This window comes from Anoplopoma fimbria, chromosome 14, assembly GCF_027596085.1.
Source record: "Anoplopoma fimbria isolate UVic2021 breed Golden Eagle Sablefish chromosome 14, Afim_UVic_2022, whole genome shotgun sequence".
In the NCBI taxonomy this organism is placed as follows: Eukaryota; Metazoa; Chordata; class Actinopteri; order Perciformes; family Anoplopomatidae; genus Anoplopoma; species Anoplopoma fimbria.
Genome location: NC_072462.1, coordinates 7,983,136 through 8,127,314, shown reverse-complemented (window position 1 = coordinate 8,127,314; position 144,179 = coordinate 7,983,136). Strand labels below are relative to the sequence as shown.

Sequence of the window (144,179 nt, the reverse complement as noted above, 5' to 3'; positions counted from 1 at the left end):
GATCAGATGAACCACCTCGGCGGTGGTCAGGGACACATTGTGACCACGTTGAACACAAACCTAAAGGCCTTTGCGTTTCCAATCCACATGCAACAACCCTGTAGGCGGAAATATGTAAAACCACGACGGGGGGTTTAGGGCCTCGGCGAGGGGCTTCTCAGTCACAGTGCTGAGCTTTGAGGGGGCAGTGAATGTGTCCTCGAGGGTCACACTGATGGTCATGGCGGTGTGTTTGTGCGTAAATCTTGTCCTCGACAGTCCTCAACCCAGTCCCACGAAAAAATGTCGGCATTGTATGTGTCTGCAAACCACAGATACGATGAATATTGACATTTCTGGACCCAAAGTATGCTTCGTAAAAACTTTTTCACATCAGCCTTTGCGAATGAAACATGGTTACCATTGTGAAATGCTTGGTTAGATTTAGGGAACTTGGTTAGGGTTAGAACAAAAGATAATGGTTTGTGTTCAAATAATAACATAACAAAGTATGTAAAGTACGTAACAACTTAAAGTCAACTTTTGAACGACTAGCGTTCTCCTGGGTGAAAGTCCTGAGTTTGTTTGACCCATCCACAAGAATTCCCACCAGACTTATGAATCAGCATCAGAATATGAATCCCACTGAAGGTAGAAATATTTTCTCTCCGTGTCTTTCAAAAACTTAGAGATTGTTGTTAATTACTTCATCAATTGATTATTTATAAAAGCACTTAATGAGCTATCAGACAGCCAACTGGCTCGACACCAACTCTTTACCTCCGCCGTGTGTTTGTTTCTTGTCGTTTCTCTTCCTATCGCCGTCCTTCCTGTTGTCTCCTGCAACAAAGAAGAAGAAGCTCTCTCTCTCTCCTGAGCCTGTGTATATATATATATGTATTGTTTAATTCCTGATTAACCCAGCGTCTGCCTTGCCAAGATGTCGGTGGTTGACCTTTGACCCCCCCAATCTCCAAATGAAAGATGCATTAGTGAGGAAATACACATTTCTCATTTCAGGTAATCACCTGAGTCCTAAAAACTACACTTTACATTGCATTCTGTTCTTGGTAGGGGTTGCTATGTGACATTTTCCAACTTTTTTCTTCTTACAATTAAATTTGAGCAAACAAAACCAACATTTTTTTTCCATTCTGAAACCTGAATTTGGGGATCTGAATTTGTGAACACTGAAAAAAATTATATTTTCCAAATCCAGCTTTTGATATTGCGAATAAAGACATTTTATATTTTTTGTGTAAAAAATGGTGCATTCAGAACGAGTACATTCAGATCCTGGACGTGGTTTTCAAAGTAAAATACTTCAATGCTAGGAATTCAGCGTTTTTTTATTTTTATTCTATATTAAGTATTCAGTGGCTGTTTGGATTCAAATACTTACCTCTCTTATTTGTGTCCATGATTTCGACAAAATCTGGATTTGAATTCCTTCCCTCACTGTGTGTGCGTGTGTGTGTGTTTTGACGTTGGAAAGATACCGTGTTTCTTTTCCAACTCAGACTCCAAGACAGACTTTGTGGTTTTTGCAGATAAATTAGCAGTCACTTCAAATTTGAAAGAATGCAGACAGTGAGGGTCCTTAGAAGTTTAGTAATACAGAACTATTAGTGCATCCGTCTTTTTTTATATCCGTTTGTTCATAACCAGGCCTCCGTGTGTGTTTGATTTAAAGTGCGTGCGTTTTTTTGCGTCTTCCTCGTTCGGCCTGTCAGAACTCTCTGTTGATCGTGGCATTACGCTCGCTAAGTATCACTGGCAGTCGTCAGCATGTGGCAGTAATTAAATTAAAGGGAATTTGTGAAGGGGGGGGGGGGGGCTGACTTTGCCAGAAAAAGTCGTGGTGTTGGAAGGAAAATGGGAGACTCATAAAACGAGTGTGGAAGAGACTCTTAAAGAGTCGTCACCTGTGGAGAAATGTTTTTGTTCTCCGGCCTGAAAACCTGCACACAATCACAAAAACACACACACACACACACACACACGGTTTTCACGTGTGCCGCCACAGATGGGGAACGCATGTCAACACACACACATACAAACACACACACTCACACACACACTCATACATATACACACATTTTAAATACATTTTGAATAAAGACAACTTTTTCTTTAAATACAAAATAACAGATACAATTATTATAATAATTATTATTAATAACAATAATAATTATAATGATACCAATACCACTACTACTACTAATAATAATAATAGTAATAATAATGATAGTAATAATAATAATAATAATAATAATACAAGTATTAAGGGCAGAAAATCAATCAGAAAGATTTAAATGGAATATATTTGTTTTGACAACTTTTATGACATTTTCATCTTTATTTTGAGACATTTTATTGTCTTAAACCAGCTGTAAATAATGAATGCAGGTGGGTCTTTATAGTTGTTTTTAGTGGATGTTAGTGTATTTGTAACTGTGCTTGCGTGTGTGTGTGTTATTATTGTGTGTGTGTAAATGACTATGTGTGGAACCCATGCAGCAGAATTCTTCTTTATCAATATTAAAATCATTGTGAAAGTTATTGGAACTGTACATTTTTTTTCTTCTGAATTCCACATTAAGCTGCGATTTTATACCACACAATTCCAAGTATGAAACATTTCTATTTCGTTGGTTAAAACATTTTCACCTTTGGATTTATCATTTTAATATATAGCAGACTGTGAAATACGTCACGTTCCAGTAAAATGTTTTATAATGCTCTTAACAGAATAGCTTTGAGAATTAAATGTAAAAATTCTATTTTGTGATTAATATTCAGAAAAAAAGAGGACATTTCTTATTGAAAATGGTATGAAAGATATTGCTGTCGTTAGCAACTGAAATGAACATAATGTGTTTTTCATTGGATTAATGGTGATGAAGAATGCACTTGTGTGTGTGTGTGTGTGTGTGTGTGTGTGTGTGTGTGTGCGTGCGCGCAGTTATGGAACACTCAATGCTCTGAAAGCCGCAGTGAGATTTGTTATTTCCTTCCTCTGATGGGTATTTCTCCTTTCAGACACACACACACACACACACCGTCCCAGACCTCTGGCTATTTCCTGTGTCGAGGGGGACATTATAAAGCCACATTATGTTCACTATGAGACCCCATATTCCCCCATCACTGAAATCATTTTGTGTGTGTGTGTGTGTGTGTGTGTGTGTGTGTGTGTGTGTGTGTGTGTGTGTGTGTGTGTGTGTGTGTGTGTGATGATGATGAGAAGAGCCTACTCAATTTCCTGGGAAAGGAGATGTGAAAGGCTGTGATATTAGCCTGCGCACGCACGCACGCACACACATACACACACACACACATACACACACACACACACACACATTTAGGATTAAGGCCTTAACACACTGAGGGCGTTGTTTTTCTTGCAATTAATTTGCATGCTAATATGTGTTTTTTGTCATGAGTACTTCCCCACAGTACATAAATATTCCATGGCGAAATAAAACGTTAACAGGAACTGGATGGACAGGATGATGGATGGAAGGATGAATGGACAGATGGATGGAGTGATAGATGGAAGGATTGATAGGTGGATGGAAATGTCAGGGAAAAGAAAAAGAAAAACTTTTTATTTACACTGACAGAAATCATATTTTCAGCTGACAACTTTAGCTGAACACACACACAGATATACACACACACACACCCACACACACTGTATATACAGTCATACTCCCACTCTCTTATGTTAATACACATACACACACACACACACTCTAAGGCACATATAGTCGGGGCCACAGAGAGTCTCACACAGTTTCAGGGCTAATTCAGTGTAATTAGTGGTCAATTAAAGCGCTGTGACTTCACTGGCTGTCTGACTCTTTGATGCTGCGGCTCATGGCGAGACCAGACGCCATCTTGAATTCATTTACAGGCCGCAGTGTAAACACGCTACACAACTGGGCAGTCTGCTACTTCTGCTCTTTTTCTGCATATTTTCTGTACTATGTTTTTACCGTACTGTTTATTTTTTCTTTAATTTGCAATTTCACTCGTTTCTTTTTCTCTGGTTTTCTTTGTTCTATCTCTCTTTATTTCCATCCTTCCTTCTTTTTCAGGAAGCTTTTTAACTAGAAAATGGAAGCTGGTAGATTTTCTGCAGACCTTTCTTTTTGATATTTTCACCCGTTTTTGGTCTTTTCTGGTTCTCACGTTCCAACATTGATTAGGCCTCTCATTTTATTCCATGCCCGTCCTCACTATTATTTTCCACTCCCCTCTGCTCTTTGTGATTCAGGACTATTACTAGCTCTATAAAATGAGTCATTTTAAGGTTTAGATGTTCAAGTAAAAACACACTCTGTGTCTGACCGTTTCCCTGGGAAACTTCATTGCTGGAGCTGAGTAAAAACACAGGCATCCTCGCTGAAGCTCAGTCAGCAGTTTGACTCACTGAGGGTCACTGACCTGGGGTCAGCAGCTCAAACATGAGAGGGCCAGAAATCTGTGAGAAACTGTGAAATATAACGAGTGTGGAGTGTTTGTGACTGAAGCTGGAGAGAAGAAGAGCTGCTAACTGGGTTACTGGTGATGGAGAAGAGCAGTGAATAATAGATAAGCATTCTGCTGCCATAGAGAGAGGAGGGGAGAGACCAGGAGAAGGGAGGACGGAAAGAAACGAAGGGGTGGAGAGGAGTGACCACGGGAGGAGAGGAAAGGAGAGGATAGGAGAGACATGGAGAGGGGAGGAGAGACCAAGGGAGGAGAGGATAAAACAAAAGAGGAGAGGAGAGACCAGGAGAGGAGGAAACAAAACAGGAAATGAGAGAAGAGGGGAAATCAAAAGAGAAAAGAACAGACAAGGAGAAAAGAGGAGGAAACAATTGAGGAAATGAGGGGAGGAAACAGGATAAGAAAGAAGAGACAAGGAGAGGAGAGACAGAGAGAGCAGAAAAGGAAACAGGAAAGGAGAGGGAAGGAAATGGGAGAGGAATGAGAAGGAGAAGAGTAGGGAAATGGAAGAGAAGAAGAGGGGAGGAAGCTGGAGAGGAGAGAACAAGAGGGGGAACAAAAGAAGAGAGTAAATGACAGAGGATGGATTAATAAATCCTTCATTAAAATGAATGGAAACGTTCTATGAAAGGAGAAGTATCGTGTGTGTGTGTGTGTGTGTGTGTGTGTGTGTGTGTGTGTGTGTGTGTGTGTGTGTGTGTGTGTGTGTGTGTGTGTGTGTGTGTGTGAAGAGGAATACTTCAAGGAACAACTTCCGCACACACTTGGGCCAATTTCAATTGTTCCTGTTCTCACTTACACACTCCTCATTCCTCGGTCACACACACACACACACACACTTTTTTTAAAGCCCCAAAATTCACAGCCGCTCACATGTGTCACACACCCCTCTCTCTCTCTCTCTCTCTCTCTCTCTCTCTCTCTCTCTCTCTCTCTCTGTCCGGCCCCCTAGTGTTTTCTGTCTGAGTAACTCGACCCCCCTTCAGTCACAGGTGCACCAAGCTAACACATACACACACGCACTCACAAACGCTGAACTCACACACACACGCTGAGTCCACTTGTCTTCACATAGGGGGCTCTAATCAAGCCACAGGAAGCCTGAGCTCCACAGGGAGTGAGTGTATGCGTGTGTGTGTGTGTGTGTGTGTGTGTGTGCGTGTGTGTACGCTTTCCGTTACAAGTGAGTTGAAGAATGTGTTTCGGTCCATGAAACTCTCTGTGAGTGTGTGAAGGCTCTGGATGTTTTCAATTACACACGGGTATTTTTGAAAATGTGTGTGTGTGTGTGTGTATTCTGTCTTTACGTGAGCTCTGTGTTTCCATCATGACTTTCTTACTCTCCTTTTCCCTCTTTCTGTGGGACTCTTTTCATTTGTTCCCTGTTTTTAATTATTTCCATAATTATTTTATTTATTTTTATCCTTTTTTTATTTTTTTATTTTGGCTTTAATTTGCCTTCTGTATTTGTGATATATATATATATATTTTTTTTTGTCATTTATCTTTTTCTGTTTTTTTTTTTTTATTGTGTGTGTTTTATTTCTCTTTTGGATTATTTTCCCACGTGGTCATTAAGCTTTTTTAGAGATCAAAAGGCTGTCCTGCCTTCCCCGCTAAATATCAAATTTGATATCTGTCCCATCTCTTTCATAAACTTCCTCTTTTTATTTCGGATGCTTCTGTCTTAATTCATAATGCTCTTTTCCTCTGCTTCTTTCCGCCCTCTCTCTCTTTAGTTGTCTCTCCCTCTCTCTGTACTGCATCATATGGAGTCAATTAAGCAGCCATGCTCAAAACTGTACGTTTTGTGTGTGTGTGTGTGTGTGTGTGTGTGTGTGTGTGTGTGTGTGTGTGTGTGTGTGTGTGTGTGTGTGTGTGTGTGTACATCTGGTTCGTATTAGTGCAATTGCAGGTTGGTAGAATAAAGGGCTCGGCTCGGAGGTGGTGGGTGGGATTTCCTTCCGCTTTCTCTCAGACACACACACACACACACACTCGCAGTTTTTTTTCCCCCTCCATATGTTTTGAATCAGGAACATAATTAACCTTCAGAGGATTCTGAGGGCCGCGGCTCAGATCTCCGCTATAAAAATACATCTAAAAAACAGAACACCCCCCCACCCCACCCCTCCCGAAATGTGTTTGATCCGTCTGCGGCGCGTTTGATTTTCGCTTTTCCCACATCTGCCTCTGGACGGGGCTCGGAGCAACGTGGACGTAGATGAAAAGTTGCGTCTACAGGTGTTAGGGAGGTGGAGGAGACGGATACGGTACATGGATGGATGGATTTGCTTCTGAGCAACTTGAAACAAAAGAATGTTTGACACCATAAATGAGTCGCTAAACCTTTTTTAAATCATACGTTGAATATTTTTTCCCGCTCTTCTACTCTTTTCTTTGATCTTCCTGCGGCGTTATAATGTTTGTGCGATGGTGAGCAATAGGCGGCAAAAAGCGAAAGCAGAATGTTGGAAGTGAGAGGGGCTGAAGAGGGAGAGGAGGGGGAGAGAGGGACAGAGAGAGAGAGAGAGAGAAAAAATTAGACAGGCACAGGTGCAGCCGACTGTGTGTGTGCGTATTTGTGTGTGTGTGTGTGTGTGTCTGTCAAGAGGTTTCGTGACTGCTCCTTTGAGTGTTCGCATTCCAGCACATCTGCTTTGGATGAAGCGTGGTAAACTCTGTGTGTGTGTGTGTGTGTGTGTGTGTGTGTGTGTGTGTGTGTGTGTGTGTGTGTGTGTGTAGAGAGAGAGAGAGAGAGGCAGTAAGCGGGAGAGGGAGAGAGTAGAGAAAACAAAACAGGAACAAGTCCTTTATTGAGCGAAATGCAGATTTGTGTCCTCTCCCGTTTTCTGCCTTTGCCTTTGCAAGTGTACGGACAACGGGAGGTGAAGACAAAACCCTGATCCTCGACCTGCACGTCAAGATTTGAGAGACATTAATGTTTTGACCTCATTACAGACATTTGAAATTCCTATTGTGTTACGGAAACAAGGAGATGAGAAGAGGAAACAAGAGAGGAGAGACAAAGAGAGGAGAGGAAGGAAGAAACAAGGGAGGAGAGGAGAGACCAGGAGAAGAGAGTGAAGGAGAGGAGAGGAGGAAACAAGATAGGAGAGGAAAGACCAGGAGAGGAGAATTTCCCGAGGTTAGGAATCCAAAGTTGAACACCAGAGTGTGATGATTTAAATGCTACTCAGACTGTATGATGATGATTTCAATTTCTCGTGTCGTTTATTGATGAGTATGTTTATACCGACCTCCGATTGACGGACAAGAGCGACACCTGTGTGATTTCCTTTCCTCCACCGAAATGATTGGTTCCTCCCAAGCTTTTTTTTTTTTTTTTTTCGTTGTCCATGACAGCAAGCTAGTGGGACAGCGACTATCGAGAGACGAGTTCATATTATGGCCAGTAGTTTACTAATCAAAGATACAGGGACGACGTATGAAGAACCACATTAACAGTTGTAGAGAGGAGGTCTGAGTCTACGAATCACTTCTGTCATTGGAGGACAGATTCATTCAGGTTAATACTGGTGGAAGAAGAGGATGGAGAGCTGGAGGAGCAGCAGGAAGGAGGAGAGGCAGAGAGGTGGAACAGATGCTCCCCACATTTGGAGACAATAACGCAGAGAAGAAGCATCAAAAGCCAAACAAAGACCAAAAGCCCCATTCTTCTTTTCTTCCTTTCTTTCCACTTTTCTCTCATTTGTTTCCGTTTACTGTCTTTTTCATCAGGAGCCAACTCTACGCATTAATCTTTGTTGCATTTATTGTTTTTTCCATTCGCTTTCCAGTCTGACAAAAAGCCTTCAGGGTCCAGGGCATTCCTAATCGCTGTCAACAAGTTATAACTGAAACACTGACAATAAAGCTGTTTCTCTCTTCTTTTTGTGTTTTGTAAATGTGGTGTAAATTTAGCATCTTTTGAGTTTTATGCTTTTTTTTTTTTTTTGGTTAACTTATAGCTTTCCTTACCAGCTAGCTTCCTTACATGCTCGCTAATAACGTATTTTAAGAGTTGGGTCTCTGAGATGGACAGCATTGTGTTAAGAACATCATTTGGTGGTCAGCAAAATGGTCTTAAACAACAATAATATTGTTAATGGCAGTTTTTTTTCTGGGACAATATATTGACGACAAAAGCATCTACCGTAAACAGCCATAACACTGGTACGCATACGTCTATAAGTCCAGCTGCTCTTCCTGTTGTCTTTGTACCTGTGGGCTCAGGTCAGCGAGTTGCACAGCTGGATGCTCTGAGTACATTTAATACGTGTCTGAGTGTTTTCTTAGCTCCATGAGGAATCCGTTTTCAGTGGAATGCGCCTTTATATTTTCATCTTGTTGCCGGGGGTGATGCAGAGCAAGGCTTTGATGCAACCTTGTGATGTTTCTCCCGATCCCGTTCAACGGCACGACGCAGCGGGAGGTTATACAAGCCCGTCGACGGAGGGCTTCAGGGTTTCTACTGTGGAGCAGGCCATGGTTTCTCAGGCTCTACTACTGGTTTCTATGGGGAGTATCCGTTGTTGTTCTACAAAACAACAAGTTCCACTGGTTTGTGTAATGGTCCTTGGTGGGGGATTGATTCGACTGGTTTCTATCAGGTTTCTGATGTAATACAGTGACTGGTGTCCATCAGGTTTCTGTTGAAATACGGTGATTAGTGTCACTGGTTTCCATGTGCTATTTTAAATGACTGGTTCTATTGGTTTCTATCAGGTTCGGTTGTAATGCAATAACTGATTTGACTGGTTTCTATGTGCTATCGTACAGAACTGGTACCACTGGTTCCATTATGTTTTTGTCAGGTGTACTGAGAACCAGGTGGACTGGGTTCTGATCTGTAACAAACTAGAAAAAAAACCTGATGCTGCTCAGGTTTTGGCTCCAGAACTGATTCTGCTGGTTTCTACTGGGTTTTTATGGTGGTGTATTAACTATGTTTCTATCGTGTCTCTGTTGTGGGATACAGACCTGGTATCTGTTGTTCCAGTGTGGTACAGATCATAGTTTTACAGAACTGGTTCCACTGGTATGACTTTCAACTACTTTGCAGTAGTGGTACTTCCATTGTTAATTTTTCTTTTTCAATCACTGCATAAAGAACTGTTTTGTTGTGGCTCTTATACCGTACAGGACGGGTTCCGACATTTTTTATTGTGTTTGTTGTGGCGCTCGAAACGCCTAACTAAATTCTGTCCTGTTTCTATTGTGGTCCGGATCATAACTGGTCATATCGGTTTTGATCATGTCTGGTTGTACTTAGAATAGGGCTGGTGAATAATGTTCCACTCCTGGTGTGGCTGGTTTCTCTTTGGTTTCCATTGTTGATCTTGTTACTTTTCTCTGGTTTGTGGCCAGTTGTCAATGAAATGACAACACTGTCAAGGGTGTCTCTGATTGGCTCGAGGTCTGCCTGCTACTAACTGTGGGAATGCTGATACTGTTGCGCGTGTGTGTGTGTGTGTGTGTGTGTGTGTGTGTGTGTGTGTGTGTGTGTGTGTGTGTGTGTGTGTGTGTGTGTGTGTGTGTGTGTGTGTGTGTGTGTTACAGACTGCAGGAAGCAAGTTTGTTATTGTGTCTCTCTGCATTCCTCAGACTTGAACACATTCTGCACCTGTTTCTGTCTGTCCGTACACACACACACACACACAAACGTGCACACACACTCTTACATAAATGCACACTTACACACACAAATCACAGCCTTTCGTCACCAGTTGAACAACACATTCAATGGGAAAATATGCCGGCGCGGCGTGAGACATAAATCTGAATATTTCCTACAAGAACAACACGTGTGTGTGTGTGTGTGTGTGTGTGTGTGTGTGTGTGTGTGTGTGTGTGTGTGTGTGTGTGTGTGTGTGTGTGTGTGTGTGTGTGTGTGTGTGTGTGTGTGTGTGTGTGTGTGTGCAAGCTTCGGGTCAATAAATGTGGTTTTATCATCAGAACTCGGTTCTCAGAGGGGAAGAGGAGGAAGAGGAAGTTTGGGGGGATTTAAGTTTAAGTCTAATGACATCTACAGACACTGTGTGTTTGTGTGTGTGAGTATGCTTGTGTGTGTGTGTGTGTGTGTGTGTGTGTGTGTGTGTGTGTGTGTGCGTGCGTGTGTGTGCGAGTGCAGAAACTGACGGATGTGAGCCTTAAAACTCCTGCAAGGTGCATTGTGGGAAGGTACAGGCATCTCCCAGCTGATTAGCTCAACTTAGCACCTCGCATTCGTGTATTTAAGTTTGTGTGTCTGCAAGTGTGTGTGTGTGTGTGCGTGTAGTTGGGTGTGTGTTTCCTGACCTCAGTCCTTCATTCCCACAGTTCCCAGTGTCCCTTGCTCCTCAGATGTCCTGATTGTCGTGGTAGACGTCGTTTTTAGGAAGTAAACACAGTCGACACAAGGCTATGCTTTGGAACACCGACTAATGCGACTAAACAGATAGTGCTTGGGACAAAACGGTGTGAACCCATGCAGGGATTAAACATCACTTTGGTGAACATTTTTCAAATGCAAGTCGTATAATTCGATATTCTGGATGTAGTTTTTTTGCTACCATTCTACTCAAGGCAGTTCAAACATTGAACAATAGACCCTTTTACTGTTTGTATACAATGATGACGTAGAACGCATGCGCGCGCAGTCTGGCAACAGAAGTATGGCAGAGATCAACAGCTTGTCAAGCTATGCAAGGGAATTATCAACAAAAGATCGCGAATTTTACTTTAACAAGTTGACTTTGACAAATGGTGTCCGACTTCCAGATCCGTGTACTATTACTGAGTGGGTTGAAGACGTCAACAAGTGGCCGAAGATACAGTGACCAGATATATATACGTACTTAATAGAGAAACCGAGCGTGTACACCAGAGAGAAATTACGAGCCTATAAGTCACTGGATGCTTATGAATACGTTGTCTGTGGTCATGTACAGAACGTCAAATACCATGACATAGACTCTTGTTCTGGAGTTTCAGATGGAACCGGAGGATTTGCTGCAGTGTTAGGTCTGTTAGGTCTCTCTCTCCTCCTTTTCCTATGGTACCTACAGTATAAAAATTATAGTTAGACTGATCCATATCTCCAAACAGCAGCTGTATGCACCAAAGCTTATGCAAGAGGAAAATAAACTAAAAAACGACTAAGAGGAGGGCAACTCAAATCGTACCTGTCCATCTTTGCATCGGGGTTCTGGCTTTGTTTTGTGTACACAAACACAGAAGGCACAAAATCGGGGCTACTAGAGTCCAATGACGCCTCACCTGCAAATAAAACACCTTTTAATCTAGTTTCAAAACTTTATTTACACTAGTAGGGCATTGTAGTTTCCCTCACTTACAATGACCACGAGTTTACAGCAAGGGACATGCAAACAGCAAATCTAACGCCAGCTTATCAAACTTTAGCTGCATTTGATTATTATTCTACATTGTAAATACAATCACTAATGTAAACCAAGCTTTTCTGTAAAATCAAAGAGTAGATAGATAACCTTACCTGATATAAAGTGGGCGCTACAGACCCGAGCATTTTTTATTATGTCCTCATTCCAGTCAACACGTTTAATCGCCTGCAGCCACAGACGCCGCCGGTTGCTCTTAAATGGTTGTGATCCTGTCGGAATCCTATAAAACTTTAGTCCGCCGGTGGAATATCGATTCTGACAACCATATACGCAACAACCAGACATTTTGAATGCTGGAAACTGTTTTTTATCCACTTTTAAACTCTTGCTAGCCAGTTGCTACCTCGTGTGTGAGTCAGAACGACTGGGAAACAACACCACTTCTGTTGCCGGCCTGCGCACGCAACTATTTGATGACGTTGGCTGTAAAAGGGTCTATTAGTCTGCTTTAATTTGCTAGTGCGTCGCCATCATTACATGGACGGTGTTACACTTTAATGCACGGATTCATTTAAAAAGTTTGCATTCCATTTGACAGTTTAACATACACGAAATGTATGGGAACCAAAGTATGTCCCAAAATACATTTTACATATAAGCTTAAAAGGACACAGCAGTAACGGCATCAATACTGGACAGTTCTGCAAAAACCATGAGTCACATCCAGTGACAATTTATTTATTTTTAACATCTAGAGCCAACATTTTAAAACCTTATGGCTAGGCGACTAAACAACAACCTGTGTCAGGGAAAGATGGTGGTGAGGAATACCATTAACTGAAGGTCTGTGACAGGAGACAAACTCCAGCATGCATCAGGGTCTTGCTACACAGCATTCCCACCACCAGACCTCCATGCACTTTGCAACTTTGCACCGCCACTTAAAAAAAGAAATACATGCAACTTCCTGCATTGGCACTCAACATTGGAATTGGACATAAATCATGAGAATCGAATTGTCCAATATGAATGTAATCCCAATGATCCTGGGCTGGTGTGATGTAAATTGAACCCCTGGTAGGGTTCTTTGAGCCCAAAACTTATTATTTTAATTACGCATCCACAGCATGGGCAATCAGGGTCCTACTTTTTAAGGCACTGGAAGGGGTGCATGGCTGAATTGTCAATCAAGGTGTCTCCGACCCTTAAGAGTCCCTTCATATTCAGCACACTGGGTTTACTAAAGGAAAGACATCACGATACGACTTCATGCTCATGTAGAACCTAATGCAGCCACTGAGTATCAGCTTGTATCTTTGCTTGCCACAAACATTTTCACACCTGTACACACACCTGTCTATTTGCTGCAGGGGGAAAAAAGAGGTAGTTTGAAAGTAGCATGACTCTCTGAGATTCATTCTTAGATCCTCTGTGTGGTCACAGTGTGACATTTAGGAATACAAGGCAGCAACTCAAAGGAAATCAGATTTTTTTTTTTTCCTCTAGAAGTAAAAGCTGAAAGTAACAACCTTGTAGTGATAAAAAAAAAAAAATAGTCATGACTAGTTCTCTGCTTTTAATAATATCTCTCAGGGAGTGCAGAAAGGGAGATGATGTTTTTTTTATTTTTTATATATAAAACCCCCAAGGTTTTTTTTCATCTTTTCCTCCATCTTTTTTGTATTTCTACTGTCTGTGTTTTATCATCAGATTTTCTTTTACCACATCTGTGTTCCATCCATATGCAAATACTGTAAAGTTAACAAAGCAGCTCATGTCTTTTCCAGGGGATCGCATTAGATCAGTGGTAGCTGTGTGGAGCTGGGCCTTTTCATTTTGATGTGAATCAGTTGGGATGTCGGAGGGAAGAGCGGAGCGCTTTCAACAGCTGTTCCAGGGTTTGCGTCATGCGGCGCGGGCCAGCGTCATGGCTGAGGGTTCGCACGCTATGCACACACAGAGGCATGCTGCGGGGACCCCCAGTCGAAGGCATGACCAAACACAGGCATCGTGTTCTCACGCAGCCGCTGTGCTGCCGAGGAACAATGTCACCTGTTTTAGAGCGATGACAGGCGGCTGGTTCTGCTCGCAGTCTCACGTTTAACTGCCTGTTTGCTGCATGACTGCTGCGATGCTTGCTGCCCCTACTGAGAGGAGTCAAGCTCCAAATCACTGCTTCGTTACCCATTTCAGTCATCAGGCCAGTCTGAATGAGAGGAAGGCCGACAGAAAGTGCATTCTGGCTTTTGTATCTGTCGGGTAATATGTTATCAGTCATTAGCACTCGTTGCAGGACGAATGTAGCATGCAGTGATGATGCAATAGATGGCCTCCACTTTTTTACAAGGTGGTGGATCGACAGAGTTTAAGCACACAGTAACTTATTTATATACCAAAAAAATAATTAGAAGAATAATTCAATTCTAAACGTATTAATAATAATTAATAATTATACACTTATAATTATTTCATTATTAAAAATTAAGTAATTCAATAATTAAATATCTTAAACTTGATCGTCTTCTTAATTACTGTATATTTAAATAAAAAGAACATAAATTTATTACCTTTATTGTCTTTTTGATAAGAAAAGTGATCAAAATCATCTTATTTTTAAAAAAAAACCTGAATAATTTGAACCCCTTTAAAAAGTCATTCAATATATTAATTTATCAAATTGTAAGAAAATAAAGATAATTCACAAGCTTTATATACACACGTTTACATTCAAAATAAAAGTTATAAACAATGTATAAAGATCATTTATTAAACTTACAATTTAAATGTTATAATACAAACATTAGAAAAAGTTTTAATCTTGCTTTTCAAAGAATGTTTAAAAACATGTCCATTTACAAAATGCTACATAGTAAGTATGATATAATTTATTTAAGATTTGTTTAAATAGTTTAAAAAGTAACAGATAAGCTTAATAGGCTATATTTCTTTACTTTATAAATATATACATATATATTATAATTTTTTTTTTTATATATATATATATATATATATATATATACACACAACATAAACATGAAAACACAACATCAAATTTTTTAATTATTCTTGAAATAATAGTAAAGTGATTTTTACTATTACTTTTTTTTGCTTTTCTTCAACAAAATGAAGAAACTATGAATATTACCAGACAAAGTTCCGAGAGGAGCTGTTGTTTTTCATCCTGTATAAAAATGAAAAGCAAAGACCAATGACAGTTGAGGAAGTAGTGTGGGTTTATGGTGATGTCTGCATTGAGGAGAGAGACGTGTCAATCATCCTTTGTAGCCTACAAGAAGTGACTTCTGTCCGAAGCTGCCTCCCGCTGAGCCTCATGTTGTGTTTGGCCGCGAGCTTTCCATGAGAATATGTTGTATTTTGATCAGAGCGCAGAGTCCTAAATGACATTGTGTGTTTCTGTGCTTTGTGTTGCAGGTGTACGCTCCGTCTGCCAGTACAGCAGACTACAACAGGGACTCACCGGGCTATCCCTCCTCCAAACCTCCCAGCTCTGGCTTCCCGAGCTCGTTCTTCATGCCAGGTACTCATGAACGCACACACACACAAATCAGAACTCCCTGCAGTGGATTACTGAGTTTATACTGGATCACGGCCGATGTGAAAAGATTTTCTTACTATAATCCTCAACAAAAAAAGACAAGAGGTGGTTTGCTCACAAAGTCTCAGGATGACGTGAACGTTGCTAGGTAACCCTGCTTTCACACCAAATGTGTGACATTGCTCAGAGCAAGGCCATTACATCCAATGGCTGCATTCTCCCAATGGGAGAGATGCAGAAACTTGCAATTTTTAGATTTTCTTTAAAAGTCTGACCTGCCGATTCCGATGTTTGCCTATCCGGATTATCTTTACAAGAACTATAATCGACAGCAGGGCTCCAGACTAACTTTTTTCACCTGGCCCCTGGAACCATAACGATTAATAATTTCAGCAGTGCTAAAGTCAGTGTAAACTGTCAAAATTCTAAATGGTATCTTTTTACCCTGTTATTGTCATCTATCACACAGTTCAAATGATTATAATTGACATTATTGTAATTTTTGTTTCCTTTGATTGGCATTAGTCGTTATAATGTTGTGTTATAAGCTGCTAGAGTTAGTAAGGCAAGTTGGAGAGCAAATGTTTCTGTAGATATTTAGTTGATGACACACTTTCACTGCCGGAGAGTGTTTCCAATCTACTGACTTCAATCAGTAAAGGCTCAGACTGATTTTAGTATTTGTATATTCTTATTGTCTCTTTTCCCCTTTAGCCTGGTCTAAAAAAACAAAAAAACAACCACATCACAAACATTGATAAAGGTACAAATGGTCCCAGAAAGCACGTTTTGTCCAGCACAGTTCTGTGTTAACATGGTCATTCTTTAACCCGAAGAAGAAACACCAGGTGTCGCATTTACATGGATGTGTTCTGAAATCAGGTTACTGCATGAAGTGGATCAGATTACCAAACCGCATGTAGACACAGTTACAGCATAGAGAGAAACCTCAGTGTGTTTTTTTGTACTGATCTGAAACCAGCATGCAGCACATCATCACATGTACCTGTCTCTCCCCTCTCTCTGTGTCAGACGGTCACCACACCGGCGACCCCTGGAGCAGCAGTAGTAGCAGCATGAGCCAGCAGGGTTACCACGGCAGCATGCTAGGGGGCGGGAACTCGTCCCACGGCCCCGCCCAGAGCTCCTCCTACTGCGGGATTCACCCACACGACAGATTGGTGAGCAGAGCTGTTAATCACAGTGTACTCAAACACAGCGGTCTATACAGGTCGCAACTTTTTTTTTCTTTCGAGGAAGACAGAGTCATGCCCCTCCCCACTCTGCCTCTGATTGGCTAGTGCTCGTTGCTGCAGTTGTTGGGTTGGTAGGAATGCCTCTGTCATCCTGGTAGAAAAAACATTGTGCATAAGTCGTGACAATTTAGCAATTCAGTTTCCCTTTTCACCACCTTCATGATATTCTAAAAATGAGGTACTTTCACATCGTCTAATTTTCCTATGTTGCTTCTCTTTTGTGTTTCTTTTTTTTTTAAGAAAAAAATTATACATATTAAAAAATGCCAAAAAAAAATAGGGTTTTTTTCTTTAGATTTCTCTTAAATTCACCAAAAGTTAGCATTAGATATGGAACATTTCCATGTTTAAACATAGTAACACATAAACTCTCTGTAGTGTCTTCAAACTGATTCAGTCATTTTACATTACAAATCCTTTTTCCCCAGACTCTACTTCAGTAGCCCTTACATACACCAAACTTTCCAGTTTAACTCCTATCTTTATTCTGAAGGTTTTGAATATGATTTATAAAACATTGTATTCCTCAAAAGATGGCCAAACTGGATTTTTCTTATTACTGTTGACCTTATTTTATGACTTATGGAGTGATACCAAGAGATATTCTAAATTCCCTCTGTAAAAACCGTTTACTCCTTTCAACAAAATATTCAAAGAATTTTGAACCTGGTTTTAACCAATGTTTTCTGATTTCTGTTCTGGAAATGTTCACGTTGGCACATATTAAATCAGAAAATGATTAATTTGTATAGCTAAACAACATTTCAAAAAACCTTTATTATAAAAAAAAAAAAGAATTGCCCTAATGTAAGTAATCAACTGAGGAAGATTCATGGTGAAATCTATTGCCTACATTTTTTCCGTCTTCACCTGCAGCGTCTCCCACTTAAACTTTTATTGAGTTCTGTCCGTCTCTCCACAGAGCTATCCGTCGCACTCGTCTGCGGACATCAATTCCAGCCTCCCCCCCATGTCCAGCTTCCACCGAGGGGCTGGGGGAGGAGGAGGAGGAGGAGGCAGCGGGGGAGGAGGCAACCACTACAGCACTGCCTCGTGCACCGCCTCCACCAACGGCACAGAAAGTCACATGGGTAAGACACCTGCACGTGTGGTTTTTGTCTTGCTGGTCCCGGCCGTAGACTCTAGTTAATCAGTGAATAGTGTGAGATCTGGTCTAGGTTTATTCTACTCGTTTGAATGCCTAGAAACCATGGCTGTAGACTTACAACTTCAGATTGGACTCGACCTAAATCACAACAATAAAGACTTGGGACTTGAATTTGACTCCTGACTTGGACTTGACTTTGAGACTGACTCCCTAAAGACTTGACTTTTCCCCTAAAAGACTTAAACAAGCTCTGCTCTGTGTAAGCTTCCCCTCTCATCATACTCACTGGTACACCACTCGTTTGAGTACAACAGATTGCTTTACTGTAAAAGCAATTTGACACATCCAAGGCATCACCTTGTACTGATGCCCTGGATGCACTTGCTGTGTTTGTGTGTTTTTTACCTAGCGTGATACGACTCGAACGATTTAAACCACTTAATAACTAAACTTCAGTGTCAGGGGAGAAGGTGGGCGGTCGTAAACTGAAGAACAGTTGTACTCGGTTTTGGCTCAACCTTGGAATCACCGACACACACAAACACACACACACACAGCATGCCATATGGACCCCTTGCTTTGAATCCCATAGAACAAATAGGATCAGCAATAAGAAACAGATTGAAAGTTTGTTTTCATGGGAAGATGTCTCCAACATTCCACAGAGATATCTTCCCCCCCCCACCACACACACAAGCCCGAGCAGATGAGTGTAAACACAACATGGAGCTAATAAAAAGCATGACGCTGTTGTTTAAATGCAAACGTATGATGTGTGCACACATGATCGCCTAAACCCGGCGTGCACGGTGCTCACAGGCTGTTTCTCTGCATCGCTCTGATTCATGCAAGTAAACAAGCGAGTCAGTTCTCTTTACAGAGAGCAGCAGCCGCTGAGGCCAATATGTCCAGTTTAGTTGTATATCATACAACTAAACTGCATGCTCAATTACGTTGTGGCGGAAACTGAAATCAATCAGATTACGGTCGCAGTTTTAAACTGTTTTAAACGTGGTTAAAGTTATAAATACAATAAAAAAATAAAGAACAACAGAACTACTTCATTTGGTTTAGTAAAAGACATTGTGGTTTGACTTAAATTGATATGTTTGTTACGATATTCAAACAGTGTATGTGAATTAAAATGAGTCAAATTGACTTTTGGTCACACGGGACACTAACTGCGGTCTCCTGAGTGAAAGTCCTATGTCTGTTTGACCCATCCCTCCACCATTACAAATGACCTGAATCAAAACTGACCACATTTGTGAAGAAACTACAAATGTCACTTTTCAGTCCACTGGTAATAATTGTTCCATTCTCTAATTCTCATTTGAAGGCCAGTGGTATAAGGATATTTAGGAATAAAATGAATGGCCAGGGTCAGAGACCTTAGATTCAATCTCCATATTGGTCATGAATTCCAATTAACACCATTGATGGGAAGCTGGTGAGGGATCACATCCTTGTCACACCAGCAGCGACTACTCCCTTACTAGGTTTTGATAATAGAGTGTGTCCACACTGGAAACGTGACACATGTAAGTTTACTCCAAAACTCATGCATGCACCAAAAAAAAAAATCTTATTGTGCTTTTGATGGTCCCACAATGCAATGCTGAGAGGAAATAGAGGAACTACTCTCAGCTTGGAGACAGCTCCAAGAGGAAGAAAAAAAACATCCGGTCTATATTTCCTGTTTGAAAAAGGTTGAAGTACATTTGATTCCTTTTAAACTAGCTGCAAAAACTGTGTGCTTTTAATGCTAGTATAAAGTAAGCAATGTATACAGCTAATATGTGATATGGAAATGGGACACTGCAAAGGAACTACAGGGCAGCAAGCATATCAATAAATAAATAAAGAGATAAACCCAAAAAATATTCAGCTGCATAAAAAACTAAATAACTGATTTTACAAAAAAAAAATTTTTTGTTGATAATACAAACCAAAATGACTAGCCTCTTCTCTCTATGGTGATGGACAGACATACAGAACAACTTTGGAATCAGTGTTGTTTTCGGAATGCCCTCCTCCTTTGCAGCTATAAGCTCTCATTTATGAAAAAGATTTTCTCCTGCATGTGTTCTAAATTATGCGTCAATTCAGGATACAAGTTTGTGTGTGTGTGTGTGTGTGTGTGTGTGTGTGTGTGTGTGTGTGTGTGTGTGTAACAGTAATCCCTTGGATGGTTTACTAGGCCAGCGATGTGGCGTGAGTGAGACATGAGGCTTTAACCCCAAAACATATGCTGCTTCCTCTCTCTCTCTATCTGTCTCTCTCTCTCTCTCTCTCTCTCTCACCTTCTCTCTCTCTTTCTCTCTCCCTCTAACAGCTTAAATAAGTCCAGTACTGCCAATATCTGTAATGGATTCATTTGCCATGAAAGGATGTGTTTTGCTGTGCTGTGTGTGCTGTGTGTGTGTGTGTGTGTGTGTGTGAGTGTGAGTGGCGTGCACGTGTCTTACTTGTGTGTGCGAGCGTAAACTTTCCATCTGGGATCTGCTATCAGGAGAGATGAGTTCCTCTGCCTCAGTGTGTGTGTGTATGTGTGTGTGTGGGCGCTCATCTGGTCCTGTGAGGTCACTTCCTTCCTCTGTGGCCTCGCTGCTCTTCAAGTGTGTGAAACAGATTTAGTTGTACTAAGGTCGGCCATTTGCAGTCAGTCAGTGAAATGTGTAGAGTCTCTGACTCACATTGTTTAACAAGGATTCTGGTCAAACTGCCATTTTTTTTAACTTTGGAGCGAAGTCAACTTTAATCCCCAGTATGAGGGGACTGAAGCGTGGAGCTGAGGTGAATCTAGTTTAGCTTTCACATACTGTTTGGTGACCTCTGACACAAGAATTTGCCCCCCTTGGAAAACACCTCAACAGAGTTGACCTTTGCAGCTCTATCATATTAGGCGTGTCACACCCTAAAGTTTTATATGACTGTTCTCTGCCAAATTGTTAAATGCACCACAATAGAGATCCATCATGGTCTGCAGCCGGCATCAGACAGGAGTCCACAGTGCAAATAGCCCTCTTTAATAAATGTCCATACGACAACAGTCACCTGCATAACAAAATGTTGAAATGTTTTGCGTGAAACCTATCGACTGATGTATGCGAATAGACAGAATCATTAAAATGTGTAGTTACTAACAGCATCCTTATTTACAAGAATGCATCCCTCATCTTCACAGCGAACCGAGCGCCAAGTGCAGCAGCCAGCAGCTCTCAGACAGGAGACGCCTTAGGGAAAGCACTCGCATCCGTAAGTGCAGCACACACAAACATACGCATGCGTATACATGTGAGATATCTCTTTAGTATTTTATCAATGCAAAATTATTTTTCAATGAATGTTGACTCTTGGAATGTTGATTCTGGAGTTGTGATCTATCCATCGAGGTTGTTCTACATGCTTTTCTGACTTTAATTTATTTGGGGTTTTTTCAGATCTACTCTCCGGACCATACGAACAACAGCTTCTCGTCCAATCCCTCCACACCAGTCGGCTCCCCGCCCTCCCTCACAGGTAGCACATCACACTCACCCTCCAGTCACAGCACACCAAATATACGTCGTCATAGAAACAACAACCACAGATGGAAAAAGCAGAGCTGACTTGGACTATAGACTTGACATGAACTTGTTTCGAATGAATTGCGACTTGACTTGATTAAAAAGACTTAGGACTTGAATTGAACGTGTTTTTAAATAACTTGGGACTTGTTTTTAACTTGACTCAAATGACTTGCTACATGACTTGAACTTGTTTCAAATTACTTGAGACTTGACTTGATCTTTTTTTAAATGACTTGAGACTTGACTTGAACTTGTGTGTTTGAGACTTCACTTGGACTTGACACTTGACTTGACCTTTTTTTTTTTAAATGACGTGAATTCAGCCATGGAAAGAAAAAGTAAAACAAAGTCAAAATAATAAATGTAATTGAAAAAACAAACTTAAAACAGGACGTTTAACTACAGCTATGTATTTGTATGTATTACACTTAAAGGGATCTCTACTTTTTAACTCTCATCACTTGCCGTAAAATAAGACCATGAAAACACGTATTAGTTGCTGTTTTTCATCTCCATATCCTCCTCCTTCTCCTCCTATTTCCACCGATTACTCCTCCTTGCGGCTGATGTTGTAAACTCTCCCTGCTCCTTTAAGTGAAAAAGGACTTTTCCTAATAATCGTTGTGTCAAATTTGTCTCTAATTGTCGTCGCTACACACACCGTTTGAAATTTCTATGCTGCACCGTGTGACTGACTAATTACGAGCACCACTTCGACAAACCGTTTACAAACCTACCGGCTCCCCCTCCTCTCTTCCTCCTCCTCCTCCTCCTCCTCCTCCTCCTCCTCCTCCTCCTCCTCCTCGTCATTATAGCTGCCTCGGATATTGCCTGCTAAACCATAATTGGTGTTTATCATTGTGTCGGAGTTACTCCACTTTTTACAAATTAGAAATGACGCCTATTAGAGCAAACTACATGCAAATTGATATTAAGGCTAATTCTACAGGGGTGTTTTACAGTGTCGGACTCGGTATAATTTACCCTGCCGGTTAATACATATATTTGTATTTGCACATGAATGTACCCAGGTGATTATTCATTAATTAGCATATGGTAATGAGCATGTATTATGAATAAAGGAGAAGGGAGAGAAAAGACTGTGAGACAAAACGGGAAGACAATTTAAAAAAAAGGGGAGAAACACAAGCTAATGAGATGAGATCAGAGGTACAAAGGAGAGATCAGTGGTGAGGGCAGAGAAGAGGTAAGAGGAGTAAAAGATGAGGAGGGCTAAGAAAGGGGAATAAAGGGGATGAGAAGGAACAAAAGGAAGTGTGAAAAGGGAGCGAAAATAGGGAGGAACTTAAGGGGTGGATGTGTTGAAAGGCTAAGAAAAGAGAATAAAGACCAGAAAATAGGATACGAGTAAAGAAAACAAGGGACAAGAGGAGAGAAAAAAACGAACAAAGAACGATGATGAAGGCACAAGAAGAGATAAAAGGAGAATGAAGAGTCATCAAGAGGAAAACGAGGAAAGAGAAAATGACACGAGAAAGGAGAAAAAATGATCAGACAGTGTCATGAAAGCTTTCATTCACCTCACTGGATAAAAGCAGCAATCACTGATTTTCAAACTGGAAAAACATTATGATTACAACTGAATTTAGACAAGCTCATAAACTCAGAGGGCTTTTATCGTTCTTATCTCTTTATTGACTGAAATGATCTATATGGGGAGAGCAAACAGCCCTCAGAGAGCTAACCCGACCAACTAGGGCAACATGACAACATCTCTGTTGGCTAGAAGGGGTGGGTGATATATTGAAAGTACTCCATGTATTTTCGACTTTTAGTCCACGTTGTCAGAATGGTAAAATGGAAGATGCAAGCCTCCGCTTGGAGAAAGAACGTGCAAGATCTGACCTCAAAATAAAGTGACTTTCCGGAAAATGTGAATAAGTCCCAGTTCCACACCTCAGGTTTCAGATTAGCTTGCTAGAATGATCACCCTGGCATGAATATAAGCATTAAAGGGTTAAATAAAAAAGTTAAGTTGTTTATAGAGAAAATAAGAAAATATTGTGAAGACCATATCCCCAACGACTGCTGCAGCTGATATGTCATGGAGCTTCTAGAAAGAAATATGTCACCAAGATGTGCAGAAGAATTTCTCTGTGCTACTTTCCGGTGTGGTTTTGGTAGTTTCTATCGATTTTTTATGTACTGGTTTAATATGTCTGTTTCTCAGATTAATGTTCACACACCATTTATGAATGGAGTTTTATTTGTGGTTCAATGTCAATATGAACATCTTAAATGATTGGACCCCGCCCCTCCCACAGTCATCGATGACCTTCCTAAGGCGAGACCTTTTTTTAAATGGAACCATTTCTTTCTTTGGGTCTGACATTAACAGCACTTGTTATTTGTCACTTAATCATGCTGCTTAATCTTATGAAGACAAAAGACTCTTCTTTACGGATCTTCAATATGTAGGACATATGGTGCAGGACGCGTAGCCACATATGGTATTACTGGGGCGTTAATTATTTGGATTCATCATGTCTTTGCTGGTCATTTACACAGCTTTCTGAAGACGAATCTGACGTGGCTCACTCGTTAAATCCAACTGTACAAAAAATGTCAGAGAAAGTTGCGGTAAGAATACCAAAATGCTCCTGCATAAGGTCAGAATTTTTCAAGTATCATTTTTGACCACAAACTAAATTCCATTAATTTGTGCGTATTTGTTAAAAGAAGATATGCCTTCATAACCTGGACACATAAATCCAAAACTATCTGTGTGATCAGATACAACTAGGGACGGGCGTCAAAATGTTATTTGTAGCGATATGGGTGAGCTCAGTGCTTTGAAGCTCACCTCACATCTGGAACCCCAAACGCTGTTGAAAGGCCTCCGTTTACCGGCCCGCCAATCGCTCAGAGCCTCATATTCATGTAAATTCGCACAAGTCGCTGTCTCTCCGCCGTCTACCAGCTAATGAGACCTGTCGATTCAGACGCAACCCTTCAGAGCGGCGGCAAACACAAAAGCAGAAAAGAACAGAGACACAAAGCTTGTTTACTCTGCAGAGGGCCCATGCTAATCAACCACTTGTGCCTTTTACGAAGACAAAAGCCTGGTATTAGCATTTCTGCTACGAGATATGAGTCGGTTTGTTCTTTTTTCTGTCTTTTCTTCTCCATCTCTACATTTATTTTGTCCGAGCACCACAAGTGGATACAACAAAACCCTCCTCAAAAGATGTTTTGTCTGCTGCTTGGCGCTACGTTGAGTGGTTTGTGTCCGTGACTCGTAAAGAGGAGGATTTGGCTGTGGTCCACACGCAGACAGACCTCCATTTTTTGTACACTCTCGACCTGTGCAGGAGCCGCTGGGGGGGGGGGGGTTGGAGTCTATCCCAGCATGCGTCGGGTGAGAGGCGGGTTAAACCCTGGACTGGTCGACTGTCTATCCCAGAACATGCAGGCAGATGAAGGGCCGCCATTTTGAACCAAACTAAACAAAAAACACAGAAACGTTAAGGGTCCAATTATTTGTCAAACTCCCATATCTCCTGCCCATATCTACCTGTTCTGTTCTCTGAATCCTTTAATCTCACAATCGACTCACCCCCTTCTCCTCTGACGATGATGTCTCCTTGTCTCCTCTTTCCTAGCTGCCAGTTCAGCTGTCTGGTCGAGGAACGGCGGACAGGGACCGTCGTCGCCAAACTACGAGGCTCCGTTGCACTCCCTGGTATGCGCGCACTCACACACCACATTATGTTCATGTCTACTATATAAATGACATTCACCTCCATTGTATTGAAGTGTAGATGTAGTTGGTTAACTTAATGACCAGACATGAAAAGACCAAAAGCTAAAATGTCATAGTCCGTCTCACAATTATCTTTTTGACTTCCCTTACTTGCCTGTTGCACCCAAACCCATCGGCTCCTACTGGAGATGTAAATCTATAAAAGTAGCTCACAAATATATCGTCTTGTATTTGAAAAGGGCTCTGTAATTTCAATAATCAATTAATTCTGTGTTTTGTCTTTTCATGGGATTTCTCGACTGTGAAAAAAATATCTTCATGTTCATGTGAACCTGTTTTAACTCGTAGCTGAGCTCGGCCACATGGTCTCTTTATTTTGACTGACTTAGGTTATTTAATGCAGGTAAATGTGTATAATCTGTCCAAAGCTTCTAATAAATCACAGAGGTCAGGATGTCCCAGATGGACAACCAATTTTTCTGTTTCATCCAAACTGCTTCTCAGAATGAAAGTTCAGATTACAGATGGGAGAGAAACACTCACACCATTCTGTGTTCCTCCACTACGCAGCAAAGTCGCATCGAGGACCGTCTGGAGCGTTTGGACGATGCCATCCACGTGCTGCGGAGCCACGCGGTGGGACCGTCGACGGGGATGGCCGGCGGGCACGGTGACATGCACAACCTCATCGGGGCCGCACACACACACAACGGCGCCATGGGCGCTCTGAGCAGCGGCTACGGTTCAGGACTGCTGTCGGCCAACAGACACTCCCTCATGGTAGGTCCTGAGAGCATGTTTCTGTACGCTAGGAATGAATGTAAGGGGGCGAACATAAGTCACATTAGTCCCTCTATGAATGGTCTACAGTGTTAATGTGGATAAAGTAAAACCATGCACATTTTACAAAGGCATTTTACTTGAACAAATCTAAATTTACTGTCAAGATATTGTAGCGATGAATGGTAGTGTTTGTTAAAAACAATTAATTAAATGTAAATATATCAAACTCAATATGTCTCCAGGGCTCATATTCAGTATTAATAGCTTTCTAAAAGTCAGTTATGCTGTCAACAATATATGAAAAAGCAATGATGCACAGTAAATAAAAGTGACAGGAATATTTTATTTCAAGAATAATTAATTAATTCTTTGTTTGTTATAATGAAAATACTTTGAGAAATCCACACACTTACACAAGCCAACATTTTGTCTGCTTTAATCAAACTCTGGTTCGGTTGGTTTGGGTTGTTGTGAACACAGTAATAATCGTACTCTGGTGCGGACCAAAACAACCAGTCCTAGGTGGTCCAAACCGTTTCCTTGCAAACCCTAGAGCGGTTTGATCGCAGTGAGGACATAATCCAACCCAAATGCAGGAAGTAAACCAAAATGTAGGGAGGCCTGCCCGGACATTTGTCCATCCCAACACTTGTCCACGCAGGCATCCTGCATTTTGCTTGACTTCTCGGCAGAATAGAATATACAGAATAATGCCAAATAAAGATCATACAAATAACAACTTTATCAAGAAACTGGAGGAGAAGGGATTCATGCGTAGATCAGTGTAGAGTCAAATTTTTATTTTGGTCCACTTTTATTTAATATTGTGGAGCTGAATCAAACTAAATAGAAAATGAACCAAAAATATCAATTTCACAGACTATGTCTTGTAAAAGCACCCTAAGGTGGAAAAAAAGTGACACTAACTCGAGATGATTTGTTTAAAGAGTTGCTGTTCGACATTTTGTGGCCACTGACACGGAAATAATCCCATTCTCCAAAATATTCCCCGACACGAAACACTTTTTTGTCGTAAATGTGATAACTTTGTATAAATCACAAGGTGATGAAAAGTCACACACATGGTCAAACAAAGGTTTACACATTGTATTATTGATAGAGGTCGAAACAGGAATGAGGGGAGGAGGAGTGAAGGAACAGTGAGGAAAGGAGAAAAGGGCCCAAGACATAAAAGAGGAGAGGAAAACAGAAAGTATGAAGTCAGAAAGACAACAGTAATGTTTTTCATATTACATTTTTGATTATTTATTTTTTTCAACTTGAAACAATAAACACAATGAACCAAACAGCTGTGTGACATAAGGAGATGTAGGAGGGCGAGAGAGAGAGAAAAAAAGAGAGCTCAATTAGAAACACTGCCGCCATAAACACAATCACATACATGTTCAGTTAGACCTACTTTGTTTACTTGTGCTTTACAGTTGTGCATATTCACACAAACACACACACACACACACACACAAGATATTCATACAGGCAAAATTATCTCTCTCTTTACGAAAAAAAACGTGACATCATCCGTCGGGGCTCTGAAGGGACATTCTGACTTTTGTTATTGTGGCTGTAATGAACAATGCGGCCTCTAGGAGGCGCTAGCAGAGCCTTTACACTGTTCTCACTATACGGCAGGTTAGGAACTTTGTCTGTCTGGTCTTTGTTAAAGTATTTACTTTGAAGTGTTGTTTTCTAAATGGAGAGCACCTGAGGGGTGTGTGTGTGTGTGTGCATGTGTGTGTGTTGTATGTGCTCATACGCTGGCCGGCTCCCGCAGAGATTATCTTCTTCTCACGCACATCTGTCCAGCTCACTCACTCACTCTCTCTCTCTCTATCTATCTCACTCTCTCTCCCACATTTGTCTCTCTCCCCTCTCACATGTGTATTTATTCATATATTTCCCGCTTCAATCTTAAAGGTGCGCTGAACTATATTATCCATGTTTAAGATGTAATATAAATGGTGTCACTCATAGTTCTGAACCCCTCAACAATTTTTGGGCCCCATTTGAGCTCACTAGTGCAGTGGCTGTTGTGGGCGTGGCGGTTCAGAGCGTAGGCGTGTTCCGAAAAGAAAGCGAGTGCCGGCCTCCCAGCATTGAAGCGTATTCGGGGAGGAGCGTGGCGGTGGAGACCAAACCAGAGCTACGGCGACATAAAAGGTTTTCCTAAAATCGATCAGGTGGACACAAACACAACACACACTGGCGTTTCCTTGTTAACTTATTGTGGAGTTTTGGCCGAGGAGGTGAAAAATAGAGATCAATGCAGCTTGAAGGTTAGTAATTAAAGTTAAGAATGAAGAATCAGGCATTCAGTGAAGGAAGGAGACAACATACAAATATTTAGGTTTTACGAAATCATATAAATGTTACTCGAGAGAAATAAGACCAAAAAAAAGATATGCTTTTTAAGACTTTATACTGAGGATTTGATTTATAGAGTGACTTGTTAACTTGGTCACTTAATACTTTGAGCTTAAGCAAATGAAGAAAACACATAAAGATTTGACCAAAGTGGAAAGAAGATTACAGTGTGTTTTGGATTCATAATGTCATTCTGAAGTTTGTAAAATGTAATGGAAACACTTGTAAACTGCTTTTCAGTTTTAGTCTGAGCTGCTTTTAAACACTTTTCTGCTCTTTGGACGTCCCCAGAGACAAATTTGGCGTTTAGCTTTATGAGGAGACGTGTGGTTCAACCCAAGAAAACATTAAAAGTGAACTCATTGTTAAGGGTAATATATGTACAAACTACTTTTTAATTTAATCTTGAAATGATTCCATGTGCATTTTGGTCTTGTTTTTATACATACGCGTCCAGTGGAAAAAAATAAATAAAATTAAGTAACGTGTTGAAAAACCCAGTTTGATTAATAGACTCTATAAAAGCACACACAGAAGCTTGTGAATTGCACCTTGTGCTTTCATTGGACCTGTGTGTGTGTTTATTTAGGCTGTGGATTATTTGCTGATAGACAAACAAAGTCATTAAGACAAAAAAAACAACAACACAGCAGCTGTATAACAGGTTTTTTCCGCCCTTATGACATTTCCTCTACAAACTCACACCAAGAAATGGCTTGTACTTGTTTACATTAAAATGACTATAAATTAAACTGCAGTTTGCTAAAAAGAAATTAATTAAATGCATAATTTAATTGAATTATGCATTTAATTTAAAGGATTATTTCCCAGGTGTTTAACATGAGAGGATATAAAGTATAAAGTGGATGAGACCTGAATTTCTATATGTGTAGCTCTCTTAGTCCACAAATCCACTAACGCATCCACTAATCCACCAGAGGTGTGCTCAGGAGTTTATTGGAAATAAGTCTTTCTGCATAAAAAACAACTGATTAGAGTGGGCGGTCCTATTAGTGATTATGTATAGATTACATAATCAAGTATTGCATCACTGGGATTACTCTAGTTTCATTTGTGCACTTTGAATTGCTCTTAGCAAAAGTGGGGGGAAAATAGAAAGCAAATTGAAGCATTTTATAACATGTCTGATTCATTTCTGGGCTATGGTGCTGAAACACCGCTGTTCAAGGCATGGTTCCATGCAACTAACTCCCCTGGACAAGGGCGTATCCTTCTGGTTAGCAAGGTGGGAACCCAAGTTGGAGCCCACTGACATGTGAGGACTGTAGTTTTTTAATTAGAGTAGCTGCTGGTTCCAGAAGTATTTCTCTAGAGCATCTGTATGAGACAAACTAATAAACTAATGCCAATGAAAACCCATTCGAGTCTATGTTAGACGGTCAGAGCAACTGAGCAACCTTGGGGAGGATTTCATGGTGAATGGTTGGGTCAAACAAACACAGACTTTCACCCAGGAGACTGCTGTTCGTGTCCCATGTGAAACCAGGTAGATGTTGAATTATTTAACCTTACTTTTGTTGCGTAACTTGGATACCAATGGATGCGTAGTTAAGTTACATAACATATTACTTATTTTAACTAGAAATTATTCCAGATTTATTTAGAAATGACTCTGTGCATGTAACATGCGGAAATTGACACGCCATCCTTGAGAGTGTCAGAGTTTTTAGACTAGGTGAGAATGTGTTGGTGAGTTTATCTGCATCCGTTGTCAAGTTCTCGCTTTCTGCGATATCCACATGTCGTCGACAGTATAGTTTACATCAGGGGAAGGTTGGGGTTATGCCAAATAATCCAAAGTTAAGGATGAACAGCTGAACAACATTATGAATCTGCTCAAACAGCTGCCCACAATTCTTGACACTTTTCAAAATACAATTTTGTTTGCCACATTTCCGACGGCACCCACAAGTATCGAGGTTTGCTTCCCAGGGCCTAGGTATAGTGTGTGGAGCATGTGTGAGTGTAAGTGTAAACAGGACGTTTGAAACCAAAAGAAAATAAAATGTCTCAATAGTAATCCTGAATAAACAATAACAAACGAGTGGAAAATGAAGCGAGAGGAAGAAGTGATGTAATGTCTAAAATGAAGCCATTGTGTTTGCACTTAGATTTTTTAGTTTCTTTCATGCATACATTCATTCACTCTCCTTTTATTTTTTTATGCCACTTTCTTAGTCAAACTTTTATATTTCTTTCTTTCTTTCATCCACCTTTTTCTTGTTTCACTACTCTATCCTTCTCCTCCCCTTCCTTTTTTTATTATTTTGTATCTTTCTTCACTTTTCTGTATTCCATTTTCAATCCCTCTCTGTTTCTTTTTATTTTTCAGTCTAAATTTCTGTAACTTTCCCGCACTTTCTTGAGTTCCCACCTCTTGTTTCTTTTTCTACATATATTTTTTCCATTAACTCCCTTGCAGATGTGACAACTCTCTCTCTCTCTCTCTCTCTCTCTCTCTCTCTTCTACTGCTTTATGCTCTCTCTCTCTCTCACACACACACACACACACACACACACACACACACACACACACACACACACACAGCTGTATGTAGTTTGGCAGTGTTGGGCAGAGACGCCTGCAGGCTGAGGTCATAACTCTGGGAAAACAGGTGGTAGACTGATGCAGGAGAGAGAATGTATGGACATGAATTCATCATACACACACTCAAGTACATAAACGCATTAATGCAGATAGACACATGTGTTCAGTTAGGTTTATATTGTCTTAAGTATTTGCAGTCAGTCAATAATAACACACAGAGTATCCGTGACAACACAGAAGATACGCAGCACCTTTTGTTTGTTTGTGACGTGATAATACAGTGGAGGGGTCTGATTGGAGGGTATACGAGGGGAAAAGTTAAGGGTGAGAAATGCCCCTCTCCGTCTCCATTAAGCAGTGTTACAGTAAGAGGAATGGGTCCTAATCTGCATCACTTTGCTGTAAAACACACTAATGCCTTTTAATGCTCTGCATCTCCTCTCAGTCACTAAATGTTCTCCTATAAGCTGACGGAAAGCTACCATCGCTCCATTTATCATCAGTACAATAAAAACAATAAATCTTTATGACATCATTCTCAAACTGTTCTACAACTTTATGGACAGAAATAAATGAGCTGCCAATGTCCACGACCGTATGTGTTGAGTGCGGCTGTTTTTCCTGGTGGGCATTAGAGCGTCATCTAGTGGACTGCAGAGGTACTTCATAATGGTTGGATTCAATGAAAATGTGCTTTTTATGGGAAATTTACCACACTAGTTATCTTTTTTATCTTAATGTGCTCAATAATTTACATTTTGGAAAAACATCAACTTAAAATGAATGATTTCAACGACCCGGTACATTTGAATATCACCACGCAAATCAACAAACGTGTTTAGCCACTGTTCAATGTATCCGCATACAGCGATTCGTATAATATATATTAAGCTACTCCTCAACTTTAGTGTATTTTCCTGCGAAAGCCAGCAACACGTGTCAGTTTCCGCTCGTTACTTGCACACTGTCTTTTCAAAGTAAACTGCTGTCTTTAAACGTAAACAACTCAGTAAGGTTTAGGCAATAAAACTACTTGGTTTAGTTTGGGAAAAGTTTCTGAAATACTTAGTTAGGTTTAGGCAACAAAACGATTTAGTTAGGTTTAGGAAAATTGTTTGGTTTAAAATGACTGTGGAAGTGCCGTTACTGATGTACACAAGTAATATCGACATTGACTCCTCGTTTCAGCAGTCTCCTGTGCTTTCTGGATCTTTATACGTCATTGTTGATGATTAGGTAGATAACATAGAAAATATTCTGTGGGATACTTACGAATTACGGCACATTACTTGTCGCAGGTATAGCTACCAATGCTGGGTGAGACCAGCCTGTACTGTTAGCTATAGTTAATGTTAGCTTGGGTGCTGTGTCACAAATTGGATCTGTTTTTGAAACGACAACAAATTATGCGTGAGACAACCCTACGCTAGTACAAGCTCAAAAGTGTGGAGGTATACCCTGAATACATTCAATTTGGATTGATCGTTTATTTTGGTCATAACAGCCCTTTTTTTCTTATTATTTGGAACGTTGTTTTTTGTTTTTTTTCAAGTGGGCCTTAAGTTACAAAAGGTTGAGAACCCCTGAACTAGGACAGTCATTCCCAAAGACTTGGGATTTTACGGGATTTCATATGGGTCGCCAAATAAATTAGCAGAATGTCATTTATTTCTGCAGTACACTTTTGAGCCACATGAAGGAGCCTTGGTGGGATTTTTCAAATGCATGACTCGGCTAAATGTCTGGTTTACCTATTTCATGATAATAGAAGGTAATGGTAAATGGTTATACAAATCGCCATTACAACATTCATTTACGCACAAATTTGCTCTTCTCATGATTTATAGATGAGGCCTGTTGTGAATTGGGTCACGGTGGTTTGTCATTTTAATAAAGTGGGTCCCCTGGTCTAGACCAAACCGGCTGTTATAGCAGCGGATTAACACCCATGGTTTTGCAATGACATGTTCAGTTACCACATATGGCTGTAGTGCATGTATGTCCGCATGCTTCTGTCCGTGTAGGTGGGAAACAAACAGCAGGCTAAAATGACCCGTTGCTTTGCAATTCTTCAAATGATTTAATCTATTAGTTATACAACATAAAGCGTGGTAAATTCAGTCTATTAATTCAGGTTTTGTCATCTAATCAGATGTTTGTGCTGCTAATGCATTGAGTGATGTGATGCTAAACTAAAAGATGTGTAAACTCTGACCTTCACCTGGTGGTCATTGTAAAGTAAACAGCCACAAATATCAAGAAACAACATCATTGCCTTCAGAAAGGCATTCATTTTTATCAGATTAAAAAAATATCCTCTTATGTTGTTACCACTCACTTGATACATATAGGCTGTTGTGTTTCTCCACAACTCACATGCACCTGAGAGGTCAGTTAACAGCAAGGTATGTTAGTATACGGCGCTATAGTATGGTAATGTAATTTCAGTGTAGTCCGCCTTCACCGTCTGCATTCAGAAGCTGTGTGATATGAATATTCATGAGGAAATGGGGTTAAGGTTATTGGACATTTGTGTGCAGCATCGCCTTCATGATGATGTTAAGATGAATAATCTTTAACCACCTTGATAATTGGTTAATACAAAAACGTTTAGAGTGTCAGGTCGTGTGACGAAAAATGCTAAAATGTTTCACGTTACTGAAAGTATAAAGGAACTGTGAGAAAAACTAATAATTATTAAATATAAATAAATACTAAATTATACGAATGTATAAAATAGAGTCAAAATGAAGAAAAATGAGCTACAGAATATCTTACATACTACAGTACCAGTCAAAAGTTTGGACACACCTTCTCATTCAATGGTTTTTCTTTATTTTTATTTTTATTTTTTTCTACATTGTAGATTAATATTGAAGACATCCAAACTATGAAGGAACACATATGGAATTATGTGGTAAACAAACAAATGCTGAACAAAATGCTGTTTTAGATTTTAGATTTAGTAGTTGAATGAGAAGGTGCATCTATATAATATATAAATATGACAAACCACTGCAAAACAATACAAATAAAACACTAATCATATATCTTAATTTAGAATATTGTATTCTATAAATTAATATAATAAACAAAAATAATGTTGTGCTGTGCTGGTACTTACTAACTTATTCTCTAATTTATAAGCATATTTAAAATGTCTTACATGCATCAAAACACAAAGGTCACATGACAAAATAACCAATTATCATGTCTTCAGTCTGAACAGATCATCCAGATGCATTTTGCTCAGAAAACATTAACCTCATAGAGACATTTTCGACATGACATAGTTATTTTGTCTTCTTCCCTCCATTTTCCACCGTTTCATTTTTCTTTCTTTTTTTTTTACTGACATTTTACTCGACAAAGAAGTCTGTCATCCTTCACTCTGTTCATTACACAGGACAGAAAATTAGGAAGAAAAAATACATACATATCACGCCACTGGAAAATGTAGCCGTGCTTTTCCTCCCATGGAAGTTCTCAACACTGGGCTCTGTGTGTGTGTGCGCGTGTGTGTGTATGTGTGTGTGTCTGTGTGTGTGTGTGTGCTTGGGCGCGTGCATGTGTGTGTTGACGTCGCTACAGCAGGTGCTTTCTGTCAAGTGTTCAGTTTGCACAGAGGAGAGACTGTTCATTTTTAAGAATGTTCCACCGAATTCGTGTGTGTGTGTGTGTGTGAAACCAATGTAGACCCCAGTCCAGTTTGTTTAAGGTTCAAATATACAATTTATATCAAATCACATGCATCGACGCATGCATCAACAAAAAATGGATATTAATTTAATGTTGAATATGCCTACTCCCCAGAGGATGATCCCAGACCTTCCCTCTGGCGCCACCCTCAGTAAAAAAAAAAATTGTTCTAAGAATGCACAGGAAATATCACGATCTGTAACCACCATATTTCCAGAAAAAATGTCCTGATCAAATTCCCCCCTCTTCTGGGGTTGAACCCTTCCTGTTTCATAGTGCATCTCCTCCTCCTCTGCAGAGGTGTTTTGTTTTGTTTTTTCAGACTGCGACAGTAATTGAAAACGACAAAAGGAAATTGCAGAAATCCGTCTTGTATGGGGCGAAATATTACAATTTAGGGAGTCGGTAAATTGATGGAGTTTATTCCTCCGTCGGATGCGTTACTGCAGCGGCAGAGAGCGACTTGTCCCTACTGTTTACAGCTGCATGACAAACCTGTCTGCGTGTGTTTGTGTATGCAAGTATGTGTTTGAGGGAGAGAGAGAGAGAGAGAGAGATCTCTTGACCCAGAAATTCTCTTCTTCCTGTGTAATCAGCACACAAACACACACACACATACACACATATTGTAAATGAACACACTTCCCAGTGATCAACAGCATTGCAGATGACAGCTACTCAGCAGCTCCTCCTCTCTCTTTGGCTCTGGCTCTTTTTAATTCCAATCTGCTTTATTGGAATGACATTTATATGTATGTCTGTGTGGCCCAAGTGGAAAAGAAAAATAGCATGTAAAAGAATGGAGAGAGTGACGGTAATAGAATCCGCAGAAAAAAGTTTTCAGTGATCGTTAAAAGTAAAGCATAAATAACTATTAGTTCCTGTCACATAGCATTATTTATGTTTGAGGGCTCTTTTTGACAGGATACAGTATATTTGAGGCCTCTGATGTGAACGGTATCAAACTTTCAGGAAATAGGGCCTATCACTATGCAACCTATTAAGGTTGCATAGTGATGTTGTTGTGGGCTTTTTTGTAATAGTGTTAAAATAGTATTACTAACAAATATTAGGTTTTTTTTGTGGGGCACCCATATTAATGGATGCTCCCTTAGCATCCGCCAGTACCTCCTACGCCTTAGGCCGGCTCTTCACATGATGTTGTATAATGAATCGCAACTTTTTTCTTTGTGTTCGGAAAAAACAACTTTCAGATTTTAGAGGGTCCTTGAATGCACCAACAAGGATATATTTTGTCTTTTGTTACGATGTTGTGATAATACCGTTGTTAGCAGTGCCTTGCACATCTGTGTTTTAAGAGGTGGCTGCTGAGCATCCACTTTTTTTATTTCTTTTTTTTAAATCAAGCAAACAATATTTACTTCATACTTTTCACAGCAACCACATGTGGGTTTCATTTATTGTCTGGGGTTGATTTTCAGATGCAACATCTCATGACTGTGATGTTGTTTCAGCAGTCAACAATCAAATCGCAGATGGCCGAGTGTCCTTGAATGAAACTCAAAAAACAAGTAAATAAATTCAAAAGTTAAGATAAGATCTACTACCTAGCTTTTTTTCCCCTGCAGCTTTCAAACTGCAAATTTGCAAATTTCCCCGCTGCGGGACTAATAAAGGATTATCTTATCTTAAACGCAGTCTTGGCTGACACAATCAACACATTTTCACTAATACTTGCATGTTGTTATTGGCTGCGAGATTGATTTTATTTGTCATCCAATCGGATGTCTGGAACCTGAGGGACAGTGGGTAAGTGGGCGTGGCTGTGGTTTGCGGTGACAATGAGAGCAACACCAGCAGCGGATTAGTTTATGTGTAATTTATTTATATTTTTTCTCTTCCGTCTGTCTCCTCGTCTTCCCTCCTCATTGAACTGAATGAAGGAAGAGAGGGGGAAGGCTCGTTAAAAATATAAAAGCCCTCCATTAAAAATGTACGCCACCCTCTCTGTCTCCCTCAGTGCTGCCATTTCACATTTGGGAATCCAGGCAGTGATGAAAGGCAGAGAACAAAACGAAAATACGGAAAGAAAGACAAGAGGCAAATATTAAAAAAGGGAGCAGACAGACATATGGACGAGTAGACGCTCAGTTTGAAACATACACACACACACACAGTGAACACACACGCATGCAAACAAGTGAGTCGACATTTTGTGATATTTGCGTGGAGCGAGAGGGGAGTTTGGCATGCGGTGGGCAAGACCTCACTGTCAGCCAGCTGGATTAACAGACAGATGGAGGTAGGGCTGCCCGATTATGGAAAAACAAATCATAATTGCAAAGATTCCGGTCAATATTGAAAAAACATCAATTAACTTGACTTTTGAAACATCATGCAACATTTTGTAGTCTACATTTTAAAGTCGAATGCATCAATGTGGGCCACTTTGAGAGCTAAATTAGGAGACTGGATCTACGAAGAGCTTTGTGCTCTTGTGAACATTTTAATCATAAACACCTAGGTTGTATATATATATGAATGATTATGACACGGCAAAAAAAGTCCCAACCACATAGCATAGTGAAGGGCACCATTGTTTAGGAACGGTGTGCCTTGGATTTATACCACAAGGACAAAGACGGGGATTCTTTTTATGTCCTTTATTTTATTCTCATATTCGTTGGAAGCCAAAATTGGATTTAGATTTTTTGATTCTGAAAGCATTCGCTGAGTTCCCAAAAGACGAACCATTCTTATACACTTAATAGCCGGCAACTGTCCCACGTTCACTGTCAGTTGGTTTTAACAATTATACTAATTGTAATTCTTTCAGGAAATTTGCACCAATATCAACTAAGGCGGGTTCTATACCAGCCGATCATGTTGCCCTGTCTCGTTTAAGAGCCCTATGTCACTTTAAAGACCTTAAATATATATATTTAGTTTGTACTGTGCTCACATGGCAAATAATCTTACATAAAGTGTGCATGAGCTGACACAGAGAAGACTGAGGGCCAGCTAGTACTTACTGCCGTCTGTTTGTCAGTCAGAGCTTGGTAGCCGGGACTAAATGGGAACTCCAATGATTTTACCCGTAACAGGCTTGTTCAAAGGTGTTGGGGAGGACTACTGCATGAACGAAAGGTTGTATAAAGCCTTTTGTGGCTCCAAAGGGAGCCAAACCAAATCTGATAAAGCGATATTACTTGAGTCAGCGCCGGCTGGGGCTGAAGACTACAATTGTTAAAAAACAGCTCAAGGCTATGTTAGCTGCTACTAGAATAACACACCTGAATTTCTGACTAAACTTTTTTACTTGCATCGTGGGTAATGTAGGCAACATCTTTTGGCAAGGAGGAACAGGTGGCAACCTCCAGGTCTGAAAAGTAAAGACACAGCAAAAGTGCCTTTAACCTGCATTCTTTCTAATGACCATCAGGGGGTGACTCCTCTGATTGTATAGAAGTCTTTGAGAAAATGACTCTACTTCTCTCTTGATTTATTCCCTCATAAACATTGTAAACACGAGTTTATGGTCTCAATCACTCGTTTCGAGTCTTCTTCAATACAGCATGATGTTCATTTAGAAAATGATGGTCCATTTAGAGTCAAATAGACCATAAAGCAGGGTATGCTTTAGGGCAGGGCTATCTTCTGATTGACAGGTCGCTACCATGGGGTTGTCCGGTCTGGGAGTTGTCTGTGTTTTCCTCTTAGAAATTGAACCCTTTCACAGGGTGTCGTCAGTTCATGAATGAAGTAATTGGTGAGGGCAAAATACCCAGACCCCCCTCTGATTATTACACCATTAAAGACCCTCCACACTGCCATTCAGCTTACTGATGTTCAAAGCTTTTTACACAACATTTATGTATCAGCTTATACAGAAACATAACTATCATTATTCATATACAGCCACTGTCCTGCTGATATGTTCAAAGTAAATAGCTCAGGAAAAGGAGGGTGAGAGAGAGAGAGAGAGAGACCATTCTGAACCGCAGGATGCCACGAGAAAGCTGGCATCATACACACACACACACACACAAACACACACACACACACACACACACACACACACACACACACACACACACTCACACACGAAGAGAGCCCATTTCGTGCCAAAACAGTGAGTCCCTGCTGGAAGCTTCTCGGTGCTCTGGGAATTAGAAATCCCACAATTAAACATATGGGCATTAAGATAATTGTCAGTTGTTGTGCTTTCGCGCGTACATGTATGTGTGCGCGTGTGTGCATGTGCATGCGCATGCGTGTGGCAGACAGATGGATAGGATTCAGCCAAGTACACAAACACACACACATGTAGCCCTACAGTATTTCCATGATAACACACAAGAAAAACAAGGAGATGCACTGGAGTTCCAAAAAGCAAAAAACTAAAAGAGTAAATATACATGTCAGACATGCAGATATGAACCTGGACTGAGACACACACACACACACACACACACACACACACACACACACACACACACACACACTGACAGATACATACTCAGATACACACAAGCACAGACTGTCTGGAGGAGCAGAGCACAGTTTGCCCACCTGAGGTTGTACTGTACTGAATAAAGGGAGAGAGAAAAAAAATGAGCGGAAAGATGTGTGTGAGTGTGCGCGTGCGTTTGTGTGTGCGAGTGTCAGATGGAGATCAGTGTCTTAGAAAGGCAGAGGATGCCCTCAGCAGGCCAATTCCAGAACTGCAACATCTGGAGGAGAAAGAAAGAATATTACATGGACTATTCCAGCGTTAGATCGATTTTCCACTGTTGGTTTTATGACCATCTAATTTGGTAATTGTAACACTTGGTAAGTGTTGAAGAGTGATATTTTGCTTCCCCTCCTCTGGTGTTCTCACATTAGATTAATACAAAAACGATTATATACAATTGGTTCTAGTCGTGTAACTGTCTATTGGCTCAAAGTGCACTAAGGAACAATAAGATTTAGAAAAAGTAAGTATTGGAAAAACGTTTTTTTAATACAGTCAATTTAAAACCAAGCCAGATAATACATAATTTATATATTTTAAGTAATTGAGGGACTTAATCGTATTGAAAAAATAATTGTTAAAACACCTTCATTTTGGGGACGTATTAGTCTCTGCACTTTGATTTGCAGTTGATTTGTTTGAAAGGCGATGTATCAACAATATTTGATAATATGATATATTATAATAGTTATATGTATTATATAGCACATAAACAAAATGTTGCCACAATTTGAACCATATATTCTTGTTTTTTGTTTAAATATTTGCACAAATTAAAAAAAAAATCCAACTGGCGAATACCCTGTAGAATAAACATAACTGTAGGAGAGCCCTATGTCACTTTAAAGAGCCTAAAGGTCTCTGAAAAACTATTTTTTGCTTTGATTTAAAAGGAGAATATATATATGACCTAATTAATAACTGTTATAAACACTATTGACATTAAACAAAACCCCATCAGTTCAGACCCGGAAACGGCTTCACTACACCAGGACTTGGATGGAATCAGAGCAGAGCTGCTTGTTGAAATAAAAACAAAAACACTCACCATCTCTCTTCACTCTGTTTTCCAGGGGGGCTCTCACAGAGAAGATGGCGGTGGAGTGGGCCCCTTGCGAGGCGGACACTCGATGGCGGGCCAGGGGCCTCAGCTGCCGGGTCAGTCGGCCACGTCGCCGGACCTCAATCAGCCCGACCCGTACCGCGGTAAGACCCACCTCCTTTTTAAACACCAGTTACATAGACACACATCAGCGTTGTTCTCCTTCTTTGTTAGTTACTTCTTCATATTTATTAATTATACATTTACATGAATTGGAAAACGATACTCTTTTACATTTCAGTCGCTTTAATTCAAGCATATACAAATTACATGTGTCCGTCATTTCTCAGTGAGTGAACGATGATCATGCAGAAAAACAAACAGTCGCTGATGGACAAACTGTATCAGCATCTGTTGTTTTTGTTCATGCGTGTGTTCATGTGTAAGCACAGGCATCCCACTGGTATCCCATCATGCACTTTAGGCATACACACACACACACACACCATATTTCCAACCCCAAATAGAAGCATAATAATGATAATGATGATTAAATGAAAGCTAGTGAAGAGGAACATGAAAGGGAGAGAAAAGTAAAAGTGGAATTTACAGAAGTGGATGAAGATTAAAAGGAAGATGAAGTGCTGAAATGAAAAGAAGTCGGGAAACAAAGAAGAAGAAAAGAAGGAAAAGAGGACGATGAAGTTAGTGGAGGTAAATTAAGAGGAAGAAGATAACCGCAAGTCAGAGAAAGCTGAAAGGGAAAGATCAAGAAAAAGGAAAAAAAGAAAAGGAAGAGCAAGAAATCAAAGAATACAGATAACTGAAGATAAAAAAGAAAATAGGAGGGAAGAGAGAGCAGAGGGAACAGATCAATAAGAGAAAGGAACAAGACCATTAGGAATGTAGAAGATGAAGAAGAGGAGAAAGAAAATGTAGAAGAAAGATGATCTGCCAGAAAAAAGGAAAAGAGGAAAGACAAGATCAAATGAAGAGAATTAAAACACTGACATACAAAACAAAGAAGAGAGAAACGAACGGTAAAAAAAAATAGAATAAAATGACAAAAAAAGAAGGTGAAGATGAGGAAAGTTGACGCGTATAGCTGGGTCTCAGCTGGCGAGCTTCGACTTCACTGCCGAGCCGCGGAAAAAATATAAAACCTAACGAGTGGTGTAAATAAATATATGTGTGTGTGTGTGATATGAATATGGAGGAGGAGAAGTGTATATGAGCGCTGTGGAGCAAATTAGCCCTGAGCTCGTTTTTTTAAAGGCTGAAAATGAGTCTGCTGGCAGGGAAAGTTCAGCGAGCAGCAGCCGGAGCCAAGTGTGTAATGAGGTGAGAGGGAGAGAAACACACACACACACACACACACACAGTCAGGCAGAAGTTGTTCCTTACTCCTTCATCCGTTCACACACACACACACACACACACACACACACACACACACACACACACACACACACACACACACACACACACACACACACACAGAGTTGAGTGTGTGTAGAGGCTGTAAATAGAGGGCATTAAAATGGTTTTGGCAACAAACCCTCCAAACTCGGTAGCAGAGCTCTGGTTTCACCCTCTGTCTCTCGCTCTCTCCCTCTCTCTCGCCCCCTCTCTCTCTAAATTTCAAAATAAGATTTATATGTTATTCATAGTATATGATGTTTATATTCATATGACATTTTATATGTTTTATACTTGCTTTCAAACTGCTTACAGCTCTCTGGAGCAGGTCGGTGACTTTATTCTATTTTATTTGATTAGTGAATTTATATTTTACGGACTTCATTTAAAGGGCCGGTTCACCCAAATTGTACAAAGCACTCAGCGCTGGCAGCTGATCATAAATGACGAGGTGAGGAATCGTCGGTTATGAGTGTAGTTTGCTCGGATACAAGGCCTTGTTGTGTGCTGTTCTTTTTTGTTAGTGAACTACAAATCCATGTACTCTTAACGTTTGTAATAAATGATGCAACATGCAACCATACGCAAAATATTTAAAAAAGAAAACTTGGCTTCAAATGTTTAGCGTCCATCCACAGCATTGAATATTGATGACTGCATAAGTGACAACATTAAAGTGCATATTTAACTTATATTTATTGAGTTAAACAGGCAAGACCTAATCGGCTTCAGCAGAATTGTGTGGGTGTAGTTTGATCAGATTTGATTGACAGTGACCAACAACCCAACATTTACCACAACTATTACCACACTATATTATAATTCAATTTTATATTATTTCTTGATAGGAGACTAGGATTTATAGAAACACAGAAAACAGATAGATAAAACTGCAACTGCTCTGTCTTTGGAAGAAAATTGGCCTTGAGGGTCGTCAATGACTTGCAGATTTGAGAAACTCTTCCACTTGCTTTGTGAAATGCATTGTGGGACAGCAGTTCGTTAACATCACATGCAAAACAAGCCGATTGAGTTGACATTCTGATATCTTTGGGTGTACTTTATTTTGTCACTTTTACAGAGCGAACAAACGTCAGAGTTAAAATCGGCCTGGAGTATACACACAAACACACACACACACACACACACACACACCCACCCACACTAAGTGTCCTCCAGTGTCTGTCTGGGTTCAGTCAGACATTCAGAGGCACACAGACACTTTTCACAGTTTAAAGCCTTTTTTGTATTCAGCTATTTGTGCACAAACACACAGTAATTGTATTGAGAGAGACGTTGGCACACAAACCAAACACAGGCCGTCACTCAAAGCTGCAGACAAAATGCCTCCAGTCAGGCAGACGGAGATTCAAAATGGCCGACCATTGGTCGTGTGTGTGTGGGAACAGAGCAGAGTGTTTTCTGTTGACTGAGAATCTGGCAGCGTCTCAGTGACGGATCCATACAGACGTCAAATAAATACTGCTGTGTTGGGCTGAGGAGAGCAGCACATAGAGGGCACAGAGGATTCACGTCTGCATCGCAGCTCTCCCAGTGCCGCCATCTTGGAGGTCGACTGGTGAATTAGCTGTGCTGGCACGGGCCCTGATGCTGCACGTCAGCAGAATGGCAACCACTGACATATTCTATTCTATTTCTTTTTGTATCTTAGCTTGCCTAAATAAGCTGTTTTATCCAAATAATTATGCAGTCTTTTAAATATGTTTTATTTGTATTTGTGACACAGATACAAACAGTGTGTAGCTCCTTCTTATTGAACTGAACTGATTGTATTGGTGGTAGTGTCAGCTTGTATGTAGATGTAGCGGACTGTGATGGAGGATTTGCAGCACTATTCCACTCTTTTGTTGACACTTATGTGATTCTAATGCCGATTGGGGAATGCTGCTGTCAGAAATGATTGATATGTCAGAGTTGGAATTGCTACAAAAATGGGAAAAATTGAATAAATCCCCCCCAAAAAATTGTTGGGAATAAATGGGTTCCACATGCTCTACATATTCCATTTTGATGAGGCCTATAGAATACGGTGATTTTGATGAAATATCACAAATTTAAGATTAGTTTTGGTGGTTTTTCCTAATTCCAACCTTCACATCACTTTGTTGCCTCATCCATCCCGACCTCCTCTGTTGAACGTTTTTCCTCTGTCAAAGAACATCATGCTCCTTCCGCCTGTGATGCTTTGGGAGCAGAGTAATTGTTCTTATTAACTTGACAGGAAAACATAACAAAAACACTTTATTATCAGCATTTTCAGTTACTTCAGCAGAAGTAATGACCAATGCTGTCGTTGTGCAGGATGGTTGTGGATCCTTTACAAGTTGAAACTGTTAAAACTTTAACAAACATGTCTTGAATTGACCCAAGCGGGCGTAAACTTGCTTCTCCATAAGTCTGAACACAACTTAGGTTTCATGGTGCTAGATCATCATTGGGACTACTTTTTTGAGGACATTTACTACATCAGCAATCAAGTCAAATATTAGTGAATTTTATATGAAGTGGTCTAGTCCAGTTGTTGTGAAAGTTACAGACATCGTCCGACCCCTAACAACCAGTGGTCGTATATTGTATTTATCTATGTGCCCCCTCTAACCCCTCCTCTCCTTCCTCCTGCAGCCCTGTCTGGAGGCCTTCAGGGCCAGAGCGCCTCCTCCGTCAGCTCGGAGATCAAGTCAGAGGACGAGGGGGACGAGAACCTCCTGCAGGACCCAAAGTCCATGGAGGCCAAGAAGGATGACGGCGACAGCAAGGACCTTAAATCAATTGAGAGGTTAAGATCTAGGTTCAGGTACCTCACAGACATTCGCTTCCATCAAACCCCTCAGCTGGGCTGGGACACCCGTTGAACCCAAAACACCTACGCGCTCAGAGACCCTCCCTGTTCAAAATGTCATCGATAAACAAAGCTCTGCAGGAGACAAACTGTTCAAGATGTAAGATTTAGTAAAAACTAGACAATCCGTGCAGGAAATATAAACTAGGAAATGTAATCATTTTCTAGAGTATTTTTACGTTGTGGTGCCGCTACTTAGGATTAATCGAATAATACAAATATTTCTTCCACCACTTGACGGCAACCAAAAATCATTATTCAGCTGAGGTCAATTGCTTTTTTAAGGTAAAAGATAGTATTTTGTAGTTATTTGCAGAGAGAGGACACAAGGAAGGACTGTCAGCTGTGGGTGTTTTGGGAACCAGCCTCTGGACTTTGATGAAGTGACCAAGTGTGATGAGAAGCAGCTAAATACATCAATTGTTACAGAGACTTGCTTAATGTCCACCAGGTATCTCTCTTTTTATTACATGTTTACATTTGTTTTAGGTTATTCGAGCAAAGAAAACTGGAACTGTAAACACAAAGAGAGTTTTCTGGTGGTCAGTCTCTTCTTGGTCTTGTGCCTGGTTTTAACTGTTTTTCACACAACAGAGTAGAGCCCACAGTCAATATTCTCAAAGAAGTACTGCCTCACATTCAGAGCTGGGAAATAAACACCAACAGAAACACTGAAAAGTGCACTTGGAGAGGGCAGACCAATGAAGGTTTCCACAAGTTAAAATTTAAGGAGTTTTTCCTTCACCCATGAAACACCCTTCCACCAAATTTCTTGGCCAGTGGTTTTTCAGAAATCCTGCTGACATGTAAACCGAAAAACACAACTTTCTAGACCAAGGTTACTAGAAGGGCACTTGGAGAGCGCAGACCTTTATCAAGGCCAATCCACGTGGGTTCTTCCTTGGCCCATGGTTCACTCTTCCACCAAGTGTCATGAAAATCAGGTCAGTAGTCATTCAGTTATCCTGCTGACAAGCAAACGAAGTGAATCTACAACGCCACATCCTCGGCGGAGGTAACTAGAAGGGCACTTGAACAGATCAGAACTTTGAAGCAAAACCAATCCTAAACTTAATGGTTTCTTCCTTGGCCCATGGTACACCCCTCCAACAAGTTTCATGAAAATCAGGCAAGCAGTATTTTCTGTAAACTTGATGACGAACAACCAAACATAACCAAACCGAACACACAGTCTCCTTAGCAAATGTAATGAGAATTTTTGCTTTTGGCGAAAACATATTTCAAAGGCAGGTATGAAACCCATTCGTGATATGGACACTCCGCCCGACGACATTTGAGGAATTAGAAAGATCAATGTTGGTCACAGTGTTTATTTCCTGTCCTGGATGCAGCTAAGCAGCCTTCAACCCTCCATTGATAATTCTCATCTGGAGGAACATCAGAAACATCTGGATCCCAAACTCAAAGATTGTACATGATAGTGGGGGTCATGATGAAGATGATGATGATGAAGATGATGATGATAATGATGCAAATGGTTTGATGATTAAGAAAAGAAAAAAGTTGCCAGTACTGTGTTGCAGCGCTTGGAAACGTTTCATCATGTGATCCAGTAAAACCTTGTTGACGTTGATGTGGCCCATGTTTGCATTGTCTCTTCATTTTAGATAACTTGTTTTCAGCTAGAGTGAAAGGCAAACATACAAAGGTTAACATGCAGCTACAGAAATGCTAAAGCTGCGTCTGAAATAACCCCCTAACCGCACATGAGCTAACGTTAACCCCTGATCTGATTTGTGATTTTGCAGTCTTCTGACAATGGAAGCCTAACGAACAGCATATGTACTCTGGGATTGGCTGTGAAGCAAAACAGCGTTTAATGGTGATCATTTTGAAAAAACACAAAGAAAATGTAGGCCACAAATTCAGTGCTCAAAAGGGAATACCAGTGCCAGCCTATAGCTGAGGAGCTTTTTTTCCTCTCACTCTTCATCATATTGGTTTGCAAGCAAGCCTTTATTTTGGTGTTAACATGAGATTAGTTTTTTTCAATGACTTCCTCCAGGTCCAAAGTCCAATTTCACACTAACACAAAAAGAAATAAAGCCAAAGCACTCTTCTCACTTTAAACAACTTCTCCAGACAGGATTAAGATAACACAATGACACGTTTGTAATATAGTTCCTTATTGTAAATTCTGTACTCAAAAATATAATAATAATAATAAGAAGCATCCATCCGAACTGCTACCTTGTGTCATGTCTGCCAGTTTGTCCCAGAGTGGATCCACCTCTTATTAGTTATTCACTGTATATTCCCACTCACAAATCTCTGCTGCTGACAACTGTGGTAGCACATGATGTCTGTTTCCAAGCCCTGCTCCCTGTTGTTTGTCACTTATTGAATCACATTTTTGAATCATGTAAACAAAAACTGAGCTTTCATCCTCAAATCCTCTTCTTCCTCCTTCCTCTCCTGCCCTCATCCCTTTGCTTCCTCCTCCCTCGCTCTCCCCCTCTGGTGCACATTGTTGGTTACCGTAGCAACCAAGACGACGAGGACCTGTCTCCAGAGCAGAAGATGGAGAGGGAGAGGGAACGGAGGATGGCGAACAACGCCCGGGAGCGCCTGCGGGTCCGCGACATCAACGAGGCGTTCAAGGAGCTGGGCAGGATGGTGCAGCTGCACCTGAAGAGCGACAAACCTCAGACCAAGTTACTGATCCTGCACCAGGCTGTGGCCGTCATCCTCAGTCTGGAGCAGCAAGTCCGAGGTCTGTTAAATGTAGACTTATACGCAAACTTTGACCTCAGTAACCGCACCAGATACGTAGTTTTACTTTTACCCTCTTTTGATCATTTAGTTATGTGTTTATTGCAACAATTTATTGTTCATTATGATACCAAAACACACTAATATACTGCATCTTGTTGTTCAACTGACATGGTTGTGAAAGTAATGAATACATTATATGTCCAGTTAATATCCACACATTATATAAAATTAAAAACTTGGAAAGGTCGCCATGCTATTTATCTAGATCTAATTTGTGCACAATCCAGTAAAATGATGGAATATTGACAATGATCTTCAGCCTTTTAGGCTGCAGTAGGTAATTAGGTTGGTTGTGAAGAAAAACTCTTTGAAATTTTGCAACTAAAAGTGATAAGAATGTGGTAAAAAAAAATGTATTCTACTGTTCTATTTTGTATGCAATAAGCAACTGTAGCTGCAGGGACATTTGGATCTTAACGACATTTGGATCTTAAAGAATATTACACAAAAATGTGTAATATTCTAAAAAACTAAAATGTTTCCTTTATTTTAAATCTTAAATTATTTTGGGATAGAATTCAAGGATCATGAGGTGAAATATAATTTCCAGCATATGTAGAGCAACAAGAGCTCCAGGAGAGGGCAGCAGTGGCACCTGTTGACTGTGTTCCTGGCTGAAGTCTTTGGCTGTAGTCTAACTACATGTGTAGTGACCCGGCACAAAGAAATACCTCATTGAAAAACACTGTCATGGCAGGATACACTAGAAAATCATATCAATCCCTCCTCTCTCTCTCTCTCTCTCTCTCTCTCTCCAGAGCGGAACCTGAACCCCAAGGCGGCCTGTCTGAAGCGGCGCGAAGAGGAGAAGGTCAACGTGGCATCGGACGGGGCTCCCCTCTCACTGGCCGCCGCGCACCACGCCGCCGCCGCCGTGATGGGCGACGGGTCGAACCCCCTGGGACAAATGTAAAATGCAGCAATATCTCCTCCCCCCGTGAATGGTCAGAAGATTTCACTTATAAACTAATCTGCTGTTGTACCTTTAACTCGAAACCAGAGAATCAAAATTCAGAAACCAGTCCAGAAACTTCAAGCAAACCATGGTAAACTAAACATGCCTTCAACTAAAATGAATTGAAGGTTGATAGAATATATACTTAATTATCACATTTGGGCTCCCAAACACTGAATTGGAAAAGGACATTCCTGCTCAAAATATGGACAAGTTGTCATTTGTCTGATATTAATTAATTTGATGTCTGTGTACTTTTTAACCATTAGTTTCCTGCTGAACAGAATTATAGTAACAGAAACATGACTTTAAAGATACAATGTGTTATAGCCATTTCTATCACCAAACCAAAACTTAATCATTTTTAATGGGTATAGATGCACTAAGGTGGTCAGGAAAATATCGGTAAAGAAACAAAGCCTCCTTTTTAGTGTCTTTTTTAATGTAAAAGTGTAAAAATAATTCCTTCATTCAAACAGATGTGACTGTTTAAGTAAAGGTGTAGGCAAATACACTAGTTTGTCTTTTGACTTTGGCTTTATCATTTTTACAGTCACTCTTATGCAGGGGGGGAAAAATGGTTAAAATTGACACAGACATCATGTAGACCAAATACCATTTAGGTCAAATCACTTCAATTTCTTGAATAAATTTGGATGTTTGGTCATTCAGCTCCTGTCAGTTAATATCTGGCAGAGCTGGTGATACTTCAGTTGCCTAAAATCAGAGGCCAGAACTTGAGTTTCTGTCTGGTCAGGGTACATTTTAACAACAGATTGGCATTAAGTGTGATTTTGATGTGTGACTGTGCGTGTCTCTAGCTGTTCTTTGTTCTGCAACTTTCTTTTCTCTCGAAACATTCCAATTTAATTTGTGTTTGCATGTTGAGTCATGAAGCAGGTTAACTGTTTCTCTGAGCTTGTTTTCCAATGTTCTGTGGTCCTGAGGTACCAAAGGTCCTTGATAAGGAGCAAGAGTGACCGAAGTCAGACAGTTTCTTATCTGCAAAAGCTTTACAGTGAAAGAAATTTTAGTTCATGGCTTTTCTTCTTTAAACACTGGCATTTAAAGAGGCGCCCTTGATTTGATTTAAACATACTTATATGTCCTTTTAATAAATACATACAGATTTCAAATCTGAATTGAAATATAATATTCATAACTATGTTTTTAATAGTGTATAATCACATGAAACTAAGAACTGTTGTTTTTCGTTAGCTTAGAACGAGCTCTTCATACCTACATAGGGATCAAGTCCTATTCACAGACTCCCATGTTGAACCGCCATTTTTCTACAGTAGCCCTGAAGGGACAAACCAAATACTGGCTCCTAAAGTACTGTTCTTATCGTAACGATGGCTTCTGAGCTAGGCACGGTTTGGCACACATAAGCACAGTCTTATGAATGGAGGGTGGGCAGCGGGGATATTCAGTTGGTTGCAATCTGCAACCACACTGCTAGATGCCGCCAAATTCTACAAACTGTACCTTTAAAAACCGACCAAAGTACGATGAAATTTGCTGTGAACATTCATGGTTGCCTGAGGATGAATTCTAAAAATTTGGTCAGCACAGAATTTTCCTCTGGCATCACTTTAGGGCCAAAATGTCCACCTGTACCCGGGGCTTTCACAATCATTCATTTTAGTGGACATATAATTGTCGTAAAAATAATTGCAATTAGCAATAGAATTGTCTATTGTTCATTTATATTCATTTATAACCAAAAACTGATTTGTATGGACCCTGGAATTTAATGAGCACATTCATGCTCCCAAGAACATGAACTTTTTCTATTCTGACACTTCATGAGCTTTTCGTTTTTGCCTGGACAAACTTATTACCATATTTTTATCCCTACTGTCGGGTGATAAAATTACCGCTACCACTATGAGGACTTAACGCTGGGTTCACAGTGGAAGCGGAAGTGCCAGGAAGCACCACAATTTTTGGAGAAGCCCTTCCTTTCGGGTCCGGCTAAACAGATTGGGCTGTCAACACAGGCTGCGCCGCGGAGCCCAGCGGCCGTCCTGCAATCTTCAAAAATAGTTTTGACTTCTGGGTTATTTTCTCCATTTTCTTCTCTAATATATAATCCATCCACTGTATATATATATATATTAGAAATAGCGTAGTATTCTTCATGTGATGCCATGGGACCCCAAATCCTTTTTTTCCCTCAGACTAACATAGGGAAAGAGATGGCTGTAACTCAGAGGATGATTTTTTGAGGTAAATCAACTTGACACTTGAATAGCCCTTATTTAAATCATTAGGTCCTAAAAGTTGTAAACTGCACATTTTCTTTCCTCCGTTCATGTTAATGAGCTCCAGAACTAGGCTTGACCGAGGGCTGGGAGGCGGGGTTAAAGGAAACGTTAGTGCCATAGACTGAATATAAGAAGTGGACGTAGTCACGGTGACTATGTCATCATGTTTTCTGTGTGTCCTGGTGTTTTGATTCCTCGAGTTCGGTGTTGCCATCTTGGATTACGGCCGTCGTTATCCATTTCCAGTGTGAACCCAGCGTTACAGTAACAGTGAACTCCTTTTTTTTTTTTTTTTTTTTTTATATCTGTGTTTTTGTGCGAGTACATGTGCCCCCTAACCCCCTCCACCCCACCCCTCTTCCCCTATTTTCTCTTTGTCTCTCCAGGTCCAAGGTGCCAGAGTTCATCAAGATGATGAGTGACCACTTCCTCTGACAGCGTTTCCATGACAACCCGGAAATCGATCGACACCCCCCTCCCCCGATCTCTGGATCTTCGACCTGACCAATCAGATCAGCCTCCTTCTCCCTCCCCTCGTCTCTCTCTTATCCTCCTCATCACCTTCGTCTCCCTCTTCTATCGAGAACAAGAACTGCAGAGTCACATTAGTCGCTTTCGTCACTTTGCATCTCCAGCCGAAGTGAACTGGATGCTGCTTTGTGGAGACGTTAAGCGGCCGCTGTAACATGGCTGCTACAAAGTAGTGGTTTGTTTGAGCTTTTGACACAAAGTGACAGTGATGGACAAGTCTTTGGAATCACATCATCCAAGAAATTCTTCTTCTTGTACTACTTGTTTTAACAGCATTCCCAGTTTTAAAGAACAAAAGGGTTCTATATATAGTATATATATATATATATATATATATACTATATATATATATATCTTAGAAATGGAAAACATGACAAAAAACTTGTTAAAAAAGTGCAACAGGATGTGGGCAATGAGGAGGGTACGGGTTGTGGAGGGTTGTTCTTCAGAATGGAGTAAAACATATCACAAAGTGTTTTAAAGAGGTTTTTTTGGGTTTTTTTTAAAGCAACATTGCGCAGCTGTCTTTGAATGCAGCTTTTGCGCTCGTCTCTGACTGAATGGCAATCTAACGCCACACTGTGGATGAAGCTGTGCCTGATCTCCTCTTGGATGCAAACCAGTCAGATAGATACACACGGAGAAGCAAAGCAAATGAAACAAAAAAAATAGGTACAGGAAAATTCCAAGAAGTATCACAGAAGCAAGCTGCCAACACTCATATGTCCCCTTACAAGCAACGCTTATCCACAGATCAAAGTATAAATTTAAAAGAAAGAAGGTGTTAGGTGCCGAGTCATTTGAACAAGCCCATTATGCTTGCAAACGCTTTTTGACTATCATAGATGCCTAGAGAAAAAACGGGGCTAAACAGGAAAAACGGGGGCAACTCGTTCTTCCCCTTCTAATGCATTCCCTCTCAACCTGCAAACATTTACAGTAGATGGTCAGCGTGAAAAAATCTCAATCTCTTTATGTAGAGAGTGGCCAACTTGTACGAACTGCTAACTTTTTAGTGTGATCACAAATACAAAATCCTGGACAGTTACACCCGAATGGCCCGTGTGTATCTACTGTGAGGAAGAGAATACTTAAAGAAATCAATCAATCAGTGAATGACTCCAGAGGGACTGGGGCGTTTAAATTATTGAAGCTAGAATTACAGAAGAAGAAACATGAAGGAAGAATCGTTCAGTAATAAAAAAAAAAAAGCGCACTTCTTAATGCGGCAGGAAGGAAAGACTTCTCTTAACATCTTCATTCGAGGCTGTTTTTGCAGGTTTGTAGTGCGAAAGCAAAATTGGCGACAGAAAGAAAGAGCTTGGGCAAACAATCCCGAACCCAATGTCCTTTGTCAGATATTCGTCAGTATGGCCACAGGTCAGAGCAGGCAGGAGTTCATATTGGTGTCCAGGCCTTGGCTGAAATCATAGGATTGCTGTGCTGATGGTCGGGAGGATAGACAGATGACACAAATGGTGTGGCTTGATGAGAGGGAAGAGGGCTGCACTGAGCACTGAAGTGAATTCTATTCCATGTTTTAGCACATTCCCTGAATTACGACCACTTGAATCGTGTGGTCTGGATGCCCACCAAGGCCTGAACTATGAGCGTTTTGGGAGTCATGGAAGGGTTAGGGGAAAGGACTAAAGTGGGCCAACATCCTAAGGAGCTAAAGCTAGAGGGAGAGGAGGAAGAATCTAGTGGTCTACATATCTGCAACTCTGCAGGGGAAGCTAGGGAGCAATCATCATGGTGAGGGGTGTATACTTTTCTTCTGGGGGCCAAGCAGCAGTAGTCAAAGCATTCCTGTGTTGGATTAATTTGGTTCCCTCGTGTCCTAGTTTAGTATCTGGCAGATCCAAACCCTGAAGCTCTAACCTCAACTCCGGGCTACCGTGCCCCGAGTAAAGACCTTGGGGGGACTTTCTGATTGACATAAGCTGTCTTGCGAAATAACAGACGAGTTGATGGGAGCTGAGGTGTCTGTTGTTGGGACCAATTTCACTGTCCTTGCAACCCTGTTGATGTCTTGAAAAATTCAAACACTGTCTTCTTCTCTGCATTGTATTGTAGAGTCTAAAGCCTCAAAACCAGTCATGAGTCTGGCGTGTCTGACCCAGAAGTCAGACATTCTGATTACCTTGGTATGCTCAATAGACATGTAAATTAAAAGGCATATTTGAATCAAATGAGACCAGATCAGTACTTAGAAGTTTGGAAGAACATTGAATTGGGAGTGATACAGTATTGGGAAAGACAGCAGATCGGGACAAAACAGGTGAGTCCTAATAATAAATCTGGACCAGAGGGGTCAGGAAGAAAACTTTAGTGTTTATTGCGTTGCTATGCATCAAGGTCTACTCTTCAGCAACAGGGGAAGGTAAAAGGAACTTCTGAAGTAGGTCCATTGTTTTCTGGTGTCAATCTGAAAGTCCCCCTTTACCATCGCCCCAGTTTGAACCTTCCTCAATCCAGGCCTTTATTTAATACCCAGTCCCAGTTCTGTCTTCTCTGCTGACCCTAGCCTTATGAGCCCTCTCCCCTCTCCCCAGACTTGTGCCCCACCTAAGTGGTCCCACAGATGCAATTTGAACATTCACACTTCTACCAATGTGCCTTTTTAGAGTTCATATCATTCGAGTTGCCAGAGGAGGACATTTACCTGGTCTTTTAATAGGATGCAAGCTTAGGGAAACCTGTTCTTAGTCGTTAGGTTCTATGCAGTCAGGTTTTTTACCAGACCTGGGAATTTAAAAAAACCTTAAAAAAGAAAAAAAAGTATTTTTTGGATAAAAAAAAAAAAAAACCTAAACTGTATTTAATGTACTGTACGCTTATATGTAAGTAGACGGCGTGATCTGGCTTTGGGCCGATGAGACAGACGCTTGATTTAGCAAGATGAGCCCCCATCCCCGTCCCTCTCCTCCCCCTCAAGTTCTCCATAACCCCAAAACCCTTCCTGTTCAAAGCCCCAGCCCTGTTTCCATGGTGAACAACGCGTCTCTTCTTGTATTATAGCTTATCAGCTTTTTATCAATATTTGATCGGCTTGTCCGTAAGCCAATGTAGTCTTCAGTACAAAGTGTGTGGTCGTATCTTGTAAAACAGATTTTCCTTTTTTCTCTCTCTCTCTCTCTCTTGCTTTTTTAAGAAGACTCTTTTCTCTTATTACATTTTCTTTGTCTGTTCTGGTTTACATGTATATTATAGAAAATGTAAAAACAAAACAAAAACAAAAAAAACAACACAATTCGCGGTCTGACAGCATTGTTTTCTGTCGATGGTCATTTTGACACAGTTCAAATCCTACCCAATCAACAGGAAGGCACGGAAACTGGAAAAGAATCTATTTGAATAAATCAATCTATATATAAATGTACAAAAAAGTATATACAATATATAAGGAGGGTGCCCTTTTCTGTTATTTTTTTATTTTCTGTTGAAAGGGAGTGTTTGCTTGGGGAGGAATTATTTTCTCAAAGACTGAACAGGCAGAAGTTGGCAAGGCCCCTCAGTGTTATAAATTTTCAACTGACTTTGTTGTGTTCCCTGATGTTGCCAATGACAACACACCCTGACTAGTACGGCACCCTGCGCAGGACAAAATGGGACCGGAGTTTCATCAGCTCCACTCACTGCTATCTATCCAAGGCAACAACACACAGACATTTGTAAATTGTATGCAACAAAATGGCAAACTTTACCATTATTTTGAAATTGTGTATGTAAAAGTTATATTTTTACATGTAGACTGTTGTTCTTTTGTGTTTTAGAAATATGTTGTATCGGTTTTTTTGTTAAAATATGAAAACGTAAATTCAGTGTGTGTTGAAAAAATGTGTCACATTGAAAATGTAGTGAGGTCAAAGGTTCAGACTCATTCTTTTATTTTTAAACATTATGTTTATATCTGTGGGAAACATTTTGAGGGTTCGTGGAAGGAATCAGAAATCATAAAAGAGATATGATATTTGTTTAAATCTCCATGCCTCATGACATTACCATTTTTAAATGTATTTTTTGCAGAGAAAGTGTAAATAGTCATAAAACATTTTCTGTGGGGCGATGACGATGATGAACTTGTTTTGATTTTCAGTGAGGTTGTATTCGTCCGGTTACAGTAGCCAGGTGCCAACTTTTAGTTTCATTGAGTGGTGCTCAGTACTGTATGTGGTTTTGGTCAACCATCTGAAGTGTATGTCAAATTATTCTCTTAGCTAACACCAAGAATCACTCGTGTCAGAGCCGGAGTGGGCCTTATTTGTTATGTAAAGATTTATTTTGATTGTCAAGGAGGAAAAAAACAAAAATAAATACCTCTTCCATAAAATGCTAATTCAAGAACAATGGATATCAGAACTCAAAAGTATACTACCTGTTTTTTGTTAAATTCATTTTGATATTTAAAAATGTATGACAAATAAAAAATTGGTTATAAAATATTACACATTTTTGATAGAAACTGTTTTAGGGTAGTACAACAAAATCAATGATTTTATGTTTAATTACATAAATTCTGACACCAACTTAAATTAACTTCAGAGACTGTTAACAAATTAAATTCTACCTGGTGGCTTTGAGCCGGCTCTGACTCTTGTGCATTTATTCTCTCAAGGAAGGGTTGTAAACGTTGATTAATTGAAACACCCTCAGCACCTGATTCAAGATTAATATATGAAAATTTTGTAAAAAATTGGAGTGTCTCTAATATAAAAAAGCAGGTCGTCAGCAAACAATCTTATCAGCTATTTTCCCAAAAAGATATCAGATCATGTGCAAGGCAGGTTCAGTCATTTGTTTTCAGTGTTTGCCATTAAAATTGAGCTTTTTATCAAAAGGAAAAGCTGCTTTGAATTGGACCTAGGTTAAACACTAGGATTGAATCTGTCAGTGTAAGTGCTAAATGTATTTTTGCGTAATGTTATTTTTTGCAATGCTTCATTTGTTATTTTCTCTTTGTTGTATAATCAAGTCATCTCCTGAATTACAGTATCTTCATTTTTATGTTACCCCTGATGTTTCTATTAGCCAAAACATTTTCCTTTTCCCTCCTTGTTGTACATAAACACCTCATATTTCTTTTTCAGTGACTGTGCCATGAGCTTTGTAAGCTGTTACTCTGTACCAGTTTTACTACAATAATGAGTTGAATTCAAAATGGCCACTCCTGTCCTTTGTTTTTGCTGCAATGTCGGAAAAGGGAAGCATTTCTCTCTTAGCTTACCCCATTTAAATGAAAAATTACTTTTAGGAATAATCCCGACACAAGCACCAACCAACATCAGTAGCACAACAAATTTGGTACATTTATATGATTCTCAATTAGATTTGTAGTTTTAGACACAAAATAATTCAAAATAATTTAAAACATTTTGTACAAATGACCAGTCTGGATGTTAACATGGCATTTATTTTGCAGAAAAGTACTATCATTTCTCTGAAAGAAAGAACATGACAAAATTAACAATCAAGGAAGGTGTTTTCATTTATTGAACCTCTACATATCGGACAGTTTAAGTCGTACAAATGTCCACTGCCAAAAGAAAAAAAAACTATTCAAAACTCCTGCCAATATTTCCGATCTCTTCATGCCTAATATTTCACCTAAAGGAAAAGAAACAAAACTAGAAGGGCACTCAGATCCCCCTTTATCTTGTTTCGTTAATGAAAATGGAAAATAATGAGTATCTGCCCCCTGATTCTGATCCACTCCAAAATGAAATAGGTTCTTTCCTGTCCCATTCTACAGCCTTTCACCAAGTCAAATGAAAACCGAGCCAGAAGGTTTTCCGGTATCCTGATGAGAAACAAACAAACCAAACTGAAAACATAACCTTATCAGAGGAAAGAAATCCTACCGCCAAACTATTTGATAAATTTTGAGACCATCTTTTTTAGGGTCCTAGTGAGCTCTCTTTTATGAAGTAATTCATAAATTAAATGTATTAATTCATGTGGTATTGGTGCTCATTTAGCCACAGTCAATACTAGCACTAGCAAATTAAGCCATTTTTGACATTTAACATTTCAGGAAATTCTGGATTTTGCTTAATGTTAAAATTGTTGACGCTAAGGGGCATGGTTTTTCAGCTGGTTATTTTCTACCATACATTCCCTCATGTCATTAGACAGATTATTTTGATTTCTGAGCACCCATTACAGAAGTAGGTCCAGGATATCTTAGCCAAGCTAAGCACAAAGACTGCAAGGAGGGGAAACTGCTTGCCTAACTCTAAGATAAAAACATACCTTCCAACTACTCCAAAGCCCTATGATTAACATGTTGTATATTTTAGCTAACATGCTAGTCACCGGTCCATCCAAGAGTCCATTGGGATTTGTTGTCAGTAGATTGCCAGTAGAGCTCAAACCTGGCAACTCAACAAAGAGCTTCAATGCTGACTGCTGCTAAAACCACAATGTCTCCTTCAAATATTTCTATTTCTACAGCTATTCAATAAACACGTGAACAAGACAGACTTGGAGTTGATGTGGATTTTTAGGAACACAAACTAGAATACTTTACAGTTTCTTTGAAAATTAATTTTATATCAACAAATTTGGAGACATAGTTTCTGTTAGTCAATTAACAACAACCTGCACAGCTGTATTTATCCCATCCAAGCTTTGTACTATTGTTTGAACCAGGATACGATGTGGTAATTGGTGGGCCCCAAATTTTAAAAAGTAAAAAAAGCAATTTAAATACAATTTAGTCACACCAGGGAACAATTTATTGAGACATTTAAAAAAAATTACATTTAACATACCCCATGGAATGCAGTACACTGGAGCTTCCAACAACCCAATGAACAACAAGCACAAATGCACAAATCGGCATGAGGTGAGGTCGACTCATCCTCTTATTCAGTTCATCATGTTCATCATGTAAGTATGATTTTATCATTTTCAAAGACATGCTTCATTCACAGTATTCATTATGTGAAGGTGAAAATATATGATCTGTGGCCTTTTTGCTTTCTTCTTGTTCTTTGTGATGCAATTCAGTGAAGAGATGGAAAAGAAAAAAAAAATACAAATAGCAAAATTGCCCTGTAATCAGTGCCTGGGCTTCTTGTTAAAGCTTCCATTGCCGAGTGCTCTTTTGCTATGGATTAGACCTAGTGCACCCTAAACAAATTTAAAGTTAATCACTCCTAAATTAAAACATATTTGGCTTAATTTTTGCAGGGGCAATCCTTTTATACCATGAGAACTGAAAAGAATAAGTAAAGAGAAAAAAAATGTCTGTATTAGAACAGAATAACTACAATAAAATATTCCACTTTGTAATTTTTTGGGGAAATGTTCTAATATTGAATGATGAATTTGTTAATTTATTTGTGTTACTGAAGACGAGCCTGTGAGGTTTCCTGTGTGACTCGTCACGATGAGAGGCCACAGTTGGGGACGTCCCATCCCGGCCGGCAACAGATGACGATACAAAATATCAGAAAAAAATCTCTATAAATTTTTTAAAAAAAATACAAAACACAGCAGTTACACGTTTCCCCCCAGTGTTTTGCTGAGTGCCTCAAATCTGTATTCCATTGTGTTTTTTTACACCTCTATTCATTAATTATTTCTGGTTAATGTTGTATTCTTTCACTTTGATTTTCTGTTATATAATTATTATTGTCCTTATGGTTGCTGTTATTGTTGATGTTGTTATAATTATTGCATTCTGTTTTTTATTGCAGATCAGTGGAGGTGTTGGGGGAACAAGTTCTTTTAGATTTCTGTGCCGAGGGTTTTATTTTTTCTCGTACCAGCCCAACAGTTGGCTGTTTGTTGCCTGTTGGTTTTCATCTTGTTGTGATTCAATGAGGTTCATGTTCATGACCGTTCTGTAGCAATAAATGTGCCATTTTTTATAATGCAGCGCTTTGAGCGCCTCGTTCTTTTCATTCTGTACAGCGTGGAGGAAAAAAGAAGGTAAAGATTTGCTAAAGGAGGAGATCATTAGAAGTTCAATTCATTTTGTGGACACCTTTGCTCTTAAAATTAACAAAAACAGTAATGATTAAGTAAACTGAGCAGCAAGGGATCCAAGAACCTACAGGATTTCATGAACTTTCTTGGGCAACAATGCTGGAGGTGTGCTGATCCCTGTTTGGATGCAACTTGGACTACCTTGCCTTTGTTGGGCAATTAAGATATGTCTCCTTTACTACAACTCTCCAGGCTCGCTTAACCTCTAAAATCAAATAATTTCGCTTTTGAGTCAAAGTGGACATTTGTGCCAAATTTGAAGAAACGCCCTCCAGGCGTTCTTGACAGGTTGTGTTCACAAGAATGACCGAACAGATGGACGGACAACCCGGAAATATAATGCTTCCCACCACGGCTGTGTTATATTTTCAGGTGGTCCGACAAAAAAAATATATGTGGTTTGTTTTTTTGTTTATCTTGTACATTTCATAGCAAGAGTTATGGGGTCATAAAACATTTTCTGGCCAAAACTGTAAAAAAATTTAAAGCAACAGAGTAGAATTGTGATTATTTTCCTGTCCAGCCCAAACTCTAATCAAACCTACGCTAAAACATGACCATATTTTTTGAATATACAGTAACATATCCTTCTGAAGGCTATCTATAACTGTCCAAAACATGTGAAAAGTACAACGATTCCATCTCAATTGTCCTCAGAGTCCTCAGTTGACGTAGCATTGCACTACTGTCCTCAAATAGTACTGAAGAACAGCACCTGATTAAATATTCTTTCCATTTCCATGACGTTTTCACAGAGCAAAACCCAGAGGACAGACCCGTTTGGTTCGTAAAGGAGAACTTTGATGAAAGCTGAAAAGTCTGCCGAAAGTCTGTTAATACATTTTTTTAAACTGATGACCTTTTTTATTTGGTTTTGTGTTCCGTTTATATGTCTAGTTGTTTAGCTAGCCATAACGATTTAAGTTATCCATAATCTTTCATAAAGCACATAGGTTGTGGAACAAAAGCAAGAGTTGCTCCATAAACTATGAAGGTTTCATGCCTAAAGCCTGATGTATGTGTGATGCATCGGCGAGAGTCAGGAGTTTCCACACGACCAAAGTTATGTCACACCTCATACACAACCCTTTACTGAAGTTTTTCGGAACATGGACCTCCGGTGAAAATTGAGAACTTTGAGGAGCTTTGGGAATGTAGGTTTACAAAAGGGGTTACAAATTTGGATGAGGGTGAGTACAAAAGTTCGCAACATTTCTTCGTCACGATTCCGGGTCAGCTCATGTCCGTGTTACGTTTAACGCCTTAGATGACACAAAGATTGTTACATGATTGTCTGCCGACTCGCTCTGCAAGATAGACGGGAATACATTTTGGGGCAATTTTTTGCTGGTCATACAGGGAATTTCTTTGCCGACTGGTGGGTATATGTCATACAACCATGTATACACTACATTGCACCTATGCTTACCTTCCCTTAAACAACTGAGTTACCATTGATTAAACAAACCATAAATAATAGGTGCATAATTAGTGAGCTTCAGAGGTGCTGGTAGGTCATTTATTTCAGTCTTAACGTTAAGCTTGGCTATATTGTGTGTATCATTTGTTCAAAGTTAAAAAATATAAATATATTTCAGAACTTCAGGACAACATAATGTACGTTCCTGTATCTGTGTAGGTTTGCTTTGGGTGCTCAGTTTCCTCGCACATTCCAAAGAAGTGAAGGTGAATTTAAGATTCAAAATGTCCCGTTGGTGTGAATGTCTTTGTCCATGTCTGTGTCAGCCTTGTTATAGACTAGAAACTTGCGGAATGGAATGCTATTCACCCAATGCATGCTGAGATAGATTGTGAAGTAAGTAGATATTCAGTGTTTTGTAATAACTTCTGTGAAAATATTTTAACTATGTCAATCGATCTTCTTTTACATCTTCATTCACCTTTGTTTTGCTACATCAACACATCAGAAATGGTTGAATCTTGACTTTATACAGCATTTTCTATGCTCTGGAGATTTTTGTTTAATTCCTAGAGTAAATGAAGTCCATGACACTTTTACATTTATGTAAATAATTATATGTCTTATCAGGCTTTTTGCTGTAACAAGCATGGACAGGTTACATGAGATGAGAGGAACAGGCTCCTCAGTTGAAGTAAGGATGACTCTTAATTTTGACTCACCGAGGTGGTTTCATCTGTCTCTGCTTGCAGGCTGCAGTGATTGACGTCAGTTTACCAATGTTTGAATGGTGGATTTTTATTAGCTGATTGTGGACTTGTGTCTCTTCCTACAAACCACATGTTCATCTTGAAGTAGCCTGCACTTCCAGCTTTTTCCGCTGACGATCCAATGAAGATTTTCATCTTCTACAGCTTCTGAAGTCTACAGTAGTAGATTGTGAGCACTTGAAAACCACTTTTGTCCGATGTATGCCTGAAGCATAAAACACGTGTCAAAACACACCTTAAATGTATCTATTAAAAATGATGCATCAACAGTGGTTTGGTACATTACTGTCCTACAACCCCCTATTGTCCGGTTTTCAAATGCAGCATTTACTCCCTCGATATTGGAACATCCAAACTGTTGTGACTTCACTTCTTTTCTGGGGATACAAATATGGATGAGGTTCTTGCTCCAGAAGTATTTTGATTAAGTTCCTGATGATATTCTCTTTAACAGCTGACAGTTGAAGGATGTCACACACACACACACACACACACACACACACACACACACACACACACACACACACACACACACACACACACACACACACACACACACACACACACACACACACATACACACACACATACAGAGGTTATCTGTCTTCCTACATTAAAGCTGGCATAAACACTCTATTTTTGTGACATTTTTGGGCAAAAATTCCAGAACAACCAACGTTCTCACGTCTCAAGTTACTAGATGGACCATAAATGGCCCACAGAAGAGGCAGTCTTGGCCTGGATGGATACATTCGTTATCTGAATGTATCTGGCTAGAAACCCCCCGAAATATTGACCTTTGGCCCCTGAGGCTTAAACGTCCTCAGACTGATAGTTGTTGTTTGGTTTAGAGAGATTTCAAGTCATTCTTAGTTCAGAGCTAGAAGTGTATATTTTACTAAGGCATGAGACACTTCTTTTTTTAAAGCGGAAAAAGGATCCCAATAAATCACTGAAAGGTGTACGTCTGACCTTGACCTCCCTCATAAACACTGATCAGCGTTCTGCTGTTTTTCATCTGACAGGGTTGTTTTTTTCCAGCACTGTTGGAACATTTTTCAGACCAGTTCAGTTGGACTTTTTTTCACATGGTTTTCCACCATAAGTCATCAGGTTTGGCTGGTGGTTGTTGTTGTCCAGCTGTGGTGAACCGCTTGTCGTCTGGGATCATCTTTTAGAATATTACTCTGGTTGTCTTGATGCTTTCTCGCCTCTCAGGTTTCCATAAATCGTGACTGTAACTGGACTGTGCTCGTGCCTCCTGCTGTGGCCCTGCAGACACCCACTGCTACTACCATTATTATTATTAGTCACATTACTATTACTATTCCCTGTACCATTATGCATATTGGCTTTGCTTCCACCCTGAAGCCCTTTTGGTTTTCTCGCCTCGCAGGTTTCCACGAATCGTTGTGGTACCTGGACCGTGGTAGTGCCTCCTGCTGTGACCCAGCTGACACCCACTGCTACTTCGATTATTATTATTAGTCAGATTACTATAACTATTCCCTATATCATTATTTTAATTATACTATAGTCATTGCTGCTTTTATTATAAGTAGTCTTAATTTTTTCCTTCGTTACTCTGCTTACTACTGTGATTATATGAATCATTTATGTCATATACATTGAATGTTTTGTTACTCTGTTATGTTGTTCATTCTGTACACATGACATCTATTGCATTCTGTCCATCCTGGGAGAAGGATCCCTCCTCTGTCGCTCTCCCATAGGCTTCTTCCTTTTTTCTCCCCGTTAAAGTTTTTTTTTTCAGGGGAGTTTTTCCTGTGCCGATGTGAGGGTTCCGGGACAGAGGATGTCGCATGTGTACAGATCGTAAAGCCCTCTGAGGCAAATTTATAATTTGTGATTTTGGGCTATTCAAAATAAACTGAATTTAATTTAATTTAATTGACCAGTAGGGGGCGACTCCTCTGCTTGCAAAAATAGACTGTAGATTTTGACCCTACTTCTAGCTTGATTTATTCCCTCAGTAAACATTGTAAACATGAGTTTATGGTCTCAATCTCTAGTTTCAAGTCTTCTTCAATACAGCATGATGTTCATTTATTATATTATGGTCCCATTTAGAGTTAAATAGACCATAAAGCAGGGTATGCTTTGGGGCGGGTTTACTGTGATTGACAGGTTGCTGCCACTACCAGAGTCTCTCCAAGTCACTCCCGTTCATTGGTTTAAAAAAAAAAACAACAACATGGCGACGGCCATAATCCAAAATTGCGACAGCAAAATCGCCAAACTCTAAACTTAAATACGGCAGTCCACAAACCAATGGGTGACGTCACGATGACTACGTCCACTTCTTATATACAGACGATGCTTCAGGCATTATCTCTTTATGTGAAGACTCAAAGACGTGGATTAAAAGTCTCACTGTTTAAAATGATCATCACTCGTAAACAAAAGCACAGCAACATCTAAGCTTACAAAACCAGAAAATACAAATTGCAGAAAAGCAAGTCTAAAAAAAATAAAATCAAAAATAGTTATGAGAACAATGCTGACGTAGGAACATCGTCAGTCGTCTTGCGTAAGTTATTGCAGCAGTGCGAGTTATCAGTGCGTGAGTAAAGGTTGTGTCAGCGGGACGCTCCCATGCTGCAGCATGTTCCCTTTGAGCGGCAGTCACACCCTGACCCACTGGGCTGACACAGCAACAAAACATGTTCATCTCTCCGCTGAATGATTCACATGAGGATGAAATTAACTCTTCAACACGCAGCTTTCCTTTTTTTATTTTGCCCACAGTGGCTTTACTGCTTCAGTGAAACTATATGATAACACAGTGGAATATACAAACCTCCATTTGACTCCCATGTGTTTTATGGCCATTTTTAAGACAATTACCAAAAATAACCCTGATATATTTCAATCTCAATTCTCAATCTACAAATTGAAATAAAGTGTAGTGGATTTAAACAAAATACGGCCATAGTTCGGGACTTTGGAATGAGTGACTGAGGTCGGTGTTAGTTTCTTGCCGACTACAAGGTTGGTTAAATTGCAAAAAACGAACAGTGTTGCCAACGACAATTTATTTTGTAAAGCGGAACAGAGAGAAAGTAATGTGAATACATTTCCAAAAATATGAAGAGAAAACAATTGTAAATAACACAGAGCAAGATTTTAGTTCTTCTGAATATTGAAAGTGTTTATCTAAATCATCTGCAGTGAGAAATAGACAGTTACTGAGAACCACCGACGGTAGCTTTGCGTCACTTTACCCTGTCACACAAACTGCTTTGCTCCAGGATATTTTGGCAGGAAATCATATTCCTAAGTGAGGACATGTTTAAATAAACAGCATCACATTTCTTTTCCCTTATTTTCATTGATGTAGGTGAACTTTGAGGTCATTTTTTGCTACTTCCTGCTTCTACCCCACTATCATTTCAGAGAGAATTACTCCCCACTTCACCACATGTATCTCACAGTTTTAGACTTTGCAGATTCAGATAATTATTACAAACTATAATCAGCAAATACATGATGATGTATTTTAGATCAAGACAACTATCCCACCCCTTCATAAGCTGCAAAGTAAAAAAATCACAGTAAATATGTTTGAAACTACTTTGGATCAAAAATGTGAAAGGGGGATTAAAAAAAAGTGGTCAGTTTCTAATTACAATTTATTGTGTATTTTTTTAAATATACAGTATATTAGCATTATCGAGATATAAACATCAGCAAACAGACAAAGGGAGCAACAGTTAGAATCAATATAAAAATGATGACCTATATTTCTTGCAGGAACAATAGCAACAAATGATAAAGAAACGTAGTATTTTGCAGCAAAAAAACAATATTGTACATAGTAATTTTAGCTTTAAAAATCAATACAGTTTAATGAACCCAAATAGCGCTGCAACAAATACAATGAATATGATACTACTTAAACTTAATTGATTAATCATTTAAGACCCCTTTTCTTTTTGAGGATGACGTCCTCATCCCATGTAGACTTCACAGAGTGAAGGGTTGTGTTCAGATTCATGTGGGCGAAAAAAATGGTTGCACTGCTTCAGCAGCTATCAGGTAACAAGCAGACGTGTGCGTTGTTTTGTAAAAGATAAAGTGCCACGTGCTGGAGGTTTATTGGCTCAGATTAAGACAATTTCCTGAAGTGTGGCCTTCCTTTTACCTGATATAGAGACCCTCAGACAGACAGGAGAACTTATTAACACTCAGATGTATTGATCAGTCTTTTCACAAACAGGCTTGTCCTCAACAAAAGATTGGAATAAGATTTACCAAGTGCCATTTGAATGCATGTGTACATTTGTGTGTGTGTGTGTGTGTGTGTGTGTGTGTGTGTGTGTGTGTGTGTGTGTGTGTGTGTGTGTGTGTGTGTGTGTGTGTGTGTGTGTGTGTGTGTGTGTGTGTGTGTGTGTGTGTGTGTGTGTGTGTGTGTGTGTGTGTGTGTGTGTGTGTGTGTGTGTAACTAGCTGAATGGGTGTGTTCTCAGCTCCAGCACAGAGGAATGTCAGGTGTGGTTGTCAGTGTTGCCCAACACAAAGCAAGGCTGTCAGGTCTATCTGTCTACAGGTTGTATGAGGTACTTATACATAGTCAGTGTATTGCTTCAAGTAGATGCCGGTTGGCACCCCTCCAGTTTGGAAAAACTGACACCTAGAATAAAATAAAAATAAAAAACAACCGATAGAGGCAGCAGTAGACCAGCAACTCCAGTGTTGTGAGAGGTAAAAATGACTGTTTTGTTAATGGAGTCTTGTGGCTTTGAAGAGTACGTAGATAACGACTTCAGTTTCACACTCGAAAAAGGGCTGTGTGACAGAAAGGAAGAGTGGTAACAATATTCTAAATATGGCGTAAACTTAAACTGATACAGATTCTTTTGAGGGGTTCTGCTGCTGCCTCAGTCCACAACAGTACTCTATCTCTTTGCTTACATGCCGGTACTCCTGTCTGGTTTCTCCAAACTTGGCGACACATTCTCACACCAATTCATCAAAATAACTCTAAGCTTCCAACAGTGGTACTCTATGAACCCATCTAGCAACATGTTTGCGTGGGTAATCATTATAGCCTTCATGAAAAAGAAACAAAAATAATGAATTAGCCACTTTGCAAATACATTTGAACTACATGCTGCAAATAAACATTATTTCAGAAGTGTTCGGTTGCCGAATGCATTTACAGAAGGACAGACACAAACTGATAGATGGAGAGATAGATAGATAGATAGATAGATAGATAGATAGATAGATAGATAGATAGATAGATAGATAGACAGACAGACAGATAGATAGATAGATAGATAGATAGATAGATAGATAGATAGATAGATAGATAGATAGATAGATAGATAGATAGATAGATAGATAGATAGATAGATAGATAGATAGATAGATTTATTGATTGATAGATAGCTATAAAAAGATATAGATAAATATTCAGCTCAAGTTCAGTTATTCAATAAAGTTCATCAGTGACGTCAGAGAGGAGAACGGGAAATCAAAACGCCTCAAGGGAGGAGGACATTCCTGAATGAGTTACAATAGTTGCATTCTGGTGGGAGACTGGTCCACTCCATCTCCAAAAATGTTGGGAGGGGGGGGGGGGGGGGGGGGGGCGCGAGAAAGGGAGAGAAAGGCAAAGATTCACATAACTCAGAAACTTTCTCCTTGGACTGGCTGTTTTTCCCCCGCCCACATCACTATTGCCTCCGCTCCTCCCTCCCCCTTTCATCAGCTCTAAACAGACGGACAGGTAAATCGACAACTCATTACGCCCAGGTGTAGCCCCGGACCCACCCACAAGGCAAACTCCTGTCGGGCAGGAAACAGCAGGCTGTCATTCGGCAGCAGAGCAGCGCAGAGGGATCACTGAACAAGGTAAGAGGCTGATCATTTGACCTGGACACTGCTCGTGGGAAATCGAACCCGGCTAATACTGCATCACTGTCAGCGCAGAGCTGCTGTCACGAAGTCAGATACCCCGTTACGTCTGATTTCACGGTCCCTTCCTGGTGCCGGGGATGAGCCGGCTGTATGGAGACAGTTCAATACCAGAAAGAGCTTTACTGTTTTAATGTCCAACTTTAATCATTGTAAATCTATTATATCTATCTATACTGTTTATACCTAAACTACTGTACCATGCAGTGTGGCATAATATCCTTCTCAAGATTAAAAAAAAAAAAAAAAAAAAAAAAAAGTTAAAATTGACCACAGTACCAAACATTAAAACAAAAATTCTGAAAGTTCTGAGTTTAAAGTCAGGATTTTGTTTTCTTTTTAATATTGAAAAAATGTTTAAAGTAACAATTCTGAGACAAAAGTATTAAGAATTCCGACCTAAACGTCTAAACTGAATTTTTCAGAAATGTGCCATTGTAAACATACTATATGGCCAAAAGTGTGGACACCCCTGTTCACATTGGTGTGCCTCTGTTCATGCTTTGGACTCTTTAGTTCAAGTGAGAGGAAATCTTAATGCTACAGCAAACAATGTTATTTAAGGCAATGGGGTGTTTACAACTTTTCAACACAATAGTGTCCCTGTGCAAAAAGGACGGCACACTCTACAGCGGGGGATTTCAACTGCTCGGAACCTCTTTGGTACCCATCTACTGAGGATCAGTGATATTAGTGACAAGAGGTGCCTGCAAAGAGCCCAAAGGATCTTAAAAGACAATATCAATCCCAAGCCACAGCCTATTCACTTAAGTCAATATACTTTTGAACAAAAATATGCTTTAATTCACTATAGGAATGTTATGGTCATTCTATAGGAGAAAGAAATACCATAAAAAACAAAAAACTTGCCATAAAGCCCTATTGAAATATGAAATATTCCTGTGTTGCCATTGTTACCTAGTGGTTTCATGTGATGTAGCTGTTTCCACACTTCGTACTTCAGTCTTAGTCTCCATCAGACTAAAACAGAAACAGGAAATCTGTGTGGCGCCATACATGTGGGAAATGAAACTTCCATTTTCACAATGATGACATTTATTGTTTTGTCTTTTCTCTAATTGCCACTCTGCACTCAGTCAAAGGGCGAGTCTGACTGTACTCTGCTCTGTGCTCCGATAAGAGGGCTGCAGAAAGGAGACTTTATCTTTATTCCAGCTGGGCGGGTAGCATTAATGTCACTTATATCGGCGCCGCATGGCAAGGTGTCAGATGTTAATAACACCAGACCTTTAACCACGGCAGGGTACAGCTTTCACGTGTTTGGACGAAACAGCAAGCCCCATTATGGTTCAGAGTTTGTTAGTGTTCATCCGCACTGTTTGATACAGATAAAATATAAACCAGTACAGTCAGTCAATCCAGCTATTGATCCATTAATCAATTTTTATTCATGAGGAAGTGGTCACTCCAGCAACTCTCTAGAAGCTTTTTACCTCTTTTAGCTTATATATTAAGTTCCACAGTGCATTAGGAGAAGGAAAGTGGAACACGTGGAATCTAAAGACCTAGATGTCTTCGCCAGGAGTTTGTGAAGAACCAACATTGAAGCCCATTGACTATCGGTGTGACAGCGATTTAGCCTGTGGGAGGAACGGCCGGTATTTCTGGGGTTCCGGTTGAGCTCACGGATATCCGGGCAAAGACTTCCTTTTCTTTTTCCCTTCTACGATTAGACTTATCGAAATGGATAAGTTGGAAAAAATGCCACCCTGGAGTTGTATTGTTAGTAAGGGTAAATAAGCTAGTGTCTGCATCAAAGCCTGTCAATAAAAGCAGCTGAGTAGACTTTTTGGATGTGTGTGTCAAGTTAACAGACTGTCCCGGTGCTGTCATCCTGCATTCCTCTGCATGTAAAACATTGCTGTGATGCAAATGTCTCACCAACTTCTGCAGGCAAACAGAGGAGTCAGTCATGCATGTTCAAGAGTTTTCCGAGGTCAAGGAATGCTGAAAGAAGCATATCAGCTGCTACATCTCTGGCTCTCTGCCTATGGCTCCTCTCGATAGTCTTCCTCTTTATCTTCATGTCCATCTCTTTATGCTATAATAGTCTTTATCCCCCTCATTCTTTCTCACTTTTTCTTTTTGTGTTATATCATGTCTCCATTCACTTGTCTGTTTTGGTGGTGCCTCTTTTCCCTTATCTCTTTCCTCTTTGATGATGATTGAAGTCTATGTGCTGCCACGCCTCTCTTGACATCTGCTCTTTAAACTTCATAGAGTGAGTGATTTGATTTTTTCAAAATATGTGCACTACTTATGTACCTGTTTAAAATGGGTTGGAATGTGTCAGTCATTGAGCTTGCACACTGTAGTTATACACTGTGCAGCAAACAGTTTGGACGTTTAACTTCATCCAGCTCTCTCACATTGATACACACCCTGTCCCTCTCTCTCTCTCTCTCTCTCTCCGTCTCTTTAATGCGTTTTAATGGGACTGCATTCTTTCCCTTGACTCCGTTCCAGACAGTTAACCAACCAGACCAACGAGAAAACCCAACTGTGCTCACTCAGTTTTGCCCAGCACACACCCAACTCTCTCTCTTTCTCTCTTACTCAATTGCAATTCAATTTGGTTCAATTTGAATGGAATCTATTGGCATGTAAAACACATTTACATTATTATTACAATGAAATAATAATAAAATATAAAAAATACAAATAGTAATATAAATAATAAGTAAAGTTTAAATAACAAACAGAAAAAAAATTGATTTTGATTTTAAAGGTATGTTTAGCAGGCTATCCACACATGCATTTAGGTGTGTAAAAGAGTAAGTAAAGTAAAGACACTTAAGATAAAAAAAGATTGTAGTCAATGAGTGAAAATGTATAAATAGACCTAAGTGAGCACACTACAAATGCTCAGATGGATGTACAGTTTCATTTTACACAGTTAGACATCAGTGCAGGTATATGCAGATGATGTCTTCATGGTGGTTTTATTCCTTTGGTTGTCCTTTCATCGTCCCGACAGCTCACACATCTTGCTGCTATTTCACCCAGTAAGTGTGGAAGTTTTTCCCTATTGGTCGTGTTTTCAAAATATTTTTTGCGTGGCCTACTCTGGCTGATTCTGTTAAAAGTCAGACTAGTGTTGGGTCATTTAAAGTGGGAGGGTTTTCGGCCACTGTGTATTCTCTGTTGAAGGCCAAATAGCCTTCCAATTTGCTCTAGTTTTTGGTTGATTGTTTCCAAAGTGTCAAGTAGTTTTCTTGTTGTTTCTTATAATTTGGTTTCATCTAATGGGGTCTGACTATGTTTGTGAACAGAGTCCTAGAAACAGGGCTGAGGGGGCATTTTTATGGAGTTTCCCTGTAAGTGAGGGATTTGTTGTGTTTTAGGTGGTTTTAAAATTAAAATGCTCTCTTTTGAATTTTGATAAATAGTCCTGATAGGACATCAGCATCTATGCCCTCTAGCTGCCGATAATGTTACATTGTTAACGACTACCCGGTGTGGAAATTGACAATAAGAGAGCTAGTGTAAACTGCTAAGGTATGGAGGTTCCCTTCAGTTATATTATGATGCGTTAAGGTTCTGTTCAGTGAAAATTAGAATTGGGCAAAGTTAAATTATAACGTTATCTTCACATTATCAACATTTTGTCGTTTGTGCTGATCCCATCCAAGATCCAGGACTCCTGTGATACGATCCAAAACCGTGAGTTTTATTGCACCCGTAATAAGCAATGGGATCGTAGACGATGTCATTGTTTTTTGAAAACCTGTGTCCCTTTCTGCAGATACCTGTGTATGTGTGAGGTTGCAGTGTGTGTTTGGTGGGAGTGTGTGAGTATGTGTGTGTGCACACCTTCACCGAAACCTCCATTACGTCAGCATTTAGAAATGTCATAAAATTAGAATGATACGTCAAGGAAACACTGGGCGGCTGTAGCTCAGGAGGTAGAGCAGGTCATCCGTTTATCTGAAGTTTGATGGTTTGATCCCTGGCTACTCCATTTTCCATGTTGTGTCCCCCCCAAAAATTATATTACACTTTTTTTTTGAGAAGCACTCATTTAAAGGGTGTTTTGCTCATAAAATGATTTCTAATAACAAAAAACATTAAGTACGTAAAGTGGCAATAGACCATTATTTTCCTTTTATCTTATTATGAAGTTAGTGTTTATTGCAGATTGTAATGGCTTTAGAATACTGACAGCTTTGGCATTTAGATTCCCTTTATTCTCACTTTCACTGTGCAGTTCTTTTTGCCAAAGGATACGATCTCCAAGAAAATGAAGGCTACATTTACGGTTGAAGGGAAGTGTGTCAACCATTGTGCAACCAAAACAGGAAGAGGATGGCACTTTGTTTATTCCAAAAAAGGAAATATAAATGTATCAAAAAATACACAATTCCTGTCTGCCACTAGTCAAATCCAGTAGGGTTTCAGTGGTTGTTGGGGACATGGCTGTTTAGGTTAACATGGCATGTGTTGTACACTTCCTCTGCCCATATTTCTCGGTCTCTATTTGAAGACGGCTCTATAAAGCATTACAAGTATTTAGCTTCTGCTGCCTGAAAGTGTTACTGAACAAACCGTCTATTGTGTACTGCATTCATTTCTATTATAATACAAATGTCAAGTCGTCTGGTATGAGGAACACCCCGAGGTGGCATCTGGTGCCCATCAATCATTAATGCATTGAAATCAATGTGGAGCAGGCGAAAGTTCCCATAATGCTCTTAAAAAAGCCTCTCTGTGCGGTCCATTAGTCACTGCGCTATGTGTTACAACACATTATTATACAGTTTTAGTCTGTAAAGGAACAATTGTCAAAGTCGTTTTGACATTCTGTCTTCTTGCAAGTCTGATTATCTGCCTGCAGGCATAAATTAAATATTATCTGATTACAATTAGCTTTAAAAACTTTTTAAATAACTGTTCTAATGATGCATGCACCAATTTAAACAGCTTTCCAAAATAATGTTTGGGAACAATTTGTGTAGAAATGTAATCAAATATATTAAAATAACACTCTTATTGTGCACCGTGAGGAAGTACCATTCATTTTACAAAGACATGATTACAATTATCTTTACGATGCGAAGAGATTTTGGTATTGGAAGCATTCTGTTTTCTGTTAAGTCTGAGTAATATTGACCAATCCTATTTAAACGAAATGCAATCTCAAAACCCATTATTGTCTGATGTCGATTTTGCTTTTTATTGATCATTAGTCACTTAAGTATTGTCAGAACGATAGCTAATGGGTTCTGTGATTGTTGGTACAGAAAATGTAAAGCAACACATTGCATGCTAAAGAGTTAGCATAGAGCTTGCTTTAAGTCAGCGCAGTGAATGCTAAAAGACCTGCAATCACCTTCTGTGCTAAACTGTTAAATGCTAAATTGTTAGCATTACAGTGGTGGGTGTTACTGTACAGTAAATTGTTAGCATTGTGTCAAGTATCACTCAACATCCTGAATGGTAGGATATGTAAGGCTTCAATCATTCATCACAGAAAACTAAAGTGTTACAATGCAGCCTACTATGACCTGTTATTAGCATTGCACATGTTGGATTCAAGTACTTGCCCAATATGGGAAGCTTATAAGATTCTGTCTGAGTGCGTCATAATGTCACAAAGTGCAACCCAACAATGACTCATGGGAGAGGAGGGAAGGTGGATGGAGATGGCAGATATGTCAGGAATGAGGGTGTGAGCCTTGGCATGACATGCTATCACAGGCATGCAAAATTGTCTGCAATGGTGACATCACATACTTCCGATCGTTTCCATTTGTGTGTTTGTGTTGACTTAGTCAACTCTTCCTGTTAATGACATGTCCTTGTTAAATTCTATGATCTGTTTTGTGTAAGTATCATCGTGGTGTTGTGCAATTCAACCATCAGTTGTAAATGCAGGCTGTTGGCGTGTGGTAATCTGGTCCCACTTGGAAGAAACTAAACTTTCTCTGAAAAATCCCTCTTGCGTGAAGAGGATGCCATGTCTTTTGACTTCCTCAAAGTAGTTTACTTATTTAATATTCTTTACTGTGTTATTACTTATGTCTCTCGTTTGCACTATCCTCTCTGCTGCTGTAATTTCCCCGCTGCAGGGCTAATAATGTATTATCTTATCTTTTATGTATAGGCAGAGACATTACTTTGTTTTTTGGCCCCTACATACTGCACTATAACAGCATTCTTACATGATTACATGAGAAGGAAATAATGCAAGTAGAGACAGGTTATGAACTTGCATTTGAGCTGTTCCCATGTTTGGAGAATGAAATGTGTCACTTAATTACATTTTAATCAAGTGAGTCAACAACGTTGTAAATCTGCAGAGTGTGGATGTGTCTCACAGTGTACTCTAGAACCCTGGGTTTCACAATGGGTCAGTCACGATTGTTAGCTTTTGTGGCTTGGCAGCCAAAGTTTGCCTTGTATGTATCGGCCTTTCAAGTGTTATTAGCCTGGGACCACTCACCTATGGTTTTGTGCATGGCTCCAGTACAGTGCAAATAGTACATTTAACATTTACAGTGTGTTTGGAATCAACAAGAAGTGGGTAGTTACTAGGGATGTCACCAGAACTGATACTTCAATACCAAGTCAATGCCAAAATTCTGATTACGTGATTTTACTCTTTTTTTCTACAGAACCGGTAGGTTATAGGGATGATAGTTTGGAACTAACAGCGCCCTGTCGTCGTCCCTGATAATGCTACATTGTGAACATCCAAGTGATAAAATGAGAAGAAGTTCATGTTAGCTGTTAACAGCTAGTTGGCAGCATAGTCCTGCTTGGCTAAATAACGGAGCTAACAGCTAATGTTAATGGAGGTGGCATTAAAGTACATTATCATGAGTTAAAGCTCTATTTAGTAAGCATAACAGTTGGGCCATGGTGAATAATAACTTTTATCATGATATTTTTCAAATTAAATCTTTGAAAATTGATTTTTGGTGAAAATCTGGAGGTGGATCACCAGGGTTCAATATAAATTCACAAATAAAGTATGCAAAGAGTAATGAATGAGTATATGTTAAAGTACGCAGGATTTATTGGGTTTTTGTTAACATTGCATTGATTGGGTGTCCAGATTTGTGGAATTTCACTGGTATTATGACATCTCTAGTAGTTACAGTGATAACACAAAGCCCCCTTGGCTGAACAGACAAATAATGGATCCCAGGGATTTGTAGTTTTGAATTAACAAAGTCTCAGGGGGGCCCTTCTGTTACTCAGACCCAGCATCCTCTGCACAAATCACAGCGCAGTCAAAGCTTAATAAACCCATTCAACCATCTCCAAATTAGTTTGTGTGGATGAATTAACTGGCAAATGAAAGCCCAGATCATGACCTGACCGAGTGTTTTGATCACTACACTGGCATGAAGGTCAGAGAGAATACTAACTCTCACATGAAATCTGGTTTTGATGTACTTTTTAAAATCAGAAGCAGGAGCATGTCTACATGAAGTAACTCCTGGAATGCATTGAACGTAACAGATTAATGGTGCTTTATATTACCCTTGCAGCTGATTTGAGTTGTAAAATTCAGGCCATAATGCTGAAGGCACTGAGACATTTGCACTTCCCAGAATACCTTTGATTCACCGGGACACTACTATTTCAAGGAAATATCCCGATAAATGGTTTGTGTACAGATTTGGTGGAGATGTCAGAAACGATATGAAGAGAGACATTTATGGTTATTGAATTACTGTACCAGTGGTCTTATTCAAAAGATTCAACAAGAGAGCAGTGGTTTAGCAAAAAGTCCACTTTAGCCTCCATGAACGTATTGTTTGTGAGTTTTTCATCAACTCTGTACCAATTAGCCACAATAGTATTATAGTAAATGAGGCTAATATACTAATAATAATAACTGTTTGCCACTAGTCACAATAACTTAATATTCAAGTTCATCCAGTGCAGAGCCTCACTTTTACTCTGCATAGTTATCAACTTTTCTTTGCCTTTTTTGTGTGCAAATTGCAGTACAAATGATCAAGGAAAACGTTTGATGGATGGTTTTTCTCGTTTGCTACAGGAACACATGATAATTCATGGGATTTTGATGGGATGCTTACAAAACACTACGTATGACACTTGCCTACGGTGTGGTCCTCGGTTTAATGTTGGCTTTTTACTATTTGAAAATTTCTATTATCTTAACATCTGTTCCCATATTTACATATTTGCACACGTTGAAATGTTTTTAGTTTGACAGGAAAGTGAAGTGTTGTTGTTGTCAGCTGATTTTAACAAGATATTCTGACACGGAGCGCTATCTGGATTTTAATATAAAATATAAAAGTGGGTCTGAATGCAAAAATAACAACAAAAACTATACGCAGTTCTTAAATTCTCTTTTCCAAACAACATACACTAATTTCTGCAAACTGGCGTATTATCTCACTGAACTCGTCTGAATGCTTCTCATTATGTTTCTGCACTGAAAGCATTTCATCCCATTTCATCAGCCTTCTCCAAAGCTCCCCACCTTAACATAATGTTCAGGCCAAACGGTTTAGATTTTCGGGTCATCAGTGTGTTTTGAAACCCATTTTCTACATCTTGTAATTTCTCCTGCTAATGGACGCCTGAGAGTCCTAATTATTCATCTCAGTCATTTCAGAACTGCCACCAAGCATCTCCTGAAATGCATCTCAGTGCATTTTTGCATTTTATAGCTCCTTGTTTTTTTTCCCCCCTCCAAGTTTTAATGAGTGTTGTTTTGCATTATGCAGTACCTCCAGGCTTCAATTTGGCATCTGGGAAAGTTGGCTTGACTCCAAGACTGTGGTCACCCAGTGCTTATTACTCATTAAGCCTCGTCGGAGGGCCGAGTGGGTGCAGGCTGGGTGGGTGCTGGGTGGGAGCGGCGCTGCTTGGAGAGTGGATGTTGTTGTTTTTGTCGATGTTCTAGTTATGGAAGTAAAGAGTTGAGAAAGTAGAAAGATTTTTAAAGTCTTCATAATTGCACATCCTTCTACCGTTTGTCTGGCTTCAGGCTTTCTTTTTTTTGTATACAATGGGGCTGGAGAGTTATGAAATTATAATAATCATGACATTTGATTCTACGTTTATATTTTTTAAACTTTAAATTAGCAAATTTGCCCTAGACTTTCTGCCTAATATCAAAGCATATAGATTCATTAAAATGTCATATTAAGCTTTTGGACAGATACTGTAATTTTTTTTCTGGTGGGGACAATCGTGCATTCAATAGCATTATTTGGCTGCTTTTCAGACATAATCATGCTAGGCTACATTATATGACTGTATATCTGTCTGTTTGAATATTTTTTTCCTCTGCAAGTATGCTTGAAGTCCCATCTACCTGCTCTGTCTTTGTGTTGGTCTTTCTGCTGGCCTGTCTCTCTGAATAATCTCAGGTCAGAGGCAAGTCTTTGGGAGGAGATCAATGTAAGTAGGTTGCTAGCCAAGCCCTGCACACCTGTGAATGTGTGTGTGTTGGGATGCGGTTGGGTGGTGGTGAGAGCTGTGTTGTGCCAAACCTCAAATAGCCTATGGTATTACCTGTATGCAGTGAAAACATTGCATTAATCAGTCTAGTCTACACAATGTGCGTGGGACGAAGTGATGTTGTGATGTTACCGTAAGGCTTCTCATTTTATTAAAAAAACTGCCCTTTATGGATTATGTAATAAATCTGCCACTTTTGTGTAAGGGTACCGTACATTTTCTATATTCTGAAGATGACAATCCTGAGAAGGAAATTATCACCAAATAGTTACTTTGGCTGCGACATAACACAACATAAGATAAGATAAGATAAGATAAGATAATCCTTTATTAGTCCCGCAGCGGGGAAATTTGCAACATGGGTCATTTTGTAAATTTGCTGTATGGGTGCTTTTCCAGAAACACAGAGGCTGTAGAAACTAGTTGCTTTGTTCTATTCTTAAAAGACAATGATAATGTGGAGAGAGAGGTGTGATCTACAAGCGGTGTACTTGTTAAATACCAAGGAACTGGTTCGGCTCTGCTACCATTAACAGGGGCGGAGCAAAGACGGGGAGCAAATACAGCAGAGCTGATATGTTGCTTATTCACCGCATCATTACTTACAGACAAACCGGTTCTACTGTTTTATACAGAGAGCGAAGAGCGCTGCATGCCACACTGCACAATTAAGTTTAGGTTTGACTAATCAGGTAGGACAAACCTTGTTCTTGTAATGAAGGGAGGGACAGCACATGTAGGGGTTGATTTGTACAAGCTCATGGCAACAGCATTTTATCTTAACTTCTAGTGGAGATCTTAAAGTTTCCAAAGAGATCAAGTACACCATATGGCCAAAGGTATGTGGAGGCAAATGTCTGTAGTGTCTAAATGTCTGTAATGTCTGTCCAACATCTGGTGGAAAGTCTAAAAGCAGAGGACAGGAGGCTGTTATACAGGTAGCAGCACATGAAAGCCCATGCTAAGGGTTGCTGCAGTACATTTAACACAATTTCAATTACACAAATATGCTTTTAAGCTTATTCTCACCATTTTGGTGTAACAAATAATAAATCAGTATAGTCAAAATATCTGTCTTCCAGCCTGGTAAAAAATTTTTTTTTTAGATATTCACTAAATAAAGGAAATAGCAGGCTTTACTTTTTACCTTTGCGTTAAATCTCATTAGTCCTTAAGGGTGCTACCAGCCAGAGGCAAAGTCCCATAGTTATCACATATTAGTAGGAACCAACATTCACATTTTTCCCTTGCACTTTTTAGTTGCCAGCGCGGAGGCATTAGGTTTTGAGGTTGTCCGTCCATCCGTCCCATTCTTCAAATCAAAATCATTATTATTATAATTTGTATTTTTTGAGCTAAAACCGAGGTGCATATGGAACTGTGAATTTTGTGTAACGTTCCACCCCTATTACTTCCGTTTTTCTTTTTTTTTTTTTAGAAAAGACAAAATTGTGAGTACTCACTTTACTTATTCATGTTTTTATTGTAGTGCTATCAAAAAAAAAGGGCTCATGAAAAAAGAGAAGACAATCTTTAAAATAGTGTGTAATATGGTGACTGACTATGGAACCTGTGTTATATATCATTAATAGGTTTAAGTTTTTAAAATATATATATTTTTTTTTTACGGACTTCAGCAACACAACATGAAATTCATGTTATGTGACATTTGTGTAAACATTGATCTTTTTTGAAAGTGTTTAGTGAAGACAGGGCTGTCAGGTTGAAACATTCCTGGTCAGTTAATGAGTCTGCAGGGCGTCTCCTGCTGTTCCCTCCCAACCCAAAGCTGCTGCTCGATCAAAGTGCACCAGCACACAAGGTGACATACCACAGTGAGCCATTAGCAAGGCATGCTGGGGAGGGGAGTTCCCTGTTGTTCTTCACCACACACACAAACGCACAGATCTGTTTGCTGAGTCAAGACTTGTGTGGTTACCATGACAGTCCAGGTACACAGACCTCTGACCTCTGAGTAGTGGACAGATGATGAGATGGACAGATGATAAGATGGACAGATCATTAGAATGGGACACGTTTAGTCCAGCGATCTGAAGAAATCTGATGTATTTTAAATGAACTTTTAGAAACAGAATCAAACCTTCACAACAGTTTGGATTTTCACCTTTGCGGATTAATCAGCTTTTAAATAATTTTGTAAAAATGTTTACACATATGTTTGCCCATTTCTCTTTTTCTTTTTGGGAATACTCTGCCCCTGCATATAAGAAATGCATGTACATTTTATTTTTTTATGAAATGTAGACGATTAAAAAATCATAGAAAATAAAATATAAAAATATTTTTAAATATCTACACTTTAATCTATGGATAAACCGTGTGAAGACCGGCTAAGCAAATGACAGCAGATGATAAAGTGATACATGACTTCCTGAAGCAACCTCTGGTGCGTTTCTTTTTTGGTGTGAAAGCGAATGGAAGGACAAAATTATTTTGTGATAGCAAGGATATGTGATTTTTGGCATGATTTCAAAAGCTAAACTTCTAATAAATCCATCTGCTGATTGTAAAAGCTGTTCAGAAAGCACAGCAAATCAACACATATGCATGTATTTTCCCTGATAGATATGGTAATAGCTGTTAAAACTGCTCTACTTGCATCTACTCCTATTTTACCATTGTTGTGGTTGTTCAATACATTTACAAGCAGGCAGCTTTTTTTAAACAAGTACTGACTGAAGACTACCTGCCTATTGTCAAATAAATGACAAAGTTAGCAACTTGTAGGTGGACAAAGTGGAACATTTAGCAGCTAATGACACCCTCAGAACAACCTACATCGCACCATGTGGAGGGATTCAGACTTTTATTCTTGTTACATATCATTTATGTGTGTGTGTGTATTTGTTAGATAAAGAGACAGCAGAAACGAGGCCTGAAAAGAGAAAAGTCAACAAATGGGTAGAGAGAGCTGCAGACATGCAGGAGGCTCCGCCCTCCTCATACCTGCCTGCTTATCAAGGTGTGTCTGAATTGGCGACCTTCCACAGTCACCAGGCCCCACCCAGACACACCCTGGGGTAGGAATTAGGACTCTTGTGATTTGGGTTGGACGGGGGGCTGAGGACTTGAACTCTGTGATCCAACAACACAACCTCAGGTTTAGTCATGGTTTATTATTCCTTAGCGTCAACTTGTCTGGACTTGATATCTGAGTCCCAAAACTGTTCGTTTGTTTATACTCAGTTCCTTATAAGGTATTGGGGCTGTAAAGAGTTGAAAATGATGAATGTAGTCTGGAATTGAGACACATTCCTCCACATATTTAGTTGATCTTGTTTTCTGGTGTTCACTTTGGTGACTCGTCCCTTCATTCATAGCTTTTTTTTTTTCTCTGTCTGTCTCACACACACACACACACACACACACACACACACACACACACACACACACACACACACACACACACACACACACACACACACACACACACACACACACACACACACACACACACACACACACACACACAAATAAGAGGTTGAGTAAACTGATCAATCAGGCACAGAAACCCTGACAAACCCTGGCCGGATATTAACCAGCAAACTCACATTCTCTCTCTCTCGCTCTCTCTCGCTTGTCCATTTTGGTCAGTGGGGAGGTTGTAGTTAGGGTCATCTCCATGTACACAGTAGTGCAGCCCCCCCCCCCCAAAAAAAAAAAAAAAAAAAAACACACACACTAACACACACAGTAACTCACATACACAGAAACCCCCCGGTGGTCTGAGCTCAGTCAGAAAATTAGTTTTGCGTCTGTCCGTCATCATGAACACTTCTCTCCCTCCAGGTCCTGCAGTGAGTATTTCAGAAACATGAGATATCTTTTTGAAAGTTTTAATGCTGAAACAATGGGCTAGTTAGGTATTTTAACAGTTAGCTTAAGGTGGTTCCTTTACAGTCTTAGTATTGAAAAAGTTTGCTCAACTTGTTCTATTTAAGGCTTTATTCTGTGTTTGTGACTATATACAGATCCAATTAAAAGACACAAAAACTTGGTTTCATCCATAAAGTTATGAAATGTTCTCTTATTTGTATCTCTGCTGTTTAAACTCCTCTCTGTCCTGCTGTGACAGACTTACTCTAAAGTAAACGCAGCTAGCCTCGGGCCACGTTTACTTTTAACAAGGTCTAGAGGTTTTTGGATACGCCGTTGGTTGAAGGATTTTTTGGTTTGTTCTACTGTGGTGTGAAACAGATAGCAGCATTTCTATGAATACAGGAATGTTAGATTTTCGAGACCTTGAACAATGTCAGGTTATGTTACTCTGACAGTTCAACCCTGTCTCATAGAAATTACATTTGCACACTATTAATTTGTGTTCCCAATTACGGTTTGCTGGGAAACAAATGAGCAGCATAGAAGATAATTTAAAGGAAGCATTCATCAGGCACTGTTTTACTTCATAATGAGATTTGTTTTTCAAATAAAGGACTTTGTTTAGTTTGTTTAGTTTTTTTTGTCTTACCTCCATCATCCTTTTAACAGCTAGAATTCCACTCTCTGCTCCCTCAAACTCCTGTCAGTGCATGTAATCTTTCTCAGAGGGATTAAAACACAATGGACTTGTTTTGATTGCATTTAATCAGACAACAGAGGCTCACTGTGTCATGAAACCCAGCCCACTCATGTTGTGAATAAATCCACTCATACGGCGAGTGAGGGAATTAATTGCCTGCTGTCCATCTGTAGTTTTTCTTAAATATGTATGAAGATTGATTTCTTCCTTTAAGATAAAACCCGTATATAGGAGCCACCTGGGTTAGCCGCTTCAGCGCAGCCTCACAATGGCTCTCTGTAGTGGGTTTCAAACAGTGGTGGGTGGGAAGCTCCTACCAGCTCAGAGTCTGTTCAGTAGGCAGACTTGTATTGTGGATAACAACACATCAGAACAATGTTGAACATTTCTGATGCTATACTATAGAGCACTTTGACATTTTTCTGCTGAAACCAACTTAAACACATTTAAAGTGTTCTCCGCTTTTGCTTCAACAAGATGAAACATTAAGTTTATGTAGTTTACTTTTTCTTTTTGTGATTTTTTTTTTTTTTTTTTGTCAAACTGTCAGCCCTTTTGTGGTTCTGCCTTATTTACAGAGAGATTTATTTCTACATGATCCCAACCTGACAGTAAAGGAAGTCTTCTCCAGAACACAATTGCTCTTAAGAACACGTCAGAGTCCACTAGCGCTAGTTGGGACCCAGGAGAAACCTCACAGTCTGAAAAGTTTTATAAAGAAGTCAGATTGTATAGAAGTCTATGAGAAAATGACCCTATTTCTCACTTGATTAAATACCTCAGTAAACATTGTAAACATGGGTTTATGTTCTCAATATCTAGTTTCAGGTCTTCTTCAAAACAGCATGATGTTCATTTAGTAAATGATGGTCCATTTAGAGTCAAATAGACCATAAAGCAGGGTATGCTTTAGGGCAGTGCTAGGTGGTGATTGACAGGTCACTACAGCGGCGTTGTCCGGTCTGGGAGTTGTCTGTGTTTTTGTCTGAGAACTTTAATCATTTCACAGTGTGTTTTCAGTTCATGAAAATTAGTTTTCTAAAAATGTTTTTAACATTTTAAATATATTTTTTAAATGACACCTAATGATTACAATTGCATTATTAAAATGTCCCTCCATTTTACTGGTACTTATACAAATTCTATTTTGACCCATGCCAATGTCGATACGATAATTTTGCAAAACAACAGAGGCATTTAATCCCAACAAAAACTACAACAGCAATAAGAGACTTTTCACAATAAAAAGGTTTAGGCTGAAAGAAACACATTAAACAAAAATAAATTATATCTATACTATTCTAATACCAAAATCCTGATCACTCACTGCAATGGTGAGTGATCAGCTGCACTTAAGGAGCCATAGGGATAAACCTAGGCAATAAGTAGAGTCCCTTGTTGCCTCCAGTAATGTTAAGTCATTTTAGTTTATGTTGCCCAAAATCTCAAATGACCAAAAGCACATTGTACACTGTTGGTTTCTCTACTGTGGTGCTTCACTGGAGCATAACTCAGTCTGGAGGGGAGTCCTTCCTGTTTCTCTCCAATTCACACAAATGAAAAAGTTTGTTCAAGAACCAAAGGAGGAGTCCTTCAGATGAATGACATTCAACAACCACAGTTCACATTCATAATTATATTATATTTTTATCAAGATGTTTGCATTACATCAGCAGCCAACAGGATCAGATTCACAGAGGTTTGATGGTTGCTGCCAGAGCTGCTGGTTGTGAAATATAAGGCAGGTTAACTGTATAAGGGCTACTGTGATGAAAGTTGATGAAATACTCACTCTTGTCTCTCTCTCTCTCCTTAAAGTCCCCAGAGTTCCAAAGAAACAAAGAGGACTTTCCTGCTTCTCTAGACAAACTACAGCAGCTGATAGAAGACAAAGTTCACATCCTACAATCCCCCTTCACTGAGGAGCAACAGGTAAATTATGAAAACATCATTACAAACTGAGATGTTTATGAAGCCTAAATACTTTGTGCTACAACAGGAAAAAAATAATCATATAGTTATTTTTTTATGTAATGTGGATTAAATCCTACAAACCAGTAAAGATTAATAAATTATATGGTAACAAATAATTTCCGTAAAATTAAATGTATAATGTTTATTATAATTTTTTATATTTTTTTATTTCATTGTTATTGTGCTTAAGTAATAACAAATATTTATCTCTGCAAAGGAATTGATGGAGTAGAGCTTGTACAAAGGGAGTTGCAAATAACAAATGACTGTACAAAGTATGAAGGAAAATGTAGTATACCTGTTACTATTCGATTAGATTAAGAGGCTTTGTTATTCCCCAATGGTGAAACTAATTTATGACCAAATCAACTCATACAGAAACAAAACAAAAATACAAACATTACATTTACAGTACACAGCCAATTCTAATACACAGTACAATAAATAAAGAGAGAGTCGTTTGAGACGTGATTTACAGCTGGAAGTTGCTAAAACCACATTTAAAAGTGTCTATTAACATGATCCAAGCACTGCTGGAACTAAAGACCTGTTGAGTGGCTCAGTAGAACCCTGAGGCATCCTTAGTCCCCCTAGTAGCAGACAGCGTTGTTTAGTTGAGTATGTTTGTCTTGTCTACCTGACCCTTTGACCCTTTATCTGACTGGGATTTACACAAGTTAGAAGCTAAGGCCTGAAACATCACCAGCCTAACTCTGCTGTGTTTCGATAAATCCACGGCTCTGTCCGTGGTGCTGAAGTAGCAGATGGATTTGTAATTGCGACCTTTTGTCTGAGTCACACCCTTTTTGTCAGTTTGGTCTTTATTCTATAATGTTCCCTATCATATATAATTGATGTTGCTAACTGATTATGAAATATAAAGGGGTGCATCACATTGCAGGGACAAGATAAAATAAAATACTCTGCAATGCAACGTGGATAATGAAGGCAACATTTTCCAGGTGGACACATTTTATGGAAACACTTTACACTTTAATGAGTTAAATCACTACTAATGTAAGTGAAGGTGGACAGAATCAGTTTCTGAGCAGCTTGACTGGAGTCTGACAAACGCCGCCTCCAGTAAAAACAGTTAGACGATTATCACCAGTGTAGCAGAGCCATCAAGTGTCATTCTGTCTTTGCTGACGTTGAAACTCATTGGAATGTTTTTTTTTTTTGTATTTCTTTTACCGTATGTTTTTAAAACATGTATCTTTGCTAGAGGGCACAGGGCTAATTGCTCAACACTGCCTTAACTGCATTCCTCCTTGCAGCTTTTAAAAGGGATTTGTTTTCATCAGCACTCTCTTTGTGCGTTTCACTTGATCTTTCTCTCCATTTCTCTGCTGGAATCTGTGTCCCTCTCGTTTCCCTTTCCCTCGTTGTTGGTCTCTCTTGAGGCTATGTTCAGAGAGACAGCTCCAATGTGTTCCTCTACTTTATTGAATACATTTTTTTAGAAGTCTTAAGAAATAAGGCCAAAACTTGTTGTTAGTTTGCCTCAGGTGACTCATGTTTGATGTAAATCTCCTCTCAAAAAAGTTTCTGAAATGAGTGTGATGGCTGGAAAAGAGTGTATGCTCACAGCAACAGTTTTATTTGGACCTCCCGGTTGATTTTTTTTTTTCTGCTCTAAATGGTAAAACTGGAAAAAAGTTTTCAAATTTTACCAATTCCTCACTTATTTCACAAGATATTATCCAATTAAGAGACATTTCCCTGAGTAAAAGTCAAATAAAGATCCAGCCAACACAAATTTCCACCAATAATCTGGTTTCCCACTTCAAAAGTAGTACTTAGTACAAGTTAGGTCTTTTGGCAATGACATGTGGTAGAGAGATGGTTACTTTATAGACGACATTCAAGAGAAAAAATAAAATAATAATAACATAATGTCATGATTTAAAAGTGTTTCAAACACTCGCACAATATTGCCAATATTAGCTCTTTGCAGACATATTATATCGCCTCAGCAGATTAATCAAACAAAATTTGAAGTATAAAAATGCCAAAGACATGTTTTGAAACAGTGTCACCATTCCATAGTTTATGGAGCTCTCAAAACTCAAAATCTCTCAAAACTTTATTCATTGATGGTCCCTGTGAGCGAACCACGGGTTGAACTAGCTAGCTAATTCTTGTCTCATTTGTCTTCGTATCCATGGTGCAGAGAGTACATATATCTATTTTTATATTTAATCATTATTTTTGCTGACCATAATTTTGTGAGACTTTGCAAAAGTACATCATTACATCAACCAGTTTGTCGAAGAGCATAACAGCAAGTTTAATTTTACGCTGCAAAATGTCCTGCCAGGTTCATTCTCATGTTGTGACTACCACAATGCATTGCATTTAGGCATATAAGTGGTCATAAATAGTATAGTATGTCTGCATTCTGCAATCACTGCAAAAACACATAGTTCGAAACAGCATGCGTGAATACCTGGAAAAAAAATACTGAAACAAGTATAATGTTCTCCTTGAACCTCCGTTTTTTTTTGTTGTCTTTTTCAACGGCTGCTGTGTGAACATGGCCTCAGCTTGTCTCTCAGACTGAGTCACATGGACACAGACAGAGAGACAGACAAAGGGGAGGAGGAGGGTGACCACCGTGTTCTGCCAGAATGACTCAGTCGGTCTGTTGTCTTTCTGCACACAGCCGTTCACTGAAAGGGCTCTGTCGACTTGACAAGTTCAGACTCCCAGCCTGATAAGACGTCATCTAATCCAACTTTATCCTCACTCCTAATGGCCTCCGGTGTCTCTTTTGCTTTTTCTTCTCGACTCCTTTCACCTCTTCTTGTCTATCTTTCTGTTGATCTATTGTCAGTCTGTCTTTCTACCCTCACGTTCTCCTCCTTCAGCCGGTGATTCATTACTCTCTTCTCTCTTACTGCTCTTCTCAACATGTTGCTATGTCTGACAAACGGAGCTGAAGTGTTATATGGGCACATTCTCATAACGAACAGCAGACAGTCAAATGTTCCATCAGTGATGATGTATTATTTAGACTCGGGTGGGTTTTTATCGTCAGAACGCTTATTTCTCTCTCTAAAAGGATGTTGACATGCTAATATGTTAAGTATTTTAGCATTATAATAATCATTTTGGCAGCAGATATAGTCAAGTCTGTTCGTGTTGATGGCTAAGGGGATTTGTTTATGGCAGAATTTCTTTTTTTTTTTTCATGTATGTCTGTGTTTTTACAATATAACTTTTGTACAAGGGCACACTGTAATTCCCACAACAAAGCAACAGGTTTGCTACAACATAGAGCAGACAATATCTGTACAATCTGGTTTAACATTAGTTTAAGATTACTACAAACAAAAATCTAAAGTTCACTTCTTGGAATGTAAGGGGGATGGTTAAAATGACTAAATTGAAACAGGTTATTACTAGGCTAAAGCAGCTTGATTCATCTATTGCTTTTATCCAAGAGACTCATCTACTTAGAGAGGATTTACTGAAGGTGCGAAGGAGATGGCCAGGCCAGGTACTAGCATCTTGTTTCTCCTCTCACACTAGAGGGGTTATGGTGTTAATTTGCAAGTCTGTGCCATTTCAAGTGAATAATACTATTTTTGATACAGCTGGTAGATATTTGGTGGTACAGGGCACTCTTTTGAGAGAGGACATTAATTTGGTTAATATCTATGGACCAAATGATGACAATCCCTCATTTTTTGAGAACTTATTTTTACTGATTGCCTCCCTTTCAGGTAAAGTATTGATGACAGGTGATTTTAACTGCACTCTTGACCGAAGGCTTGATTGTTCATCTGGGTTGGACACCTCTCATTCTCAAAGTAGAAAGAAAATACAACAGTTCATAAAAGATCTGACCTCTGCGACCCTTGGAGGATTCAAAACCCCAATAAAATGGAATACTCATGTTACTCCTCATCATTTAAAACCTACTCTCGCATAGATTATTTTCTAATCTCTACTTCTCTGCTACCCAATATAACTAACTGCATATATGATAGCATTGTTTTATCAGATCATGCCCCCACCTCACTATTTTATAACGATTCACAATTAACCAAAGGTTCCTCTAGTTGGCGCTTACACCCTAAATGGTTACAGGATTCTGATTTCATAAAAGTTGTGGGGGAGCATAAAGACATTTACTTTGCAATAAATACAGACCAAACATCTGCGGCCATCAGGTGGGAGGCTTTTAAAGCATATATTAGAGGGCAAATGATTAGTTTCACTAGTTCCAAATTTAATAAATTCAAACAGAAAATGAACGAGTTGGACCCAAAAATCAGAGAGTTAGAGAGAGTGAGTAGCATTGATAATTCGGTAGAAACTAAACAAGACTTATTTGAACTTAAAGCTGAATATGAGGAGCTCTCCACACTAAAAGCTGAGAACAGTCTAATAAGGCTTAAGCAAACTTTTTACGACCAGGGTGAAAAACCCGGTAAATTGTTAGCCTGGCAAATAAAAAAACTTAACTCAGAAAGAGCCATAAATGCAATTAGGAATGAACAGTTTCCTAGATAGACTGGACATTCCCTGTATCCCTGAAGATACAAAACTTGAGCTAGATAAAGATCTGAACTTAGAGGATGTTTCTAACGCCATTCTTAACATGAAAGGCGGGAAGGCGCCAGGCCCCGATGGGCTCCCAATAGACATTTACAAATTATTTAAAGAAAAATGAATAGCCCCATTGTTAGATATGTATGCAGAATCCTTTGAACAGGGTTACCTTCCCCCTTCGCTACGAAGTGCCTTGATCATGCTTATTTTAAAGCCAGGTAAACCGCCAACAGAATGTGGCTCCCACAGATCAATCTCACTTTTTGAACTCTGACACAAACATCATTGCTAAAGCCTTGGCTATGAGACTTGAGAGCACCCTACCTCCCATGATACACACAGACCAAAATGGCTTTGTTAAAAATCGTCAGGGGTTCCACAATGTGAGGAGAGTTCTCAACATAGTTCATGTATGTGAAGGGGCCCCTGACACTGCCATCTTGTCACTCGAGACAATCTATCTGTTCATTAAAATCTACACTCCGACCAGAAACTGTGTGTTGCGTAAAAGCTTGTGCGTTTGTTCATTAGAGAAGGCATTTGACAGAGTCGAATGGCCCTTTCTACTAGAGGTGCTTAGGCGTTTTGGGTTCGGTGACTACTTTCGTAGATGGGTTGAAATTCTGTTTGTTGATTCATCTGCAGTAGTATCTACTAATAATTTGATTTCTCAACCGTTTAAGCTCTTTCGAGGCACGAGACAAGGCTCACCAATTTCACCTTTACTTTTTGTAATAGCATTGGAACCGTTAGCAATAGCAATAAGATCACACCCTTCAATTTGTGGTATTAAGACAGGGGATCTGGAGCATCATATAGCATTGTTTGCAGATGATACCATTGTGTTTTTATCAGATCTTGTAAAATCAGTACCATCCCTCTTAGAGTTGATCAGCCAGTTTGGTAGCTTCTCTGGTTTTAAGGTGAACAAAGATAAATCTTCTATTATGTTTCTAAATGAACAAGAGAGAAGAAAACCAACAATATCCCACCCATTTGTAAACGCTATAGACGGCTTTAATTATCTGGGTATTAAAATAACACCAAAGATAAACACCCTTAGTGCAACTAACTATGAGCCCATGAAAGAGATATGTTTTAAGTGCTTTCTGAAAACATCAACAGAGGCTACCTCTCTAATGTCTTATGCTTCGCAATTTTGAAGCATAACTGAAAAAAGCTGCATCTCCAATTTTCTTTTTTTAATGGTTTTGATGAACTAGAAACCCAGCAGTGGAGGATCTGAGGGCTTGTAGAGGAACATGGAGGGAACAGGGAGTCTGTGATGTTGGCCGGTCCTAAGCCGTTTAGAGCTTAAGTAAAAGGACTTTAAAATCAATTGTGGAGGCTATAGGCGGCCAGTGCAGCGTAGCTAAGACTGCAGTGATGTGGTCTCTCTTTTTTTCTTCTTGTTAGCAGTCTAGCAGCAGAGTTTTAGGAAGACCAGTAAAAAGTGCTTTTTAGTAGTCCATTCTACTTCATTTTTCTTACATTTGTCTGCATCTTGCTGAGTCAGGAAAGGCCGTACTTTTGCAATGTGTCTAAGAGGAAAGAATGGAATGTTCATGAAATGTTTGCTTTCCGGAAAGCCATTACCTCAATACCACACCTTCAATATGGCTGCCAGAGGGCGTATAACCAAGTTCTTCTTCTCCCGTGATCAGGGTTCGGCACTGTGGAGATTTGCTGTTGTGAGTGAGGAGCTGACATTTCACCTCCAGCAGCTGCAGAGACAGACAGAGCAGGAGCTCAGCAGCATACACGCACAGTGAGTCATTGACATGTTATGTGTTTGGTAAAGGGAGGCTGCTGTATACTGTACATATTAGAGGGAACACCGAGCCTTTACGACTTTGCATTGGTCTGTTGCCTCCACAGAGGAGGTGTTATATTGTTGGGTTGTCTGTCCACACACACACACACGTATGTATTGATATACATCCAGTACATTCATGTGAAAGCGACATCTCGCCTGTAGGAGAAAATCCTCACATTTGGCACAAACCCACCATCTGGACTTAAGGATGAACTGATTAGACTTCAGTGGACAAAGGTCAAAAGGTGGAGGTCACTGTGACCTCACATCCGTCTCATTCTTATGATATCTTTGGAGCGCCTTGAGTGACTTTCTTCATATTGGGCACAAATGCCCACCTAGACTCACAGATGAACTGATTAGAATTTGGTCAAAGGTCACTCTGATCTCACGTTCAGATCTCACGTCATCCCATTTTAATATCTCAGGAAGACCATGAGAGAATTTCGTAAAATTTTGCGCGAACCGAAGAATGAACTGAATCAAATTTGGTAAATTAAGATAAATTAAGAAGTGATGATGAGACATTTTGGACGAACATGGATGTAAACTGCAACTTGACTGGTTGGCAGAGGTTCACTTTCTTGCTCAAGGACACTTCAGCAGGGTAGAACCTGAGTTGTGTGTGAAGGTCAGTTTCTTGCTTGTAACTCAACCCTGGTGCCGTTTACAAATTCATACAATTGTCCTTTTTTTATTTTTTTTTATTACATTTTTAGAACACTTTCTTTGCGTATGGCTCTTAAAATACTGACTCTCCAAACAGGACATACAGTCAGGGTATTGACTGTAATACTAATAAATACAAATGCACGCCATTGAAAAAATATAAGTTAGTTAATTAGTTTGTTTCCAGTCTTATTCAATCCTGGCTCTTTAAACTAAGCAATATTCTAAATATTCCAAAATATGATTTGAATGGTGTGTTTTGGCAAAACCCTCACTTCTCCATTGTGAAAGTGGACTCTGGTCTTCATATATATCGGGACCATGTCATGTAGTGTTTGAACATGTAGGAGTAGGAGGCAGCTTCGTGCTGGTTTGTGGGGTTTTGTCACAGAGCTGAAACACGGTTGTGGGAGTTTTACTGTATCTCATAACGGCAGCAGGTTCTGCTCCGCCGCAGAAAACAACAGGATCGTGTGTGTGTGTGTGTGTGTGTGTGTGTGTGTGTGTGTGTGTGTGTGTGTGTGTGTGTGTGTGTGTGTGTGTGTGTGTGTGTGTGTGTGTGTGTGTGTGTGTGTGTGTGTGTGTGTGTGTGTGTGTGTGTGTGTCTCCAGTAAATCTCTCTTTGTGAGTCGTTGAGCTTAGCTTAGATTTATTTGTTACTCTATGTGTGTGTATATGTATTCTTTCCCAAAAGTCAAGAATGAACAAATCTTAGTTTTGTTTTTCTATTTCCTTGTTTGGTTCCATGAAATACTGATCTGATAGCAGTGATCATGTTTGTCTCAAATTGAATATATGTTACCCTCTCGGAGTGGAACTGTTAGAGAGCGTTCTTCTATGTTACAGTAATGTCAGACTGTAACTATATATCACTTCTGTCTTTCAACATCCCTTTTGGCGTTAGCAGACTTTATTTAGACTGTTCAGAACATTTATTACAATACATAAATCTCATAATGACAGACAAACCATCATGATTAACTTGTTTAATGTATACTGTATGTCACACATGGGTCATACTGTAGGTTTGATTTAAATAAGAGCACCTCAGCAGCGCTCACGAGGCAAACTTCCTGTCCACTTCCTGCTTGGTCCTTGCAGGGGCTTGATGTGGCATCCCTCAGTTTTCCAAGCCAAGTTCCCATGGACCGAGCTACTGCCAACCCTACTAAAAATATGCCTTTTAAAGATCTTCTAACACAGAGTAGTCTCTGTCCTCTTAGACAGAGACTACAAAGCAGCTCACTCGAATACCAGATACTAGTTCTTTTTTTGTGCTCAGTATTTGATAGTTATAATCCCTTACAATGATTCTCATAAAATGATCGATCAGTGGTCCCTCCCTTCAAACTAAAGGGCTCTTGTTTCCCCTCCAGTGTCAGTCTTGGACAAGTCAGGGACAGCATGTCAAGTTTCAACTTGTTATGTGTTATTTGTTTCAAAATAAACTTCTCATGCATGTTTAGGCTAAGGGAAAAGATTGTGGTTTAGGGTAAAGTAAGTGCGTCTGTTACGTAACAAAATTAAGGTAAAATAATACACCGTTGACGTTGTTTCACACAGGACACGAACATTGATCTCCTGGGTGAAAGTCCAGTGTTTGTTTAACCTATCCAACGTACACCATCCTCTCATCCACCCTACGCAGACTACCCCGCTATTTATACTACATCAATCAGTCCGACCGTCTAATGATGACGCTGATTGGTTTACATTGGAGTTGGTTAAAAGCCCGGAGCTTTTCACACAGACCATAAAGGGTGCCTCTGTTCAACGGTATCAGACGGCGAGGGGCTTTGACCAAGAGTCAGTATTTTACATGTTGGGAGTGAGAATGGTTCCGGACGTCAGGCTTGCTGGGAAAACCGTTTGGATAGATCTAAAGTCTTGGTTGTAACCTGTTTCATAAAACATGAGAAAGTGAAAGTTTCTGGTAAATTTCTCAATTTCGTTCCCGTGACTCGTTGACAGTAAACGTTCAGACGCTGTAGGTGGCTGCTGCCTCACCCTGTTTGCTCCTCCTCTCTGTTCTCCTGCCATGACAGGCAGTCTGGCAGAGCAACACTTTAACTGGTCTCGGTTCTGTAAGAAGAGACAAGCTTAAACACATATCAGGATTCAAGGTGTGCCAGCAGACACACACCCTGCCGCACACGCACACACACGCACACACACAATGAAACGTGCACATTATTCTGACAAATTTCAAGGAAATCATCCCCTATTTCTCAGCAGCGTTAGTTCTCATTGCCAAATGGTCTGCCCCCTTTTACATCTTGGATCAATGGCCTAATGAGAGGGTTTCTTAATAAACACTGTTACATGGCTCCATCATTTTGCCCTGCCCAACTTGATATCCACTTGGCTTACTGGAAGAAGACGTCACCTTGCTTTCATTTTGCTGGGGGTTTTACTTGGATTCAAGGGAAGCTTAAGTGTTAATGTCAGAGCCAAGACAGGGTTGGGCTTTGTGCGGGAAAAAGAGGATAGAGCCGAAATCAAGCAGCTTTCATGGAGAGAACTTCTGGAACACTTTTTCAAAACTCTGCTTTAGTTCAGTTTCTTGTCAAGGTGATGGCGATGCCTTTTTTAAGTCTTCTAACACGGAATTGTGAAAAGTAAGAACATAATCCCAACCATGTTGTAACCCTCAGGGCTCTGCTGTGGAGCTAAAGCAGACGTAATGCTCTTTAAGACCAAACTTTTCTCACACAAGGCGAGGTAAGGCGTAGGATGAAAAGCATTACGTAAAGCTCTACCATCCTTACAAAGCAGCTAACTGATACTACAGACGGCATTATAATGTACACAGTCGGTTTTTTTGATGGTTGTAATCCATTCCAGTGATCGCTTTTCAAAATATCAAACAAAATGGCTAAATGTATGTGCGTCGCCAACCCTGAAACTCTTAAATGTAAAAAAAGGAAAACATTTTGAATAAAAGGTAGATGTGGCATTTCCATATGAACTATGAAACCTCAGTGTCGTATCTTCCTTCATCTTATTTCAAACAAATTAACCAAATTCCCAAGAAGTAGAGCAAATGCGTTAATCCGTCGCGTTTAGATAAAATGACTTTTTTTCATTAAGCTTTGTTTCATTTGTATTTTTGTAAAAAACGTCAATGTACAGAAACAGCGGATCGAACATTAAAATCCTCCCCTTAATATGACCAACATTCCTGTCACGTTAATCTTCCAACTTTTTAATGAATCTGTTTTATGAATACACTTTGGGTTTAGTTACTGGAAGTATTCAGAGCAGAAGGATGGCCAGAATGCAGTGTTGTTGAAGTGACAATTTACCTTCCAGCCTGTGAGGTGGGGAAACACCCATGTCTTAAACTTCCAAGTAATTTAGCAATTATGTATGAGGATTTTCCTGTTAGAAAACTAAAATGTGCTTTTTTTTAATGCACAAATAGAAGCATCTTAAAGGACCAGCTGTTGATAAATCTGTCAGTATGTGAGGAATCATGTCCTTTTTATTCGGCTACTTCCTTACACCTGCATATTACTTATTAAAGACACTCAAAACAGCTTATTTTCCTCTACTACAGTTTTCAGGAGGACTATTTCTTTCAGTAGGCTAGAAAGACATTCCAATGTGGGTTTTTGGAATGTTTCCAAAGTGACAAAGCCACTGCCTCTGTTTTGTTTGTAAAAGATCAGAAAATTGTAGAAAATGTCCATCACAATTTTCAAAGTTATTTGATTGACATTAACAAGACTAAAAAAACATGTCATTTTAGTTTTTTATGTTACTTTAAAATGCCAACTTTCAGTACTGTATGCAGTTTAAACTGAATTCTGTGGCGCTCCATTGTATTGTGGAGGCAGAAATCTCAAAGACCTAAGACCTAAAGATAGATACAATGAGGTATATTTGGGTATATAGCAGTAGCAAAATAAAGCATAACGTAACTAAACTAACCCGGATTCTTTATATTTATATTTTAATCGTCATTGACAAACTGATGCAACAGCAGTATGAACCCACAAAGGGAACAGAGGAGGTCAGACTGTTGTTTTCAGGGGTATTTTACCATACATAGACAGAAACAGTCTATGGTCTGGTTACGCAAGGAGAATTCAGCTTGTTGCCAAGACTAACAGGCAGACTGGCAGTTTGGAAATCACCCAGCTGAACTCTGCCAACTTTCTTCTTCTTCTTCTTCTTCTTCTTCTTCTTCTTCTTCTTCTTCTTCTTCTTCTTCTTCTTCTTCTTCTTCTTCTTCTTCTTCTTCTTCTTCTTCTTCTTCTTCTTCTTCTTCTTCTTCTTCACTGAAGGGTAATCATTTGCAGTAATAGTTTTTATTATTCCTCCCTTTTTTATAGTTTTAGGCCTCTATCTTTCACTTTCTTTTTCTCTGTATAATTTGCTCACGTTGTCCTTTGTGATAGTTGTGTAATAGAACGAAACTAAACGTGATTTATCTTGTCTTCACCCCCTTCTATTTATCTTTCCTCCTGCTAACCCTGTCAAAACATATCTGCTCCATCATTGCATTCTTCCTCCTCCCCTCATCTGTTTATTGTCTTCCCTTTAGACTTTCTGCTCTTTCTGACCCGTTCTACTCCTGTTTGTACTCAATAACTTTCCATCACCCCTCTTGCTCTTCATTTCCACTCCCCGTCTTCTAACTGATAATGCTGCAACTGATGATTATCTCCCTTAATTCAATATGTCGATCCATGAATCCTTGAGCCTGTAAAATGTCAGTACGACCACCAGCCAAAACGATATTTATTTCAAGATAAATCTCCACAACGAAGAAGCTGCAACCAGAGGTTGTAACACCTGTTTGCAACAGGCAGCAACCTCTGGTTCTTAAAAAAGAGAAACAAATGATGAATGCCTTAAACTTGCATTCTCTTAATGGCTTTAAACTTGCATTCTCTTAATGGCTATCAGGGAGCAACTCCTCTGAAATAAGTCTGATTGTATAGAAGTCTATGAGAAAATGACTCTACTTCTCATATGATTTATTCCGTCATTAAACACAGTACACATGATTAATGCTCTCAATCTTTAGTTTCAAGTCTTCTTCAATACAGTATGATGTTCATTTAGTAACTTATGGTCCATTTAGAGTCAAATCATAGCAGGGTATGCTTAAGGGCGGGGCTACCTTGTGATTGACAGGTTGCGGTGTCTGGTGTCTGTCGTGTTTATATTTTAGAACCTTGACCCTTTCACAGTGTGTTTTCAGTTCATTAAAGTTAATTGTGACATTCTGGTCACATAAAAATGATTTACAAATAGTAAACTTTATTTATGATTTCAGATATGCATGTGGAAATAGTTAACACAAACAATATGTAGCTTGTTCATTTACATACATGTCTATAGCGTCACCTTTGTCTATGATGGAAACGATTTGCAGATTTCCATCGAAATGGGTTCTCTTTGTGCTATAGATATCCGCAAACAGTGTATACATCAGGTGTGACCTCGACACAGTGAAAATGATATATGTGATGGGCTGAAAGTGGTGAGATACATTAATGCAAAAGAAGAAAAAATAAACAAATAAATAACACCCACACATTTTTTCACCTGCAATTATGGAGTGAAATGTGTTTGGCACATACATGCAAGCAATTACGGGGCCCTATTCACGCGTTTCTGTACGTAGGCACCTAATCAGAACACACTGATAGCTGGCAAAGTGTGTGTGTGTGTGTGTGCGTGTGTGTGTGTGTGTGTGTGTTTGTGTGTGTGTGTGTGTGTGTGTTTTTGGTTGTGTGATATTCATTGGTAATTACTGTCTTTTCACACCGATGAATGATTTTACCCATCACCTGCAGCGTTTTAATGAAGCCATTTGATTGGTTAAGATCAATTTTGATTGACAGGTGACAAAATAGCTCATTTGCACAAAGTTTCAAAGTCTTTAAATATCCTCAGGATTCCTATCAAGAGTTTGGTTCCTGCTGAACACTGAACTGAAACAAAGCAGAAACATTCTGCACTAGATTTCTGAGCCGAAGTTAAATATTGGGAGATTTTCCATAGTCGGGCAGGAACAGGCCTGTTGTAGGCTACATACAGGTTGCTATGACAATGCTGCTACTGTTAAGGGGAATCACATCTTTATTTTCTACCCAAACCTGTTGTTGTTGTTGTGGTTGATGTTTTCAAACAATAACAAACCAAAAATACAAATAATGAAAAAAAAATTATCATTTCTATTTATTTATTTTTTACAATTTTTTTAGATAATGATGTGGGAAAAGTAAGTGAATGAATTAGGTGAAGACTTTTATTTTTTTCTGTGTGAACTGAAAACCAGTTACTTCTCACAGAATACTCAAGTTGGTTCCCAGTAATGGAAAATGTCTTCATCTGTATTGAAAAACATAAATCCACTTGAATAGGACTAAGTATGGAACTCTTTTAAAAATGAAAACATCAGAATAGAATGTGAGATAATATATTAACGCTTGTTCACTTTTTCTTTAGTGAGATATTTACTAAAATGTATTTTAAAAAGTTGTGATAAACAGTCCCAAAAGTTCAGACTCACCAGTCAGTAAAATGTGTGAATGTGTTGGAAAAACAGAAAAAGGGTCTGTCTGCTTATTTAATTAAGACTCCATTTAATTCACAAGTGTGTAACTTCACTGAAGCCTTTTAGAGCAGAAAAGGACAACATTTAAGTTTCATTACAATATCTATGATAGTGAAAAAGGTAATCCAACATTTACCTCAAATATTATAAATTGAAATTTAAATAATAATACAAACCATTTGTTCCAGCAGACAGAGTGAATGTAAATCAGAGTTCATCATGGCCTTTAAGGCTCTACTTCTGTCCTATTTCTGTCCTTCTCATAACGCAAACAGTGGAGTCCTTGAAAACCTCATTAACAGAGTGTTAATACATTTCCCAGAGGGCCTTTGTGTTGCTGTGTTGTTGTTTGTGTCATTTTCCACTCATCTCTCTGTCTCTACACGTTGATGTTGCTTCTTCAGTGAGTTCATCAAAGGCTTCCCCTCAGATGAGCCTCCTCTTTTCTGCCTCTGGTCTCCTGCTGTTCCTCCTCTCTGTTACAGAGGGTTAGTGCCTCCCAGTGGACACACGGTCAACTACACTCTGATGTTTCACTGCAGTACTTTATACACAGGGCCTTCATTTCGGACTGTATACTTGATATGTAGGGAGATATAAATAAATACTTTTATTATGGCCCCTCTTAGTTTTAAGTACTACCACAATTAGTGTTTTTCTTCTACTACTGCTAGACTGCTAAATTAATAATACCACAACTACTACTACTACTACTACTACTACAGCTGCTAGTCTATTTACTACTGCTCTTACTTCTTCTACTACTCTGTACTGACTGACTAGTATTAATAGTACTTTCAGTGTTGCTGCTAGATTTCGTATGTATTTTGCAACTATTACGACTACTTCCATTGCAACTAGTAGTACCAATAGCACTAGCACTAACGCAACTAAAACTATAGTTTATACAAGTCTACTCCTCCTTCTGCTTCTAGTACTACTACTACTTTACACTGCTACACTGACTAATAACACAAGTAATACAGTTGCAACTATTGGTACTACTATACTGCACAGATGTTCCTAACAGTAATACCGGTACCTGTAAACTTCTATCACTACCACTGAGTATTACTACTTGTACACACACTAGTACTGCTACTATTGAACTGCTGCTTCCACAAGTACTTCTATAATTATTTCCATTAAAGCACTGTGGTTAAAATGTAGATCTACTGCTGAGCCTAAAGTTACAAATGCCCCTATTTTTGTCTAGTGGTACTAATATTAGTAATACCAGGACTAAAAGCAGTACAAATATAAGTCTACTACTCAGGAGACTGACAGCAGCAGTAATATTAGTAATACCTCTAGTGTAGTACAAGTACTGGGAGCATTCCAACTACTGCTGCTGTAGAAAAAGCTGTTGGTGCTGCAAAAGTAATCCTAATTTAATCAAAATTGTAATTCTGCAATTTTCAAATCGCAGGAGGGGCAATGTTTGTTGAAGGCTAATTGTGTGTCAGAATATAATTTAAAATTAAAGATGGTCATGCTGCTTATATGTCCCGGCCTACACACCATATTCTACAGACTTAGGAAAAATATTTGTTTTGATCTTATTGCAATTGCATTATAAGTCAAAATAATCGCAATTAGATATCTTTCTTTTACATCACTACTACTACTACTACTACTACTACTACTACTACTACTACTACTACTACTACACTGCCACCAGTACAAGTACTATTTCTTGTATTAATACTAATACTACTCTGACTGTGATTCCTTCTATACCCCTCCTACCAATCTCAGAACACCTTGTCTATCAGTGTGACCACCAAGAAGCACACAGACTGTAAACATGTATTCAAAGCTTGCTGGAACGGGATTACTACTCAGAGTACAAACGGAAACCTAAAGCACTGCTACAGATTGTGCATATGAACGCAGTTTATAGAGATTAGCCTGCTGCTACTCTACACTTGCACTATAGATTTAAAGGGATATCCATTTACAGTAGATAGACAGGAGTGAACAGTGGAATGGAATCCTGATACAACAGTGCATGGTGGTGTGACTGCCACGCTACTGTAGCGTGTGGCCAGTGTGGTTTTAGACTGTTTGACTGCTGTTGACTTTATCTTTAATCATTAACTCTTCATCAGCTGTTCAGTTCTGTGTGTATCTATGAAGACACTGCTGTGTTTGTTTAAGGAAGGGACCGTTTCAGTTTGCTTTGAGGGATCAGGAAAAGAGACCGCAGGTTGATAGATCGAATCCCAAGACCATGACTAACATTTTATGTATCCCAGAACAACTTCTAGAATAACGTTTCAAAGAAAATGTGATGCTGTATCCATCGTCAGTGTTTTCTCAGCTGCTGCATGAAAAACAGAACAGAGCCGTCCGTCCTGTTGTCACTGAACTTGTTTTGTGTGTTCAGGGAAATTATATATAACGCAGAACAGCAGCACCTGAGGGGTAAAAGCTCTCATTGTGTGCATTCACACAGAAAAAGAAAATCACATTTTCAAACTTTCCACTCTTCATATGAATGTGTTTTCATGTGCAAAAGAAAAGTTTGAGAGACTTCTTGTCGTCTTAATATATGCATAAACTATCCATTAAGATCTTATTTATTTTCTTCCAATTTAAAAAATGCAATAATAGCAAAATCAACAATATTTGTAGTGATGCATGTTTAGGGCATTTTTTTAAATTAGATTACCATTAGCATTAACATTGTGTTTCTCTTATGACGTTTGAGAGTTCCCTCTAATATCATCAAAGATCAATTATATCCAGCCAAATCTCAAGCAGCCAATCCTCAACAGTCCAGTCCACAATCCCAGAAATTGTGTCTTGTAACTATTTATACAAATATATATTTTATTATTTTAGCTAAGTCTGACAATGTGAATGCCAATTTGAAAGAAAATGCATTTTGTAAGCTAAATGTTTTTTTTTATCTGTGTGTTGTCAGACTCTTGCAGATTGAAGGCCGCCAGCAGCTGCTGACCGCTGAGCTCTTTATTCTTCAGGAGAAGAAGAAACGGATCGAACAGGAGCTGAAGAGGAACTCCAGCCTTCAGACTTCCACTGTAAGTGATCACAGCAGGGAACTGATAAACACACGGACCACAAAAAAACCCATCAAAAAGTAATCAAATAAGAAAATGCGTTTTAACCTTTAGCTTTACCAAAATGACATATTTGGTGATGCATATTGCAAAGAGCTACACTGCAATATGATGATATACAATCGCTATGAACAGTATCAAATATTTATTAGGTGGCTGAGGTATCTTCATTTATATGGCACCTTTCTTAACAAGGTTTTGAATTGCTTCACAGTGTGAAACAAGTAAAGGCACAACATTCTGGAGTAAAACATCAGATAACAGACACGGTAAATAATGTGTGCGGTAAAAGAAATACAATACATTTGAACGACAAAAAAATGCAAATGCATGTTCATCTAAATTTTGACAAAAGGTGTTTATTCTGTGTTTATTCCTTCAGAGAAGACCTGATTATCACAATAAAACCATTGTTTTTTGAATCATTACATGGATCATAAACCAGATATTGAAAGTGTGACAAAGTAATTTGAACCCAACTATCTTTATGTGTAAAGTGCACCAATGAGATTGCCGTGTTTTTATCGGGGCAGCTCCTGTTAGGTGTATTAGTGAAACTGTTCACCATCTCTTCCCCCCCAGTTTCAGCTGTGTGCTTGTCGGGAGCTTCAGGCCTCCGTCACTGAGCGTTTGCTCCAATCAGAGAGGTTGGTGTTCCAGGAGGAGGCACTGAGCGCGCTCCGTAACCTGCTGACCCAAGACCTGCAGAGGTACCGGGAAGAGACGCGGAAACTGAGCTGTTTCACACAAAAAATACTCGCACAATCTCACAGGTAGTTTAACTCTTTGTTTTCACTTAAATTTAAATCTCTGTATTTTCAATCTCTGAAATCTCAGACTGAAAAACAATTTAAACATTGGACCTTATATTTTTCCTTCAGAGAGGAAACGCCCCCCAGCAGACCGATTGACAGCAGCATGCAGGGAAAGAACGAGACGGAGCAAGAAAACAACATGGTAGGGTTAATGTCAGCATCTAATCTCTGCTGGGTTTTACTGTGCTTGCTTGTTCTTGACACAGTCAAGGGCTCACACAAACAATGCCTAACGGTACTCATTGTTTGTATGCTGTCAGCTTTTTGGGCCTGACAAACCAAACTAACAACACACCTCACCCTATAGCTACCGTTCTGTAGGGTTCAGGGTTCAGCCAACACTCCAAACACAGTAGATCTAGGCATTTTCAATTCAAACTTCCCTGGTCGAATCAGAGTGCAACTTGGACAAACATACAAGGAACAATCAAATTGGGTCCCACTCGGCATTTGATGGTATAATGTCGTGTTTGTCTGATAAAGGTCTTTATTTCCGTAATTTCTCAGGGGTTGATATTTTTCCATCTTTTCCTACCAGGATCAGATAGAAGAATTTATATCCCACCCCTGACTCAGCAGATTTGTTTTGCGGATAATGATATAAAGAAACTGTGTGTATCCGCTGTCACATATGTACGACTTCTTTCTCAAGGCCAGGGTTAGGAGTTTCTCAGTCAGATATCTGGACCATTTGTTGGTCTGAGGCCAAGGCTCAGGCCTGTTCAAATTATGGAGCATTGTCAAAGCCTTGTAACTATTCCAAGGTCCAATTATGAGGACATTATTTGTGTCCTCCTACATATTTCTTTCCACAGATTCGACACATTCAGTGAGTATTTGAATACTTTCTGAATTGAGGTAATGATGTCCGCTAAAGGTCTCACTATGGCTGTCGGTAGAGGGCTGACTGGTGACTCTGGCCCTAGTTACTTTTGTTACTGGATGTGCTGCAGTGCTCCAGCCCCGTTTTTTTCTCTTCTCTTCCCTTCGCTCTCCACGAGAGAGGAACTCCTATGCGGGGGGGGAGATGATGCGACATATACGTTTGAGAAACCATGTGAACTGTGCCCAAATGACACCTCACTAAACTTATTGTGAGTCGGGCCACCTCAAGTTATCCATGTTTACGCTCGTCATGATATTGTTAGCCTTCCTAATAATGTGAATGACACATGAGGTCGTTGGATATGGTTAGAGTTGACAGCGATGTGCTCCACTACTCAACGCACTCCAGCAGTAGTCTACTACTGCGCAAGCGGTTAATTAAAAACAAGCCATTATCTGTCTTTCCTCACATTGTTTCATTTGAATCATTTTCCCAAAACAACACAAATGGGAAACCATTCATAAGTATGAAAAAAAGCTTAAAGGGCAAAATGTTACAGCTCTCAGCTGCAAGAAAATATAATCATGGTTCGGACTTTAATCAAATCAAAAATATTTTAGTTCACAGACAAAGCAAGGCAAAAATAAAAAGCGGAAAGAAGCGTCTGAGTGCAGTGTTGTTGATAAAGAACGGAAAAACTGTGTCTTTGTCTACCTGTGCTAGAGTCTGTGTGTGTGTGTCTGGCATTGGTCCAGCTGTTGTCAGTCTCTCTCAGACAGTCAGTTTAGAGACAGAGAAAACATCTGCCTGCTCATCTGGCTCTGTCTGTCACACACACAGATGCAGGCACACACACACACACACACACACACACACACACACACACACACACACACACACACACACACACACACACACACACACACACACACACACACACACACACACACACACACACACACACACACACACACAGCATCAATCCCCTAAAAAAACAACAACAACAACAACAACAAAAACCCATAATAGACTGACACAGTGGTGACGGGGAACGATGAGGGAAGAAACCTGGTTTGGAGTCTTATTATAACAGGAAACCTGTCAAAGTGTCACCACAGTTTAACTTGTGAAGCTTAAACACAAACAACAGACAGGCCGGCTGCCAACATGCTGCTGGTTCTGCGGCACAGAAATACAACATGAATCAGGCTCATCCTTTACAGAACATACAGACTTTCATTGAAAAACATTTGGGGGTTTTTTGTTTTTATTTTAGCAAGATTTAAAAGAGAAACCACACCAAAAGTTTTTAATCAGAGTGATTTCTGAGTAGAATTTGGAAAGGGGAAGTTCATAGTGTTTCTTCACATTTAACAGTATCAGGTCTGAATATTTTCAATGGGTCACAATAGACAGTTAACCATCGACACATCTGTAGAATCTCCTCAAACCACTCAAATTCTCCTCCGCCGTCTATGTGCTCTGTGCATTAAAAATGATCATATTTTCACTAGAGCAGCTAACATCTAATCTCATACCTAAAAGGGCAAAACACGTTAGGTATGAGCCTTACAAAACTTACCCGTTTAAGTGTCTTCTGATAATAAATAAATTGATGGTTTGACAAAAATATATACCTGTCACCTTAGTTATTAAATGTCCTGACAGCTGAACTCACTCGGAAAGTGGATTTAAATGGAAATAGGTCAACTCGGTGCAAAACTGGATTTAACAGCTGACAGAATTTAGAGAGTTTAGTTTTAGAATTTTATTACCCTAATGCCCGAAAAAAAAAGCAGTCCATGAAGTAAGAGGCAAATAACATAATGCTTCTGTTTTTCGTGCAGCAGGTCTCTGTAGACAGGGGGATTTAGGGTGAGGGGGGGGAGTCAGACCCTCGACACCTTCAGTCTCACGCTTTGTCCCCGTTAATCTAGACGAGCCACTCCGCCGGAAGAGAGGCTCTGTAACCTCTTTATCAGATTATGAGGTTAATCTGTCAGAAAATGAGCCAGGATTTGTACAAACACACATCATTTGATTAGATATTAAATCTAATAGATTTAGATTTAATAAAGAGGTTTTTGATTGGATTCAGTGATCCATCCTGGATTTTGGACTTTTATAACAAAATAAATCACGCACTGGGGCTACATCATTCCACCATTATTTATTTCAGTGTGTAAAACCAAAGCCAGCGTAACAATGGATCTTTTTTACAGGAGTGGTGTGCAATCTGTAAAAAGGGGCTACTGTATAACTACATTTTACGTAACAATATTAATAATTTGCATTATTATTAATTGCTGAAGTAAGAGCTATAAATGTGAATGAGTGTGAGACCAGGCATCGTCCGATTATGGATATATCAGAGGAGCAGCTGGATGAGCTAATCTGCACTCAGAGACTGAAAAACACCTTTAGTAATTATAGAAAGAAATATATATAAATCTCTCCAGAACCTCAACAATAAAGAAAATGTTCTATAAAGGTTGGACACAGGTGCAATTAGTCATCAGATGAGGACATCTGGGGTGCAAAGACGCCTCTGCAGCTTCATGCTCATGGGGGAATGTTTGGTGAAAATATGTTTTGTTAGGATTAGTCTGTGATGAGAGCTGCTCAGCTTTTTTGTTTGTAATATTAAAATTTGGTTTCATTGTATAGAGTTTAAAAAGACGAAGCAGTTTCGGTGTTGGACTGATACAGGTTCATGTTCAAGCATGAAACGTTAAACACATTATTTTAGTTTGTTCCTTCAGGATAACATTTATGATATTAACTTGAACAAATTAATTGAACAAAGAATTTGTTCATCAAAATCTTCTATACTATTGGACGTGTTGGATTTAAGAGATATGTTCTTGATTTGGCTCGTCAACACATTTCTCTAGTTCCTAAACCTAAACCTCATTTAAGAATTGTGTATGCTGAGATTGCACAATATATAAAAACATATAGAAATAAAGCCCATCGCAAAGCCAGGATGATTTTGAAACACTCCAATAAACTGTCTATGATCAAATAAGACAGGAAGTGAATCCACACATTAGAAGCTTGGATCAGAAGATGTTTTGGCAATTTTTTAGACAAGGGATTTTGATAGTTAATCAGTCTTCAAAATATTCGCCGATTTATTTTCTGTCAACCGGCTGAAATGATAAATTGTCTCAGTTCGACAAGACAAACATTCCATATATTTCTGTGTATATCTTTTCAAAAGCATGTACCAAATTTTTCACATTTTCTGTTACTTCAGATCCAATCTGAATAGTTTGCACTGTCGGTCTTCAGGGCACCCTAACTAAGCTGCTTTGAATTTTCCATATTTAACATATCACTAATAGACATATTTGACAGGCTTACCCAGTGATCATACATTTGAACTCATTTTTGTTATTCCCACATGAAATAAAGAGACATCCAGGATTAGTTTGACCAGATTCCATCCTGATCTGTAACAAATATTGCCATTGAAGGGATAATTGTCAGCTGAGCAAGGTGTAAAAACGGGCCGGCCTTAAGCCGAGGATGGAGCGTCGGTTGGTTAATAACTCTGTTGTTTACAGTTATGAGGAGGACGGGGGGGTCAACAACACAAGAACATATTGCCCAGCAGATTGCTGTGGGCCAAACAGAGCAGGACATTCAGCTCTCTGTGCGAGACATACGTGTCCAACACAAGACTGCTGCTGCTAATTGGTTATTTATTTAAGTTTATATTACGCTGTTGTCTAATCCCCCTATCTCTCTAATGCTTTTGTATGTGTAGCGATAAAGTATAACTGTGTCGACGAATGTGTTATTTTAGTGTTTGATATAAAGGGGATTCATCAATTTGAATTGAGGACAGTGTGAAGTACAGTCTGACACAGACACACAAACACAGACACATGTAACAATGGCAGCAATGGTAATATACAAGGTAATACATTCTCTCAGCTAAGAAAAGTATCATTTTATATTATTTTCCAAGAAGGCAAACTAAAAAACTTCTAAAAGGAATGCTGAAAACCTAGAAAATAAAAGAAGAAGCTATAGAATTCCATAAAAAAAGTGATTGAAAAAGCTATAATCACCTTTAGAAAACATAAACTAATCTGGAGAAGATGAAATGAACCAACAACCATGATAAGGCAGAACGGTGCCTGAGGAAACTAAAAACCAAGATGAAAAGGTTGTGAAACAACCAGGAGAAGCTATAAAACAACATAAGGAAGCCAAAGAACAGCCTTAAGAAGCTATAAAACGACCAAAAGCAAGAAAATAAACAGCAAAAGCTGGAACGCAACCCGAGGGAAAAACAATCAGCCGGTTGTTGTCTAGGAACTACATAGTACAAAAAGAAACCATGAAAAACTAGAAAACAAACAAGGAAGCTCGAAAGCAACCAAAAGATAAAGAGCAGCCATGAAAGGATTTGAAAAATACAAAAGTAAGCTACAAAACAACCAGGAGAAGTTAGAAAAAATAAGCAGGACCTGGAACACAACTGAAGAAAGTAAAAAACAACTGTGAAAAACTACAAAGCTAATAAGGACATTTGAAAACAACCAGTAGAAGAAGAAAGTAGACAGAAACTAATCAGAAGCAACATGTTACTCAATTTCAAGATGGTTGCGAAGACAATCAAAAACATCTTTTATTGTGCTTAACTTTAGTTGATTACAAGACTTATGATAAAGAATGAATCTGCATATGCTAATGAAGCAGTTGTTGATGACTGTAAGGAGTGAAGAGTCAGTAGTCAGTGACTATAAAGAACAGTCAATATAACAGATTTATCAAAACTTGTGGGTCACCGCCACCACCAGAGGTCCTTGACAGTCATAAATGAGAACAAAAAAATTTTTTTGGCTGAAAGGTCCAGTAGTATGCAAGATTAGCCGTGGACAGACACACACACACACACACACACACACACACACACACACACACACACACACACACACACACACACACACACACACACACACACACACACACACACACACACACACACACACAAACACATACACATGATCGTCCCACAGGTTTTACGCCTGCTGCAGAGATAATGAAATGTTTGAAAGTGTGATAGCTTAAAATGGAGGTGGCAGGTTTGGTCCCGACAGATGATCAAATTTATTGTTCCCAACTCAAAGACTTTTCCATGTTGGGTGTGCAGATGGGCAGGAGCTGAATGTCTGTGTGATCTCTGAGTAAACCAGCCTGTCTTATCAAAGAAATCCATGTAAACTCCCACAAACATGTCCAACACCCTCCACAACCAAATTACATTTCTCTTAGTGTTATATGAAGGCAGTGTACAATTAAAGGGGCATTCCACTAATTCTACAAGTCAGGAGGAGTCTCTCCACCTGTGATAACCGTTATGTAATGACTTCGCCTGATGACATCATAGATCATACTCATAAACAACATTGTGTGGTCACTTTTTAAGTCTGAATCGGAGCAACACATCATCATGTCTCGTAAAAAACGGAAACCTTCCTGAGTTTAGAGAAATGTTAGCACTTTAGTATTACTAGTATTACTTTTTATTCTGGGGAAAAACACTCAGCCCTTCTACACCAAAACATCAGTTAGGCATTCACTGTAGTTCCCAAGATGCACTGCTGTCATATATCTGGGTCAGATGGTGTACAGCTCAACGCCATATGTCTGTACTGTAGTGAGGCCACAGGGAATTGTGTGTGTGTGTGTGTGTGTGTGTGTGTGTGTGTGTGTGTGTGTGTGTGTGTGTGTGTGTGTGTGTGTGTGTGTGTGTGTGTGTGTGTGTGTGTGTGTGTGTGTGTGTGTGTGTGTGTGTGGAGATGACTTGGGGGAATATGGGCCTGGTTTTTCTGAATCAAGCTCCGTCTACACGTCTTCATGGGTGGGGTTCGTTCTGTTTTTTTTAACAATTGGTTTTCTCACCTAAAAAAAACAAAACGTCCCTTTCTCCTATTATTCAGATTTTTTTTTAAAGGTTGGGAGAACAAATATTATAAACAATTACAAAATATTTTCTCGAAAAATCACATGCACTGATGTTATAAACAATTCAACAGCACAAATGATTTGAACACAGAACATCTAAGAGTGTCTTAAAGACAAGTCCAGGGTAGACGGATGTGTGAACAGAATGTGAGAGGTTCTTTTCCTGTCTCCCACCTAAACTCAGCCTTGGTTTCTTTGAACCATGAACATAATCCTTCCAAAACCTTAATACAAAAGCTTTACTTAGCTAAACTTAAAATATTACTCTAGTACTACTAACTATCGCTCCATGTATACAGGATGTCTGAGAAAATGTGGTTTCCAATCATGTGTTGTGTTACAATTTATTGTATTCCAGAAAGACAGTATATGAACCAATGAAATTGCCCTAAATGACTGTCATGGCCATAGTGATGTATGGGGAGTGTTTTAGTTTGAAAGGCCTCTCTGGTATTTTCATCACTTGATACAAGAATCATTGTTGCGTCAAAAATACACCACATATTCAGGCATTCTGAATACAAGATATTCAAAATTGTTTCTATCAAATTTAATAATTAATTTAGAGTATATTGACTAATCTTACTTTTAAAGAATTGCATTAATTTTCAACAGAGACAAGAGTTATACAATTTACCATCATATCCACTGCACAGACAGAAATGAAAAATAAAATAAGAATATAATGATACTGAAAATATAAAGTGAAAAATAAAACATGAATGATAATATTAACTGAAAAAATATGAACTGAAAATTATATAAGAATAGTGACAATATTAACAAAAAAATAAAATAAGAACAGTAAAAATATTAACTGAATAATAACTAATAATGAATTAATCAGCCTAAGAAATATCCTGTGACCCTGTCTGTTAATCCAGGGACCCTACAGTATGTGGGATCATGTCCTAAATGTTGATAAATGTATTCGAATAATTTTACAGACAGAAAAACAGGAACACACACATTTCATCATCATTGTGTATGTCCCCGTCTCCTCATTCCATAAGGCTCAGAGAGTCCAAACTGAGCGCGCTCAGCTCACAGAGCAAAAAAATAATAACATTAAAAGTCATCAGCTAAGAGCTAATCCCACAGCGGCCTGTAAACATTTTAATTCCGTGGTGATTAGCAGCGATCCCTAAACCCCAGCCCTCTCAGTGCTCCCAGGCCCCGGCTCGTCTCCCAGCCCAGCCCTGGCTTGCCGTCCCTGGGGGAGGCGGCCAGGCGAGACCCTGGATTAAGGCCACTCAATGCTCTGGACCCTTTGAGCCCCGAAAGTTAAACCCCTGGATGCTCGCCACTTAATTTCTCTAAGTGGCATCGGCCTCCTTGTTGTAATGTTAATTAAAGTTGGATTTAATCAAGTGGCTCTTTGGCAAAAAAAAAGATTGAATTCCTGTTCTTTTCCTCTTTTTGTGTGTGTGTGTGTGTGTGTTGATTTATTTATTTTTTATTTTGGAGTCTTATCTATTTACATATTTATGTGTCCTTTTATTTTTGTGTGAGAAATGGATGTTGCGTTTGGGGGGAGGATGGGGATTTTACAGATGAACGAGCAGATGTTGCACTTCCTCAAGAGGGATTTATGTCAGGATAGGAAGACACACACACACACACACACACACACACACACACACACACACACACACACACACACTGGGCTTCATGTCATTATGCATGCATTTCAAAAACATCTACACACTGTAAAGACGAGACGAGACTAAAACGTTAATGTGCTGCTTTCAAGGAATCATTCAAAGTTCAATCCGTAGTAATGGACTGATGTCTTTGAATCTAATTGTGTTGTTTGTGGAAGCTCGCTGCTTTCTAAAGGAAGACTATGTAACATCTGAAAGAATAAGTAGCGCAATCTTTCTCTTTTGCCACAACAACCTTACCTTACCTTGGTCTGGTGGCAGTAGCTAATAGTGGCTAACATTGTTCTTCTCCTTGTGTGCTCACATCAAATGTGAAGTGAATTTTTTCTTCTTGTGTTACTTACACAAGTTTGACCGATGGATGAGTTGTGATTATTCGCATTACTTGTGCATGACATGCTGGAGAGGAGGAAGGCTTAGCTCCCTGTAGGTACCAACAACATTTCATCAACCTTGGCCAATATTACCACTATTGTTGCTTTGTACATCTTTTAAGTCCCAGATACATCGGAAAACCAAACAGCGTTGTGTCTTGGTTCATAACATTGTTGGCAGTAACACGTCTGCTGTATGAACCCCAAATAATGTGATTTCATTGTAATATGTTTTTTATGGGGAAAAAGGATGCTGTAATTACTACATAATGATGGTGATTGTAAAAAAAAGTCTGAAATTAGCATCTTTGCATTGACTTTGTATGTAATCGCACCACACGAAAAGTTCAGTTTGCGTTTAGATAAACTTTTATTGGCAAAAATGTTATTGGTTTTTATCACTATAGTATTACAGGAGGTAAACACTGTTCCTCAACCTTGGGTCCCATTCCACTCAATCAAGTTGCTTAAAAGAGTAAGAGTTTAAAAGAATCTTGGTAAACAACAGGAAATTCAATGTGCCGTTATCCTGTAATTACAACCTGTGGCCATGTGGTTGCTGTTTAGCAAAAGTTACATCGTCTCGCCTAATTTTTAAGTAAACTTCTTCTTTAGTTTCTTCCTTTCTTTTTCTATATGCATATGATATATGCATCGGGCATTATCTATAAAATGGCCTATATGGAATTTTTTCAGACACAACATTGCCATAAAGAAACCCTGCTCACTGATACGCATGGGAACTGAATGGCCAATATACAATGTCTGTTAAATCATCCACTACTAACCTGCTACAATTGCTGCTCAGGCTCTTTGCTAACTTTGTTGTTGGGGATTTGTTATTGTGTTCACTTCTTTCAGCATGCGCCCAAGCCTTCTTCCCTACAATCGCCATTTAGTCCTCACCAGACCACCAATGAAGAAGAGGCAGAGCAGGCCTGGAGGGCCAGTCATAAAAAAGGCCTGTCCCGCAAAACAAACCTGCACCGAGCTGGCAGCGTCAAAGAACTGATCACTAAATTCTCCGGTCCAGATCACGTCTCTCCCTCCGGTTCCCCACAGAGTCCCTCGCCTGGAACAGAACAAGTCCCAAAGTTCGCTCCAGCAGAGGCTCTCGAATCTCCGAAGTCCAAGTCGAGTCCTTCCACTTCCACACCGGGCAGCATCGGACAAGACGAGGATGCTGTTCCCAGCATCACTGTGACCCCTCCGTTCAGGGAAACCCAGGTTGTGGCACAATCGGCTCAGAGAGGCACCAATACCAGTACGATCACTGCGAGAATAGATTGTCCAGTAGGAGGCAGCGCTGAGAAGAAGGACTCAGAACCGAGGAGACAAACTCAAACCACAGAGTCTGGTAGAGACTCAGTGGCTGACTCCGGCATGGGATCGGTAAGCAAGTCCTTACCGACCGATTCGATGACCTTGCATGAAACGATAAGTTCTGCATCTTCTCTTCGTGAGGACAGCACGACAGCATGGCCCTGCAAGTTTTTAAAACAAAATCTCATGCATGATGAAAGTGCTGTGTTCAATCCGCATGATGACCCAAAAGCATGAAACCACGGCGCAATTCTAAAGCCTTCTTCAATCGTACTAATCAAACTGCCTAAAACTCTCTGGCCTCACTTACACGACTCTCTCTTCTCTTCGATTCTTTTCCTGTAAATGAGCATGTTGCAATTTTTTGTCATTGGTCTAAAATAATAACAACGACCTTCAAGCTACAAATGGTGATTTTTACAGCATGATTGCAATAATTGGGACCAAATTACAGTGATCAGGACACCTTTGTGCATTTTTGCATTCTGTTTGCTTGAGTTTCTGCATGATAATGTGCTTGGTGAGAAACATGACTCGGCTTATTTAGTTTATTGTGGAATATTATCCACAGTATGTGCAAAGATGGAACAAAGTCATTGGTTTGCAAGTCATGAAACAGTCCAAAGTCAAAGACCTACAAGGTCCAAGCTAAGCCCAAGTCCCAAACTTAGTGTTTCAAGTCTTAAAATATGTGTCTTATCTGTCTGTCTGCGCTGCCAAACATAACTTTCCCTCCTGCTCACACGTGACTGGCTGCTTTCTAATTGATTCAAACTATATTTGCTGACAGAAACAAAAGATTGATTTGCTGGACACTTAAAATTTGGGCTTTGGGAGAATATCTAATAACTCCAAGTCTAAAGGTCAGGTTAAGTCACGAGACTCTGGAGTTGAAGTCAAGTTGCAATCCTTTTTGTAATTTATAGTTACAGCAGGTTCACAACTCAAGTCTGTTATAAGGACAGTCACAGTTGGTGGTTAACCCTTTAATAAGCCAACTTACGCTACCTGTCCAGCACCAAACACCAGACAAACAAAGTTAGCGATTTGCTCGTTAAGATACATTTATTGGCTAAAGAAGCAGATATTATATATTATATATTAATGGTTTCCTCTTTTTCATCCTTCCTTCCCTGCCCTCTGCCCTTCCCCTCCAGGAGTCTGAATTGGATTTGAACAAGCAGTCGGACAGTCTGTCAGAGGAGGAGCCCACCACACCCCGGGCCGTGCCAACCAGCCAGAACCCCAAATATCAGCTGTTCCTCAACAACGAGCACAGGACCAACGGGTTGAGTGGCAGGGATTCAGATGGTCCAGGAGTCGGCGGGATGGTGGGGGAGAACAGCCCCAGGATGTCCCGATGGGAGACCAACCGGCTGGGGACGAACCACTACAAAGGGTCCCTGGAGTCCCTGGCCTCGCGGGACTGGGACACTATGCCTGACAGGGTAGGTGAGGCGGACTGTGGACTCTTGTATGTGTGTCTCAGATCAGTTAGTCTAGAGTTTTTCTGATAATATCTGTCATATCTGTGATTCCTGAAACAGAGAACCAGTTATTAAACAGTGCCATCTCCTGGACAAACCACAGCTTTAAGGCCTCTTATTGCCCACACACTGCAATACCTCCACCTTATTATTGATATTGGAACCTAGAAGAATTTTCTTAAAAACAAGTGAAACAATCTGCACGTGCAATCAAATGTAAAAGTGTTATTTTCCGTCATTCTAGTGCAGCAGTGTTATTCTGTCTTGTTTCAAAAGGCAGAAAATAAATTCTTGAAACAAGTTGATCTTTAACTGCTGACTTTTAGGAATCGATAATGAGTCAAAGTTACTAAGTAAAGTGGAGATGTTTTGTGTGTTTATTACAAACTTTAATACCTGAATTTTTCACTTATGTCTGGTTTTCAATATTTTTGTCTTTAGATAGAAGACACTCAACAATTAGTTCAAGGTTTCATGTTAATTTAAGAACTCTCTTATTCTGAATCTAATTAAGCACACTTTTTAAGAAATATGGCACTTTCATAATGCATTTAAAAAAAGACACAATTAGCAGTCAGTAAATGCCAAAAAAAAATATATAAATCTTTATGATGTCATAAATGTATGTGTTCAGCATTAGTATAATACAATGTTTCCTTTCCAGTTATTGAACAGCACCATCTCCTGGACAAAACACAGATTTAAGGTTTCTTCTTGGCCGACCTGATTACCTGACTTATCACAAAGTTCAAGAGTTTCTCAACTTCTTCTTGGCTGTTATCACATTTTGAGATCCTATAATTCAAGTCCTCTAGCAGTAAAATTCTAATGTCTAATAAAGTCAAGGTTGAGAAACTCATCATTGTACAATGAAACAATTATCCGACATCAAACGTAATCAATATAAACACCTTTAATGCAATATGACATGTTTAAATGACGATAAATTTTACAAAGACAAGTATTTTCTTTACATGTGCATCTACTATGAATTAATAAATTCAAGCAACAATAATTTACCACATATAATCACTTGTTAATAATTATAATAATAATATTAAATCGTCATTGTTTTTAAATAAAAAACGTCTATTACTTTGATTATAATTCTACCATTAGTAATTATATTTCCTGTTGTTGTAGTAATCTATATGTGAAAGAGCTCCACTGTAAAACTTAACATGCCTCTTCATCATAGGTTAAGATGTTTTTGATTTTGAAATTTTAAGTTTTTGCATCTGATTAAAATTATAATTTAAAATAAGTTACTTACTAAACCAGCAGTTTTCAACATTTGCTTTGTTTCTTATTATTTTATCTTGAATTAAGAGCAAAACGTGATGACTGCAAACAGTTGATACCATCACAGGCACTTTCAGTTCCATCAGGGAACCTTACTTTCGAGCAGCAAAAATAATTGCTTTTGTTGCAGTTTTCTCATGAGCAAGAGAAACAAAAATTAGAACTGGAGAAGCAAAGGATGGAGATGGAAAAGCATAAGCTGGACGTGGATAAGCAAGTGGCAATTGAACGGTTGCGGCATGAGACAGAGCAGGAAAAGATAGCGCTGCAGAATGCAAAGTTAGGGTTAGTGAGAGATGGTAAGCTTTCTGGGGATGTTTTGCGAGTGGAAGGAAGTTCATCATTGCCGTCGCAGTCTCCTGATACTGTGAGCAGTGCGTGTTGTCAGGAAATATGTTGTCAGGGATAATCCTGGCTGAATCTACACTTCTGAATTGGCCTTCCGTCTGCACTTTGATCGTTGTCTCTTCTTTTATTGTTCTGTTGTTAGTATAAAATCACAGTCTTCTTGTTCTCTTGTTTGTGTGTTTACAGTGTGGTGTTGTTGACAGCCCCCCCAGGGTGTTCAACAGTCCGTACGCGACGACGTCCTCCGTAGATTACAACCCCATGCACCGAATGTCGGAGTTCAAGGTTTGTAGTGGAAACTACAGATTTCTTATTTCTATATTTTATGTGGATTTGTTTTTTTCTTAGTTCGTCACTTATATGTTTTAATAATAATTTCAACGTCACATAAGGATAATACATTGATACCAAAACAGCCAACAATATTTGGATTTAATATATTATATTATCCACACACATTCTCAAGCCTTGAAAGAAAGTGAGAATTTTTTTTTCTGGTGATCCAAGTACGATTTAAATAGTTTTCTCTCCTGTGTTTATGACTTAAGAACAGGTGAAATAATCTTTTGTCAGTACGATCTTTCCATGTTTAGCATTAATGTTTTTATTCTGTCAGGATCATTTTGTTTTTGTTGTTGTAATACTCATTTCGGTCACATGTGACAGAACCATTACCTCATGTTCTGGACCAAAAGCATTCATGTTTTCCTTAATGGCAGAATAGTGCAGATTAAAATACATTTCTAGCAAAAAAGAAAGATATCACTGTATTCTTAAATAACTTGCTAACACACAATATATGTAGCCTCGGCTTGTGTGGAGCATGCATGGAGGAATTAAAAGAAAACATGAATGCTTTTAGTCCTATTTCAAAAATGGGGTGGTGGTGCACTTCATGCTCTTATGGCCGAAATGAGCATTACGCAAACAACACGCAAAAATGATGCTGACAAAAAAAATCTTTCACTTGTTTTCACAGATTGAAAAGCGTAATTTATAAAATTGGTCCTGGCAATTCATTTTTTACATAAAAAACAAAACATAAGGAAATTAGAAAGCTGGCATACACTTTTTGTCACCTGTTCTTAAGTCATAAACACAGGAGAGAAAACAACTTGGATCCGACTTAAAAATAGATCACCAGGAACAAGAAAATTCTCATTTGCCTCTCAGGGCTTCCGTCCACATGTAAGCTAGCAGGGACACTCACCCTCCTCTGCCCCCTCCCCCTCCTCATCTCCAGGTTCTTGGTGGACTGTCTCCTTCCACCTCAGAGATGAACCTGTACAGCTTCAACAGTCGCAGCACCAGTCCAGTGGGTACCCCGTCGTCAACTCCCCCGACCCCGTTTCTCCGCCTACGACACTCTGCTGAGGAGGAGGGGCGAGGTCAACACCACTGTACGTTTACTCACACACACACACACACACACACACACACACACACACACACACACACACACACACACACACACACACACACACACACACACACACACACACACACACACACACACACACAGAGAAAACACGCTCTCTATCATCACGTCCATTACATGGTTTTTTTCATATTTCATTATATCTCTTTTAGCAGCAACAGTTGGCCCCCACCACCCACTACAGTATGCGCTCTGCCACTCTGGGAGCGCCCAATAAAAAGAACTTCATAGAGGAGCTGACCAAACAGATGGACGCCTGCCAGAAGGTAGGCCTCCCCTGATTCATTTTGAGATAAACATGTACTTCTGCTGTAAAAAAAAGTGGTTTATGACCACAAGTAAGAATGTATTTTGATGGTGTGTGTGTGTGTTCTCTCCAGCGTAACCAGTTTCTAGAGGCAGAGAGTGTGGAGATGGAGAAGGAGAGGAACCAGATAAGGTCAGACATGATGCTATTTTTCTCTCTTCTAATGTCCCTCTTTGGTCGCTTGATTTCTTTTTTTTGGTTCATCTTAACGCAAGCAGAGAGTCTTGTTTTGTTGATCTCCATTGGTTGAATTTGTCACCTCGCTTCAGTGATGTAGAGAAGGTGTGTCAGAATACTGTCACATCACTGGTGAGTGCGGTTGTGGGTGACGGATTAGAAACCTAATCCAAACCTAATCAGCAGTTACTGCTTGACCAGTTTGTGTGATGCTGGTGTCACTCTTTGAAGGCACACTAAACATTTCTTTAGAGAGTAACTTAAAGTCAAGTTGCAATGAAAAATGCCTTTTTAACCCTTAATTTCTTAGTATTTCTATGTCAAAATCCAATGATCTTTTCTTCCTGTATTCTAAATATGATGTGCGCTTATGAGACTTGGTACTAACCAATTTTAACCAATACTATCATGACATACGTCCATGCTCTGCTTCACCCCCGGTGTGTGAAGGAGAGGTACCGCAGGTCCTTCCTTCCTGCCGCTGTCAGGCTGCACAACCAGCTCTGCTCCCAGCAGACCACATGACACATGTGCAATTCAATACACTGTGCAATTATAGCTTTAATCGTTTTTTCTGTCTGTAAATATAATATTTGAGTTATTGTTGATTTTCTACTGTTTTTTATTGCTTATTTATAATACTTGTTTTTTTATTTCATTTTTATTTTTATCTTGTCTTTCTTTTACTATGTCTCTTGTGTGCACTTTACCCTATGCTGCTGTAAGCCTGCAAATTTCCCCGCTGCGGGACTAATAAAGGATTATCTTATCTTATCTTATCTTATCTACTACCGTTTCACTTGGACCTTAACAATGAGCTATAAAGCATTGTTTGAATTGTGTTTAACTCATTGTAATTTGAAGGTTTTTTGCTCCCCCTGACCACACCCCCAACTAATGTCAAAGTGTGCTGACCCCACCCTACACTTCAGTACACTTGAACTTCACCGCGGCCAGATGAGAAAGGGTTTCTCGGCGGGATGCTCAAACCCCGGTTGTTACTTAGCTTCCCTCCCCTCTTTAATCTCTGTCTGATAACTGTCTCCCTGTGCAGGTTTGAGATGCGCGGCCTGCTGGTGAACAACGAAGACCTGCTGAGGACCAACGCTCAGCTGACCAATGAGATGAAGAGGATGAGAGAGCAGATGATAGAGATGGAGAGGGAGAACCAATCCACTGGCGAGAAATACAGGGAGATGGAGGTGTGAGCGGTTTGATGGATGGATGTAATTATACTGTAGTATAATTGTATCCAATTACCCATGAGCTTTTTTTCATGACTGACTCTTTCTTGTTCTCTGCAGATTGAGGTGAAGCAGGCCCGGGACATGATGGTGGAGGCCAACACTCAGGAGTACGCCTTCAGTTTTCTCCAGCAGTCCCTCAAAAACAAGATCCATGATGCTGAGGTACACAGCAGCTTCTGACATCTAAAAAAAACAAAACGTTCACTTCTCTTTATTTACTGTCCAACAACAACAAAAACTGCAACTGTTAAAACCATGCAACTCCAGAGCTGTTCTCAAACAATGTTTGCAGCTATACCTAAGAGAAGTATTGCAATATAAATCGATTATATACAAAATCAATTTGTATGTATTTCACATAATCCTGAGCCAGGACAGATGACGTAGTATAAAGAGTAATAATGTATGCATAAGGAGGAGGTTTGGGTGGACAGGGTTATTTTAGCAGGTGTAGTTATTTAACCCAAATCCCCAATCTGTGCCTGAAACTAACTAAGTAGTTTTGTGGCCATAAACACTTTAGGGGCTTGCACAGGTGCACTGATTGCTTCTGTTGCTGGACATTCAGGGAAAAAACGCACAAAAAGTAACAAAATAATTTATCGTAAGATATCATCCAAAACCACTGTATGAGGATGAGTGGATCTCCAAAACATCAGGCTTAAGAAATACTGTCCTGTATTCATTTCGATTCAGAATTCAGATAATCCAATGGCTTCTGAAAGTATATATTTGGTTTGAGAATTACTTTCTCAACCCATAAAGGAACACCAAATCCTTCATCTACTCTCATAGAGCTTGTCTAACAAGGCAATGTTAAAAACACAATCTAGAAAAATCTAGAACTTTCATTTTGTTGTTTTTCACAGTCCAATAGTTTCTGACTGCTGATGAGCTGATAAACTGAGGACCACATGGAATTGTTGGTTGTAGTTACATATGTGCATTCCAACATTGTACCTGGTCCATTGGCAAGAAAGAACTCTGGAAAAAGATGGAGGTGTAAAAAAAGCAAAAAAAAAAAGCATATTGTCAGTTTTTACATTGTTTTCTTTACTTTCAGTCAGCCATTTGTGTCATTCAATTTCTATGTAAATCAACAAGCACACAAACTTACCGTTGATCCCTACATGATCAGTAGATAATCTATCACAGTCAACATGATGGCTGGCTTTATTTATCAACATGGGAAGCAGTTGTGAGAGTTGAAACAAAAGTTGTCCGTCTGACATTAAGACACACACATTGTATGAGGAGGCAGAGGTCTGAACTGTGTGTGTGTGTGTGTGTTGTGTGTTCAGGAGAACCTGGAGAAGCAGACGCAGCACGCCAAGACGCTGTCTGAGAAGTTGTGGCTGGCAGAGAGACAGCTGGAGGAGCTGGAGGTGGTCAAAGACACCAGAGACAAGAGGACGTCTGAACTGAACAGCACCATCCTCAGGCTGGAGTCAGAGGTACAGACACTGAGAGGCTCTGTGAATATTCAGACAGAGAGAAGAGACTTGCTGTGCTCCGACTGAGAGACTATCTAGGTTACTCTTGCAATTAATTGGAATTAGTTGTTTTTCTTAGTATCATCCTTTACAAGTACCTTCCTATATATTATTGGACTATTGGACTATTTGAATAAAACGAAAACACAGAATTAATACTTGCAACAGAGGAATCTTGAGATTCTTCTTTCATTACTGACGTAATGCTCTTATTAAACTATTGAAAATGCAAAAAATCTGCAAAATCATCAAGATAAAAAAACAAATTCAAAACAAGGAATGACAACCAATAGTTGAATTAATCTGTTTAATTCTCGTCAATTAACAAAATGTGTATATGCATCCATTTCTGTAAACAAATACCCTAATTAAAACCAGTGGATACAAGCTCATTTTTCCTAGGAAACATTTTTTAATTGGTTTGTTCTTTTTTACAAGCAGCACGATACAGTACTGTTTGCAAAATTTGCAGAGCCCCAAATGCAGAGTCAAAACTGCCTCTGGTCACCAAAAAGAGGTTGATAAAGGTCCTGAATATCACAACACTGCTAGTATAAAGGATGTCTTCCCTTAGGTGGCACTCATTCTGATCTGCCTGCCAGGTAAGCACAGATGTGTGTATGTACCTACTAACCATATGGTCCCGTGTGTGTTTCCAGCTGGGCGAGGCCCTGCTGGTGTCCACGCAGGCCTCAGCTGAACTGAACCTGCAGCACAAGCTGCGTGAAGACAGCCAGCTGAGGGTGGAGGAGCTGGAGGAGTCTCTGCTGGAGAAGGACCAGGAGATGCAGCGACTGCAGACCATCGTCGGCAGACTGCAGGGAGAGGTACGCTCACCTGTACAATGCTAATAAATGTAACCAACTCAAACCAACATGCTAAATGTTAACCTGGTAACATGCATGTAACATATTCTATCCCGTATGTTGTTGTTTTTTTGCATGCGTGCTTGTGCAGGTCTCTGGTAAGCTGATTGATAAGGAGCAGACGCTGGAGGAGGAGATCCAGCTGAGGGAGAGGATACAGCTGCAGTGTAAACAGGCGGAGAGGACAGTGGAAGACCTCCAAATGGAGCTGCAGAGCACCAACCAGTCCAGAGAGGAGCTGGCCAAACAAGTCAAACTGGCTCAGGTACTGGATGAAATCATTTGATAAGCTTTGAGGTTTCAATGACACAGCAAGTGCATTATTGTTATTTCATTTCATGTTTAACATTCAATGAATAATTAGGCAATTATTAAAGTAAATGGAGTTTTTTTTTATAATGGTATTTCTTTCAGTATATTTCTGTGGGTAGCACTTTTTTATTATTATTTTCTAATCCCATGAAAAGACCAACACCATCATTGTGGTGTTTCATGATTTTTTACTTTCCACTGTTGTTCATGTCAGCCCATTGGTTCCTACTGAAGACTGAAGTCTTTTCAGTTTCCCAGATCGGCTGGGCACTGTACTTTTTTAGCAAAAATTATCCAAACATGGTGAAATTGTGCATTTGTGAGGGACTATTTTCATATGCGGATTAATACACATTTGGTTCTCTAGGAAGCATTTACAGCAGCAGGACAGTGTATGTGGGACTGAGTCAAAATAAACTAGTGTGTGTGCGTGTGCATAGTAATGAAGTGTGCATAGTAATGAAGGAACATGTCACCCAGTGCAACAGTTTGGCTCATTGATGTGTTTTATAGTTTTGGACAATGGAACTATATGGCAGAGAGAATATAGACATATCAGACATAATACACTTGTAATAGTTGTTAGTGGATACATTCATTGTTGGTTTGTGTCTCTTCATGGGATTTGTTGACTATAAGAAAAATATAGAATATCAATAGACAAAAACATATATAATTATCAACTTGTATCTCAAAAAATAGCATTTTTCCCCGGAATGTTTCTTCCTTGAAGTGAACTCTTCCTATTTCCAGCAGTAGTTCAAACAGTACCCACAGTGTGTTTGCATACCTGACCCAATGATTCAAACAGAGATGTCCACTTGAATTAATCAGTCATGCAAACCATCAGAGTTTGGGGTTAATGAGGTATTAATTATGCAAATCCTGTTCAAGCAATCAGCGTGCTAATTCCATAATCCTAAATATTCATCATGTCGCTATTTCTGAACATACTTAATCTGTGCCGTTTCTAAATAGCCTGAATGTTTTTCAGCAGATAGTTGACCTCAGATCAGAAGCCGAATGGGGAAAAAAAATCTAGTTTTATGACATTGAGTTGTTATTTTTGGACTCTCACAGGAGAAGATGATCGACCTGGAGAGTGATCTGGAGGAGCTGCATGACAGCGAGCTGAGATGGGCCAGCAAACACAAGAGAGCTATTGAGCAGGTAAACACACCGGAAACAGGAAGTGAGCTAACTTTATCACTTACATGACAACCGTTTAATCGATTTTGGCTGACTTTGTTCGGCTGGTTATTAAGACATTTATCCGTGTGTTGGCCCTCAGATAGAGCAGCTGCAGCAGAAGTTGATCCAGGAGAAGGATCTGAACGACCAGCTGGAGACTGAGAAGTCCGCAATGGAGAGACAGGTACAGTGTGTCTGTGTGTGTTTGTCTGTATGTTTTCACTTCTTGAAGTCTACATTTTAACCCTCTTTCTCAATACCTTTCTCCAACTCTCAGGTACAATAGATTATGATACTAATTGGGTTCTTAGAAAATTGAAAAAAAAAAGGTTTTCATATCTGTTTTTTTTTTTTTTCTTGACACATTATTAAATAAGCATCTTTCAATCTGATTCTTCTTCTTATTGTAAAAAATGAGTGCCCTCTGATGGTCAAACTGGAGACACTGTTTCTATGTCTTTGTCATTTCTGGACTGCAATTTCTTGTTACTTATCGGCCTACATATATGCAGTTATATAAACTAATGTGTTAATGAACTTTGAGTCAAGACAAGGGTTTAAGAATTTCAAGTATGTAAATAACCAATAAGAGGAGGAAAAAGAGGAGCAAAGGTAAATCAAGCAAAGTGCTTGTAAGATGATTCAAATTTATTTGTAGAACGCTGTACCATACAAAAGCAGTTCTACAGGGCTTTAAAAAAAAAAAAAAAAAAAAAGAATACTGTGTGTTCTTTTAAGAAAATGCTTGAGTCAAAAGGACATTTATTTGTTTGCATTTAAAAGAACACTTTGTATTCCTAATCTCCAATAAAAATACCTCTCTGTGTCTGTAGCTGCGTGAGCTGCGTCTGGAGGTGGAGGAGCTTCAGAGCTCCAGAGTTCAGGAGGACGTCATCTCCAGAGCGGAGAGCAGAGTCAAAGAGCTGGAGAACACTCTGAGGACAGAGGAGAGGTCAGTCACATGACTTTTTAGACAAACATTAGGCCGTGTATCGCAGTGTTCGGTCTGTTTTTGTTAATGAGATATCTCTGCAATGCTTCGAGGGATTTCTGTAGATTTGGCACAAACAACTCATGACCACAGGATGAACCGATGAGACGTTGGTGGTCAAAGGTCAAGATCACTGTAACTTTCCGTCTTGCTCAAATTTGGCACAAATGTATGAACTGAAGATGAACTCAAGAACTGATATGTTAATTATGACAATTTCACACAAATGTCTAATAGGATAATAAGTGATGACATTTTGGACAGACATGGATGCAAACTGCAACTTGAGTGTTTTACGGAGGCGTGCAACCGCAAGGCTGTAATTCTAGTTGTAACATCTTTCTGAAAAACACGTGCCCAAGGCTTTCTTTCTGTGTTCTAAGGTCCGTTTCTTCCATGCAGTTCAGATCATTTAATCTGGAACAAGGGGAAAAAAAAACATTTTGTTCTGGGTTAATAAACAAACTATTAAACTTGTGTGGTGGATCAGTCTACTCAAGCAAGTTTCCAAAGTCTGCATATTGCAAAAAAAACTTGCTGATCTGGAAATGTGTTTGTGTTTTGTTCAGGAACAAGTCTGTCCTGACGAACACCATCACTAAACTGGAGAGGAGGATTAACGAGCTGAGCGATCAGATGGAAGAGGAACACAGGATAGCTACTGAGCAGAAAGACCTGGTAACACTCACACACACACACACACACACACACACACACACACACACACACACACACACACACACACACACACACACACACACACACACACACACAAACACAAACGCACTACCCTACATGAAGGCAATATTACAGAACAATATACACAATATTACCCTCTGTGTAGACAACATTTTATCCATCATGGCTGATTTGTACATGGTACGGAAGTCCCAGATATCCTGGGAAACTAAATGCTGGTGTGTCTGGGTTCATAACATCATCCGGAGGCGCTCTGTGAATTCCACCTAGCTGTATTCCATGTATCTAGCAAACGACATGTCGGCTGGTTTGTTACAGCTGTATGAACAAAAAGTAAACAGTTTTGCTGTGATTTAATTGCAATAACCTGATAAAAAGGATACCCAACTAACAACAAATTGATGCCTGATCTATCGGTGCCAGGCTTTACATTGTAGCTGCTCCATCAACAATGATGTCATATGGGCGTAAATAGGGCAGTATCGTTAATGTCTGTACCATAGACAGTCTGTACACTGTCTCTACACATAGTTTTGTCCAGCCCCTGTATAAGTATGAAGTTTCCTAGAGCTCTGGGTGCCCAACTACGGCTACAAAAGAGTAGGTAGTAACAACCTTGAGGTGTTTTCATGTCTCAGTCGTCACTGTGAACATGTCCGTCTAGTCCTCTCCGTCTGTCCAACCCTAAGCGTGTCTCTGTAATTGGTCCTCCAGATGACCCAGAGGATGCGTTCTCTGAAGCGTCAGCTGAACGAGGTGGAGGAGGAGGCGAGCAGGAAGGAGGCGCAGTACCGCCACACCCAGAGAGAGCTGACCGAGGAGAGGGAGACGAGCGGCCGGCTGCAGAGGCAGCTGCTCGACCAACACCTGCAGACAAAGTACGTGGTCTAATACACACACAAACACACACGCACACACACACACAAACAAATAAATAGACAGACAAGTCAGAAGTTCAAGTTGTAGAAGTAGCCATAAGCAATCGCTTTGTTGTGGAACTCCTTATCTGGTAACAAGGCGTGAAGCATCACTGTGGTTGCTATGGTTACCAGTGGCTAAAGAGGCACAAATAAACATATACTCTCATTCACAGTGGTATTATTATCATCATTGAACATAATAACTCAAAATGTCTCTCTGTCATTGTCCCTCTAACAGGCGTAAGGAGACCCTGACGATCCGTCAGACTCTGGATAACCTGAGGTTGGACCTGAGCGTCGACGACGAGGACGAGGACCAACTGCCTGAGCAGCAAACAAACAATGTCACCAAAGTCTAAACCCTCACACTCCACACATTCCCTCAATACAGATCAGGGCATAACAAGCTACTTCTATAAACTGACAGGGCGTCAGTGAGGTGACATGTGACCTTTTTCTAAAACGGCCCCTGCCACATATTTACAGTCATCTGGGAGGCGTCTGCAGGTTGCACGCAATCCATTCTTCAAAAAAAAATGTGATTGTGTGATCAAACCCAAAATTCCTTCAGGATATTTTCATTTTGCACTCCTGTGTTATGTTGAATGTTAATTAACACTGATCTTGTTATTTTTCCAAAATCTCCTTGAACATGTCCTAAAAAGGGACTGTAATCTGGTATTAAAACAGAGAAAAGTAATTAATTTCCCTATAAATATTTGGAATGTTTGCATGTTTTGACATTTTTATATGCACTGACTAAAAAAACGATTAATTGAAATTATTTGCAAGCTTACCAATTGAACTCTGTGTCTACAGTATATCAAATTACATTGTTTTTTGCAGACAACTTCTCAAGAAACTCTTAGGAAATTACAGACCCTACATATATATCGACCTCTTCTGGTGACCGGCAGGAATTGCAACAGTAAACTGTTTTTACCTTAAAAAAAATAAAAAAAAAAAAAAAAAGTACCAAAGAGCAGTGAAGTGAGAAACTCCTGGTGGACTCACAGCTTCGCTGTCAGAGTGACAGACACATCGATACACTCACGAACGATGAAGTCAGATGCCTCTTTTGACATGTTAAACATCACCTTTTCTTCATTTCTATTACATAGAATATTAAACATAATCGTGGTTTGCTTGTTTGCCAAAGGAAATAAATGTACAGGCGCATGGTGCAGAGAGATTGTGACATGCATAGAGGGAAAATTAACAAGGTTTATAAAGGTGCCTTGTAGTTTTGAAACTTTACGTTTTATTTTTCTTGTAGATGCTGTTAAAATAAGCTTTAAACAGCCTGAAGTGAATGTTCTACCAGTTCTACCAGTTACACAAAAGCATCATGGCCTTTAAGTCTAAACGGCGACTTTTGACTCTGGCAGACTAAAGGTCGCTGGTGTTTTGAGAATAGGACTCATTTTAATTTGTCTTTTAATTTTTAGAAAGGAAGGTGCATATTCAAAGACTCAGTGGTTCCTTGTATATTTGACAAATTTTGCAACGTTAATTTGGTGGGGCTTTGCTGACAGTTCTTTTGTAAGGAGGTTTGTCCATGTTAGTATTGGAACACATACCATGCTGGCACACAACATGCTGTAACTGCAGAGGGATCTTTGGATGTGATTGTAGCTTTTTTTGTTTCACACACAGAAACAATTATTTATATTGAACAGTTTTTTTTTCCATGTTTATGTTTTTATGATTCAAAGATAATTGAATTTTCTGTACATGCAATTGCTCGCAGGGCAAAACATAATTTTAGAGAATTAAATGTATATTTTAGAGTTTTACAGTTTTGGGGTATTTTAGGTTTTTTATGGGGATTGCTGCTGTATTGATATAACTTCCTGTGCCACCCACATACAGTATCTGTTCATGGGATAAGATTTAAGAAATACGATTTTTATTGTCAGTAAATAAGAAAAAGAAAGATAATCTCACATCACAATTTGCGTTGATCTTGATCTTTGTTATTTGGATTTTATCAAAATTAACTCAAATCCGAAAAAAAGTAATGTTCAATGAAAAAAAAAGTTTTTAAATGTTTAAAAGTGCAACTGCTGAGTGTTTAAACTCTCAGAAGTCGGATTAATGTCTTAATAATTTTGATCCAAGATGTGTGTGAATGCAAAGTGAGAAAGAGATAATAATAATAATAATAATAATACAAATAATAATAGAATGTTTAGAAACCCATTTATATGCCATTAGGTGTTCTGTATGCTGATATTTTGGAGGAAAAAATAGAAAACTAAGCATATGGACAGAAACATACATGACTGGGTTGTTAAATTCAAAACAAATATAGACTATGTCCCAAAAGTTAATCAGTACTAAAATAATTACGATTGAGTTGTGAGGAAATTAAACCCAGCCGTGTTCCAACAGTCCTCTGCATGTTCCCTGCTTGAAGGCCGTCTGTCAAGCACATGAAGCTATTACAGTTTGGATTTTTTGTTATGTTTACATTTGTTGGTGTATCTTGCTTTTTTGAAAATGGGAACATAACTTGCATTAAAGAGTTTCATATTTCAGCTGTTGGGAATGTGCGCTAAAAATTTTTTGGTTTATCATTTTCGTAACAAAAAGCGATCGTGTCTACAGATATGTAAAAACATAGATTTCATATTCTTATTTTTGTAAGTACACTCCACATTATACTGGTTCTACTGTTTTGGGGTATTTATTTTTCACATTCTCTCTTTTGGTGAGAAGTTTCTTAGAACAAGATGCAAATAAATTGTTCTCCACTGTGAATTCTGTGTGTCGTGTATTTTTTAGGAAAAATCTGTCTTCAAACGTCAATATTTTAAAAAGATATTAGTGATCTAGTATTTTGTCTCACAGGTGTTGCTAAATACCTTCACATAACTGGTTTGCGGTACATCTGGTACGTTGAGTAGGAGGCCAATTTCTTTTTCTACACGTTTTAGGAGTATTGTCTAAAATCCACAAAAATTGCTCTCAAAACAAACGACAATCAAAAAACTGCAAATGCAGTTGGTTGCGATGATGTTGGATAACAAAAACAAGCAAGTGTTGCCTGAACACACTATACTATAAACTTTTATGACTTTTTTAGATGTACTATACAATGATGTTTTAATGACTTCTTTTGACATACTATATTGTGACTTTAAAAAAAATTTTGGACATACTATTTTCCACTTTTTTGGACATACTATACTATGACTTTTTTTGACATACTATACTATTCTTTTTTTAAATTATTTTCACATACTGTACTATGGCTTTTTTGTAACATACTATACTATGACTTTTTTCGACATACTATACTATGACTTTTTTCGACATACTATACTATGACTCTTTCAACATACTATACTATAGAACAAAAACTCCCGCACACTGGCTTCTTCACTTGCGTATAAATGTATTTTAGTCACAACGTTTCAGTACGTAGACCTTCATCAGGTTATTTGAAGGTCTACGCACCAAAACGTCGTGACTAAAATACATTAGCCAGTATGCGGGAGTTTTTGTTCTATATTGTCTACCTAAGGTATTCTCCTACGCACCTGTCGTCCTACTGGAGTGCAAAAGTTTTGCTCTTTTTAACATATTATACTATGACTTTTTTCGACATACAATGCTGTGACTTTTTTTGAAATACTATACTATGACTTTTTTCCACATACTATACTATGACTATTTTCGAAATACTATACTATGACTTTTTCCGACATACTATACTATGACTTTTTTCCACATACTATACTATGACTATTTTCGAAATACTATACTATGACTTTTTTCGACATACAATACTATGACTTTTTTCGACATACTATACTATGACCTTTTTCGACATACTATACTATTCTTTAACTTCTTTTCACATACTATACTATGGACTTTTTTTTAAACATACTATATGACTTTTTTCGACATACTATACTTTTTTTTTAACTTCTTTTCACATACTATACTATGACTTTTTTTTAAACATACTATACTATGACTTTTTTTATACTATCTTTTTTTTCACATACTGTACTATGACTTTTTCGACATACTATACTATTTTTTTAAACATACTATACTATGACTTTTTTCGACATACTATACTATTCTTTTTTTAACTTCTTTTCACATACTGTACTATGGCTTTTTCCCCCTTTTTTTTAAACATACTATACTATGACTTTTTTCGACATACTATACTATTCTTTTTTTTAACTTCTTTTCACATACTGTACTATGGCTTTTCCCCCTTTTTTTTAAACATACTATACTATGACTTTTTTCGACATACTATACTATTCTTTTTTTAACTTCTTTTCACATACTGTACTATGGCTTTTTTCCCTTTTTTTGACATACTATACTATGACTTTTTTCGACATACTATACTATGCTTTTTTTAACTTCTTTTCACATACTGTACTATGGCTTTTCCCCTTTTTTTAACATACTATACTATGACTTTTTTCTCGAAATACTATACTATGACTTTTTTCGACATACTATACTATGACTTTTTTTCGACATACTATACTATTCTTTTTTTAACTTCTTTTCACATACTGTACTATGGCTTTTTCCCCTTTTTTTAACATACTATACTATGACTTTTTTCGACATACTATACTATTCTTTTTTTAACTTCTTTTCACATACTGTACTATGGCTTTTCCCCCTTTTTTTAACATACTATACTATGACTTTTTTCGACATACTATACTATTCTTTTTTTAACTTCTTTTCATATACTGTACTATGGCTTTTTCCCTTTTTTGTAACATACTATACTATGACTTTTTTCGAAATACTATACTATGACTTTTTTCGACATACTATACTATGACTTTTTTCGACATACTATACTCTGACTCTTTCGACATACTATACTATGATTTTTTTCGACATACTATACTATGACTTTTTTCGACATACTATACTATGACTTTTTTCGACATACAATACTATGACTTTTTTCGACATACTATAGTGTGCCTTTTTTCCACTTTTTACGAAATACTATACTATTCTTTTTTTAACTTCTTTTCACATACTGTACTATGGCTTTTTTCCCTTTTTTTAACATACTATACTATGACTTTTTTCAACGTACTTTACTCTTGACTTTTATCCCTGTTTTTGATATACACTACTATGACTTTTTTCACTGTTTTCCACATACTATACTTTAACTTTTTCATTTTTTTGACATACGTAACTATAACTTTTTTTGACTAACTATACTCTGACTTTTTGCACTTTTTGTGATATACTATAGTATATTGTGACTTTTTAAAACTATTTTTGACATATTATACAACTTTTTTTTCCAACATCCTATATTATGACTTCATAATTATTGTCGATATACTATGACAACTTTTTTTTACGCACTATACTATAGTGTTTTTATGACTTTTTCACATATGTTTTGATTACTTTTTACTATGAATATTTATGATTTTTTTTAACATACTATACTATGACTTCATTTTCACATTTTAGATATACTATATTATGAGTTTTTTTTAGGATTTTCTTCGAAATACTATACAATTACTTTTTTGACACACTATGTAATGACTATTTTATGAGGTTTTTTTTACTTACCCCCATCCTATGCCTTTTTTTGAGATACTATACTATAAAAAGAGCAAAACTTTTGCACTCCAGTTGGACGACAGGTGTGTAGAAGAATACCTTAGGTAGACAATATAGAACAAAAAACTCCCGCACACTGTCTTCTTCACTTGCATATAAATATATTTCAGTAACAACGTTTCAGTACTCAGACCTTCATCAGGTTATTTTGTGAGATAAGAGATACTTTTCTATGACTTTTTTGACACACTGTACTATCACGTTTTTATGTACTTTTATTGACTATGTAGCGGACATCCACTGTGACATTATAAAAAAAAAGTGTCAATGAGAAGATCTAAACCTATCAACTTCCTTCAGGAACTGCTCTCATGACCTATAAAGGCACTAAGTGGTTTCTCCCCTGTGCCTGGCTATCTGAAGATAAGACTTGGGGCAACTCTTTGGGTGACCCCATGTTTTATGACCACACCTTTCTGGGTTTCATGAGCATTCACATTCCTGAGGACAAAGAAGAGCATCCAATTGTAATAAACAAGTTAAAGAAACTTTTACTTGCTATTTTAGTTCTAGTCATACTAAGTTCTTTTATTTTATAATCTGTATTAAAACATCTGAGTTTATAAAGTTATGGATAGTTAACTTCATGATAGCTAACTCTGTCTGCAATTCTCTTAGTTTCCTGCCATATAGCCTTATCTCAACCCCAGCATAGGAACAAAATGGGGGGAGAGATGTTACTAGACCAAGTAAATTTAAGTTGCGTTATAAAATAATCTTAGATATAAATATCTTAGAACAAAAGATCTCAATTAGATTTAACTTAAAACCAATATAAAGATGCTTCCCAATCTTCCCTGGCGCTTCTCGAACGCTCAGCTGCTGAACGGTGCCTAAATCATTTGAACTAAATTGAATGTAAAACGTCAATCGACGAAGTAGATTAATCAGTCAATGATATGAGTCACTGATGTTTACTCTTCATTCTATTCTTTATTCTTTCCCTTTATTCTGTTTATTTTATGTTTAGTAGTTTAGTAATGTAGTTTGTCTTATAAATATTTCATTATAAAGAACTTGATCGTTTGATTTGTGTGTGTATGAAATAATAGGTCAATGTACACCTTGACAAGAACTCTGTAGTAACCCTGAGATTAAGATATAATTGATTAATATCACATTTTAAAGTTTTCCCTGTTTTTCCAAAATAGGGTGGCGTCCAACTTAAGTCCTATGTCAAATTCCATAAGGTAAACTAATGGTAAGTTCGAGTACCATCGTTCTTTTATACTAATTTAAGGGTTTTCTAAATCCTAATTGAGTTATTTAAACTAGTTACATATCCTGATACTACTTACTTTGAGTTATTAAATCTGCTACCAGCAACATACTATACTTTTACAGCTTTTGACATACTATAATATTACTTTTTACTGACTTTTTTCTATATTATATATATTTACTATATTGTGACTTTTTCATAATTTTCATAAATAAGTATAGTTTTACTTTTTTTAACATACTATACCATGGATTTTTTTGACATACTATGCTGTGGTTTGTTTTTATGACTTTCCTTCCTGACATGCTTGTGGGCTCATTCAGTACGCTCAATCTCTTTACATTATGATGAACTCTTAAACTGAGACAAAATAGTTAATGATTCCTGTAATTGCCACAGTGAATGCTGTTGAAAAAAATACATATCCAGACTGATTAGGACTTCAGAAGAGAAGGGAAGGATGTGGTGCTTCTGCTTCACTTCAGCTGCTGAGTATTTATGTCAGAGCTATTGTGTTGAGCTGTTACTGCTAATTGGGAATATCCTTAATACAGCAGGGAGGAAGCAGTTTGCCTGAGTCAGGGTTTCCATTCCCCTGAATAAAGTTCCATATAGTAAGAACTTTCCAAATGTTCCCGGGGCTAAAACCATTCCCTCCACTGTGCCTCCATGATTCAGAATGTGTACACCACAACCCCACCAGTAGAAGACATATGATACCCTCTAAACTTTAGAGGGTATCATATGTCTTCTACTGGTGGGGTAGAGCTGGAGACGCAACGGAAGGCGTGTGCGCAACTTGACAGTGTGCGCTACACAGAGCAGATTGACAAGTGTCTGTCAGAGTTTGACAAACGCTTTCAAGACTTTGCTTTACTCGAGCCAGTCACTACATTTATGTGCTACCCATTTCGGGAAGATATTGAGGTTGATTCACTCGCATCAAAAATTGCAACGCTGTTTCACCTGAACTCGTCTGGAGTGGAGGATGAGATTTTGACACTACAGGCTGACATTCAGCTGAAGTCCAGGGCTCATGGACAGTTTTGGAACTTACTCACAGAGGAAAAGTACCCAAACATGAGGAAATGTGCTACCTTCTTGACTGCATTATTCGGCTCTACTTATTTATGTGAGTCAGCCTTTTCCCACATGAAGAATATTAAGTCCAAATACCGTTCTACCATGACTGATGATCATTTAGAAGTCTGCTTGAGGCTGGCTACCAGCAGCTACTGTCCGGACTATGCAACCCTGGCTGATTCCATTCAGTGCAAGTCATCAGAGTAAGGTAATGACCAAAAATGTACGGAATTGTATTGTGCCATAAGAGTTCATGCAGTTATGCAAGGTATGCCAACATACTGTATATTGTAAATATAAAGTATACTCAGTATATATAAAAATAGATATTTAGCATTTTTAATGTAGGTAGATCATTTTGACTTGGTCATTTTAAAAGTAGCTCGCAAGCCGAAAAAGTGTGGGCACCCCTGCTCTAAAGCCTGTATGACGACATGTTTGCAGTATTGGAAGTGAGGTGAAAATACCAAAGCAATTTCTTTTCAGTTGTACATCTTAAAAGATAGTTTAAAAAAGATACCAAAGACACCCTGAGCATTTAGGATTCATCAGACACAATAGGATGATATGGAAGCTTTCTAAAAAAGTAAGAATTAAAAAAAGATAGTGTTCAACACTGGCTCATCTGTTCGGAGAAATTGTCACAAAATTGTGAAAAAGGTTTTAACCGGCCAATAATCAGTGAAGAAGCAGATAAACATGTGTTTCTGATGATAACACAAAATAAACAAATTGAAACCCCAGATGCTAAAATTGTGATAAAATAGTATTTATTTCACAGACAAGGAGAGGAAGAAAAAAAAAAACAGCTTATAGTGATATTTGTCGTACACATAAAGCAAAAAAAAAAAAAAAAAAAAAAAAAATATATATATATATATATATACATCTGAGAATGGATGCCTGAGTGTAATTTGAGGTTTCAGAACTAAAACCAACAGGCTCCATCTGCCATCACATACTGCAGAGGAACATAGAAAAACTGAGAATACCACAAAATTGTCGACCAAAACATAGAAAACACCACTAGTGTGAGACATAAAGATGGCAATCCATGATTACACAACATACAGACAGAAAACCGTACAGACAGAAAACAAGTCACTTTGAACCATGAATACAGGATGGACAGGGTGGAAACGGTCACTAATACTGCACACGGCCCACAAAATTCAGTCTCATGGAGGGTTTATAAAATGTAAGTAAAGTATCTTTGAAAAACAAATTTCTGTCTTTTACTTTGCTGTTCAGATTGGAAAAACATTGACTTTGTTACCCGTGAAACCGAGCAATTATGAAAAATGACTTAAATTATTTGTGCAGTTATGCTGTACTAAACAGCATTTAGTTCAAATGTGTGAGCCAGTAACAGGCTCATTATCTTGATTATGGTCACATTAGCCAGACCTTAAAGACTTAGTCAAGCATGGAAAAATTCATTCAATAGCCAGGTATAAGAACTGACAAGCATTAAAGGAAATGCGACTTAATATTTGGAGGTAATATTATGAACACTTCCATTCATTACTGGCCCATTCATTATCAATTTTTAAATCCTGTTTATAAGAATGAATTATGCCAATAACTTAGATTTAAAAAAAAAAAAAAAATGTCATTCATCTGCCTACAAAGAAATGAATGACAGGGAATATTAAAGTAAATCAAGTTGGGAGAAGACGTATTTCGTAAACACATTGCCCATACAGTAATGGTACAGTAACACAGCTTCATATAACTGGGGAGAAAGACACAATTGGGAAGGTTCTGCAGACATGGATCATTCTCAGTCAATCACTAATACTATTTTTTTGTGGGTAATCTCCCTTCATTAACTTTTGGGATTATAAAAGGCAACATTATGCTACACAAACCTCAAAAGCTATATCATTTGAGTATTAACTGGATATTTATTGCCATTTTTCTGATTAGATTTCTTGTAAAAAAATATTTTCAGTAAATAGGTTTCCCGATTTAATTGTATATAATATAAAGAACTGCAAAATGACGATGAACTGCTAATTTGTCCATTAACACAAGACCGAGTTAAACCATGTCCGTGAAACTTTCCCATATAATGTTTTTTTTACACACATATAAACATATCGTATGATGTCATACATTACTTTTTTCTTTTTTTGTGATATAGAATAATATAAAAAAAAAAGCTTCAACTGGATCCATGCATAATATGTGGAGCTAGCTTGAGAGAACATACAGTTGTCAAACTTAGATGCACCTTGTGTTTCTGATCAAAACTACACAGTCAGTCAGTCAATCAATAAATCAATCAATTAGTCAGTCCAATAGATGATAACTAGAAAGTTTTTGACAGAATAACATAACAAGAACTATGAATATTGAAGCCCCCCCCCAAAAAAATACGATTAAAACTTTGTTTTGAACCTTGTGGAGGTTAAAAAAATACTGCAAGTCATTTTTATGTTTTCTTAAACTAATGACTAAGTATTTCAAAATGACTAAGTAACGCGCCATAGTGATGAACTTTCTTTAAAATAATGACTTATTTTAAGAAACATCCCAACATGACATAGTATCACAAAATTACCTATACTTAAGTCATTATTTTGAGAAACATTGTCATTTAAATGACATACAAGATTATTTTTTTCATCACATTGGGGGGAAATGGCCTTCAATAACCACTAACAAAAAAGAGAAAAACAGAAATATCTTTTTTGTTAATGCGAGCGCCCTACTCGAGCAGAAGAGCCCCTCACTTCCATCAGTTGTAGACAGGACACGCGGTTTGTGGTTGTCAGAAGCTAAACTAAACCAGATAAACCGCTCTACAGGTATTTCGGGCTTTTCCCTCAATGAGGACTGACCACCAGAGTTTTTCACCAATTGTCGGGATGTGACACACGAGTACAGTGAGCGAGAGTCGCTCTTGTCAGTCAGTCAGTCGTGTTGGTGGTCATCTCATGCACACACCCACCAAACAGCAGCTCTGATTCAGATACATAAAGTCAGTTAGTTAGTGAGATAACCAGTTGCTGAAGCCGGCAATTCTGTAAGCTCACTGGTGCACACTGTTTCTCTGTTGTTTAATGTGCTGTTCAAGAACAAATGCTACTAAAAGTTCCCAAAGTATTTGTCCACAGACCATTTCCGTTTCTGATTGAATGGTGGCCGGTAGCAGTGATTGTGAAAGCCCACTCACCATGAGAAAAGAGCCCATGTCAAAGTTAGCGATAGGTTGCTCTAGTAACCTTTCTGCACTGTCTTAATCATTTTTTTTATCATATAAACAAACCATCTTGATATTATGCATTCCTACCTTAAAGTCTACAATCTTATTTTTTTATTCCATTAGTATAGGCGACTTTTAATAAGTTTTTGTATCTAGTTTTAAATATGCCTCTTATTGCCTTCTTACTGTATTCCCCTTATAATCTCACAGACCAACAAGTCTTATGAAACACTGTGAAGTCTTTTATCACGTTAAAAAGGGTTGTGGTAATTTAGAGCTTAGAGTTTGATTAATGTATCAGTCGATCAACAACAATTTAGATAATAGATTGTTTGTCATTTATCATTCAAGTGCCAATTATTTGCCAGTTACATCATCAAATGTTAAGATTTGCTGCTTTTCTCAGTTTTATATCTTTGTAAGTATAATACCTGACGAAAAAAAAAGATCCCACAGATCAATTGATAATGTTAACAATTGTCTAATAGAGCTGTAGTCCTACTCTCGACACGGGCATGCATTTCAATGACCTTTCCTGTTCAACTATGTGCAAACCACAAAGATAAAGTGCCGTCCTGATTTTAAAGAATAACTTAACACGCCCATTGAAACTGAACATGAACTTCTCACCATGCTGTAGTGATGTACAGGTGCACTCTAGAACCCCATGACATCATTGTCTGGTTTGGTTACAGGTGCAACACAGTACACTTCTGACCACATCCAAAGACACCCATCAGTGGTTTCCCCAGAGTTCAAACAGGGAGGAAACCTTCAACTGCAGAGGGCAGCAAAACGCTGCTTTTTCAGTCCGGTGTTAAATTACTCTTTAAAAGGTTGTGTGTGAATTTTGAGAAAGATTTGTAATGGCACACATTGAGAAAGAAGTAAGTAGGGGCTGTTTGGAGTATAGACAGGACTGCTGACTATCTAGGGTTTAATATTCTCTAATTGAGTATCTATGTAATATCATAATGCTGGTGGTTTGTGAAAGGCCCGTATCTCTCTCTCTCCCCCCGTCTTTCATTCACACACATTCAGTAACGATGGATGGATGGATAGAAGGAGGTATAACTAATACATATATATAAACAAAAGAACACCTGTACTAAAGACGTCAGACAGGCAAAACAAGCATATCATGCAACATAAAATCACTTGTTGTAAAGGAAATAAAGTTTAGACAATCCCAACCCCCGAACCCCCCACACTGGACCTTATTCTCCGTGTCCATCCCCTCAGGGTCTGGAGCCAGAGACGGGTTTGCCTCCTGCCCCCTCAGCTGAGACCATTAATGCCCGTAGTTGCTGCTTTGGCATCAGATGCACACACACACACAGAGACTGGCAGTTATGCTTCCTTCACAGCATTGAGTCGGTCGGTCAGTCGGTGTAATAACGGACACACAATAATCTGTTATTTCTCCCCATGAATCATAGAAAAATAAAATAAAGGAACGTGAGGAGTTCTGGGTGGAAGGAGAGAAGAAAGATGTCTCCAGAAATTTTTTTTCCCCTTTCCACATAAAAAAAAATAACCTATGTTCTCCTGTTTGGCAGCTGCACTTCCTGTCCTTACATGATGCTTAAAAAGTTCCAAAGATGTTGCTCCTCTCCAAATAAAGGGGCGGAGTCAGTCCACCTGAAGCAGCATTGGTTGTGAGTGAACTCAAATGTCCTGATGCAGTGTCGCCACTACAGTCCGCTGACGATTGAACTACAGTGACGTTGCTGAAGTGAGCAGAAAGAAACAGACTAGGGCCGCTTTTCCCTGTCCCCATATAGCAAGAGTCTGCTGATGCATTATGGGTAGTGCATTTAGATGTGACTGATGAATTTTGTCTGGGAAAATCTTGCAAAACATACCCTTCAGTCAGCTTTTATATACTGGGTAACTTTACCCTACTCCGTAAAGTTCCCTGCATGGGTTCATCCCTGTCCTGGATCCTGGTCAAACCCTGGAAGATGCATTCTGGTTAATGTAGTTGAATACGGACGGTCAGCTTGCTACAGTGGTAAAGGCAGAGGCTGACTCTCGGGGGGGAGCCCTAGAACGGGCTGACAAGGAGAAGATGCTTGAAATCAACCTGAGGAGAGGAGAGGAGAGGAAGAGAAAAAACAGAAAATAAGTTGATGTACAAACAGCAGGAAGAGTGGTTTGAGAAAAGAGGAGAGGAAGTGAAGGAGAGTAGAAATGAGGAAAACCCTTTAAAAAACAAGTATAAAGCATAATGTAATTAAGCGCTGCCTTGAAATAAGAGATCGAAATAACAGAGCTGAATGAGAGATGTACAGGCATATTTGCAGGGTTATAATCTGTGTGTGTGTGTGTGTGTGTGTGTGTGTGTGCGTGTGTGTGTTAGCCTTATAATCACATGTTGGCTGGCTATCTGAAGGGTTGTCTGAATGTTGTTTATAGCAGCACTTTGAACCATTCGGTTCTCACTAAGGCAGAGCTCCGCTATGCCATTCTCACTGGCTTAACTCCCATTCCAGGGCTTTTTGTGGTTCTCTTATAAATCTGAAAGAAGTGACACTTCATTAGGGTTTTAATTATCTTTGCCGCGGAGGCTGGTTGCCATACAGAGGTCTAAAACTATCTGCCAAACAAGCTAAACTAAGAACACAAACCGCCATGTGTGTGGCCATCGGTGAGAACTCAACATATTCACAACACGTGTGCAACAAGACAAATTAAATCTGACACAAAAGGCTTCAGAGAAGAAAAATTTGCTTAAAACTCTAACCAAAGAAAACAAGAAAACAGTAGATGATCAATAGATCAATATTTGCGTATATGCGTGTCTCACATTAGATTGGCATAGACTTCATCTTGACCATAGAGGTGAGTTCCTGTTTGGTCACATGATCCCGCCGCCTTTGTCTCACCCTGGAAATATAAAACAATAAGTAAACAACAACAGAAAAAACTAACAGAAAAACAAGCCCAAAAATGCCATGCTTTGAAAAAAAATAAAATTCTCAGAGACAGACCACACATCTGTGGCCTGCGGATGTGGTGTGTGTGTGTGTGTGTGTGTGTGTGTGTGTGTGTGTGTGTGTGTGTGTGTGTGTGTGTGTCTTACCACACGACAAAGATGAGGGAAAGGATGGTGGTGAGGATGACCACGGAGAACAAAACCAGCAGAATCACCAAACCCATATTACCTTCATCCTCAGGATGTACAGAATCTGAATGTGGAGAGAGAGGGAAGAAAAAAACAACAACATGGGGGGTCAACACAACAAGCATGGTGGAAGATACAGAGAGAGAGAGAGAGAGAGAGAGAGAGAGAGAGAGAGAGAGAGAGAGAGAGAGAGAGAGAGAGAGAGAGAGAGAGAGAGAGAGAGAGAGAGAGAGCTAAAGCAACAGAGAGGAGATCTGCCTCAAAGATGACGGGTACAGATGCACTATAGATTAAAGGGACAGATGTGTAAGTGTGGTGGAAGAAAAAAAAAAAAAGTTGAAAACCAGAAACAAAAAAAATAGCAGTCTGTGTGCGTTCTCAGATTTAATTACTCCCTGGTGAGAAGTTAATTTGAAATGTGCCATTACAGCTTTCACACAAACACACATTTATCATTGCGAGAGGGAGAAAACAACTCTCGTTCACACACACAAACAAGACAAAACGTTGTTCAATGTGAACTGTGATACAGAGCAAAAACAAATGAATGAAAAAAAATCACAGGCAAGCATTGGAAATAAAATGTTCAAAAGCACGAGATTTACGAGCATATGACAGTGGACACACGCACGCACACACACACGCACGCACGCACGCACGCACGCACACACACACACACAGAAGAAGACATCTGGTTCACAGCAGACCAGCTCAAATCAGACAGCATCAGTCAGGGCGACCTTCAGCCTCCACTCTGCTGACAGATATTGAGTCTACATATCTCCTTGTATATACTACTGTGCGGGTGGCACATTTACATATGCATAGTATTTTTGCGTGTCCTGCTTGTGTATATTTGAGATGCGCACGCCAGCAAGCAACTGCAGGATGCTACTTCCTGTTTTTATATTTTTACCCATGAACATGTGAGCTGATATGTACTTAACTTTTCACCCAGGTACAGAACAAAATACCCCGCAGGTACAATTTACTGCAGTTATATGTATTTTGGTGATGAAGCCAGACACGAGGTACTTGTACTGCTCTACCTAGAGTATAATAACTGAAGATAATTGCTGCATTATTGACTGATGCCGCTTCTTGTTGTGCCAATTAATGGTGTAAAAAACATACTCGTCCTGCTGTTTGAAACCCAGACTGATTGTAAAACAAGCAAGAATTCAAATTGTGATCCTACCTTTGATCAACTTGACAGTGTGAATAAATTTAAACCTCAAAATGAGATGATGGATGTTTTGGTATTTAATATAATAATACAAGTTTTGGTTGGGTGCATTTTATTTCTGGGAGGAACGGAGCGTGGACTTAAAGCAACAGTAGTAAAAGTATTAGTTGTGTTGGCGATGTAGCAGTGGATCTACTAAACAGAGCAGTGTAAGTTACATTAATAGTGCATGTACTTTGAGCAGCAGCAGTACTTGTAGCAGAAACAACTGGAGTGGAAGATGTAGCAGAATTCTGTTATTGTACTTCTGTTGAGCTACAACATAAACAAACATACAGTACTGATGTTGCGCCTGAATACAATCACTCATACATGTTCGAGTCCGACTCACGCCCCCCCCCCTTTTCAAGTCTTTGGCTGCGCTGTCAATTGAAGCAGAAAAAATAAAAAAAAATAACTTACTGTCTAACTTTGGGGTTGAGATTTCAGGTTGTGTGCTGAAGGGGAAAGGATAGTCCGGAAAGCTGTCCTCTGGAGATTCAGTTGTGGAGGGGACTGTAGTACAAACAAAACGTGCACACACACACACATTTTAGGGAAAAAAAGAAAAAAGAAAACGATGAATATGCAGAATATTTTATAGATTCATCTTTTTGTTTATTATATTATGTGATTAATCTTGTGGTGTATAAAACCTCAGAAAAAAAAGTAAAAAAAGAAATGTGTATCTCACACAGAGTGCAAGGTGACTTAATTGTTAATTCATTATTATTATTATATTGATTGCATGGTGTCATATCCCACTTTAGTCCACGTTTGTTGCTTTTAAATGTGCTCCGATAAACAAACTGACTTGGTCTTAAATCATAATTTTTAAAAACTTTCTCTCTGACCTTCCCAAGGCCTGACATGAAGCAGGGGACTCCATTCACTCCACTTGCTCTCAGGGTTCACCGCGTCACGGGCTCGAATCTGAACCTGGTGGAGGTGACCGGCCAGGGCGTCAAATATCATGACCGGACTCTCCTCGGAGAAAACCTGAATGATGGAGAAAGAGAGAGGACAGGGATCTGTTTTGGTCGCATCGTGGGTTTATATTAGATGACCACTTACTCATCTGATACAGGCAAGATTTGGATTAAAAATCTAAGGGAAACTGTTGTGGTTTTTCATATACTTATTGTTTTTTGTAATTCCTTTGCTGGGACTTAATTTGTTTGAGCGACTTCTTACCCCTTCATCATCCCAAAGAGTCATTTGGCATGAATATGTTGATTTAAATTAAGTAATTACAAGTTAAACTACTATATGCAGTAGCAAAGAAGCACACATAAATGAAAATCAACCTTTTTTTTTGTATTTCATGATGCTCATGAGGTATGAATTCAGGAATCATTTCGTCCTATGATTTCAGGCCCATATGTTGATATGTAGTTCTTCTTCCAGTAGCATGTTCTGTGATTGGCTCAATGTGGGAAACTACAGTTACATTTTCTTTAATACAACCTGTATACAGTGTATACAGAGTGCCGAGATGCCATGAAATTACACCTTCGGCCTGGCTTACTAACCTCTGACCAGTACATGGAGCCCATCGGCCTGTAGCTGATCTGGAACATGAGGGGGAAAGCATCGTGCAGCGGCCAGGAGGCTGGGAAGTTCCATGAGACGTTCAGCCTCTTTGGATAGCCCTCTAGGGCCTTCACCAGCAGAGACTCTGGAGGCTCTGGTTTCACTGCAAACAAAGACAGATAGAAAGGAAAATAAAAACAAGAAAGAGAGATTTAAGTGTTTCCTCTATGGTTGGCACACTATTGAGAAGACAACAAGGGCAGATTAAACCAAAAAGTCTGAGCACCAAAACGTATCTGATGAGTGATCTACCCTTGCAGCTTTTGGGGATATAAAATCAATCCAACTTTGATTAAAAATGCCATTACTACTCTTTCTCTACATATATGACCACCAATGATCACTTTTGCCAGAACTATCCAAAACTCAGGGAATCTTGTCCCTCTTTACTTGTGTTTTGCAGCATATTTGTCACACCACTGTGACTAAAAAGTATGTAGAGGTCGAGGAAAACGCCGTGAGCAATATCCAATGGGCACTCCAGCCGCTACCGAGATCGTTTCGAGGACGCTGTGAATGGCTCCGCTCGAGAGCGACCAGAACGTCGGGGCACACAAAGAGAGAAGCAGCAAAACAAGATAATTGAGGTCATTATGCGAGGACCAAAAAAAGGGCACGGTCTAATAAAAACATCTTCATGTGAAAATGATGGGAAAATAAAGCCCTCTTTTAGCTTCTTTGAGGACATGAACCCTGTTGTGTGTATCTCTGAGGCAAAACAAGAGGAGTAGATAATGGAGGTGTCTTTGAAGCATGGAGCTTGGACGCCCTGAAATTGAACAGTTGTAACAGCGTCTTTGAATGTGTGTTTTGTCACAACTGGTAGGGATAATAGAGGGGGGCAGAGTCAGCTGTGTTCCTAGCTAAGGACTATAGTAGATATTGAATAGTGCTAAAACTTATTTAAGTAGAGCTAGAACTGGGAGCACTAGACACAAGTAAAAAAAAATGTTGAAAATGATTAACCTTCTAAGAAATAAATGTCACTTAAGTGCTTTCTAGACACTAACATATTTTTTCCAACCACCCCTTTGCTGTGTGTCTGTGTGTGTTTTTATGTGATCTTACATAGCTTCTGTAAACTAAAGCTTTCAAACGTTGTCTCCGACCCGAGGGCGTTGGTCTCTGTGATCCTCAGGGTATGGACGGTCTGCCAGAAAGCAGGATGATCTACATCGCAGTGCTTGTGGACCACATCCAGGACACACGACCTCCACTCCTGACCAGACCCCCTTTAAAGAAACAAAAAAACAAAAGGTTTTGCGTTCTGTCGCTGGGAAAGACAACTTGAGTGTGTGCTGAAAACTTCAGAAATGTCAAGAAATAAGAGATCCTTGAGTTTCTTCAGCTTGACACTTAGTTATTCTGAGAAACACTGCTGTGCTGTGTTATGGTGAAAAGTTTCCACTGAGTGCCACATGGGCAGAGTGAAGAGATGGAAGCAGAGACGCATAGACAGGGTTCACATGGGGATACCACTGACGCTATATGCACTTCATTCAGAATGAAACATCTGTGGAAACATGCACTATATTTAGTCTCTTTATTGTTGCCCATTGTGAATGTGACTTCGGGCGTTGCTGTTTGGGTTGCAGTAACTCGCTCTTACCTGAAGGAGGCATTGTACTTGGCTGGCAGGAAGGTCTTTATCGATTCAGTCCAGGAGCAGCGAACATGCGTGTGATTGGGCACCTGACAGGAAACGCTCAGCTTCCCTGGGGGGTCTGGGAGACGGGAGTCAGACAGTTTATTATCAGGAGAGAGAGGGAGTACATTTTTGTTTTTTTAAGGACCCTATTAAATATAATATTTTAAATATTTCTCTGTCTTGTCCTCAAGGTTTTAAATGAACAGCTCTGTGCTCTGGTGTCCCTATCGTGAACCAAAAATATTTCAGGAGAGGCTTGGCCAGTTCCATGGAAAAACTCCCTGTCCTTTTAAAAAGGAAGCCCACTTAAGGGAGCCGCTTCCTGTTCGAGACAGTTACAGGAAGCGGAGGGCTTTTGTCTATGTGACGGCTGATAAGACCGGTTTCCTCTGAGGACCAGAAGCTCTCTACTGATCATCACAGTTGTAATGAGATTTCTTGATGGAGCCAGAGAGCCGGCATAGATCAAATGTTGAGAGAAGGAACTCATTCATTAAGAAAATGTGGAGAGGGAGAAATATAATTAGAGAGATGAGAGAGACACAAAGGGGAAAATGTGTTGGTGCAAACCCAAGAGAGAGATGACAATGTGTGAGGAGGAGAAACATTTTGGTATGCTTTTATGCTAAATTATCCAAAGACTGAACTCAACTGTGAGGAACTGGGATGCTGTCTTAAACACAGGGGACATAGGCAATGTTTTTTTTTTTTTAAGGCTGCAGTCCCATAGCGAGAGAGTAAAAGTATGGCAGAGCTGTTAAAAGTGTAATAACTCCCAAATGAGGCGCTGTGAGCTAGGACAAGTCAGAACAGGACTACACTTACGGCCCAGCCTGAGACTGATGGAGTGGAGGAGGAACCCCCGGGCGTCGTAGCAGCTGTAGTTGCCCTGCGCCGAGTGGTTGACCTGCAGCAGGACTAAGGTTCCATCGGAGGTCACATTGTGCCGTGGCAGCACTGAGCTGTGGTTGAGATGCCACACCACAGGTAACCTGGTCGGGAACACATTAGAGTTTAGTTATTATGCAACGACAAGAACGGAACTCTTTAAAGCATTCTCATTCCCAAAGAAGAGACCCTCAGGTGATTTTCATTGGGTCGCAAAATACATTTGCATAATTTATTCCATATTCTTTAATTTGAAATGTATATCTGCAGTACGCCTTTGAGCCACATGAGGGAGCCTGAATGCTTGATTTGTTCTAATAATTGTAGCCTACCTCTGACTTTAAATCTATTATGAAAGGCTAGCTTACATTCTGTTTGTTTTATTGATGAGAGGAAAAATACATCTCTCATTCAAAAAAGTATTTAACATGTGTATATGTTTCTAATAACTCATGCATAAAAAAAGAGTGATTTATCTTATTGATTTATCAAAAATCTCTTTAAAATGACTGGTTTACCTATTCATGATAATGTTTGCATAAATTAAGTAGTAAGATCATTCACGCACAAACTCACTCTTATTAAAAAATGGCCTATTATATTATTTAAACAAAAACGGCTGGTCTATTCCATGTATTTCTAGCCGTTTATCTTGAAATACTGCAAAAATAAATAAAAATAAAGGTCTATGGCAACTGCGAATAAGAACTATCAGGCTTTCGCTACTCAATAACTGTAAGGATCAATTAACTACTAGGTTTGTGTTTTTATGTGATTTTCTGACAATACAATGCAATTTACCTTATATCATCTTATTAGTGTTGTTTGCTGACTTATCTTTGAAAAGATGGAATACATTGTCTCTCGCTCAAAACAGATAACTTAGCCTTTTTGCACTGGTTAACCCTTTCTATCATGATAAGATATCTTGAAAACAAAATGTTGACTGCCAGACCACCATCAAAACTAGTTTATATTTTAATTTGTTGAGCATATGAATACAGTTAGATGGCTGATGACTGCATCCTATTGGTATCTATTGATATCACTAGAACTTTTATGATGAATTTGTTCCTGTACGACTACTGAATGTATTAATAAAAACAATTAACTGCTGTTTTGGTATTTTAAACGCC

At 39.1% G+C, this 144,179-nt stretch overlaps 3 protein-coding genes across 4 annotated transcripts in view; 2 read left to right on the top strand and 1 right to left on the bottom strand.

The window, feature by feature from the left end:
* Positions 1–51,131, top strand: part of LOC129101982 (transcription factor 4-like) — a 221,563-nt gene extending 170,432 nt beyond the window's left edge. For both annotated transcript variants that reach the window (XM_054611869.1, XM_054611867.1), the window contains 12 exons: positions 15,252–15,357; positions 16,408–16,556; positions 17,554–17,722; positions 20,927–20,997; positions 21,183–21,261; positions 24,935–25,014; positions 25,606–25,815; positions 40,019–40,151; positions 44,050–44,203; positions 46,771–47,000; positions 47,821–47,971; positions 50,674–51,131. In XM_054611869.1, coding sequence (XP_054467844.1) covers positions 15,252–15,357; positions 16,408–16,556; positions 17,554–17,722; positions 20,927–20,997; positions 21,183–21,261; positions 24,935–25,014; positions 25,606–25,815; positions 40,019–40,151; positions 44,050–44,203; positions 46,771–47,000; positions 47,821–47,971; positions 50,674–50,722 — 1,581 coding nt within the window. In that variant the 3' untranslated portion in view covers positions 50,723–51,131. The remainder of the gene's footprint in view (positions 1–15,251; positions 15,358–16,407; positions 16,557–17,553; positions 17,723–20,926; positions 20,998–21,182; positions 21,262–24,934; positions 25,015–25,605; positions 25,816–40,018; positions 40,152–44,049; positions 44,204–46,770; positions 47,001–47,820; positions 47,972–50,673) is intronic.
* A 14,806-nt stretch (positions 51,132–65,937) lies between these two features.
* LOC129102768 (cingulin) lies at positions 65,938–126,123 on the top strand. Its single transcript, XM_054613037.1, has 24 exons — positions 65,938–65,943; positions 66,790–66,882; positions 82,775–82,888; positions 89,155–89,258; positions 99,479–99,596; positions 100,218–100,408; positions 100,517–100,592; positions 110,158–110,688; positions 111,777–112,067; positions 113,943–114,041; positions 115,073–115,156; positions 115,347–115,460; positions 115,575–115,633; positions 116,733–116,880; positions 116,983–117,087; positions 118,227–118,379; positions 119,078–119,245; positions 119,376–119,549; positions 120,677–120,766; positions 120,888–120,971; positions 121,621–121,739; positions 122,348–122,456; positions 123,192–123,355; positions 123,636–126,123. Exons 1-24 carry the CDS (start codon positions 65,938–65,940, stop codon positions 123,754–123,756), a joined length of 3,315 nt encoding a protein of 1,104 aa, XP_054469012.1. The 3' UTR covers positions 123,757–126,123.
* A 9,660-nt stretch (positions 126,124–135,783) lies between these two features.
* il11ra (interleukin 11 receptor, alpha) overlaps positions 135,784–144,179 on the bottom strand; it is a 55,183-nt gene continuing 46,787 nt past the window's right edge. Inside the window, exons 4-12 of the mRNA XM_054612858.1 lie at positions 142,981–143,147; positions 142,117–142,231; positions 141,576–141,739; positions 140,447–140,610; positions 139,769–139,913; positions 139,338–139,430; positions 137,648–137,753; positions 137,372–137,451; positions 135,784–136,648 (exon numbers count right to left, since the gene is read on the bottom strand). Of these exons, the coding sequence (XP_054468833.1) occupies positions 137,373–137,451; positions 137,648–137,753; positions 139,338–139,430; positions 139,769–139,913; positions 140,447–140,610; positions 141,576–141,739; positions 142,117–142,231; positions 142,981–143,147 (1,033 nt within the window). The 3' untranslated portion in view covers positions 135,784–136,648; position 137,372. The remainder of the gene's footprint in view (positions 136,649–137,371; positions 137,452–137,647; positions 137,754–139,337; positions 139,431–139,768; positions 139,914–140,446; positions 140,611–141,575; positions 141,740–142,116; positions 142,232–142,980; positions 143,148–144,179) is intronic.

Excerpts from the sequence above, each read along its gene's own strand:
- LOC129102768 (XM_054613037.1), top strand. Across the intron at positions 82,889-89,154 it reads CCTTCACTGAGGAGCAACAG|GGTTCGGCACTGTGGAGATT; the intron begins GTAAATTATGAA and ends TCCCGTGATCAG. Across the intron at positions 119,246-119,375 it reads TCGGCAGACTGCAGGGAGAG|GTCTCTGGTAAGCTGATTGA; the intron begins GTACGCTCACCT and ends GTGCTTGTGCAG.